At 45.2% G+C, this 116073-nt stretch overlaps 1 protein-coding gene across 4 annotated transcripts; it reads left to right on the top strand.

The window, feature by feature from the left end:
- The first annotated feature begins 220 nt into the window (after positions 1-220).
- LOC1276821 (uncharacterized) lies at positions 221-115731 on the top strand. 4 transcript variants are annotated; one of them, XM_061644353.1, is made up of 16 exons: positions 221-661; positions 2108-2425; positions 32071-32161; positions 56244-58472; positions 67447-67754; positions 78511-78682; positions 84621-84756; positions 85900-86043; positions 86124-86324; positions 88278-88346; positions 90249-90358; positions 90871-91085; positions 95479-95617; positions 102110-102215; positions 103759-103918; positions 107905-115731. In XM_061644353.1, exons 4-16 carry the CDS (start codon positions 57061-57063, stop codon positions 109788-109790), a joined length of 5058 nt encoding a protein of 1685 aa, XP_061500337.1. In that variant the 5' UTR covers positions 221-661; positions 2108-2425; positions 32071-32161; positions 56244-57060; the 3' UTR covers positions 109791-115731. The 4 variants fall into 4 exon arrangements, with proteins under 4 accessions (XP_061500337.1, XP_061500336.1, XP_061500335.1 ...); XM_061644352.1 differs by having other exon boundaries at positions 221-633; XM_061644351.1 differs by having other exon boundaries at positions 221-368.
- Positions 115732-116073: the final 342 nt, after the last annotated feature.

Consider the following 116073-nt stretch of genomic DNA (forward strand, 5'->3'; position numbering starts at 1 on the left):
CACCCGTCACTCACCCGGCGAGCGATAAAAATAGCCAGCACGGTCACTCACGAGGCAAGAGTGCGCTCGTGCACGTGCTCCACCGCTCAGTAGGCGAGTAGGCGTTACGGTATAGCGTTACGCGTAACGTCACTCACGCGCGAAAGGATGCTCGCTTCGGTTCGGAACGCCGAGCTTCGAGGAGGCTGCTTCGCGTCGGACGCGTTCAGTTTCTCGGTGAACCTCCGCACGTGTGGACGTGATCGCGCGACTCCTCGCGCTGAGGATCCTTTTCCCGGTTAACGTTAAGAAGAAGGATAACAAAAAAAAAAAAATCCCACCTCCCCGGAGGTTGCCGGTATCTCGCCCCGGTTCGGTTTGCGGAGAAGGTTTGTTACGCGTGTTACGTGCGGTGTAAGCGGATGCTCTTTTACCTTCATCTGCCGCTCAAAGAAATCCCTTTCCACCCTTTCGTTTACGTATAGTTTTGTGGCAAAATGCTTACAATTTCACCGCGAGGACTGTGTATAAAAAAGGAGCGAAAGATGAGCAAATTTGCTTGCCCTAACAATCGAAACCGCAAATTCTGTGAAGGGTGTAACATTCGCCTTTAACATCGAACCCGCATCTCGGTCGCACCACCGGAGAGGAAGTGTAAGTTCGGAAGCTCGATCAATCGCGTGTAAGTGTGTGTAAGTGGTGTTGATTTAAACGTGATTACCGGTGACAGTTTGCAGCCCGCGGCCTGCGACCGGCCCGCTTCTCCCGTTCCGTGCGCTCACAGCTTCAATGTAAAGCCCTTACAAGCCCAAGGACGAGCAAATCAATCGATCCGCCAAGTTCCAGCGCTGAGTGCCCGGGCAGTAGTAGTACGGGGAGGTGTTTGCCAGGGCGGTCGGTGCCGGGCCCACGATTATATGGTACGACGACCGGCAGCAGAGAAAGTGTTGAATGTGCACATTGTACAATGGCGAGGACAAATGAAGTTCGAAACGCATCCAAGTGTGCGCTTTTCTGGATGCCTTCGTGTGTGTGTGTGTGTGTGTCTGTATATGGGTGTGTGTTGATGATGTCCTCTTGATTTGTTGAATATCCTGGTAGCGGAGCGGCACTGCAAACAAGCAAAAAATAGTTCTACGAGCTTGTGTTACAGCCCTGTGACCGCTCCGCTCTATTGTTTGAGGATGAATATAAATGTATGTGTGTGTGTGTGTGCACGCGCATGTAATAAGCGTGTAGTTGTGTGAACGTGTGCGTCTGTGTGTTCGCTGACGACTTACGACCTTTTACGATCGGATGGTTTTGTGAAGATTAGATTTTTCCTTCCCTTTGCGGCTCCAGCGCTTACAACGCTGCCATTGAAAATCGTTTTTCCATTGTGTACCGAGTCTTATTACACCATAAAAAAGGTGGGTTGGCTGGTTGCGAGAGTGGGAGGGGCCCACCAAGCCAGTGGAGGAGTAATATTTCCTCTTCTCCTTCTTTTGTGTCTGCGTGTGTAGAGGTGTGTGTGTGTGTGTGGGAGTGTGTTAGTAGCAGCCGGGTAGGATTTGATTTTATTTCCAGTGTTTTCGGTGCTCCCGTCGATGCCCGTCGTGGGAGGACCCATGCCGACAGGGACAAGGACGAGTGGAGGCGCCCAGTGTGTTGCGGTGCATTGCAAATTGAATCATCTATCAGCCCATCATTCGTGTGAAGGTTTTATTTTTCCTTTTTACTTTGGGGTTTTCTTTGCTGTGCCCCGTGCCAAGCATGGGCGAACGGTCTTAAGGCCCACGTGCCTGCTGGGTTTGAGATATCGGGCGACTAGCTGGAGGATATTGGAATATAATTTAATTTTGATCCCTTTTGGAGGAACAAATAGGTAGTGCTGGAGGGGCGGGCATACAACTTTTCCATTTAATCGGTTTAGTGATTGGTATTAAAATTTGGTTTTTGGTTACTTTTTGGTCAAAAATAAAAAAAAAAATGCTAAAACTATTAAAAAAACAAATAAATAAGCAAATTATGCAAACAATTTGAACTCATAAAATAAATGAAATGTCATATTACACTGATCAGAAGTTGAGAGCAAAGTAACGGGTGTGCAGTAAACACTCATATGCCCATTCCTATCTTTTCAATTAAGGTGACACACGGAGGAATGTGCTGGAATCGTTAAACGAAGTAAAAACAAAACCTTTCCCCCTTGGAACCCGAACCTTTTGCCGTGACAGTGGGAAAAGCGTGTAGTTTACTAAGTAATAAAAACAACAACACACAACGAGAGCCCCACGGAGTGCTTATGTATGTGTGCCTGTGTGTGTGTGTGTGTGTTTGTGATGGTTAATCAAACAAGTGACATGTAAAAGCTGTTAACGTCGTGCACCGCGACGCCCGTCCGTGTTTATCGAAACCGCTGGCCGCTGCCCGCAGACCCCAGAAGTCCCATCCCCGGATGCGTGATGTAAGTGAAGCTAAACGAAAGAACCCACAGCGTGGGAGGGGGGGCGGGGGCGGGCGAACAATCATCCTACTGAGGATGGTGCTGCGATAAGCGAAGAGCGTGCTTATTTTTATATTTCACCGTTTCATGGCTCTCTTCTTGTCGCCCTTTTTTTAAACTTACCTTCCTGTCCTTACCTACACGATTCGCAGCGCTGTAACGTGCTGTTGGGAATGAGCACGAGAGGTAGGTGTGTGTGTGTGGCTTTATGTGAGCAGAGTACCAAAAAATGAAAACTCCCCACTGCCATCCAAAAGGTCCCTTGCAGCTCGAAAAGCAAAATAAGCTTTGTGGAGGATTTTGTATGTGTGTGTGGTTGTTTCCGTTGTTTTGAGCTGCCCAAGAGATCGTTAAATATTTACATGCCAAACCGCCAACCCGGTTCCCGGTTGGGTGGGAATCGTACACAAAACGCACCTGAGCATAGAAGTAAATAGAAGAACCGGGCTATCAGGTTGACCAGCCCGGTTTGGGGCTAGCCATTGGGAACGGTCGTCCTTGCAAGTGGTCATAAATTTGCGCTAAGGATTATGCCCCCCAAAATGGTAGCGGAGCCACACTCAGCGACAAAGAGCGAGTACAAAAAAAAAACGGCTCCAAATGAATGCTCTCAATTTTTGCAAAACCAAATCCTACCCATTTCCACGACCCAAAGCACCATTGGCAAATCCCAATATGCTCGTATTATTTTTGCTAAATATTTCACTTAAATAATTTGGCCAGCTTGTGCGCTTTGGGGGATTCCGCGCTGGGGAATGGATCGTTGCTAGCAACATCGAGGCAATTATTTTCACACCTCACGCCTTGGTTTGGAGGCGCAATCTATTCCCCGGACTGTTTTGGGGGCACTTTTGCAACCATAGAAAGCGCAACAAATCGCAATTAAATGGTACACTTGAAATTTATTATCTCATATACCGGTTTTTCCCTCTCTCTCACTCTTTTTACTTCCATTGTGCCGTTTATGGCAAACTTGGTTCGTAAGTGTGCATGCTACATAAACACAGTCATTTGATTTTTCTTTACGAGTTTTGGTGTGAGAGATGGAGAGTGCTTAGTACACGCCTTGGTCCACTGTGTGTGTGTTGTTTGCTCATTAAGCGGCACGCATCATAAATCGGAAAAATATTGTTGACACTAAACGGTACCACACCTGACACCCGTGACTGCTGGATAGGTGTGACGATTTTACGATTATTTGCTCTCTGCCCGATAAGCCCCCGTGAAAAGTTATAGAGTTATAAAAACCAACCGAATCGAACGCTTAGCGTGGCTTTGGGGGAAGGGATTGACGTTCATTTTGCACTTCCAATACATGATTGGAAGGGTGCGCTTTGGCTTGTAAAGTGCGTGATGCTATAAAAAAGGATTATAAAATGATTACACACCATTCAGGTTCAACTGCTGTCCTAGCCATAAATCAAGCACAGTGAAATACATTTAAATTGCAAATGCAGAACCGGTCCAAACGCGTGCTTCGGTGTGTATGTGAGTGTGTGTGCACATTTCAAATGCTCCAGCGCCTGAGGGCAATGATTGATGAATAAAACACAAAACTGATACTCTAGTCTTCCCTGTTTGGCTGCAAAGTTGGCGAGCGAAAGCACAAGAGCCATAAACAAGTGTTGCAAACCGAGCACAGCAACAAAGCCTTGCAAACAGTTGCAGCACTCAAAAGGGGGCTGGCAAACTTTTGTCCCCCAAGTGGCTTTACCCTTTTTGTTTTGCAGCACTCGATGGTGTTGCATTGTTTCTGGCTGTTTGGCTGTTTTGGGCAGAGTTGTGCTGGTGTTGCTGCCGTTGCTGTCGTTGCTGTCGTTGCTGCCAGTTGTTCATTTCCTACCGCAGCGGCTCACTGTTCTGGCGGTGACTTGTAAGTTCCCACAACCGCAGGGAAAAGTTTTCGCCCCGTTGGAGGGGAAAATATTCATTCCAATTTTGCATTGTACCATCCCGCAACAGAACGCCCTTTTTAGGAAAAGACGATAAAGTTTTGCCCGCTTTGTCTGCGTGCGACGTCTGTATTTGAGAGGTTTGTAGCGGATGTTACCGTATTTGGACCGCCTTGTATTCGCCGGGTGAGTCGCTAATCTGTGCGGCACTGCCGTGGCTAGTGCTGGTCTGAAAAAGATCATCCCGGCTCCGTTCCCGCTCCATCGATAGTTGTGTTGTGATAACGCGCGCTCTGCACGAACATGCTGGTTCCAATTCCCGAAACTTTCCACGTCGCGCAGTTCGAAAATCGATCCCAGCTCGATACAGCGCTCATAATGGAGGGCGCTTCGTTGCGGGAACGTACACCGAACTTTAGGAGACGCTTTCGGGGGGCGTACAATCCCCCGAAGCAATCAGTGCCTTGACAGAATGTACAGCAAGGGAGTGTACCTAGGAGTGCACAAGTGCAGCGCAGCTTTGCTGGATAAGCTGATTTGCCTTTCAGCACACTATCAGCACGATCCGATTGTCGGTTGCTGGAGGGGGAAGGATGCAATTCTGCTTGCCAAATCCCAATTGGTATTGCAATTGTAATTTCAAACGTAAATCTATCTTACAGCTACTACAGGTCCCTCGAGATGGAACGTTGTCGCAGCGTTTGTCAAAGCAGGTTGAGTGATTTTGAGGATGAGACTGTTTACCCGATTTGTCTGGATCTCGAGGATGTCTGCTCTTATCGGATTTTGCAGTGCCTGGTGGCTATGGCTTGGTGATTGCATGTCGATTTACATGGTTCACACTTTGTGTCTTATGTTTGACACCTTATAAATTTACTCCGTACTTGCAGCTTGACTAGAGCGATTAGTTTCGTTCCTGAAGGGCAGAGGCTGAACATTGTAGTGGTGTTGATTGGGTGGCTCATAACGCTTACTAGGCGAATGGTTGTTTAGATTTCTGTGAGAGAGAAGTGAATTTCACAGTAGATGTTGAATCTTTAAGGTTTGTTTTCACATTTCAAACTAGCGCCTGAATGTATGCTATGTTTTGTCAGCTTTAATCTTGAGCGCTTTGAGCTTAAATAATTACTGAAAACGTTTTTGAAATTGGTTCCATTAATCATAAATTATGCTGCCTGATTGATCGATCAGCAGATCAGCTACCGATATTGAAATTCAATAAATTCTTGGAAGCCCTTTTTGGATGCTCCATCCAACACAGCCAGCTAATTTATATCGCACCCAAAGGGTAGCTTGCAATAAACAAAAAAGCTTCATGATTATAAACTACTGCATTTGCATTTCCACCTCCAAATACTGCCAGCCCTCCATTAGCGAAGCTGGCAGCACCGATCGGCATTAACCCGGCTCGGCATATTCATAAGTCACACACATTAATAAACATGGCTAATTTAGTGAGCGGAATGATTTGCTATCGCTGCTCACCTGCTTCCCCGCCTGCCCTCACACACAACCCCAAGCGTCGTGTAAATCGACCATAAGTCAATGTTATCGCCATCAGCACATCGTAGCCCTGATTTCCCGCGGGAAATTCAACGCCAGCGGGAGTATGATGTATGACAAACGAAACAAAACCCAAAAAAAGAAGAAAAAACACAACTTTCCCTTCATTGAGCGCGCACACACGCTCCTGGGACTGCCACTCAAAAGCAGCTAGAGCGGGAAGCGGGAAGTGAGCTACCGCTAACGGAGCGCTCAATCAACGAAGCGTGACCGTTCCGGCAAAGTGCCACCAAACAACATAGTCGAAAGTCACGCAAAATTCAAATTTGCGCTCATGCTGAAAGTTTTCGGCAAACATGTAACGCAGCGAACGTAACGCGGCAGCTTAGCGAGGGGAATGCAGGGAAGTCTGATGCCCTGTAGTAAGTGTCAGGGATCAGAATGCCGTTATTTGAATGGAAATGGCGTCATATGCATTAGCACTGACAAAATGCTTTTAGTTTAGGGTACTGGTAGTGCAAGGAGACGGATAAGCTGGAAGCTGGGAATGGTTTTGTTCTAAGCAGGACGGGCAATAAAGTACTAGCAGCAAAGTATGCTGATTAGTTGCCATCGCTCGTGCGAACGAGACATGTTTCAAAGTGATTTTAAAGCATTAGATGTCTGTTTGAAGACAGCCAACACTTATGGATGTCAGTTGAAATGTGTTGTTGCATATTTATTGAAGATTTGGGGTTCCACAAATGTCAAACAGATTTAGACATAAGAACGAAACACTATGTGGTATGTTTTGAGGTAGTCACGGTTTGTTCGATTTTGGGATGATTGCCATGTTTCGAAACGGACTTTCGACACTTGATCGTCCAGGCGATCATAGAAACCTTTAGGAGGTTTCCCTTACTGGAAACGTTGAAGTTTAGAGGCCTTACCTTGGACAGGGGGACATAACTAAACTCTTTAAATGAGAAGTCGATAGATGTAGGATGGGCATAGTCCTATCCTGACAGTCCGAACGAATCTGACCTGCCATGATCGGAGTTGATTTTATTTATACTCAAATGAAGTTAAAGGTTTCGCACCTTTGGTTCCGGGTTGTATGTTGGAAAGTTATTGTTTTCACTCAGCTAGTTACGTTTGTCTTTTGTTGACAAGAACGATGGTTCTTGTTACTAGGTTCCTGTTTTGGGTTTAACTCATATACTGTTTCTGCTTTGGGTTATAATGCAAAAATGATCCTGCTTATGATGTACGTTTCGTTTGGTCCTGAAAAGTGTGTCACAATTGTGTTTATATGAACGGTGTGGCCTGAGCTCTTCCGGGTGTGTATGTGTTGCGATGGTGTGATTTGGCTTTCGAATGTGTCTATAGCTGATAGTGTGTATTATAATAAGTTCTGTATAGCAGATATGCTACAACTACATGAATATAACTTGCGGACATTACATTACCTAGATTCTGCAGTGTACACGCCTTCAAGTGCACTGCCCCCTCACACAGAACACTCTTATCAACTATCATTGAAATACATTTATATCTCTAGCAACCCCATTCACGGCCCAGGATTAGGAGAAAAGATAAACCAGAGCCCTCGCGCCATCATACGCGCGTTTTACGATCGAGCTCCATTGTAGTGCCAGGCATTACAATTTCAAAAACGCAAAACTACATCACACACACACACACACGGTGGTCGTAAAACGCTCTGACCCCGTTTATCAGTACCGGTGTAAGATCGCACTTACAGCATCAAAAGCCTTGCTCATAAAACGTGGCCCCACACTAGAGCTAGCGGGAGCAACAGCAAGATAATACATTTTTCATTAAAACCCACCGCTTGTGAGCGCCTGTGATCCGGTTTGTGACCGCAATCCTTGCCCGAAGACCTGGACCAACTTTAATGACTTTCATTTCATCCGCGCCAGTGAAGATTACGATGATGAGATCGTGCAGCCAGGAGGTAGCGCAAGCCCCGGGAAAGGGCTTCCATGTCAAGTTGGGTGGGTAAAAAGCTTCCCAACTTTCCCAAAGCGTACGTAGCTCTCCCCGAGTAGACGGGATGCCATTAAAATGCCAATGCTTGACAATTCTGGATATCTGTGTGTGTGTGTTTTTTTTTTCCCTGTGTTCAGACGACGCTCTCCACCTATCTTCCGAGAGCATACATCAGCAACATCGAGCTGCTTGTGTCCGCGGATGAGCGAACGTTTTGCCAAACCGACCTTACGATACACCTGGGACCTGATGGGTTCTGATGGCCGGGCCGGACGCACCGCATGGTCGTGTGTTAGTGGCCCTGCCACTCATCACAAAGCTCCCCCCCCCCCGTGTTGCGCGGGCGGGCGACTGCTTTATCACAACTTTTAAGTGGCCAGTTATGACGAGCGGTCGTAACTTTAATTTAGTTTAACGATTTCATAATTTTGTCGCATAGGTCGTTGCCTTGGCGCCCCGGCGTTTTCGCATCCGAGGACGTCCTCGCGAAACCGTTGCCCCCAGTCACGGACGCAGCTTATCCTTACGCTCAGCGCAACTCAAGTATGCAATTTATTAGTTTTGCCGTGCAAGGCGACCACATCTTCCGATGGTCGTGATTTGTGCGATTTCTTGCACGGCTCACGGGGCGAGTGGACGAGTGGACGGTGTGCTCAACTTGACCTGTGCTGAAGCGAAGGTTTTCTCCTCCCCGTCCGCCGGCCCTGTTCGGCACAAGTGGGCATAGAGGTGCTCGAAATATGTGTCCTCCCACGGCTTACGGCAAGGACGATGGCAACGTCTTGTGCTGTACGGCTGTATGGCTTATCTTGCGAAAGCGATGCGACGACCAGCATTGACAGGAGGATCACCGTGATCCGCAACTTCTCGAACCGAGTGGCTTCCAATGGCTCGGTCGGTCGTACGCCGTGCGTCGTGCGGACGTGCACTTTGGTGACCCAAGTTTAGCGCAAAACCCTTGCGAAACGGGCACATCTTGACACAAAAGTTTTACACATCCTGATGGAACGCAGGGGTTTTGGGCCAACCGCGAACTGTCGGATAGGGAAGCACGAGATAGGAATTCACCAGGACCCCCGCTTCCCCCGCACCATCTTCATTACAGTAGAATGACAAAGTTAGGCCGGGCCTAACCGGCTACACTTTCGCCGATGTAACCGGCCGGCCGGGTCCAACTCTTTGGCCAACATCCTTCACATCGTGTTAGTTTCCCCGGGCGCTTCCATTTCCTGTTTCCCCTTTCCACTCGCCCGGGGTGACAGGAGTTTTTGCCAGAGATGTCGCAAGGGACAAGGGACGGAAGCGGAAGCGTGCTGACGTGCTGATAGAGAATCTGCGCGGGCAAAACATATTTGCCGTACCGTGTAGTGGTGGCAGCGAGTGGCAAAAACTCGCTTACCATGTGAGTCACGTTGCGTCCGTTGCGTTGTGGTTGGTACAAACACGCGCGCACCCACACCAAACACACGCGTGGTTGGTTTGGGGGATCCCCTCTCCCCCCCTGCTTGTAGGCACACAAAGTTTCCTCATTGTGTATCTAGTCGAGCGAGCGTGTAGATGGAACGAGAAAGAGGTAGAGCGTGGTTGTGTGTGTGTGAGAGAGAGAGAGAGAAGGAGCGGGTTCGAGAGAAAGTTTTCGTGCACAGTGCTTGACATTCGTGTCAACGCGTTACGGCTGATCACTTTTGGGATGGCTCACCATAATCTGTTTGAATTTTAATGAAATGAGTACTGCGTGTGTGTGTGTGTGTTGCGTGCGGATGCTGCGGCACGCCGGGTGTGAAGGTTGATCGGTTCTGGGGCTTGGCTCTAGCCGAAGCACAAAAGGACAAGGAGAAGGAGTTTGGTGCATGATGTTTTCTGGCGCAAATCGGATAAATTATGAACCCCGGCCGACCGGTCGCTGGGACGTGGGGACGCTTTGTGGAGTAAGTGTCTAGCGATACGATGCGTGTATTCGCTTATTGGATTAAAAACCACACCGGAGAAATTGATTCACTGCTTGGGAAGCTTCCTTGAATCGTGTGTGCGTGTGTGTGTGTGTTTGTGAGGGTGTTTTTGCAATGTTTACAATCGGCTGTCCTGTTGGCATGGTGATGGTGGTTTATGCTTTTTCTCAGTAAATAAGCCACTTTACTCTAGACGGATGGTAGAAGTAATTACCAGGAGCTTATCTAATGCTTCCTTGAACACCGCTTCGAATTATCTTTGAAGAATATAATGCCGATATTTTTGGGAAGTCTATTTTTAGCTTTGGTTGGAAGGGTACGATATAACTATCTAAAGTAGGGCTTATCGTTTTTTTTTTCGTTGCCATGGAGGAAACCTTTGACAGTCACCCAGCTTAAGAGGACTCATCAGATAGGCATTCTTGTAGTATTTATTATTTAATAAATGTAGAAAAATTCTATGAGCAAGAGACAACCCTATAATGATTGAATATTGGGTTGATTTATCAATACATCTACTGTTAAAAAAATTATAAAGTTCAAGAATCCACACAAAGAGTCGATGCTTTGGGCCGTGATGCTCTACTTGGAAGCTCGCTTTAATTACCAGTCTTCAAGTTTCGCAAAATTACGCTACGGATAAAACCATAGCACTAGCATCGTATTGTGCTTCCCTTCTACAAGGCAACAAAGTCGATAGAAGGAAACAATTACCAAACAATACGTGGAATTGGAAACAAAAGCTTCAAAAGTTCATGGAAATTAATACCTCCTCTCAATGGCTTCTGGGGCAAACATTGCTCAACTTTGAAATACCTTGTCTTACTTCATTTTCCTCCTTGTATGCCGCATTTGTTCTCAGAAGATTGCGTACACTATAGCTCAGAAAAGTTGTTTGCGAACTGATAATTTCGTGAAAAACCAGCTCTGACACAAAACCATTCGGGGAGTTTCATACTAAAATCCTGCCCGAAACATGCATATCAATGTGAAACTTCAAACGGCAAAGTGCATCTTCCAACGTGTTTGCTCATCCATTTATGACGTGCGTGCTCTCACATACCGGGAATCAAGAATGTTTTGTTTTGCGGGTAAGGGCTCTACATTGCGTTACGACAAAACAAGGGCAAATTTATTCCAGCCGGAAGCAAAACAATGCACCGACAACAGCAAAATATCTACGAACAGTTCGCCGAATGTTACCGCATCTCGCAAATCGGAACGCAGGAAGTGAAGTTTCACTATGCGCTATAAAGTATCGAATTGATGCACAGGAAATGAAGGAACGCGTGCAGCATTTGCTACCCTGGGAATGGAAGCACTCCGCGCCAAAGACGCTCGGAAAAGATTCCCTTTGCCTAGTGCCGTATAAATAAAGCAAGTTTATGCTCGCCTTCATCCGGTGTACCGATGTAAAAGGCTCGTTTGCTCGCTCGCGTGAGCGTACCTTAAGAAACCAAGCAGGCGAAATCAAACGCCAAACCGGCGGAGCCGGCGGTGAAGGCAATAAACTCTGTTAAGAAGCTGGTTTCCGGCAACTACTCCGGAGCTACTCAGCGGAATTGCCTACATAAGTAATGAGGCTCCATTCGTGGTGGACAGTTATAAACCGAGGTACAATAATAAGCAGCGCTCCTAGCAGTAGCTGTAGCTTGTCTTGTCTAAGCACATCATCTTGACGGTTGGCGATAGTGTAGTGAACCCTTTCAAGCTTGTTCAACAACACGCTGATGGGATAATGCGCTTAAAATGCGATTTATTTCACCAGCTGTGTTTGTGGAGGAAGGAAAAATACTGACGCTGCAAGCGAAGGTGGTTGGAGGCAGCTTTAAAGCACTCTGTCAAAGGTTGTGAGCAGGGTCTGGGTTCGGATAACTGTCACGCCGTTCGACAGTTCGAAAGTGAATGAAAGTGAGCTTTTGAAATGGGAGAAAACGACTGTTGAGATCGAGTAGGTATGGACAGTATTGGCACTATTTATAGACGGTAACTAACGTGATGGACGACAGGGAGGATAGTATGGATTGGAAGAGGATGAAAACGGAGGATGAAATTTCATTTTCAGGACTCTTGTAAGATATGGATCATGGAACGGTTTGTTTGAGCAGTGCTACTCAAAAATGTTAAAATCTGCGCGCATTTCTAAAAAAAAGAAAGGTATTACATGCACTGCTTATAGCACTGCTTAACCCTCCGAGCGGATGGAGCACCACTCGGGAAGAAATTGTTTGCTTTTGCATTATTCGTTTGAGCTTTTTCCGTCTCAAGAGCTAATCCAACAAAGGACAGCAGAAAGATGGCCCTGCTTTGCGTTGGCATCCGACGGTAGATGTTTGTTTCCATCTTGTGATCCTTTTTTGCTGTATTTCTCCATAGTTCCACAGTAGTATGCAGCCATGCATGTTCTAGGAATGTGTGCGGCGGTTTTTTCTTCCTTCCCCTCGTAAGATAAGGACACAATATGTTTAACAATTTCTCCACAACAACAGCATTTGAAGTAACGGCCAAACTGGGCTGCGTCTTTGTTATTGTAACCACTTGACGCAAACATCTGCATCTGTGGTGGAATGACACAGCGCATTGCGTTCAGTTTCGTGAAAAGGGGTCCAAAAAAGTTAAAGGGACGTACAACATCGCTCTAGCGTTTCTTAGTTCACCTCGGGCACGTCTTGAGCAGCAGCAGCAACCATCAAACAACTATTCACGGCTGTTGCTTTCGTCAAGGGCGCATCAGGTAGATTAGATTCCAACCATGTGATCTGGAGCACGGGTGACACAACCATGCATTCTTCGGTTCGGGTTCGGGAGTTTCGGGATGCGCGCGGGCTAGTGCGAAGGTGTACAATGTCATGAAGGAAAGGATAGAACAAAATATGCTTACATACGTCGGAAAAATGAATTTTCCTGAGTATCGTGGTTCACTCGTGGTTCTTGAAATCTTGAAAAAGTTGCTGCCTTTTTATGTGTATCAAGTCTTGAACATTTCTTGGAACCGCTTGAAGAAACAATGCCATAATTCTAAGCTAGAGCATTGATTAGTTTGCCGACGCAATCGGGCGAAGTGATTCTTTTCAATAATAACAAACACTTATAAAGCTCCAAATTCTATGGTACATAATAAAAAGATACATATAATAATATATAATGCATTTTGAATGACCATACAATAGCTGAACATCGGTTTCTATACAATTATAGCATGCTAAATATTATTCCAACTTTTCATGTTACTTACTTACTACTTTTACAAACTATTTCTTTGACCTTCAGCAAAATTTCCACCAATATTTAGCAATCATATTCTCAAAGAATAGCTACGGCTCGCACAGAAAGAGTGCTCCGCAGCAGCAGCAATTCCCCACAGAAATCATCGCGCACGGAAAGACGCAACCGGCGGCACACGCTGTGCGAATGATCTTGCGAATATGATAATAAAGTCAATTTGCTTGGCCATTTATTCTTGCTTCCGATGGTACTGCCGGCAGCAGGAAGACAAAATTGCAACTGCACACCGTACCGCACCGTATCATGCGCTGTCAACAGCTGTCTCCCGGGCCCGCCCAGCCCTGTCATCCCGGGCGTGATGCGATGCGGTGCACAATTTCCACCGTGTTTCGAGCAAACTAAAGGGGGAAACAGCCCCGGGTTGCCATCGGTACCATGCCATCGGTAAGCGCTTTACCATACTGCGCACCTTCACCGCTCAGGCCCGTTGTGTATGCAATCCGCAGAGCGTGTAAGATGCATTCTATATTTATTTTGCTCACTGGTTCGGGCTGCCTGCCTGCCTGCCCGGGCTCCGGTGGGGGTTTCTATTCACATCAAATCACTGTTCGAATATCAGTGGCACTATAGGAGAGAGAGAGAATGTTTTCCATATGCAGCAGCAGCAGCAGCAGAACGGTAGCCCATCGTTAGCAGCCATTTTTCCTGTTACAGTACGGCACCAAAGCTCGATGGAGACGCCCGGTAGCTCAGCCTGCTGGTAGGCTTTTGTGAAAACTATTGCCCCTTCCCATCAAAGCAGGCCGTCCCAGGGGTGTATTGTATTGTAGCGAATGAATGGTGGTGGTGGTGATGGTAGTGGTAGTAGAAGCACACACACATTGACTCGCAGCCTCTGTTTCGTCCGTTTCATCGCTGATAAGCAACACAATGGAGACATTTGCCTCTTCGCTTCATGCTTTATTTGATTTGCGTCTGATGCAATGTATATGAATGAGCAGCAACGAGCAGAAGAAAAAAGCCTGTCACGTTTCTTTTTCTTTCAGTTTTGGTGTGGTGTACTCATCTTATTCCAGTGTAGTGGCATTACCGTTTAGCGTTGAATTGTGCCCGCACCATAATGCACGCGGTGGTGTGTACGAGCACAACGGTGTGCACGACGGTGCACCATTTTCGTCCTCACCATTTTAAGGCACGTGTACGGTACGTACGAACGTTTCAATTTTCACTTGCCCTAGCAACGACAAATACTGGCACGTGCACACTGTGGTGTTTTCGTTTTTTTTGCTTCCTCCCACGTCAAACAAACATTAAAATGCTATTCTGAATCTAGATTACTAAAATAAAACCGGCAAAAAAAAAACCAAAAAAAAAAGGAGACCGGCAAATATTCGCATGTCTCGGATGTCCTCTGTCTGCTCACCTTTAGTTGGTTGGCCACCACGCTGAACGCGCACCCGTGATGTGAGATGTATCCGGTTTAATGTCTTCCTTTGCACACTGATTTGCGCGAGCTTTTGAGCAAAAATGTGCTACCAAAAAAAATTGGGAATACTTCGCTGAAAAATCATTTTATCTGTTTGCTCTTTTATTTTGAAAGTCGTTTTTTTTTTTGGTTCGCCAACAGCCCAGCACTGTCTCACGCAGCACTGGATTGCTGTGCGCGTTACCATAGTCACACAGGACACAGACACACACACGGTTACCTACAGCCCAGAGGCACATTGGGACAGTTTTGGACGAACGTTTCGCTATGTGTCTCGTGTGTCACCGGTAAACGAGCGTTTTACACAGCTTTGCATTTCAGTCCATTTTGTGTGCGGAGGCAGAACGCTCGGCCAAAGCTCTCGCCGCTCGAAATAAAGGATTTTGAGAAATTGAAACAAAATCCTACACGTTTGGGGTGGCATTTTTCACTCGCTTTTTATATTTGCACACATACAGGAACAGACGTCCAATGAAATCGATCCAACTACCAACGCTTTCTGCATAGTGCGATTTTAGCTGCAAGTAAAAACTGTAGCACCAGGAAGCTTCCGTTCGGTGGAGCATTTTTTTTTGTTATCCCCAGCTAGAAATTTCCATTTTTGCTCAATTTACACTCGAAATTCATTTGCCAACTGGTGCATAAGCGAAGCCACCCCGTCCGAGCCCAACATACTGGCATGTGCTGACACATGCTGTTGCGAGCTGCCCCATTACTGCTTGCCCGCATGCTTTTGTGGTGTGTGTAATTGAATTTTCCTACTGCTGCTGCCTTCAAACTGCACTTGCCCCCTTGCTTTGCTGCTGGTTAGTTTGCGATTACAGCGATACGATCCATCTTACCGTGGGGCGAATGGGGCTGCGAAATAATTCTTGCTTTACGGCCCAGCACAGGCAATTAAAAGTTCAAACAAAGCGCCCTGCCTACGGGCAATTCTCGACAGTAAGCTCCACCATGCTGCGAATGGTTGGCGGGAGGTGGTTTTGTGAGTGTAATAGTAATAGAGTATTATTACCTTGTATGTTTGTCATTCGTGTTTGCTGCACCTGCTTACCTTTCTCTCTCTCTCTCTCTGTCTGTCTCTCTACTTCCCAAGTGGGTGGTGCCGTAAAATCAGACTGGGTTGCATTTTATCCATCCAGTGGAGACGGTAGCGGCACATTGGACTGTCTCGGATACATTGTTCTACCCATTTTGGCTTGCAATCTACCCCTGCACATGCAATCATAATCATGGGCCAATGCATAATGAAATGCATACTGCACTGCAGTCAGGATAACAATGGCAATATTGCACTTTGCAACGGTAGACCTACACACACACACACATATACGGCAGCACTTTTGGCATTGTTTCTCAATAATCGAAGCATCATGATCTTGCCCGGGCGAGGCAGCGGGCTCTATCTAAAGTGGTGCAATTTTATCCTGCATGTCTTTCCTTCCTTTCTATACTTCTCTTTTTGCCTCCCGAAATCTCATATCAATGAAAAATACCCATTTGTGCTTCAAATTGTCAATACACACATATTCTCATACAGATAGTGCCACCACTTTGGAGCAGCAGCAGCAGCAGCAGCAGCAGCAGAAACGATTGCATATTGATTTACTTCACTCTCTCCTGCCAGGCAACCGACCGTGTCTTGCAGTTACGCTTCTTCCAGTTCCGGAAGCGGGTTTTGCGTTTCGTACTACACACACACACACACACACACACACACACACACACACACACACACACACACGAACAAACGTTTACTTCCGCGTCGTCTGAGCATGTTTGGACGGGATGCAAGCAATGTATGATGATCGCTTGTAAGTTTCCCAGCGATTGAGCTGGTTGGTCGGGTGCAGCTGCAATGAGGTTGACAATTTCAAATCCCCCCCCCCCCCCCCGTGTCCCTCCAAAAAAGGGACAAAATGGTACGACAAAAGGCCTGCAGTCATGACGTTGCTGGGGAAGCATGTTTGTGTCAGTGAAAGGGGCATCTTGTTTTCTATGAATGTGTAATTTTTCGTTGCTTTATTGGGTATATGGGTTGCGCAAATGTGTTTTGAAATCGTTCAAGTAATCGAAGTAAGCAAGTCAGCTGTGATCATGCTGAAGAACAGGTTTCAGCTGAGCTTGGTGGTCCAAAAACGTATGTTGCTGTGAAACTTTATTACAAAAAAAAAATGTTGCTCATCTTCTATTTTCCATTTAATAATAATTATGATTTATTGCTTTCACAACTACATCAACCACTCATTTGTCGCTTTAAAAAGACTCTGAAACGTGAAGACGATCCCATCGGTGCCTTCACGGGAGATGCAAACGTTTCTAACAAAAACAGACAAAACCAACGTCGTTCTTTTTGCCACACTATGAATTAGGCATGTGTAAAATGAACGAGAATCGCACCGTTCGAACAGTTCGGTAAAGTGCACGAACGAACGAGGTTCTTAGCAAAAAGAACGACCAGGACTTTTGGAAGAAACTGACTACACCGAACGCGTTCGAACGTTCCGTTCAGTGTTCGACGGCTCACATAAATGTAATGGCTGATATTATTGAATCCGTTCGTAGCGGGAACGTACGGCGCTCGCATAAAATTCTAGGGATGGCAACACATTTCTTGAGCCCGGTCCTACAACGCCGCGGTGAATAACTGTAGCAACCATCTAGTAAGTTAGGAAAATGAGTGTCAGGACGTGCGCCGCCGCTACGAACGGATTCAATAATACCAGCCAATGTAATGAAACGTGCAAAATCATATTGGATGGTATTATTGAATCCGTTCGTAGCGGCGGCGTACGTCCCGACACTCATTTTCCTAACGTACTAGATGGTTGCTACAGTTATTCACCGCGGCGTTGTAGGAGCGGGCTCAAGAAATGTGTTGCCATCCCTAGAATTTCATGTGAGCGCCGTACGTTCCCGCTACGAACGGATTCAATAATACCAGCCATTGCTTTCTCGCTCTTTCTCGCACCGTGCGAACGGGTCGTCAGAGATCAAAATGTACCCTGTTGGTGTTGAAATCGTACCCATACAACTCAATTCCTCGAACGCCGTCGAATTTGTCCAGCAGTGTTCGATACGTGTGCTGTTGGTGTGGAAATCGTATCTATACGACTGAATTCATCGAACGCGTTCGAACTGGCTCATTTGTGTTCGATCTGTGTTCTGTTGGTATGGACATTATACCTATACAATTCAATAGATCGAGCCCGTTCAAACGGATTTGTCATTGTTCGCGAATAAACTGAACTGAATTGATTGCGCTCATCATGTTGATCCATATTTAAGTAGTTTTTTTTTAAAATAGAATCCTTAAGTGTGTATAAGGCATGGGGTACAATATATGCAGGAGACATTTTTGCTCGTATTAGTTTTTTACATGCTAGTTTTTGGTCGGTTTTGCGATGGATTGTGTTGACCAGATCAGTCGAGTGTTTAATGTTTTTAAATTATTGGTTTCAACCGCAGAATGAGTACTTCTTTGGCTACAGTATGCGTCTATGGTGGGTAAATGAAAAAGACAACGAGCGTTTTTTGTGAATAAAAACCCCATGAAACAAAGAACGAAAGAATCGTCGTTCGCGTTCGGTTCTTTTTGGTGAGCGAACTAGTTCGTTCGCGTTCGGTGAAAAGAATCGTTTTGCCCATGCCTACTATGAATCATACGTTTGATTAATCACCAAAACTTCCTGCTGGTGCAGTATTTTAAGTGTAAATATGCACCACACCACGATGATAGACAGCTAAAAGCAAAAATCGGGGCACGCAACCGCGCCAGAACAGTTGCAGGATGCAGCACTTCAAAAATGCACCACAGAGACCTGTCGGATACAGTGCGTTTGAGAAATGTTTAAGCTGTTTGCTTTTCATCACCATCATCATCATCATCAGTTTTATCTACGGAAAAGAAGCACAATGGAGCTTTTATTTTCAAGTTTTTAGATGGATAAAGTTCCCTCACATCCTGAAGCCAAAGTCATGCAGTGTGTATGTGTGCTTTCAAGAATGAAACGCAATTTATCACTTTCTTTGCACAATAAGGTGCTCGGTGATGCATTGGAACGTACCTACGCCCCAATGTATTGCATTCCTACCTTGGGAATGCATAGGAAAAACGTCTTTCTATCATCCATTGTACAGCAGAGTAGAAACACTGGCTGAAAGTTTCCATTTTTACCCTTTGTCGAATGGTTTAAGATGAATATTCTGCTCCTTTTAGTAGCTTTGGTATTTAACTGTGTGCCTCATCATGCCTGCATAGCGTGAATGTTTCGAAACAAATTGTGAGCGGTAGTTAGTCAACCAAACGACCGTTTGATCGATGCATACACTCCGTCGGTATGGAGAGCATTCCGGGTGCCATGGCGTGTTAATTAATTTTTCATTGAAATGTCAGCTAATTGATGGATGCGCATTAACATTGATGAAATAAGCACCTGTTTGCCTGCTGCACCCCCGGTGAACATTCAATTTGCGTTGCGCTAATTGTTTTAAAGTGTTTGACACTCGCCAGGCAATGATGTGGTGATGTGCGAAGACAGCTCGGTTTTGTACTAAAAATATTTAATTAACATTATTCATTGAAGGTTTCGGGTGATGTGTGGAAACGTAAATAACTTTAAATGTTTTACTAACAGTAAGAGTACTCCCTACCTTTAGTGGTATAAAACCTTGTGAGTGATAGATTTATTAAACGAACCCTACTTTGCTGCCAATTGCTGGCTTGAGCGGCTTTATTAAACGTCATGCCGATAAATCAGCAGTAAATTACGATCATGGATCAAGAGCTTGGTCACAAAACGCATTCACCGAGACGATTGTAAATGTGCTCAGAAAATCAAATCCCTTTTTACGGGTTTGCATTGCACGCTCACTTCACTCACCCGGTACACTAGCATCACTTCACATTCCGGGCAGCCAGGTCTAGGTATAAAGCATCTTGTTTATGCCGAAGCGGAAATGAATCCGTTTCTGAACGTTTTGGAACAGACACTGAATTTCGCTAGAAGAAATTGAAGTCACGAACAAAAAAGCAAGTACACCAACTAGGCTACCCCTTTTCGGGCAGGATCAGGCACGCATATTTGAAACGGCCTCCCGGTACGCTGACGGCACGCTTTGAATGATCCGTTCGACAGTTCGCCTGGATCGTTTGGTTTCGTTTTGGTGAGCCCTTTTGCCATACGTGTTACGTGCAGCCTTTAGACAGTGATGGCGGTAAGACGTTCTACTGCTCTGGACGTACTATTTGTACGCTTTTCACTCTGGTGCTGCTGTTCAAGTATTCGCAGCAAACACACCCCCTACAGAAGCATCCTTACTAGTCCTTCCCCGTGCGGAGTTGGTGAGTGAGCGACTTCCGGGAGTTCGAAATTCCGTCTGGTTCGATGTCAATGATGAAGTACCCGTGTGTGGATGTGGTACGGTACGGTTCCGGTACGGTGAAGTGTGTATCTACGTAAGTTCCGCGCTCTACCGACCCCAAAACGCTGTGGCAGGCACTTGGAGCATGGGTAGCCAACGGGCTACACGTTGTGATTTTATGTAAGCTGGTGGAAGAATCGTAATATTGATTTAGAGCTTCATCGGTACACGCCGTTCGGAAATGGCGCAGCGTGCTCTCTATTTCGGATGCCCCTTGTAAACGCGTTTGGTAGTGATTCTTTTTTTTTCGCATTCTGCTTGCGTGCAGCGTAGCGTACGTTCGTACGTGGAAAATGGCGCCAATCGCTTGGAGGGGGAATTTGGAATTTCATTCCATCATAATGGCTGCAATTGGAAAACAATCGTCATTACGGGATTGTGTTAGCTCATTTAAATAGCTTATAGCGCAACTTAAGCTAAACGGTTTTTGGTAGAGCTTTTGAACATTTAAAGAAACTTATATTTGAAGATTTATGTATTGTTGTTTGATGGATATTGAGTATGAAGTTCAATTTATTCAATCAAATTTTGTTATTCTAAAGGCCGGGCTACATTGATCGTACTCGCAAGCGTAATTTTGATTTTCACTAGCGCATCTGGCGGCGACTGGTGGAAGCTATTTTTGGTCATCCAGGGAATGGTTATGCCGGATCTCAAAATTAAGTAGTTTTTCCATCGTTTTCCATTGCAAAAATGGATGCAATGCGTGCAAAACATGTGTATCTACGTTTTACAGAACTTTTCTCCTCCGAATTAAGCTAAAAATATGGAAAAATAACGTATGTTCTGGAGCAGCTCCAAATTGTTTGGCAAAATGCTTCGGTCAGCCACCGCCAGATGCGCTAGTGAAAATCAAAATTACGCTTGCGAGTACGATCAATGTAGCCCGGCCTTAATACTGAAACATTGTCATACAATTTAATTCTAGTTTGTTAAGAGCCTAAGCTTTCATATAATTTTAATGGATTTTTTATATAAAGAACATCTAATATGTTGCAAATTTAATTATAATTATTTGCTTAGATGAAAGTCACCTTTAGAGTGACTAAGCAAGCATCTGCATGATTCAAACATTCTATGAGCCACGCGTGTAGCGATTCTGAGCAATTAAATAAAAATATATTTTTGTTTCAACAGAAATCAGCCTATCCTTTTTTCCATAAACATACAAATACCTAAAACATGAATAAAAAATAAATTTCACTCATCCTTTAATACTTAAGCTACTTACAACGTGAAGGATAATTTATTTATAACTTGCTACTGACATTACCATAAACAGACAACGGCATAACCAAGCGAGTTTTCCGACAGACAGAAACTTCAAATTCATTCGAAAAGCGACACCGACCGCCCAAGTTAGTGGCCGACCATAAACAAGAAAGTATCGACAAGCGCTTTAGCGCGTCTGGTCATAAACCCGATCACCACTCCCACCCGTTCACCCACGCGCACATCAGCCATGTACACATTGTTACACTTTTGCAAACATATTGAAGATTTATGAAGCTTCAGCCCGGCTGGCTCTGTCTGCCAGTGCCTCCCAGACCCCAGTGCTCCCAGACACAGTATCGATTCACCGCGCCCCTGGTGTGGTCATTATACTTGCGAAACGAGTTTGCACTTCCTCGAAGGAAAGGAAGATGCTTCGCTCATACCGTAGCATATGCCACGGCAACTCATTCCCATAAAAGGCAACGCTCTCGGTTTGGTTCGTTAACCGGAGGGCTAGAGGGAGAGAAAAAACAACATTGGGCTGGCTTCCAAAAAAACAAAGCACACCAAAAGAGAGTACACAGGTTGTGGGAACTGTAAAACCAGACACGATTTTTTGTTGTTGAAATTTAGGCTATCTTTTTCCCCTTTTTCATGGGTGTGTTCCATTGGGCTTGGGTGCAAATTTTAAAGCAGCTTGTGTAGTGCGTGGAACGTACCACCAGCCAGTGGCTTTACGAGACAAACCATCGTCATAAAGCAATTTTTGCAGCGACGAGCGAACGAGTGGAGGCCGAATAAATTAGATAAGGTGGCTTTACATGCTTGCTGCTGCCGATTTTAAAGTGAGCCGGGGACTGCTCACCAGTGCTCCAGTGAAAGGAGTGGAATGGTAAAAGGGTAATAAATTGAATTCGATGTAAAATGTCACTGTAATGAGGTGCTTGCCTTATGCTACAAAGCTATTATGCCAGCAAACGCACTTGTTTGCAACGGCAGCAAGCAATTCCTCTCAAGTGCTGGAGTGTATCTTAAACGTCGCATTAAAGCCTACTGAAAGGCTTCAAGCGTGGAGGCAAATGGGAAACTTTCTACTCTGCCCAAGAAAACCACCAAGTGCTACACACACACACACACACACACACACACACACACACACACACACACACACACACACACACACACACACACACACTCAAACAACTCCATTCAAGTTCAACTTTCGCACCGGCACCTAACGTCGGGCGTGAGGCAACAACACTTCTCCGGTTTCCGCTGGTTGTGCTGAGAGTTGTGATGTATGTGTATGTGTGTGTGTGTGTGCATGTGTACGTGTTTGAGAGTGTTTGTGGCCGGCATAGTTCAGTGGCCGCACGGTGTGTGAGGTGCGATGTGGTTGATCCATGCCCCATGGACACTTTTGCCCGCACGGCCATAGGTCATCCTCCGGTGCCGATCGGTTGGCTGGTTAATGCACAGTAGCGGTGGAGTTGGTTGAAGTGACGCATTCTTTAACGTACGTTTAAGTTGATGTTGTTTGGATAAGCATTGCATTGGTGACATTTCTTGCTGGAAGTCTCGTTTGGACTGTTTGAGCGGTGTTTTATGGTATTTTGCTTGGATTTATTTCGATTTGTTTGGATTTATGCATTGCATATGAGCTTTTAGGCCATTTTATACAGTCAAAATTTCAACAACTCTTACAGTATTTTTCAGGAGTTCTGTTGGTGATAGTGGTGTGACAGTTCCTTGATTTTTTCTGACGAGCAGTGAACTTTATATGATGGTAATTAGACTCAAAACCACGCTTTTCGGACAGGTACTGTTGGAATTCTTATTGGATTTGCCAAAAAGGGTGTTATAAATTCCAACTCCTATCACATTAAAGAGTCAATCAAATGTCCTACAGCTACAAAAATCCCTGAAAACCCCTGTACTTAATAAAGGGTTATACTTCCATGGACATAGCTACTGAAAGCTTCACTCGCTATTCTGTGGATATGGAATCGAAAATTCCCAAAAACATGAGCTGCTTTTAACATTTTTCGCGCAAATCTTACCCAATTATCCAAACAGTTACGCAAAATATCATTCACATTCCCTTTTCGGGAGAAATAATCTTAAAACTCTTTCATCCGTTTCATCTGCCACCAGTTGAAGACGGCACAACTGAAACCCACACACATACACACACAAACGCGCATCAGTACTGCAAATCGGTTTCGATCGAAATTCGATGTGAACGCATAAAAGGGAAGAAAGAAAAAAATATCCAAAAACGTTGCTGGCACGAAATGCTTTTAAGTGAATTAAAAATCACTTTCTGCCCGAATGCGGACCGCTTGCGTCCTCCGCTGCAAGGGGAAATAAAAATCGGATGCTTTTCGCATTTTCCACCAAAAGGATTCGGTTTGCTTTTGCCAATCGGAGAAGGGTTTTTTGTGTGTGTGTGTGTGTGTGTTGGTTGTGCACTACTTTCTACGAGCTTTCGCCGTCAATTTTGTTAAACCTGTGAAACATCAAAATGGACACTCGCGGATGTTTCGCGGGTGTCGCTTGGGAGAAAGTCGGGGGTCCTAACCGTACCCGTAGCGTACGCCGGTTTGCCTTTGCATCCGGACCCGCGGGTGCTGTGTCATTTAATCCGGAAACATCCGAGACAAGCTGTTCTGCTAGAGTGCCGGTTGTTTTGCTGTTATGGCTGGAAGGCGATACTGGTGGTTGATACGTTGAAGGGGTCGGTGCTGTTGGGCGATCGATGTGAGTAGAGTTGGTTTCGGAATTTTAAAGAGATTTTATCACATTTGCTTTGATGCTGCACTTGAAAGGATATCCGATACAGGTTTTGTCTTATTCGGATCGGTGTTTTATGGGTTTTTAAATAGTGTATAAAAAACATGGGAATAGCTCTTCCTACTTTAAGTGAAGTGGGTTAAATAAAGTTCAATTCATCCGGGAGTTTGTTGATGATCACTTTCTTTGCTTAGTGTTTTGATGCGTAGTTGTTGGTGTTATACTACATTAAGAATTTTTTACTTTTTTTAACAAATTTAAAAAAAACGGTGAAAGCCTCTTTAATGTTTCTCCGTAATGCCTTCAAAGAAAGCCCCCTCAATCTACTTCAATAAACGGAACCATGATTGATGGTTTCTTTGGCATCATTTTTTTTTAAACATTCCATTAACCGATCCATTATTGATAACAGCGCTTAAAACGTCGTTAAACCGGGATAAAAAGCTTCGAAACATTTTCCTGGAACGGCTCAGGAACAGCATTCCTCAACTTCCTATACATGCAAACAGTCGCTCGCACACACACAGACACACAGCAGCCACGTGGAACGAATTTTTGCGTGACAATGTGGTGAAAAATTCAGCCGAGATTCCTGCTTATTATGCACCGCAGATTGCATTCGACAAACAATGAGGCACACTCACAACGCCGCGACACAACCACAACACCAAGCTAATGCACTGCACGTGTATGATGGAGTACGAGTTTTACCAACCCTCCCCCCCCCCATACATCCAATCACGCTTCCGCTTCATAATTCCATCCTTTCCTTCCCATTGTGCCAGCGTCACGCGGAAAAGCGTTTTCGCTCCTGGAAAGCCACCATTGATTTTGCTGTAAGTGTTTGTTGCCATGTGGCTCTGTGTGGCACTGTGTGGCTCTGTGTGTGTGTGTGTACCGGTCCCCTCTGGCAATGGCGTGTGTAAAACTTCGAACCGAAAGTATTTTACCAACCTCATCATCCGTCAGCCGTTGGTTGTTGGTGTCTTTGTCAGTGGTGGTGGTGTTCTTTTTTGTCCTCTTCTTCTCCTTTAAATATCCCACAATAATAGCACACATCGGTGGGAGACGACTGTAGCAAGCAGCATCACGCTGGCATTGTAGGAAGGGGTCGGTCGAAAGTAAAAATAAAATTGTTTCACAACAGCAGAAGAGTTTTCCTTTTTCTTTCTTTCGTATTTTCGCCACGCCAAAGAAGAAAAAAAAAGAGGAAATTGAAAGTGATTGCTGCTTGGCAAATGTTCCTGCCTTATACCTGCCTTAGGCCCCTCCCAAGTGCAGAAGAATGTTTCGAAGTCAACCACCAACCGTCCGGATGGTTTGACGGTGAAGCAAACTTGCTTTTCCTTTGAGGGTTTGCCTGTTTTTTTGTTGTGGTACCTTCACTGTTACGCGTGGGTATGTATTTGTGGGTGTTTTTTTTTTTTGGTACATATATGAGCTAAGCTTTTGTGTCACTTCCCTGTCAAAACTTAAACCGGGGGAAAAGCGGCATTTCCCCCCCCCCCCCATTTCAATGTGACGATGCCACATTGAGGGAAATATTTGATTTATGTGACACCTGCACAACATTCGGGCAACTTTTGCTTCCGTTTTTCCCCTCTCAAACATGTTTCATGCGGGGCTACGCGTTACTGTCAAGCGGCGAAAGGTTTCCATATTGACTGAAACTTTTGTAATTAAGCAAACAACAAAAAAAAGACTGAGAATTTGAGTGAAAAAAATTAATCCTTTCAAACTGAAAATTAATTACCCAACTCATTACGTTCGTTTAAGCTGGTTGTTTGCTTGCACGCCCCGTCGCCAAGGGCCGAGGGAGCAAAGCAAACGCGAAACATAAATGTCCCATGGTTCGGAGCTGCACAAGCGTCCCTTTGGAGGATGGGTTTGGCAGGGGAGAGGGAAAGAGGGAAAAAAAAACATAAAACGAAAACGACCAAAAGTCAAATGCCAACACTTGTTGCACCGTCAAACATCCCCATCAAAGCAGCTCTGAAACGGAAATTGAAAAACGTCGTTTGACTGCACTGCACGGCCAAGCAGCAGCAGCAGCAGCAGCAGCACTAGCAGTGTGTGATTGTCGAGTGTTTGATTGGCCCTTTTCCCGGAACGGTGATGCATCTGACACATTTTCCGCGAAAGACGCCATCGCCATTGCAACAATCGGGAGAAGCGCTTTCGCTGCAAAAGCCCGTCCGGTATGTGTGTGTGTGTTTGTGTGTCGGAAACCCCGTGAGATGTTGTATAGTGGAGGGAGCTGTTCGCAAAAAACAGCACTATTGATGCTTTGATGGTGCGGCGCTTCCCTCCTTAGGACGGGAACACACGTCAACGCAAGTGCACTACAGGTTGACATTTTCGTACCGACTTCCTGAAGTGCTGGTGTGTTTGGTGGTGTTGTGTCAAAACTTCCACCAGAAGGTATTTGCTTCGGTCTTTTTTTCCCCTCTCTGAACCTCCTGCTTCTTCTTCTGTCACTTGCCGGGGCACGATGAAAGCGCGTCCGAAAGCTTGTACCAAAAATGGTGCGCAGGGCGCACACTAGAACAAACAGCAAGCTGCAGGGAAACGATCGGGATGTAACGTTCAACCATATTGAACACGGTTCGATTCACATTGGAGGTGAAGGTGGCCAAGCATTGGGGGGGGGGGGGGGGGAAACGCTCCACGAAAACGCTCGCTCAAGTGGCTGGTAAGTGGTGCTCCTGTGGCGCTGAGCGATAAACAAGTCAATTGATTTTTGAAGCCGCGTTTACCGACTGCGCTGACAGTATTGCGGTGAGCAACGCAACACGGACAGATTCGGGTGGCAGTTTTTCGGGTACCATAATCGGTTTGACAAAGTGGTGCCGCCAATCGCCAATGGGTGGGAAGTAGAGTCCGTACGCTAAGCGTACCTATATTTGCTCTTCTCTGCTAGGCGACGAAAATAGCAATACAGACTTAGAAGGAATGTATGTCACCTTTAAAAGAATGTTAAGTGTAGCGAGCTGGTTGGCGTTTAGTTTGGGAAAATGCTTACTCTTTTAACACTTATTCCTTAACCGAAAAGTATTTCAATATTGTGGGGAAAAGGAGGACAGCTTGCTGTAGCGTTAGTCAACATGGCAACGAGTTTTGTTTTATTTTGGTGTGTGCTTGTTTTACATTTTCTCCAGAGTTTGTTTCCTACTACCTAGAAATGTTATTCCATGGTGTATAAGGTTGAAATTCGAGTGAACCGCTGCTGCTGAGGTAAACATTGCTGGACAACTGTCACTGCAGGGATTGGGCTTTAGAGAGAAGAAAGTTGCTCAGGACGGGCACGTGCTGCTTTTGTTTGAAAAGCGTTGATTTATTCCCAGAAAGTGGTCAAACTTGTTTACCGGATAGCAGTGGCAGCTTATGGTGGCAATATTTTTGTCGTGTAATTTTTCGAACACGAGGTACTTTAGAAGGCTCAAAATGGCTAGCTGATTGTTTGCAGTTTTAGTTAAAATTTCACCATATTTTGCATATACAGGCGTTCTCCGAGTTACGACCTCCTCGAGTGGCGACGATTCACTGTCATTGTGAAGAAATTGTTCGATTTTTTTTTCGAGTTTCTTGCTGATAACCGTTACACAGACATTTCCAACGATTCCACAACTACCCGATCTTGAATATCTTTATCGTGTAAAGGGCTTTTGGAGTAAAATTAATACAAAATCGAAAATTATTATCAACAAAATATGAGATTTCATATATTTCGACTCTTCAGCTTTATATTCGACATAGATATGCGACATACGAATATTTCGACTTACGCCTTGCTTTGAGAAATTTTATCGGTCCGAACTACAGTTGTATGTCGGGGGACACCTGTACTTGTAAATTTGGCCAGATTACAGTGCTGCGCAACTAAATTTCAAAGATCTCCTTTACTCTAAAGAGTATAAAGCAATCATTGACCTCGAACCCCAATTACAATGAGGTACTTCTGAAGACCCCTTAAGAGACCCAAAACAAAGAGATGCTTACTTCAATACATTACGTATTCTTGTTTAAGAACCGGACATGACCTAATGTCGGTTCTGGATCTGTTACTGTATCGGTCCAGGAATCGATACTGAACCCGTTCTTATAATAAACCTACATCGGCCTCGGAACCGATCATGAAGCCATAACGGTCTTGGAACCAATCATGAACCTATGTCGGTCCTGGAACCGATCATGAGTCCATACTGGTCCGGGAACCGATCATGAATCCATACCGGTCCTGCAACCGATCATGCGTCCATACTGGTCCTGGAACCGATCATGAACCCACACCAATCTCGGAACCGTTTATGAACCTATATCGGTCCAGGAACCGATCATGAGTTCATATTGGTCCTGGAACTTATCATAAACCCACACCGGTCTCCGAACCGATCATGAACCCATACCAGTCTCGGAACCGATCATGAACCTATACCGGTCCTGGAACCGATCATGAATCCATACTGGACCTAGAACTTATCATGAACCCACACCGGTCTCCGAACCGATCATGAACCCATACCAGTCTCGGAACCGATCATGAACCTATACCGGTCCTGAAACCGATCATGAGTCCATACTGGACCTAGAACTTATCATGAACCCACACCGGTCTCCGAACCGACCATGAAGCCATACCAGTCTCGGAACCGATCATGATCCTATACCGGCCCTGGAACCGATCATGAGTGCATAATAGTCCTGGAACTTATCATGAACCCACACCGGTCTTGGAATCGATCATGAACCCATACCGGCCCTGAAACCGATCATGAGTCCATTCTGGTCCTGGAACTTATCATGAACCCGCATCGGTCTTGGAACCGATCATGAACCCATACCGGTCTCGGAATCGATCATGAACCTATACTGACCCTGGAACCGATCATGAGTCCATACTGGTCCTGGAATTTATCATAAACCCACACCGGTCTCCGAACCGATCATGAACCCATACCAGTCTCGGAACCGATCATGAACCTATACCGGTCATGGAACCGATAATGAGTCCATACTGGACCTAGAACTTATCATGAACCCACACCGGTCTCCGAACCGACCATGAAGCCATACCAGTCTCGGAACCGATCATGAACCTATACCGGCCCTGGAACCGATCATGAGTGCATAATAGTCCTGGAACTTATCATGAACCCACACCGGTCTTGGAATCGATCATGAACCCATACCGGCCCTGAAACCGATCATGAGTCCATTCTGGTCCTGGAACTTATCATGAACCCGCATCGGTCTTGGAACCGATCATGAACCCATACCGGTCTCGGAATCGATCATGAACCTATACTGACCCTGGAACCGATCATGAGTCCATACTGGTCCTGGAATTTATCATAAACCCACACCGGTCTCCGAACCGATCATGAACCCATACCAGTCTCGGAACCGATCATGAACCTATACCGGTCATGGAACCGATAATGAGTCCATACTGGACCTAGAACTTATCATGAACCCACACCGGTCTCCGAACCGACCATGAAGCCATACCAGTCTCGGAACCGATCATGAACCTATACCGGCCCTGGAACCGATCATGAGTCCTTACTAGTCCTGGAACTTATTATGAACCCACACCGGTCTTGGAATCGACCATGAACCTATACCGGCCCTGGAACCGATCATGAGTCCATACTGGTCCTGGAACTTATCATGAACCCGCATTGGTCTTGGAACCGATCATGAACCCATACTGGTCTTGGAATCGATCATGAACCTATACTGACCCTGGAACCGATCATGAGTCCATAATGGACCTGGAACTTATCATGAACCCACATAACGGTCTTGGAACCGATCATGAACCTATGCCGGTCTTGGAACCGATCATGAGTCCATACTGGTTCGGGAATCTATCATGAACCCATTACGGTCCTGGAACCGACCACAAACCCATACCGATCCAGAAATAGCTCCCAATTTTATTCTTTACCTGGAACAGCACCTGGAACTGTTCCGGCTTGAGAACGATAATTGGTTCGGATCTGGAAGCGATGCAGTTCCGGTCGACAAACCATACCCGGTAGTAAATGTGCAGCGTAGGAATTAAGCATTGGAACTATCGTAGCAAATTGCGTAGGGTTTTTTTGTAGAATTTTGTATAGTGATGTTATTGTTTCATCCTTAAATTAACTTGTTGACTCGTAGTTTTCAGCTTTGTTAGTATACATCAATCGTTTCCTTAAATTCCCCTACCTAAATACATAAATGAATAAATCTTTATAAAGTAGTCAATAATTTTAATAGTCAAAGTTAAATGAAAATTTATTAATAAACTACCACAAACTAAGAAAAATACTATACACAAAGACATTTACAGTGTAAAATAAGTACCAAAACGTGTAAATGGACCAAAACGGATAGCTTGGAGGCAAATCTGAAGGTAACAACTGAATTTTGATGTGCTTTTAAACGTTGAGCTTGTCATGAATAATTATCTAGTTACTCAACTTATCAAACCTGAACTGCTCGCTACCTATCCTCGACGCTTCAAACCCTCCACGGTCAATTACCACTGCGCATAGGGCACGTTCTCAGCCCGATTATGGCAGTTTAATTAGGGTTCTCCTGGGCAGACGGACAGGTGAACATGGCGAACACACAGTTTGGCAGAGATAAAGCTACAGCGCACTTTACTCGCTGAACATTTGCAATGATTTCGTTTCATTGTTTTTGCTCTCCTCGTACAATATAAAAAAACTCTTCATTCCACGGAGTTTCCTCTGTAGCTGAATGGAAGAAACCATTCTGCCAGCTTTTGCCACCATCGAGCACGGGCACCACCTGACAGGTGCAGCGCTGTGGCCAGCACAGCAAAAAGGCCATAAGGGCAAACGTCGGCGTAGCTGCAATACGATAAAACTAGCGTAGAATTAGCGATGGAACTGAGGGGCACGGCAAAGCAGCGCTGCATAATTGCAAAGCCATTACGCTGACATTTCCGAAACGCGGGCTACATTGCCACTGCCACTGCGTGGAGCATGGAGCAGCAAGGAGCATGGTTTCACATGCGCACAGAACGTGCCCTGCCAGGAAGCGTGATTCCAGGGCATAAATTTATTGTTTTCTTGGCCTTTTACTTTGGCCGCTCCCGTCACCGGTCCAGCTGGTGGTCAAGGCATTCTTCAAGGGAAAATTGCGCAAGCCAACGTGGCAAAATTGCAGCAAAAGTTTCTGTAAAAGAGTTTCAGGAGAGAAAAAAACTGGATGTACGTGAGAAGTGTGATGAAGTAATTGTTTCTTTTGTGTAATTTTGTGCTGAAGAGTTGAGGTTTTTTGTTTGTTGGACAGTATAATCTATTCTTGAAAGAGAAAGGAAAGGAAAAAAAGGTAAACATAAGGTATGCCTTTGTACTCCGCAACAACATTTGAATAAAGAAACCACACAAAAGACCATTTCAACCCCTAAATGTATGCAAATCATTGCTTCATTCCAATGTCATGAGAAAAAAACCCGCCTAAACGATCGCTTAAGATAAGCAAATCGTAAAAAGCATAAGGCAAAATTCAATCATTTCACCTTCACCAACAAATTACCTCCCGGGCACACTGGGCACGTCGCATGATTCCTTTCACGAAGATGGCTCACAAAATAGGGAGAAAACACAGTACTTCTCAAAACCCGACTACGAAATATCACCTCCATGACCCGTGTCCAGCCGACACACAACAGAACACACCCAGACAAACAAAAAAGTATGCCACCGAAGGCGCATTTTCCAATAAAAATGGAAATTGCCCCGCCGCAAGAGCGTTCCTAAAGCGAGGCAAGCGCACCGTTCCGGGTTCCTTCCCACGGGTGCGGATATTTACCGCCCAACTCGCCTCCCGCACCAGCATCAAGCAAATAATCATTACAGACAAGCAAAGGTACAGCTCGTTCTCCCGGCACCGGGAGCGGCAATGTGGCGGGCAGCCGCGTGAACGAATGGCGCCACAGACAACGGCGCATTCAGGGCCTACGGTTGCCTTTGCCTTTGATCGTCGGTTGTTGCTGTATTAAAATAGCAATTTCCATATCGTTTTGCTTGCCGTTTTCCCGCTGCTTTCGTGTGTACGCTTAGTTTTGTCCGTCTGCTTATCGCTTTCGTCTCGTGTCTCTCTTTGCAGGTAGCTGCTTCCACAATAAACCACGCCCTTGGTCACTTTTGGCAGCCGTGCATTACCAGCCGTGGTTCACCGTACTGCCGCGTGCAGTCCGGTAAGTTCAAAGGAATTATGCAGAACAGTTCCGGTACCGGGGGCAGTCTTTCTCGAACCTACGGCAAGCGGCGAACCACAGCAAACCGAATCCAGATTCGTTGATGGCTGGCTGGCTTCAATTAAAGCAATATGCTGCTGCTGCTGCTGCTGCTAACGGCAAGCCCCATTGTACGCTATATTGAGCGTTTTATATTGGGGTTTGAAGTAGGCCCCTCGGGGCGGTTCACGGAGCCGGGGCCCAATGAATCGCAGTCTGAAGTATTTCGTAATTAAACTTTATTTCGCTTTTGCTTGAGCCGAGTTGTTCCGGGAAATCGATGACAAAAATCGAGCCTCTGATGATGGCTCGAAACGATCGCAGGCAGGGAAAATCGCAAACAAGCTTAAAGAGGATGGATTAATGTGGCGTTCAATTCAGTGGGTAGTTGCAAAATGATTTTTGATTTTTGTTGTTCAGTTTAAAAAGCTACTTGAAGCATAAAACGATCAAAATTTCGAATTTTCACCTAAAATAAGGCAAATATTTCATTAAATATATATAAATCGACATATCCAAAGAAGGCATGAAGTAAGAGACAATACAGGGTTTCAAATCATGTAAAGGAATAGTTCAATCACCTAGGGGAATGTTGCAAATCGGTAGGTGAATGTTGCATGCAAGCTGTGGAAGTTTGCAATCATATAGGGGAGTGTTGCAATCGATTAGGGGAATTTTGCAAGCGTGCTGTGGAGCTGTCGTCAGACTGTGGGTGCCGCTGTAAAAAGCTTCGAATTGATTCCGATGATGTTTTTTTTTTAAACATCATTTGGAGTTGTTTTCGTGTGGGATTCTGCTGTACACATGATAAACTAAATAAATCCTGCTGCAGAGCCATAATTAAACATGATAAGTTAGTAAGATTGACGAAAATATTTTGAGGTATTTACAGCGGCACCCACAGTCTGATGACAGCTCCACAGCACGCTTGCAAAATTCCCCTAATCGATTGCAACACTCCCCTATATGATTGCAAACTTCCACAGCTTGCATGCAACATTCGCCTACCGATTTGCAACATTCCCCTAAGTGATTGAACTATTCCCTTATATGATTCGAAATCCCGTAAGAACATCTAAAAAAAAACCAGTCTCAATCAATGAAACTATCATACCATTTGGCGCACTATTTTATTGCACAACATGAGCTGAATTACTCCTTCCGCTTTACTTTGCCATAAGCTTCCCTAAATCATTTCCATAAACACAACAAAGCACACACACACACATGGTACGGTTTTACGATTTGCTCACAGCTTATTCTTTATTTGCTAGGGCACGAACGTCGCGATTTACATACGCGAACGCGAAATTTTCGTACGCCCGCAGCTGGACTGCTAGACGATTGTGCTGTGTGTCGGTGCGGGATTATTTGTCTATGCGCAGTGCATCTCACTTCGAGCAGCAGCAGCACACAGGATGTGCAGGATGTAAAATTTATGGATTATGTAAATCGGCAGCTCCCATTTAAACCCGGCGGGCGCTTTAACTAACAATCGGGCATGGGCAGCTTTGCATGTGTGCTGCGTGTCCCTCGGAGCACCGGAGCTTTTATTGATATTTTATAACTCAGGAATGGAGATGCAAACAGCAAGTGAAACGGGCATTTCATGGACAGTAAAAACACTCTTCCTTTTTTGATGTTTTTTCCTTCTGTTTCCAGCATTCACTTCCGTGCAATGTGAAATGGTTGAAAAATGAAATTTAAATTCCAACATTTTTAAACCCAAAAGCTTCCATTTTTTTCTATATTGACTAGCTTACTATCTGATCTATTTATCATCATCCGCTTTTGCTAGATTTAAATGCAAAAATGCTAATGTGTTTGATTTTTTGCTTTCTCCCGGCTTGCACTCAAAAACCCATCAACCAAATGCCCCTGGGGAGGAAAAGGGAGGAGCGGAAGTTGGAGAAGGTGGATGGGCAAAAAGCTCTTATCGGATAAGGCAGGATAAATGGCATTTATCAATCACAACATTTCCCAGCTTACAGTGAAGCGGTGGAGGAGGGAAACCGCAAAATATCGTGGCTGTTTCATGGTTTTTCTCCCGCAAAACGAACCCGTCCAGTTTCATCCAGCTGACCGATCTTGACATTCAGTCGGTTTTATTTCTCCTTTTTTTCTGGTACCAAGGTACCTTCATATACCATGTGGGCATCTCACACACACACACACACGCACAAGGGTAACCGGCTCTATTCGCCCCGAGGGTATTTAGAGCAATCACATTCGATTCCGACTTCTCAATCGTGACAGTTTGTGGTTTTTTGATAGCGGATGCTGCCATGCCTCCCGAAACCCATTTCGGGTTTCGAGATTTCGGTCCAACTTTCCGCCATCGAAAGAAAGCGAGTTGCTTTCTCCTACCTTCAGCCTGTCTCGCTACCGCGGTGACGAGCAGCGCGTCTTTGATCTTTCCACCTTTCCAATTTGATTGATGGAGCATCGGTGAAATCGGTTCTAGCTGGCGGTAGAATTGTGGTTTTTTGTGTGGTTATTCCCTTTCTTTAGGCGGGTTGTATGCTCATTGTTTCATGGGCATCGTTTTTCACCGCTAGATTCTGGAAGCAACGAGTGTTTTGTATTTTATTTCGATGCAACACGATTTTCACTAGAAACCATCCAATTTCCTTTTCCCCTTCCGTTTAGCGTTTAGCGTTGCAAGCAACGTTTGGGGCCATTTTATTTCCCAGAACTTCGAATTGGAATTAATTTAAGGTAAATCAGAAAACCCTCTATTCTTGCCTTTTAACTGGAAAAATAGACGCCGTGCCATATTTTATGTCAAAGCAACTGTGTTCCGCCTTTCTAACAAAAAAAAAAATCCGTCACAAATCGAAGGAAATGAAAGGCAAAAGATAAACATTTCATTCAAATGCTCGCCCAAATCATTCCGGCCCCGTTTCAATAAGCTCGTGCTCGAATGACTTTTGATTCGGGGCAGACGCTGCGGTGTCGTCTACCTTTTGATCAGCGTACGTACGCTTCGGTACAGAGTCCAAAAAACTCGGTCAGGAAATTGTTTTAGCAAATGTTTACCAACCGTAAAAAAAGGCACCCAACCCAACCCACTGCCAGCTGGCTGCAAACGAACTAAAGCGAGCTAAGAAGTCACCGCGTCCAGCGTGGAGTGAACGATTTCGTTTTTATTCTTTTACGGCGAACGTTTTGGGGTTTGGGGGTGGGGGTGTGTTACGGTAGCCGAATTCAATACATGACATTCAATGGAATGAGCCCCCCCCCCGTACCAAAATTTGGAGTGCAAACCGAATGAAATCTGTTGCTTGTTCGATGACTTACTTTTTCGGTGCTCAATCCGAGGCCTTTCGGTGCAACTGAAGCGTGCCCGCCCGAACGGAGCAGATTGGTGGTGGAACAGAGAAGGATAGTATTTCCGTGCTACAACTGAAGAGCTACTTTTTGGCTTTGTGCACTCATAAGAGGGACAGAGGAGAGTATGAGGGCACGGAAGCGCGCTAATAGAAAGAGGGGAAAAAAGATGAAATCGATGTATTACATTTTTCCCTTACATGCTCTGGGACGCATATGATTCGCTTCATTCGAGTGTACAGCATACAGCATGATTTGTACCTTCGTTGGATGGTTTTTTTACGATTCCATTTTACGATTTTACGAGGGGTAATATCGTGTGGGTATGGTTGAATTATTAGACGAATTGGGTCATTTTCTTTTAAATCAATCGATGAGTGTGAGCAAAACAGGGGCACAAAAGCATTGAAATGTAGGAAATAAGGAGATTAAAGCTGCATTACTTGAATGTGTTGTATGGGAGAAAGCACAATGTTGCTTGATATGCGCCTAAAGGTATGCAATGGATTGATTAAAATTTACGATACATGTAGTGGAAAGAGCTTTTAGCAAATAATCTTACAGGCGATAGAAGTTAGGATCATAGACATTGTTGAAGTTTCCTAATAAGTGTTTTATTTACAGTCACTGAACTTACTCAAGGAACAAAACTTCAGCTCAAAAGGTTTGTTGAATTGTAGAAAATTTTATACAAACAAACAAACATTTTCTTGTCATCTACCACTTCATCTTCTGCAGTATGTAAAATTCACATCTTCAATTTCGAGCGATTGACCTTTTGTAAAATAAATTTCCACTGGCAAATCGATAAATATGCTACTCCAGTACATTATACAACTTAATTCTACGAAGCAGCCGCAACCATTCACCACACACCTACACGCCAGCGTTAAAAGTCGAACGAGGTCATACGTCGATGGTGGAAACAGCATACACAAAAAAAAAAAAACACACAGAAGAAAACGAACGTTAAAAGGCCAAAGGTTAATAGCGCTGCTAGATAAATTGCAATCAATCCTCAATAATGCTTTATCCTCTTTAATGGTCGGTTCGTTCGCATCGTGAACGGTGGTCAGCGTTAGGGGTTGGTAGCATTTTTTTGCTATCGCTCGAATCCAGCATCGCTCCAGCTCAGTTTTGAAAAGCTCGTTGTGCTATTTTTTGCTATTTCTTTGCGCCACTTCTTACAGCAAATAAGATGCGCTCCCTGGCAGTGCTGCTAGTTGGCAAATGAAAAGGGGTTCAAAGTTTCGAAGATGCTGCTTAGCACTAATGGTATCAGGGGTCAAACGGCGGTAACGAAACAATTTGCACAAAAAGGTAGGAACAAATCTAAACTATTAAACATCCTTAGCGACACTTAGGAAGGGCAACAAAACAATCCATTCGCTAAAATAAAATCTGTGAAAATTACCATCCCTCGACACTTAATGCGAGATTCATAAGTTATGCTCAACCTTATGGTGCCTCAATCGGCTGGTGGCCGGACGATCCGTTGGTTGGCATTAAAATAAATTGATTTTTCAAAATGCCCCCAAAGTTAGACGGTAACCATAATCGGTATCGCTTTACGATGCGGTCTGACCAGTTTTCTTTCTTTTTTTTTACTTATTCCCTTCCCACCTTCTGGTGGTAGAAGTTCGGGGTGAGACGTGAAGCTTTTTAGGTCACAAAGAAGGTACCGGAAAAACGAACATCGATTGTACAAAACGAAGGGAATTTCTGGAAGAATGTATTGACGAAACGAAAATCTGCTTTCACGTCCGTTTGAGGAAGGAGCCGGACACGCTTGAATGTCATAATTGTCCTAATTCTGGACCGAGCGCTTCCGTCACAAAAAGGAATATCGAATTTTTGGCGTCCCATTCGAACGAACGATCACACCGTTCAACCGTTCGCACACGGCAAGGTGAGCAAAATGGTTGATAGTTCAGTATGACAGCCATCCTTCGAACCGGCCTGCACTATTAGCATTCCAATGAAGTGTAATTACGAACGGTTGGAAGCAGCATCGGACACCCAAAACGAAAAAAAAGGGCGTCTTGTTCGCCTTTTCCGCCCCGGGTCTGGAAGAACGAAATTTTGGCAACGTAACGTAGCTCCGCAAAAAAAAACGAGAAAAAGGATTGGTCGTACGCCCCAACAGGCGAACGACTCGCAGGCGATACCGCTCGAGGGGCCATCGACATCGACACAGCCCCAGACAGGGGGCACAATTGGCATTCCCATCGTGCTCTCCGTCTCCAATTGCGTAATTCCAGCCTCCCTGGAGACCACCATTTTTGCGAAATTTGGACCACCGTTCATCATCGGAGGTTTGGGGTCGTTCCGAAGACACGAGCGTCTTCTGGAACGTGACGTCTGTTTGAAGGACCGGGTTTGGTTTCACTTTTCACGCCGAGCCGACTTTACCCCTCGATGTTGGTGTGTGTGTGTGTGTGTGTGTGTGTGTGTGTGTGTGTGTGTGTGTGTGTGTGTGTGTGTGTGTGTGTGTGTGTGTGTGTGTGTGTGTGTGTGTGTGTGTGTGTGTGTGTGTGTGTGTGTGTGTGTGTGTGTGTGTGTGTGTGTGTGTGTGTATTTTTGGCTGTGAGCCCACGCCACCAAAGATGGGTCGTTACTTTCACTCGTTCCGACACACACACAGCCCCAATTACGGGGTACTTCAGGCGGCGCTCGAAGTAATCGATTTCGACCAAAGCCTGTCCGTGGTAATCCTGGACCACCTCCCCTCCATGGTGATACTCGACTCGACTAAACTAAAGCGAAGAATGTGGCACGGATACCTAACGAACGCGATGCCACGGTGTCTTTCACCTCCCGCCAAAACCAGCCGTAAACGTGGTATGGTATGCCGCTGCGAACGAAACGAGGCAGATGAAATCTTCATAAAAATTATCATCAATATTACGGTTATGTTTACGGCGCCCGGAGGCAGAGTGGGACGGCGAGAAGCGACGCTCTAGCTCTAGCAAACACAACCAGCAAACGCGGAAATGAAAGTTCGTCGAGGAGCGCGACGCTTACGGGTAGCACTACCGAGCACCATGTTGTTATTGTTAGCGCAAGAGAAAATCAATACCGGTGCCAAAGATGGTGCCAGTGGGTATTATTTCATCGATGATGGTTTGTTTGTTTGTGTGTTTGTTTGTTTGGTTTGCGGAGATGAGCGGCGAAGGAAACGAATGGCTCTTTCTGTGAAAATCCAAACTGTGACCGAATGATAGTCTTTAAGACACTGATTGAAGCTTTGATTGGCAATTATAATTGAATAAAGCCAGTCAAAGATCTATACTTAAATGAACAAAGTTCCAAAACACACATCAAGATGCTGAAATCCCTACACAATAGTATGAAAGCCCGTTAGCACGGATAGTGTGACTGCGAAACGTCCCGACAGTCGCGCAACTATGCAAATTATACAATGAGCTACACCGATAAAAAGGTGTTGCTTATCTGTACACTCCACTATATTCGTCTGAATTTAAAACATTTCACAAAATATAACACCATTTCCACAATGTCCCACTTTGCCCGCTCTCGCACGTCAATGGAGACGCCTGGTAGAGCCTGGTCTCCAGCCCCTGAAGGACCATTGCGACGCACCGTTTCCTGCGCCAAATGCACGCAAAATTAGCTTGCCTGCCCTGTCCTAAGCGCAGCTGGGTGTAAAATTGGCCCAGTCAAACCAAACCAAACCGGGATCCCGCGGGTGGCCGATTGTTGGCACAATCGTTTGGCGTTATGCATCATTTAGCAAGTCAAATTTGGCGAAGCCACATTTCCCCTCGCCGCGGGTGCAGCATTACAATGCAAACGGGCTTGGCGATGTCGAATTTACATCGCACGCTGAATCGTACGTACGTGCACACACACACACACATACGGGAGACGTAGAAGACACAGAAGCGGCACCATAATTAGCATTTTCACTGTGCAGTTGTTGTCAGCGCGGTGCCTCCTGCCAGGGAACGTAACCGTAGCGCGACATTCTACGGCGTATCAACGCTTTGTTTTAGCAATTGTTGTGTAGTGTGCCTTTAAGGTGATGTTGTGTTTTGGTTAAATGTAAATGGGAGGAAAAGTTTAATGTTTGTAGCGGCTTTTCAATGGGTTTTGTCTAATTCAACAACAAGATAAAGTTTAAAGTATTATTTTTAAAATAAAATAGTAATCGCTTTGGACTTTTCAGACGACAATTTTTATGATTTTTTTTAATCTACATTTAAAAATTCTGCTATTTTAAAATGCTACCCTTTTTGTACTATGCTTCCATCGTCCGATGGAGACCCCATTAACTTAATGTGCTAATATTACCAACCACTGACATTGCACGCCTTCAATTCAACCCTTCCCGGTCGACGTTACTTCCAGGAAGTGTGTGTGTGTGTGTGTGTGTGTGTGGGTATGTAATAAGCTCCAATTAAATGGACAGACTAAGTGCTGCCCCAACCCGTCGGGGGACAAATTTAAAATGTAAATAAACCACTCGTTTGTTATTGTGTTCGCCTGGAGTTCGCTTGCCTTGGAAAGCGTTCGAACCGGATCGAAATGTGTACGCTTCCTGTCCGTTCGGACGTTCGTTGGTTCGGTTTGCAATGATAATGGTGCGAGTAGGAGTAGGGCTAGCCTTGTTGTCACTGGTTCACAACTGTCGTCAATTTCTCCCTCATCCTCCTTCCCTTCCCTGGTTTGGGTTGGTTCATGTTTACGCGTTCATAATTTAGCGTTCCGTTTAAGTTCCTACGCTTTCTAGCCGGCCAGATGACTCTGGCTGCTTGCGTATGATTTCAACATCAAGTGGGAGGAGAGGGAATAAACGGGAAACTGTATCACATTTCCACTGGTAGCACTGGTGGCCTTGGTGAGTTGGCAGGAGCCCCTTATTAATCTGGATGGTTTCGGGGTATATAGCGTTACCAATTAGATTGCTGCCTTTTATAGCGATGCTGTGATGGCAAAATATACATACTTTTATTATAAAATTTTGTGATTTATTTATTATATTTTCCACATTATTATTAAATTTGAAAGCGTCCTCCATTTGTATTGAATTTATCTATTTTTTTTTATTTGGAAAGCAGATTGTTGCAGAAGGAAAAAATCATTGAATTGCGGAATGTGTACAGAATGTCTCATTAAATTCATACGATTTATTAATAATCATAAAATGAATTCAATATAATGAAGGACCGCTTGAAAAAACTTCAGCACCACTAACGTATTGTATTCATTTCTAAGCACTCTGATCGATACCATCGCAACGAGATAACACCGTTTTTCAGTGCAACACACTCAATGCTTCCTATAGATTGATACACTTTCCATGCAATCAAACCATTTTCACCATTTCCTACAATCGAACGCGGTACTGAAAGCTTCGTGGATTGTTTCTCGAATCGCTTGCTACTTCATTATATCGCTGCAGTGCTCTTCACTCACTGGTTTGTGCTCGCTTGAGCATATACGATTAATCTAATTAGAGTCTTCATGATGCGGGTGTCGATGTGTATTTTTCTTTCTCCAATTTCATTTTTTTTTGCGTTTCCAATTTCACATTTTTCAATTGTACGTGCTCTCGACACCAGCTTGAACGAAACAGAAACAGGTAGTTGGAACAAAAAAAAAAACATCGGTTCATTTAATTGCACTGAAGAGCATTGATTAAATCATCACTGAATTCTCACGTTTCGAACAGGTTGGGGAAGAATATGCATGACAAATTGAGCTATCGCGCTAATGGGTTATTGGCAGCTGCTGACATCGATCAAAGCACGTACAATTAAAATGGGGGAAAAACAGGAATTTTCGTGTGATAAATTTAACAGAAAATGACCCAATTTTTTAAATTACTATTGGAATCATAGGTTAAGTTATCGATCAATTCACAGTAGCAGCTTCAAGTGTGCGTTTCTAGCCTTATAGGAAATACATTTTGAATATTTTTGTTATTTTTTAACATTATTCTACCTTCTGCTTCGACTTATAGAATGTCATATTTTCAAACATCATCATCAAACCAATACCACACCTCACCACGGCGAGCCTTCACAAACAATCTTCCATTTTTCGTGCCAAATTCTTTGCGTAAATAATATTACTGGACATCCGACCGAAGCGATAGAAAAAAAAACCAACAGGTTCCACCAAGCCTGCAAGGCCATGCTCAATTCTATTGGATTATCATACCGGCCGACCGACTCCATCGAAAAATGGGACACCCCCTATACTTCCACCCCTCCCCCCCCTCAAATTCGAGTGTGTTTTTTGATAAAACACACGACCCATCGAACGACACGTGCAACCGTGGCCCGTCCAATCAGCTCTCTGATTCAAATAAACGATCCCCATCAGGCCACCGGTAAGCTCGAGCGCCGCCGGGGTCGAGCAGAGTGAAAAGAAATGTTGATTTTGTACGGTCCCATTCACTAAATCCCCCCTTTTTTGCGCTCCCTTAGAGGTGAGGCACAGTAGCAGTGTAGCAGTAGTAATGTGAGCACGGAAGGAGGCCAGATTTTTTTTTTTTGCTGCCATCACGCTGCCTCCACATGGCTGTGGCCTCGGAATGCAATCGAAAAGGATCGATGACATCGGAAGAAAAAGGTGGTATAGAAATCAATTTCGGCCGGTAAACACTCCGGTTGGTTCCGGTTTTTATTCTTGTTTCCCTTTTTTGTCGATCGAGCTTTTGCTCGACTTTCCAATCGGAATGCAATACAAACCAAGGAAGGAAGGAAGCATTTCCCGGAACTGCAAAACATGCGATGAAATAGGAAACCTGCCATGCCATTGGGAAGCGGTATGCATTTTACTCCGCACAAAAAACCCGTTTTTGTTTGCAGCTCCTGGTCAGGGGGTTTTATCCGATACGATTCCGGTTAAACCTCACATGATGCTAATTCCAACGTATTGATGTCCTGCTGGACATTTTTTACTTCGATGCTTCGATGGTTGAGCTGTTCATGAGAAAATATCGAAAGCAGTGTTTGATGGATACTATTGGAAAAAATGGAATCATTTACGATAGGCACAACATCGCATTGAGAATGGCATACTGATGACAATAAATTCCACCTATTCTGAAGCTTATACACCAGGAGCAGGCGTGCCGCAAGGAAGCATTCTTTCACCACTACTGTTCAATATATACATTTCTGATTTCCCAAAAATGAAGAATTGTGTACAATACCTATTTGCTGATGATGTTGCTATTACTGCCTCCGGAAAAAGACCAAACACAATTATTAAAAATCTTAATTCAGCGCTTGATGTATATTCCAAGTATTGCCTAAAATGGAAACTTAAGATTAACGGTGACAAGTCCGAAGCTATGTTTTTCACGCGTTTTACAAGTACTAGAAAAAATCCTAGAAGACAGCTCAAAATTTCAAATACAGATATACCGTGGAAATTAGCCTTAAGATATCTTGGCCTGATTTTTGACAAGAGATTAACGTTCAAATCACATATCGAAAATACTGTAATTAAATGTGAAAAAGTATTTCGTAGCTTGTATAGTTTAATTAATAGAAAATCTAAGTTGAATATAGGCAATAAAATATTGGCTGGTATTATTGAATCCGTTCGTAGCGGCGGCGTACGTCCCGACACTCATTCTCCTAACCTACTGGATGGTTGCTACAGTTATTCACAGCGGCGTTGTAAGAGCGGGCTCAAGAAATGTGTTGCCATCCCTAGAATTTCATGTGAGCGCCGTACGTTCCCGCTACGAACGGATTCAATAATACCAGCCATTATTATATACATCCATAATAAGACCTATCATAACATATGCTTCGCCTGTTTGGAACAGTTGTGCTAAAACACATAAAATGAAACTACAAAGAACACAAAATAAGTTTCTGAAAACAATACTTAATGTACCACCATGGTTCAGAACAAGAACTCTTCATTCAATTTGCCAGGTTCCCTCAATCGAAAAATTCACGGCAAAAATAGTTCAAAAATTCAATACAAGATTCATAAACAGTAACCTAGACGGGCACAATTAGAAATAATTAGAAATCCTGTCTAATCCTACAATACCACCTAAAATCCACAATCCCAAAATCCCAGTACTCCTATTGCATTGAAAACGTTAAATCAAGTATAAGAACTTAAAATTGAACTGTATAGGAAATCCATAACGTTAAGAATTAGACTGTAAGTAAGTTAAGTAAAAATTATTTTTTTTTTCTTTTGAATGTGAGGTAGGTTTTTGATGAAAACAGTTTTCCTACTCAAGTTTAAAACCCCATGATGGATAAATATTATGTTACAGTCAGCTAAGCCAAGAACAGTTTCAGTTAGCGAGGAAAAATGAAATTGAACCCACTATTTACCGAATTTCGAATCGTCATTGTAAAACTCAGATAATTATCTCAGAAATACATTACTACTACTACTACTAGAATGGCATACTGAAAAAACTAAATGTCCTATACCGTACAGCAATGCTTTAATGCCCAGAATGCTTTACAACTTCAACTATTTGAAGAATAAAGCTTTGAGAGTGAAAATTGAATGAAAAAAAAAACCAAAAAAACAGCCCATGTAAGGAAACGTGTAAGGTAACATGGTTTTATTTTCCACGTGTCTTCATCGTTTGCATTTGAATTCGTCATCGATTTTTCCCTTTTTTATCCTACGGAATCCTTTAGAGCTTTCCTACTTTTTTCTGTATATTGCTTCGGAAAGCTTTTTTGTACCTCCTGCAGGGCAGGATTTCCGAATATTTGCTAAACCGAGCTGGCTTCCCTAGTTTTATGGCCGTCACATTCGTCTTTCGGGCGTGTACAGACAAATTCAAATCTTTTATCGCTGTCCCTGCGACCGGGCCTGCTGGATATGTGCCGCTTGCCCCTACGGTAGGCGGTGCCTCGGCTTTGCCCGAATTCAACCCGCCTAAGCCCGCAACCCGCAAGCAAGGCGGCAGTGCGGAAAGCGGACCCGAACGAACACGTGTTGAAAATTATTCCTTGTCAGGGATTTGTCCCTTTCTCGTTTGCTGGGGTGACACAAAAACACAACCGATGTCGATGTTGAAAGCAAGCACCTCCAAGCACGCGGACCTTTCCAGCGGAGGGGAGGCACGATTTATTGATCCATTCGGCAGGAGGTGACGCGTGGCAGCTTGCACACCATGCACGAAGATATTTCAATTTCGTGTGCCATGATTTGCATGCATGTACAGCTTATCTGATCTGCTTTCTTTTCTCGCCTCCCATCGATCACGGTACGGGGCTGGTGGACGACATTCTTATCGATTGCACGCTTTTGACACTAGCTTTATCGCTTCACTGTATGCTGCTTTGGGTGCAGGCTAGCTGAACGTCGCACAGAGGAACGGCTCGGCCTGTGGTCCGAGTAGGCCGAGACACGCTTAACGCTTGTGCGACACTGTAGCGCAACACACACAAGCCTGCTGCGTAAATGCTCACGTGGCTCCTTGCTGTTGGTGGATGGTAGGGCTGTTATGGTCGTCGTAAACTAGTAGCGGTAGGTGTTGGTGTTGAAATTTAAATTTTTATGTTGCTTCTCAAATGTTACAGCTCCAAAGCTGGTTGTTCGTTAAACAGATGCTGTATCGCAGAGGGTAGCATGTAGCTTTACGCCGACATCTACGGCGTGTGATTTAAGGTGAACAGATGTAAAGGACACACTGCAGTAAGAACTTTTGCTTTCCTGTAAAACTGTAAAGGCTGTTAGGGCAAGATGTATGAGTGAAAGTACTGGTAAATATTCAAATGAATGAATTTATTATACTGACGCAGAAAAAGTAAAATAGGTAAATTTCAGTAGGCCATGAACGCTTGTCAGCAGTTAAAAATGATTGAAAATTAGCTCAAAAATATGCTATTTAAAGGTAAAGCGACTATCCCAACGATATGAGGATAGTTAATGAAATTTTAATAGAAAATTCGAGAAAGATGTCTAAAAAATGGAAAAAACTAAAAAAATAAAGAAAAGGTTTCCATTGCTACAAAAAAGATCCTTTCGGCTGGGGGATCTTTCTGACACTCAAAACAGAAAGTATTTTATTCCTTTCCGACCTTTTGCGGCATGGACTGAAAAAAGCACAACAGAGCACTGATGTAAGTCTAGTCCTGCACAGCCGGTTGGGTCATTTACACCAACAAAGAAAATGAACAGAAAAAATCAAGAAAGAAAAACACAATCATTTCGATTGAAAAGCACTCACCAGCATGGAATAGAGTGCGCCATTGCCGCATTGCATGTGTTGAATTCAATTTAATTCATTTGCAAATAGTGCGTGTGAACGGAAAGGGCCAGCCGAAAGCCGGCCGTACCTTCCACGAAACCATTCCGGTTCCGGATTTGCTCCGGGGCAGGCAATTGTTTACTCTCGCTTTCACCCGGTGGTTAGTATTGTTTTATTGCCGAGTAGAAGCATGTTTTCCCTGTAAACTTACGTTAGTTTGAAATAGGTAGAAATAATGTAGGCTGAAGTTTGCAGGTTAGAGTGGCACAATAATTCCCGGGCTAAATCACAACGCGTAGGAAGTGAAAAATCTCATTCTCATCATCATTCCTCCTGGGTACAAAGTGCCCCAAATTATTATGATAGCAAACCGTACACCAACATCCTACAGGATGCAGACATTTGCATAGCTCCTCTTTATATTTGTTGGCGTTTAAGTTCCATATAATAGAATACTAAGAAATCTTTTCTGCGCTCTATGGTTCTTCGTAAGCTTTACTGTGCGTTTGACACACCGCTGCTGTCGCTCTTCAAATGCAGCCACTTCTAACGCAACGCAAACCGTAGGAGTTAAACGACACCTTCTTGACACGATCAGAACCGGGCCGTGAAATAATATCGCAACCAGCTTCTCGTAGGCAACTATTACATTTTCATCGCCCTTAACGCCCTCGCGCTGGCGTTACTGGAGTCGGGCAAGGGGTTAAAAGCATCCCCGATTGCCCACATTAACTTGTTTATTTATTAAAAGCACCGGTCTCGTTATGAAGTTCGCCAGCGCCGTCAGCTACAGCTCGCCAACAGCCCGTTTGTGTGTGTGTGTATGTGTGTTTGATGGTAAAAGTAGGTTGATTTCATTATCGTACCGCACCACGTTTTCCCTTTGGTAATTGCAGCTGCTCCCATGTGGTTTGCGGCATGCGGGTGTGTCTGTGCAGTATCATTCAGTAATGGACGTTATCGACGCGTTCGCATCGCGCCTCAGAAGATCGGCTCGATGTGATGGATAAGTTTCGTAATCGTGCCAATTAGGGACGTTAAAAGGGTGGGGGGGGGGAGAGAGCATGTATACAGTGTACGTGCCATACTAGTTGGGTGTAGTGTTGCCGCTCACGACACGAGTTGTTGATGAGTTGTCGGATGTGGAGGGGAGCAAGGTCCAATCAGGACGTAAGTGAGCAGATGGGTTATGCCAACGCTATCAGCACACGCTCATCAGCACGGACGGTAGGTCAAGCCGTTTGATGTGTGATAGGAGCTTTGTAAAAGATATTTTTCATATAATACACACAGTAGTTAGGATCGCTGACTAGCACATAGTTCAACGCGAAGCTTAACATTCGAAAATGATCCAACTCAATAGGTCGTCACAAAAAATGAAACAAATTCTAGTCGCAAACACATTACAAAAGCAGCACGGCTCACATTTTCCTTCATGCTGTTGCTGGCGCCTATTTAAGCCTATTTCCGTATTATTTTATGTTCCCGCCACCCATCGCACTGTGTGCCACCCTCTTGACAGCTCAAACCACCAAAGCGACTGTGTGTTTTGTTATTCTTCCTCCTCTTTTGTTCCTTTGGCCTGGGCGCCCACGCAATGCTCAGCACAACATGAATCAACATAAATTGACGTAATTTAATTAACGACATCATTCAAAGTTGCTCGCAACAAAAGTGTCTAATGAGGTTTAGTCGATTGAATAAAACTTTGACATTTTCAGATGCTGCGCTGCTACGTACACATGGGGCAAGCACACGTACACAGCCGCAAGGCGTGGTGTGTTAGACAGTGGCGAAAAGGTTTCCTTCAGTGTTTTGTTTTTATTTTTCCGTTCATTTTCCAGCTTAAATTTCTTCATTTTCTCCCGGTGTCAGTTAGTACATAAAATGAATATTTTATACCTGCACGAAACGCCCATTAAAGGACACTGATAAAAAAGCAGGGTTTTTTTTTCTTACGTTGCTTGTCTGTTACATACCATTCCTTTCGCTCTGCTTCATGTTTCTGCCATCTGCATGCATTTTGATCTCACGGTGTAGCTTTTGCTGAAATGATATGCTTTTTTCGCTTGCAGCGCGAGCGGTACGAATACGCACAGACACGCCACATTTACCCTTCGTTGCCATAGTAACCCCGAACACGTCGTTTCATTCTTTTGCAGATTCTTTAGCAATAAAGCTGCAGACTTCGCTTTACCATTTTCCTTTTTTGAGCGTTTCGTGTTTCTACCCATTGTCTGCTTTGCTGCCTCAACAGAGCAGAGGATCAGGATTCTTGTGGCGTACATGTGGCGTGTGTGTGTGTGTGAGTATGCTGTGTGCTATGGTTGGTGCACAATGGGACACGTCGTTAGTGAAGGCACGCAATTCGTCCCCCGGGGGTCATTTGTTGAGGGAACGGACACGTGCCTGGTTGTACGAGATTATGTTTTATTGTCTCTCTGTGCCCCTTTTGCGCTCTGTAGTCTGTGTGTGCTTTGTGAGCCAAAAAAAAAAAAAGAGCAACGCGAGCAACCCTTGGTCTTGGAAGGGATCGGCAAGCAAGGGTCAAAGAAAAGAAAAGAAAAGACACCCTTTAACTACCGAGACAATCGGTATTTGGGCTCCTTCCCTCATATATAACAACAGTTGGTGCCGGGGACATAAGGACACAGCTTTATTTTATGAGATAATACGTTGCTTTTTTACACATAAACATGACATTGACAAGCAATCAAAAGTGCATTTGCGTCGCCCGATGCGACGGGTTATGTTAATGTAGGTAATTGGGGATAAAAAATGGCGTATGAGGGAACGAAAATGAAGCAATCGTAGTGAACATTAGGTGCAATTCGTAGTAGATAATTAATCTCATGGGAAAGGTTTGGTTCGAGTGCAAACGATGGTTCTATCAAGGTCCCAAAAGGATTTGTACCATGCAAGCAAGAAATGGGAAAAAAATCCAATTGATGAAGTAACTGATCGAGATGTTAAATATGAAAGGACACCTTATGCTGGGTGTACTCGGACATTACAGATATTGTCCAATCCTAGTCTATTCGTAAAGATGGCAGTATATTCGTAAAAATGGCTGGGGTTTAGATTGTGTTGCAATTGCCAATCTGGTGTCCTTGTTCCGGTTATCATAAGAAAAGGCTTCGAGCATGCTAAATATCCATTCCAGGTCCGATACAGGCCGTTTTGAAAGGTACAGTAAGCGTAGCAGGGGTCTTTAGCAGGTTTAGCTTTCAGGGCTTTTGTGAGCGAAAGTATGCATCTTTGGCCGCTTTTAGCAAACTTTTTCTTGAAAAGGACCTCTTCATGCTCTTGGCGAGGATCTTATCTATGCAAAGATCGTGGATTAACATCTCCGTAACATCCCAGGAATCCACACCACCGATGTGAAAGCGCATGCTAACACCGACGACCGTTACCTCTGCAGAACTCAAAGATGATATCCAGTCAAAGATGGGAAAAGTCTCCAGTACGACCCAGCTAGTATATCCCGGATGGGGATACCAGGAAATCTTCCCAGTTGTTCGACTGCATCCCAACAAAGAGGGTCGTACAGCCTCGAATTCCACGCAAGGTCAGAGAAGATAGTATATGTCGTGAAATCCAAGGCCGCAGCCACATGCTTGCGTTTCGACCTGTCCTATGCGCTGGAGATGTGCGCCCAGAAGCCTAGACATCATTCGAATGAATGCACGGTTCCCAGAGATGTCGCGGAACCAACACTTCAAAGAAATGCTAGGAGAGATCGAATACAGGACTTTCCCCAAGAACTCCCCAAAAGCCTTAAGAGCTCGGGAGGGAGGATATGTCTATCTTAAAACGATCCTTCCGATGCACACCAAAAGCTTACTGCTTGCCATGAAATTTTGTACACAACTCAAGTAAAATTCAAACACTAAATATTACATACATTCTCTACAATCATCAACATAGCTCAATTTGTCCTTCCAGCAAAAGCAAGTCATAACGCAATCCCACTTAAAAGATAAGTCCACAAGATGTGCTCATAACATCACCTCATACGCTCATATTTCACTTGAAATTAGCAATAATACCACTCTTCTCAAACAAAGCTAGCGTTCCGGCTGTTAAGACTGTAGCCTGTCCCCTTTAATGAACACTCCTGGTTTGGACGGTACGGTTTGTTTATCCCCGAGGCTGAGCGGAATCAGTCAAAACCCCGAAACGCACCGGTTTGTCCTAGCTGTTGTTCTGTTTGACGAACCGACCGAACTACCGACCACTGTAGCGAAAAGGAAAACACATGCACGCGTCCGTTGAGCCAAAGACGGGTATCCGAGACGGTACGGGTTTCAAGCTGTTCAGCGGTCTCCCGTGCTTGGGGCAATTCGGGCAATACCAGGAAGAAGTAGTGCTTACCCAAACTCGTCTCGTCTGTCTGTTTTCACAGCCCTTACCACAAACCCTTGCTTTTCCCTGTGCAGTGCCGGTCGCTTTATCGCGGTCTGCCCGAACCTGTCAAACCCGGAAGCTCAGCTATCTGCGTGACAACTTCCATGAAAACCTCCTACCTCCCCCCACCCATCGCTGTATAAACTCTTCACTCGTACGCGAGCGCTAAATCACGACTTGCGAACAAATACGCGAGTATTACGCTTCGTCAGCATTTGTCGCGCTATCTGCTGCCTTGGCCGCAAAAAGCGCGAAGAAAACTGCGCGAACACAAACACACTCACAGCTCACAGCTAGACGCACACGGGTTTGGGTTATAGTAGTTGCTGGAAAATCCCACACACACACAAACCCTCCGGAGGGGGAAGAGCTTAATCTGTCAGGCAAAAAGTCGGTGATATGTGTGTGTGTGTGCGGGAAAATGGAAAAGTGATGCTTTCGAAAAACAGCAGGGAAAATGCTGATTAATTTCACCATTTTACCATTCCACCCAAAACGCACGGTTCGTTTGCAAACATACACATTGTCACAAGGGTGGAAGGCAAGCTGCTGGGAAGGTTTACTCCGGCAAATCGACTCAAAACCAAAACCAACATCATGGTATCATGTTTCTCGGCTCACAATGTTTACCTCCCGCTAATCGAAACCGACCCGTGTAACGTGCCCATGGTTGGTACTGCCCTGCTTTGCACTCGTTCCTTGGAAGCGCAGTGACGGGTTCGTTTTTTTTTCGTTTTTTCGCTTCGGCAAATATCTGGTAAAGATTAATTTTGCTCCACTTTTTCTCTTGTTGTGTTGTTTTGCTTTCGATATGCCGGCGCGGAGCGGTGGAAAAAGTCACCCGCGCGCTATCGCTAACTCGTTCACAACTTTGCACGACCGGCTAAAGGCTAAAGATCGCCAAAGAAAACCAATGAACGGGGTTCAAGTGCGGTACCAGGCGGAAAACTTCATCCCCTTCTCCTCCCTCCCCCCACCTCTCAATACCTTCGCACTGCTGCCGAATGAGCTCGGCTAACCGGGAGAAGTAAATTGTTTTTCGCTTAAGTCGATAGATATTCGGTACGCTTTCGCTTCGGTTCCCTCAGTTCCTCTTCTCTTCGAGCTTCGAATCTCTAAAAGATACAAAACTCCCCCCCCCCCCTCTCTTTACCATCGGCACTGAATGGCGGACAGGACGGGCCAGAGAAGAATGCGAAACGAAGCGAAGAAAGATAATTAAAATTTAATGAAACTAAACTTTCGCTCCGACCGGTTATCAAGCGATCCTGCTCCATCCTTGCGTACTGGCATCGGTTTTTGGCGTCTACCCTGCTTTTTATTCTGCTTGCCTTTATGTGTGTGTGTGTGTGCCTGTTCGGGTACGTGTATGTGAGTGTGTTCTTGCTCCATAAACGGCTTATAACGGCACGGTGAGGGTTTGTTGCAGGAGTCTGCACCGTCTCTCTTTCCTTCCTTCCCCTTGTAGCTCATTATGAGTTCATCATTAGGCTCCCACCAACGTCCCCACGAAAACTCTGGACTAGACCGGATGTCCTTTCGAGACTTCATGGTACCTCATTACCATAAAACTTCATCATTCTCAGGTCTCGCCTGACATCGGGGCTGACCTGCCTGGACCGAGGGAAATGGTAGGAAAATTAATTTCATAACGCGTCCCGGGCGAACACCGGGCGAGTGTAATTTCATACGCTTTACCACACACATACACACACACACACGTGTTCGGCTTACATGGGGCGCAAGGTCACCAGGTTTGTCGAAAAAAGGAGTGAAGATCAAGTTCTTACGAAGGTTAGTAGCACGGAGGCTAGACACTGTTGTCTGATAGTTTAAAGGCTTCGGGCAAAGAATCTATCGACCAAAGTTGAAGCTTGAACACACTACACACACTATTTGAAACAAACTCTTGAAGGTTTAAATAAATTACTGAAGTTTATTTAAGATTTTTTTTATTTTTCTGTCATAGTTGATGAAGCATAAAAGGAAGAGAAGTGAAGAGAGTTGAAATTCTTAATCATGAATCAACTTGGCTCATAATATTTCATCTATATTCAAACTATGCCATGTCTATACAAGTGATGGGTAAAGTTGGTGAACATCCGGAGTTAGCTCCGATCCGGCTCCGGAATTTTCGGAACCGTTTTCGGAAGGTAGGTCCGCCCAGAGCCGTTTGAAATCGTCTGAAGCCTTCCGGAATCACCCGCAGTCGTCCAGATTCGGAGTCATCCCAGAATCGCCCAGAATCGTCTGTAGTCTTCAGGAGTCATCCAGACTCGTCCGGAGTCAGAGTTATCCTAAGTCTGAGCCGTTTTAAGTCATCCGGAGTCGCCGGAATCAGCCTAAGTTGGAGTCGACCGGATTTGGGCCGGTCCTCAAATTGCTATTCTTAGTAGAAGAAAAAACTTGTCTGAGAAGTGCACGCATTCCTGACCACAAACACATTGAACTGGCCGTCATCTGCCAATTCTGACTTCGGCCAACTACTCCGGACAACTTCGACTACAGCCTACTTCGGCCAACTCCGGACGTCTCCGATTTCAGCCGACTCCAGCTGACTTCGGCCGACGCCGGAAGATTCCGGATGATATCACACGAATCCGGGCGAAACTAGTGGATCCGAATAAGCCGGAGTTCCGACTCTGATTCCGATCGGACTAACAATAACCGGAGTCGGATCAAAGTCGTGGGTGAGCTTCAGAGAGTACACCACTAGTCTATGCATATATATGAAAAATGTCGCATAATCACCAGCGCGATTAATCTCTTCCAATCTGATGAACAAGCAGGAATAGACTTCAAAGACGTTGGGAATTGCTTTCTGCATCCAATACAAGTACATCGTCACGGTTAAGTATACCAAGTGCTAAAGCAACTTAAGTATGTAGCGATGACATCTTTCGAAGCTCTTGCACTGTGCAACTTCCCGTGATCCATTCCATAATTAATTAAAGAATAATTGACTTTAAGTGTGCCATCCGCTAGTGACACTTCACGTTCGCCTTGTAAGGTTAAGGTAAGTCACGTAAGGTTAACAATATTAACTCGAAACCCAAGTTCAATGGTTGACCTGTTCCTTCGACTGGCTATGGCTTTTGAATGAATGATGTTCATAAGAGCAATTGACGTATCTCATGATAGTGCTTCAGTATCCTTACTACCTCATCTATCGACCCAACTCCCCAACTCGAACCAACTGCGTTCAGTTTTCGTTGGAGCCGGTTTGAACCAATTTGGGTTTCGTGGGAACCGGAACGTCTGCTGATAGACTATTATATACGTCATGCCACCCATGGTCTTACACATACCATTCATTCGATCCCAGGAAAATTGTTTTAAAGCAGAACCAATTTGTACAAACAAGCCATTCCTATTGCGGAGAACAGTTTGTCAAAGAAATGCACGAGAAACCCCTTTCACGTATTTATGTTTATCATTTGATTGAAATAAGCTTTCCCTACTAAAATGCTGGCTGCAAATGTGATGGGTGTTTGAAAGGCTTTGCCATTGATTTCCCCAGAAAGCTCACGCATCGAAACGAATGTTCCCGAAAGTGTGTGAAGCGAAACAAGCACACCCCAAAGGATTAAAAATGAAGCGATCAATTTCAATAAAGCCTTCACCACCATTTGAGCAGCCTGTATATATATTTATGTGTGTGTATCTGTATGGAGAGAGAGATAGAGAGAGTGAGTGGTAGTTTATTCTCCATTTCCTTCCCATGCTTCAATATCGCTAATGGGCGGTAAACGAAAGCCGGACCAATATCATGCTGTAACTTGACGTTCAATTGGTTTTTCTTTCGATCGGTTTTTTGCTTTATTTCTTTATCCTCGTCCACTCTCCCCAGTCTGGATTGGATTGCCGGCGTTCACTCCTTTGCCTTCTCTCCAAATAGTCCAAACCGGGCAAGGGCAAAGGAAAATATGGCCCTGGCCGTACTGTTTGGAAAGCACTTCAACGCTCAAGGAACGGAACGCACATACAAGTGGAAGGAAAATCGATTTTCCTATCATTACTTCCTGGGGATTTTTTTGGTGAATGTCTTATAGACACACACAGCTCGTTCTTTTTTCGGATTCATATTCTCTCTCGCTCTCTCTGTGTTCTTTTCTTTGTCTCGATCGGACGATGCGGAATGGGAAATGGTACCCGTCGGCGTCGAACCGGATGGCTGCCCATCGAGAGCTTATTGTGCTTCGGTGCTTGTTTCAAACTGTCTCCCGTTCTCGATTATGATGCACTTGCAACCGGAAGGATCAGTGCGAGCAGCTGTCCAAATCCCCGTCCCACCAAACCAGAGTATCCTCGTGCTCCTCGGCACGGCATGAAGAAGCATATTCCGTTGCAAGAGAAAAGGTGAAATAAAAACAAACGATAAGAGCACAAAAACAGCTCATCGGAGAAGAGTTCCCCAACCTGCTGCTTGGGGCCGCAAAGCTAGCCATCCCGAAACTGTCCTTCTGTTTTCTTCCCCTCAATTTCTTTCCCCCCCCCCTTTCCCCATTTCATAACGAGTGGCAGCTGTGTGGAGCCAACCGTATCGCCCATTGCATTCTCAATAATCCCACTTTTATTTACACTGCAATCGATGAGCTTGCTTTCGGTAGACGGACGGGACACAACGCCAAACGGGAGGGAAGGCACAAGAGAGACTGCTCGGGGACTTGGCTGTTTGCCCACGTGGCCCAGGGAAGACGATTGTTCATGATTGTTCGCAATGCTGAATAAAAACAGTGTGCATTGGCTCAATTTGCAGCCGGATGAAAGTAGTGCAAACCATTAGCCGTGCCGATTTACTGGCAAAGTGCAGCAGTATCCTGCGTTTGAGGAAAGTGGGAAAGGGAGCATAATTGAAAATGATTATTTCCCGTCGACAGTCTTGCTTCAAATCGAGCAAGAAATCCTGTACAATCGATTCACTCTGACATAAATAGCAATTGTCGTACATGAAGTTCTTCCGGGGAAGTGGTACAAGATTGTTATTATTCATTACAAAATAAACCTGCCCGATATAATCACACACACACACACACACACACACACACACACACACACAGTGGGAAAGCATTTTCCTTCTCACCATTTGCCACCCGAAAGACTATAATTTTGGCACGCAAACCGCTCATTTCCCGTGTCAACCACCAGGCGTCTCCATGTGCGGGAAGGAGCATGGAAATGCTTACATTACAGCAATGATTGGTGGCTGTGGTCGGACAAATTGGCGTGTCAAACGATACCCACATATTACTCGGGTGTCTCGGGAAAATTTGCTACCGTTTCCCATCATTTCCCCCGGGGAGGGGGTGCAAAAACGATCCGCTTAGAAAACAGGAACACAGGAGCAGCTGACAGCTTGCGACAGTGAGGTGAACGTATTCAAAACGCACGCTCGTAAATGAATGCATTTTACCCGTCAAATCACAACAGCAGTACTGTGTGTGTGTAGGTGTGAGCCGTACGATAACGTTCATGTCGGAAGGGAAAATGTAGCAGGAAGGAAAATTGTATCATTTCCAACGAAGAATTCGACTCCTATCGCCAATAGCGAGCTGAAGAAGTTTGGCATTTTCATCGCGCTATTACTGATTGAAAAGTTATAAGTTTTCCTATTTTAATGCTTCTTACCCTCCTCCTCAATCACCATTTTTGGCCAGTACAAATCGAAACCATACGTACGCAGGCGATTTCGCGCCGTAACGTCCTCGTCAGATGGGAGCGATAGTGTTATGGGCGGAGAAATTGTTTCCCAAAGTGCACAGCTGGCACATTGATTGAATTTTCTTGCGCAACCGACGCTTTCTGAAAGTATTTTTCATACGCAGGGAAGTTTTTCAATCTGTTAAACGAATACCACTCGCGGGGGGCACGAATGGCAAATCATCATGTAACGATGATAAATTGAAAACGCGCTTGAAATGGGGGAGCAAAGGCAAACACCGAAAAAGTGCACTAAAAATGAAGCTAAAAAACTACCCCCTTTTACTAGTAATAAGCCCTGCAGCTTGTTGCTATTACATGATTGCACTTTCTTGTTTTGTTTAATTTTTCTTTTCTCTCTCTCTCTCTCTCTCTCTCTCTTTGCAGGATAACTTTCAACCACGGGAACGCTTTGAAGGAGCGTCACAACTAGGAAGAGACAACTGCTCCTACTGACAACTGGCAGCAGTAGGCGCCGCTAGTTGCTAACAAGCGATTTTGTTTTATTAGTGAGGTGAAAGTGGATAGTAGTGGTGCTGCTTGGTTGGAGGGTGTGAGAGTGAGGGCGCGCGGTAAAATCAATAACATAATCCGCCCTGAGCGGCTTACGCGCCTGATTGATCGATTTGCCGATGAAGCTGGCAATGAAGCGGTACGGCCGGTCTTAGCCCAGCCCAGGGTCGGGCAGAAAGATGCAGCCAGTAGTGATGCCGGGGTCGGGGTGATAAAAACAATACGTAGAATCAACAGGAAATCACTACCAACCCGGCCCCCCTGGGGCTCTTGTTTACAACTGTGTGTGTGAAAGTGTGAGTGTTCGTTTGTGTGTGTGTGCGTTGTTTATTACACTAGCATCCCCTTCTTTCCCTGACTTCCTTCCAAAGCGTCGTTCTCGTCGCCATCCTTCCCTTTCCATTAGTAGAATACGCTTCCCCGAAGCCCTGGTCACGCCCGTCCACAGCGGTTGTGCTCTGCGCTATGCTAAAGGTGCTGAAAAATTGGCCCCAAACAACGCACACCAACACGTCACGACGCCTGAATTGCTTCATTACTTGCCATTACCCTGATCTGTGTGCCGGTGCTGTGTTCAAGCGCACAAACACAAACACACCCATAGTGGAGTAGCTTCACACAAACACGCAAATGTGCTGAGCTGGCCTGAGCAGGAAGCAGCAGCCAGCCAGCCAGCCAGCCGCTTTTAACAATGTTACGTCAGTGCCAGTTCGTGCTCGTGGCGCTGGCGTGCTTCGCGGCTAATTGCTCCGGCACCAGCTCGGAGTACTTAATCATTCGGCATGGCCGGTCGCGGGTCCGCCACTCGAGCGAGAAGGACCACATCCGGTGGGGCCTGCAAGTGTTCGACAACTTTACGCTGCTCGACTACGATGCGGGCGGCTCGGGCAGCGGGTCCGGCAGCGAGGAAACCCTTCCCGCCAGAGAGTCACAACAAGGGTCGAATGGTGGTGGTGGCGGTGGTGGTTCCCGCGGAAACACGCTCACGATTCGGTTTGACGAGTCCGAAGAGCTGGAGCGCATGATTGAGCTAAGCGATTTCGATAACCTGCGCTTCGGCGGTAGCGGGACGCCGGAACCGCCGGCACGCCCGGGCACGGTACCGACCGGCCGGGAGCGGAAGCTTATCAAGAAGGAGATAATGGAAAACATTCGCCGCACGGTCGACAAGGGTCTCGAGTACCTGAAAGCGCACCACAACCTCGACGAGGTGAAAATCGAACTCGTCCCATCGTTCCGGGACACGCAGGCGGTGCGCAAGCACGCCGGTAAACGCATCCCGTCCGACACAGCAACGATTGACAGCAGCAATCGTGCGGAAGAGCAATCGAGCAGCAGCAGCAGCAGCAGCAGTGCGATAACCGTCCCGATGAGTTCGGGTGCTGCAGCTGGTCGGAAACCGGCGTTGCCATGGGCGGTGGAGGACGTTGGTCCGGTCGCTAAAAGCGTCCAGCGCTCGCCGAGCGCTCAAGTGTCCGCATCCAATCAACGACTAATCTCGTTAGACGCGATTCCCCGCAACCCGCTGTTGCTGCTCAGCCCGGGCTCAACCCAGTCGCCCGGTGTGATGGATGCGGACCACCGTTCACCGTACGAGTGGCACCGAGGGTCAAGAGTTGTATCGGATGGGGTGGATTATCCTAATGACATGCCGGTGGCGGACGCGGCGGCGGCGGCGGCCGTTGACACCGGTAACGCGGCGGACGATGAGCGCGAGCAGGAAGCGGAAGGCGACGTGGACGACAGCGACGGGCTGCTGCAGGACGATGATCCGCTGCTGCAGGAGCCCGAGCTGGAGCAGGAGCAGGAGGAAGCGCCGGCCGAGGCACCGGACGCGGCCGACATTAACAACGTTTTCCACATGGAGGAGGCCGACCTGAGCGAGCTGGACGAGACGAGCCGCAACAACCGGCGCAACCTGATGAAGGGCCGGGACGTGGTCACGCAGTTCCTGCAGATCGTCGAGAGCCAGCACCTGCTCGGGGCGAACTGTACCGCCGGCACCGCGCTCAACCTCGGCGAGGGTGTCGTCGACCGGTACGCGCAGGATCGGTTTCGCGTCGAGGCGGAAATTGCCGTCAACCGGGCGAACATGCTGACCAGGTAAGTGCCCTCCCTTTTGGAAGGTTTTTATCCGTTGCCAAACACGTTGCCAACGAGTGTTTTTTTTTTTTTTTGTTCTCTTTGGTATTTATTTCAACCGATCCAAGTGGGGATCCAGTGAGATTCTGATGAGAATTTGCTTTCGTCCACTTTCCAGTGAGTGGAGGTTCGGGTCCTGTAATTGAGCTACTCGCAGCGCACAAACAGCACGGTTCAACAGTGTCGAGTGTGTTGTTTCCAAGGCTGGTACGGGTTTACATGAATGGTTTTTTGCGTGTGTTATGTTGTTTTGCCATCGTCACATCGCCCGGGTGAAGCTTTTGATTGGATCCGGTATCAATCTCGGACGTTCGGTACTGATGGACTGCCTCAAAGCGGTATCACGATGGCAACTCGGCTGCAGCTGCAGTTGCCATTGATCCATGTAGGCGGTACGTAGTACGTACAGCAGTACACCACGATGCGGCTCCATCAGTGCTTCATTAAAACTTTATCATTTTGTGATGCGCTGCCTGGGTGACAGAAGCCGCACATCATCAAAGGCACAAGGCAAACCATCCGCTTCGGAAGCCCTTTAGAGGAAAATTATGGTTCGTCTACTGTATGGGAGGTGCTATTACCATTACTGATTGATTGCGAGCGCTCAAAAATATGTTCCACTCATTATAAGTGCGCTGTAAGGAGTCTTCCATAAATTGCGTAACGCTTTCAATAATTCCTTTATTTAATAGCAGTTACATTTTATTATAGTTTAGTATTATATATATTTTACATTTTTATTTTCATAAAGCGGAAGGGCTCATGGTACAGTCGTCAATTCGTATGTACTAACATCGTGGATTCAAGTCACATATTGTCCGTTTACCCGTACCTAGGATTGACTATCCGGCAACATGATATTAAATATGTCTCGAAAGTCTCTTTGGCTCGGCATGACCGTCCAGGTCGTAATACTAAATAGAAGAAGAAGTAGAAGAATAAATGTTGTGTTGAAATGTATACCATGCAGAACAATTTTTTAGGTATAATAATTGCAGTCTGCTCGCGAAAATATCGCATTTTTCGGCCTAAATATTTGGTATTTCTGGTTTGAAAGTCGTTTAAAAAACTTAGCAGCCTTTGAATTTCCATTTCACATTTTTTCAACACATGAACTATAAAAATTCCGCGTATCTCCAAATCCGCGTAAATAGATAACTCGGGCACAGACTGTTAATGGTGTTTGAACGAGATTCGAACCATTAAAATACCAATATGGAACAGAACTGGCAGTATATCCTGGCAGTTCCAACTGGGTGTTAGAACTCCTATTGTGATTAATTGACAGTAAAATGGCAATATATGTGTACCGTCCTATGTTATGACCTGATGATTAATCATAAATAAGAACCATGGATTTAATCAGCCATAGAATATAGAATGTTTTTTTAATCAACATGTATGTCCCGCCGAGATCGCTCCGAGCTAGATCGCTACTTGACGTGGAGGAACGCCGCACTCGCTTTGGCTCCTCTGATCCGTTTATTCGTATGTGAAGTGAGTTTAATGTCATTTGTGATCGTCATCAACCTGACATGTCGCGCACCGCATTGTTAAATAGTATTCGTGTCGTGCGACCTTTTACATGTTAATTATGTTACTTAAGACTAAGCGTGACAAATGAATGACCGAAATGTGACTATGTTATAATGAATGAATGTAAATGAATTCGCTTCAAGTGGGCCACTTGCGGTCCGTTGAATTTTAATAAATAAATAACAAATAACAAATAATTATTTGAAAACGAGTTAAAAAAAAGTGATTCAATCCTTATTCCCTCCATTGCAACAGATCTTAGCTAAACACAAAAAATATTTCATACGCGTTGACCTGTTCTCTTTTATCGTTGTTATTTTACTTATATTTTTGTTTTATGATCTAAAAATCTTTGCAATGTAATTCTCACTACACATAAGCGTTACGTAATTTATGGATATCCTTTAATAGCTCACATCCTACATACTTTCAGCTCTAGACGATGGTGGAACACTTAATTCGCCTTTCCACCCATAACCATAACCAGCTTACTTCTGAAATAATAGCCCCGTTTCTTAAGTGCTTCTTCCTACCTGTAGCTTCGGGGGAAGAAAAATGCTAAGAAGAAATAATTCAGTTTTCCCCGCAAAATCCGCCACCCCCCCCCCCCCCCCCCCTATGCGTGTGCGGTTTGCCCACCCGGTTCCTGGGCAAGCCCTTGTTTCGCACACGCACCTTATTAACGGAGATGGATGAAATTCGATTGTACGCCCGTGCTTCTAATACGTCACATTCGATCACACTTGTCGTGGTCTCACCCGCCCCAGCGCTGTGGCCGTCTTGCGCATCCGTCCCCGCGTATCCCGCGTGTGGCACGGCACCATTATGTGGCAGCGTATCAAGCAAGACACCCTACCCCTGCCCACAGAACACCCGAAAACAAAGTGCCAACTCACTACCCGTGGCAAGTGGAACAGAAACACACTCCATTGGCAAACCGTTCAAGCATTGCCAGCAAATAAAGGCATAAGACGTGTACGTCCTCCTTTCAGCCTTGCTAGGAGAATAGACCTGGAACTGCCGTTACTCGGTTTCCTTCTCCTCCCCTCCCAGTTTGCACCCAAAGTCAAGTGCCGTTTAATCTGGTCTGAGTGGGTGCGGGGGAGGTGGGAGCGGAAAGACGTGACAGAAAAGCGAACCGAGCCCCGGTATACGCCATTGATTTCTTCCATGCCGTGGTTGCCGTTCGCACGCTCCGCTGAACCGTATCGCGAACCATCAATGAAGTGTTGCAAAGAATTGATCTTGAGCAGGCTTTGCCGCTGTCTCGAGCGCAGCACAGCTTACTGGGACGAATATATACTTGCTGGCAGTGCCAGGAAGATCGATCGGCTCAGCACGGCACACTTGAGAGCAATGGGAGAAAATCAAGTCACAGCACAGAGGGTACAGCATCGGTGAAAGTGCGATGCCGACTGTTGGAAGAAACGTCCTTCTGGTGGCTTGGTGGTGTTCTGCATTTGTTGCTCTCGTGTGTTTTTTCTTGTTCGGGATTGAACGGGTGAACTTACACACGCACACAGATCGACAACACAATGACATCGATTTCTCTTCCCAAAGCTCGAAGCTCCTGCTGCCTCGAAAGCTCGCCTAATGAGCGAAGTGCTGCCGCATTCGGTTTAAGAAAACGGGCAAATTGCTATTCCACCTGACGTTAATTGGTTGTGAGTGCTTCCATTAATTAATTTCGGATTCTCTCCGACCCGACCCGATCCGGCCGGGGCCGAAGTGTGTTGTTTGCTTCCCTTCCGGGTTCCTGTGATCGGCGCGCACGCATACTCCCATCAACTTCTTCTTCCCTCCCCATTGCAAACGGCACACATAAAATGCTTGTCGGTATCGATGATTGGATTTCGTGTTCTCTGGCACGGCAGATGCCTCTGTAGATGCCCGATGAGTGTGCAAGAAGAACGGTCTGACAATCTGAAGGAGGAGGAAGGTGGGAAAGAGTAGCAGTAGTACCGTTTTGTTTGAATTGCGAAGCAGTCAATCGAGCCACTCGAGCCTATCGGGGAAGCTAAATTGGTTCCGGGCAATGAATGATGGCCACCTCATGCGTTACCACGCAAAAACGTTCGTCGGTGTGTTTGCCCAAGAACAGCTCACCGATCTTCCGGCGAGCAGGTGGCAAGTGGATGGTTTTGTTTTGCTGGGAAAAGGTTAGTTGCGTTAGTTTTGTTTGTCTGCGTAGGTGTGTGCGTGTATGAACGTACTTGTTGGAACGTAACCATGCAGCATGCTTGAATCTTCCTGACTCATGCTCTGTAGCGGAAGGATCAAAACCACACGCCCCCGAGGGTTGAAGTGGCTCGGATGGGAAGGGATCGTTCGGCCCAGGTGTGGATCCTGGATGCCAATAGGGGCCGTGAGGTAGCATGGAGCGATTTAATTGAAATACAAATTGCGTCTAGTGTTGCGTGGCCTATGTCTTTATATTTAAAACGATATGTAAAGCAGTATCGGTTCGCATAATGCCGTGACTTACATGCATGTTAATGGGCATGATTGAGCTCAAATTGGCACGAGTGAGGAGATTTATAGTATGTGATAGGTGAAATGTGTTTGTGCGTGAAATGGTAATTGATCACGATTGGCTTTGTTGCAATTCAATCATTGGTAAGAAATATCTCAATTAAACACATTTTTCTTGAGCTTGTTTGGAGCTCAAAAAGTGCTTGACTTGGTACTGTACCTTAAGTATTCATTTGTGGAATTACACCTTAACCGGTTCACTGTTCCCATGCAAAAGTTTCAATTTGCTTTCAGTCCAGTTCAAGTGAGCCCCTTTTTCATGCACGAAAGCATTCACATTCGCGCACACAATTGCGCAGCATTAAATGAGCAAAACTGGTACCACTAGCGCAGAGAAAGGGGTTGCATGACCTCTCCACGTGCACAAACCACAATGTCACAAACCACAAAACCCAACCCAAACAACACACACAAAAAGGAGAAAGAATCGAGCGAGTAAGTTTTGTGTCCCCTTGACTTCCGGCTTTGTTCCATAGCACAACGGTACCCCATTGGTAGCGAAACGTTGCGGAGCTCACATGCGTGTACACATCCTACGCTGGGGTTTTGCTTTTTATTCACAGAATTCGCCCAAGCACCAGGAAGCACTTGAAATAATAAGCACGCCGGACCGCACGGGACGGGCTCTGTTCAGCTTCAATTCCATGCGATAAGAATGATCTCCATTCATGACAATTCCAGTTTTTTTTTTGTTGTAGCACTTCTGTGTGTATGAACCATACACTCGACAAGTTCGTCTCTGTGCTCGAGCTGAGTAGGACATCAGCATCATCATCAGCATCATCGTCGTGCGCTTTCGCATTAACGAAGCCAACGTCAGAGTCTGACTCCCTGTGGAGTTTTAGCGAAAACTAAGGACCAGATCATAATATCAACAAAACAGCTTACAGCAGCAGCAGCAGCAATGTTACAAAGTGGGAAGTGCGGCTGGGTAGCTTCCACATCGCACCAGCTAGAACCTTGCTGCCCCCCATGTTGAAAAGCCCTATTCTAACGGGAGAATGGAAGTGCAGTCGAACCATTGCTCCATTTTTCCATGGCCATTCTTCATGCATGCTCATGAGTGTACTAGTCTGTGTGTGTGTATTACGCTCGTCCACTGTTGGCACACAATGGGCGAGGAGTAATGTATCGTACAGCCCCCGATTGTACAAGGGGTCCAGCACAACAGCAACGGTGCAAGAGCTTTAACCTCCGCACCGAGCGAGCGAATGTTTAAAGAAGGTTATTTGAATTAAATCATAACGAGTTTACAATCCACGGCTGCACTAACCGCACCGGGGACCAGCTTGTGCAACCCAGTGCAATGATTTATTCCCATGGTAGAAAGAGAGAGAGAGAGAGAGAGAGAGAGAGAGAGAGAGAGAGGGAGGGAGAGTAAGATAACAATGGTCCGGCATTATCATGTTACGGGGGATACACGTGCAAACAAATCAATGAAAGTTTTAGCGTACATTGTAGTGGGCCATGCTGAAAAGGCTTTGGGCCTGTGGTTGGCTTTTGATACACACAAAAACGGTCCAAAACTATGGAGTGTGGGGAGCGATACTAGTAGGTAATTTACACTGTCCGTCTGCTGCTATTTAGATAATCTATGGACCTCTATGGTAATCATACTGACCTTTTGCCTACGCACCCCTGATGCATTTTCCAGCTGACCTTTTCTCGCCAAATGAATGGTACTATCGAAGCAGGGCACATTAAAGCCGCTAGCCAAGCCCCGAGGATACCCGAGGTTCTAGCTTTCATTGCCTACACATTGAAGTGTGGGGGTTTGCTGAAATTTAGCGAATGCCGTTAGTTGTTATGTGATTTACACTAGTGGTGAGAGCTCGGAATCGTAACTGCCCGGATCCTGATATTTTATCATAATCGATTCCGGAGCTAGATCCGATTCTGGACTCGATTCCAATTCCGGAGCAGATTCCTGAGTAGACTCCTATTTTGGAATCGATTCAGGAGCCAATTCCGAAGCCAACTGTGAAAGTGAACTCCGGAATCGGCTCCGGAGCCAGAATCTGCTGCAGAATCGCAATTAGCCCGGAAATCGCAATAAGCTCAGAAATTGGAAAAAGAATTGGCTCCGAAAACCGAATCAGTTCTTGAATTTGAAATTCAAAGTTTTTAAAACGAAATCAGTCCCGGAATCAGTCCCACAATCGTAAATTTGGGTTCTTGCTTTTGGTAGGGCGGCTATCGAGACAATTGTAGCTGCATAGGACCCAAACCGTAGGACCCTATACTCATGCAGATATCAAAATTCCGGCTCAAATTCTGGTAACTGATTCCGAACCTGCTATCTGGAAACGATTTCTGAGACTGGATTCTGGAATCGACAAAAAAATACTGAGCTAGTCGGATCTAGAGCAAAACTTCATCTTTCCCATCACTAGTTCACACTTTGTTTATTGAGTCCCTTTCATGCCTTGGTCACAATGTGAACTACACTGTTCAACGGGAGCAGTGAAAAAGAGCACTCCAAATAAAAGCTTTTATCCTCCTCTCCCCTAAGGAGCGAATACCCCAAAGCCGCAAAGCCTCAAACTTCTCTGCTTCTGCTTCGCCCCAAACCCGCTGAAAATGTGGAATTAATCGGATTGCTAATGAAGAATTCAACGCTTTTCCACTGTTCGCTTTGTGCCTGGCGTAGCGCCATTGTTTTGAGCACCGTCCCCTTCACCGGCACAGCATCAGCGTTTGACATTTGACGACACGAACCCGGGGGGACGAATTCGGAGAAGAATTTACTAAGCTGCTACCCCTCATGGTGACACATGGTCGTTGTAGTCATTGTGTGTGTGGGAAGAATTTGATACCCTTCCGTCGTTGGCCAATTCATTGTGTCACGTGTTGTTTGACCGAGCGAAAAAGGATCCCATCTCCCGGCAGACCGCTGTGCTGGCATCATGCTGTGGCTGGGTAAAAACACCTTTTTCTTCCCTACGCTCTCTGTCAACGCTGCACTAATGGGTTTGGGCTAATTTTCCCTCTCCAGGCAGCTACGATTTCAATGGGATGGGAGAGGTGAAATTTTGAGAGAAAGGAAGCCTCCCTTTCCATGGGATTGGCTCCATGGGTAGCTGGAGCCAGAGTGATTAAACGCCCCGAGTGTTGCAAATTGATTCGCTAAGTATACGGTAATCAATCATCGAAGATGGCTATCGAAGAAACTGGAGGCGAGAAAAGGTACGCGCGCGCGTCATATCGAGATGGACCTTGGGCGATGGGAGGGAGGTGGGAATGGATGCTTCAAAGCATCGTCTTTGCTTCAGCTTTTCTGCTGCTTGCGGCATAATGAATAGGTTGGGCCCATCGGGCAACGACGGACTTACCCGGAGCCTTTTTTCCCGATTGATGGACCAACATCCCATCCGGACAGCCTGCCAGCGTTCTTTCCAGCGTGGTGTGTTTTTAGGCACCCTCGGCGCAGCTTGGTTTGGCGCACAGAAAGTCACCATCACCACTGAAGGATAAAGTTTCGATGGCGGTACATTACTTTCGAGCGATAGCCGGACCCCATGCCGGGTTGAGGTTTTGTGGTTTCCATAAGGGGGGATGGTCGAAAGGAAAGAAAAACAAAAAACGAGTGGCGAAAATGTATTACACAGCACATTTCGTCCAATTTTGGGCCAACTTTCCGAGGGATTGGGCCGGGACACGGTGAACCCGCACACTCTGGGGTGGGCAGTTTTGTGGTGAAATATTTGTCAATTTGTCTTGATTTGAAGATGAGGGCCCCATTATCCGTCCGACCAGACACCTTGCGGGAAGTGGGTTGAGGGGTTCAGGTGGCATCGTTGTTGTGTGCGATATCTTGGAGAGGTTTTCTTTCTTTTTTTTGTTTTTGGGTGCTTGATTTGTGTGTGGTCTCATAATGTGAGAAATATTTCAATCTGAAGGATGTGTTCTTCAGACGGGCCTTAAACTTTTCCTCCAGTCATTATGAGGGTGATTAAAACATAATGACACTTCTTTCAACATTTCAATTTTTTTAATTTCCGCAAGGCAGCGACTTCATGTTCTTTAGTCCTTTTCAAACTGCTGTTGTTACATAATTTGTCTAACACTTTATCCAGGATGATGATTAGCAGAATTTTGGGATTATTATATCGTTTTCTTGAGCTGCTTTAAACATTTATATGATTTGCTTATACCATTACTTGTAACAAGAGATCGTTCCGTGGAGCATCTATTAAAGGATTTATAGTTATTGATCGGATTAATTTCAATTGGTTGATTACCGCAAGAATTTTGACACTTCAATTTAATGCTCTAGTAGTGTAATGGTTTTCAACAACGCATTAAAACAACACGAACAAAGCGGAGACCTGCCACGACGAAGGTTACGCACCCCCGGGTGCTGTCATTTCAACTTGTTTGCCGCGCACATTATTTGCGTCCGAGCGGCACCGGACAGTTTATCTTTATCAGCAAACTTCAACCATTGGAAAGCTTTTAACCTTGTCTGGAAGTGAGTTTGTCGACCAAAAAAAAAGAACAGAAAAATAATAATAAAGACCCATCCTCCTAGCAAACGATAAGCTGCTAGATAAAACGTTTACGAGCTGTCATCAGGCAGGCTCCGTCGACTTTGCTTTAACTTCACCATTTTTTTTTTGTTGTGTGTGTGTCTCTAGTTATGTCGGAACTTTCTAGCGCAGTTCTAAGCGATTAAGTAGCTTACTGGATCACGGGGATGACAGTAAAACCGAAAGCTCGGTACAAACGCACACGACTGACACAAAAGTTAATTAGATGTTCTTTGCACACCACCGCTAACATTCTCTCCTTCTTTCCATGCACTCTCTTTCCATGCACACACACACACATCGGATATCGGACCCGCTTGCCCGTCGCGCTGTCCCAGAATCTTCAAGTTCTCGTCCGCGGACGTCCAGGCGTCCGAGCACCTGTTGCACGCGTCCGTCCTGTCGATGGTGGAGTTTGACGATGACATTTTTGCCGGCGGAAACTGCTTCGACTGGAACCAGCATCCGGCCAAGCGGGGCCTGTTCTGCCCGTTCGCCTACCGGCTGCCGCCCCCGGACCAGGGCGCCTCGCTCGTGAAGGATCTGGCGCTCGAGTACCACTACTTGGGCAACACCTCGGAATGGTTCTTTCTGGCGCGGAAAAACGCCGAGAAGGTCATCGCGCGCAACGAGCAGTACATTAAATGTAAGTATAGCAAGGTTGTTCGTGTTATTGTGCTCGCAGTGTTCGTTGTGGAGGAGATGACTGGCTGACTTTATGACCAACCTGGTGGATGCACCGGTGGTACCACGTTCGGCGGGAAATGTCGGTGGGCTTATTTGGGACTTGACGGAGGAAGTCCCAGGTTTCAAGCTGCGCTTGAGTGCTTCCTGAACCACTACCTTCGCACGGCTGTCCATTGTTTGCGGCTTTTCAGCAGTACGGCAAGACGCTAGTGCTGCTGTTAAAGCTGGCGGTGCTTACTTTTGCGGTTTGAGTTGTTTGAGTAGCCTCGGGCCCCAGGCTCCTTTGTTTGCGGCAGCTCATTTTTCTCGTCCATCATCTTGTGCTTTATTCAATTTCAAAACTCTGCACAAACTTATTCCAACCGTTCTGGTTTGATGGTTTGCACCAACTGCTGGTACGCTCAGTGTGGTTGATGGTGGAGCAAAAGCAAAAAAAAAAAAAGAGTTACAAAGATCTGTTACGAATGCGCACGATTGCAACTTGGGACTTGGGGGCCCCCCCAAAGAGAGGGACACAGACGTTGCAGACGTAAAGTTTTCCCTATTGTTAAGTAAAGCTAGACAGATCGGTTCAAGTTGCCAAGGCCGCAAACCGGTCCTATCTGCATGCGCTCGCAAGTTGTGTCCCGTTGGGCTTTTACTGTTTCTTGACTATTTCAGAGACGTCTTGAACCGTGTCAAAAAACAGGGTAAAAAATCACTCCAAATAAATCTAATTCATTCTTGCAACTTAACTAAACTCGTTTAATACACGCGAGACCATCGTGATTGCACATTTCTTTTTCTTACATTTTATTCCAATCAAAACAATCCTAAATATACACTGACAATGGGACTGACACGGAACAAGCGAAATGGAACGATGTCTCATACAGTGCGGCAAACCCTCGTCCGGATGCCGGATGTGCAAATATACGCAATATATGTAAAGATAACAACGAAAGCCAACCGGCTGCATTCGACGCACGTCTGTTTACTTTCCATTGCACCGGCAAACGTACCCCTCAGTATCGATCGTCGTACCCGCCCGTCATGCCGGTTTCCGTTCACGAGCGCAAAATCTAATAAGCGAAGTACTTTTAAAGCACACATCGACATCGAGCACACACACAGAAGTAAAACGCTCTTTTCTAGAGAAAACCAACTCGTTTTTGTTCTCCCTTTGAGCTGCCACTCGCGCAAGTTCTTGGTTTGACATGTCTTTGGTACGATGTTTCCGCGTCCGTGTTGCAACGGTATGCTTCTGGGCCTTGGCTTGAAAGACTGACTCAAACCAGGGCCTCTCTCTCGGACTCTTTTCATGCTCAAGAGCACACTGGGAGGATTTTTTTCCTCTTTAAACAGATAAACTACACCACACTTACTGCAAGTGACAGTGCGTTACATTGCACAAGTAATAACGTTTAATGTAAAGCCGGAGCAAAAGAAGGCACTAGAAGGTGCACCTTACCTTCACTATGCAGCAAACGTGCAATAAACGAGAGAAGGCGAACAAAAAAAAACATGGAACATGGCCTCTTTTACCGCTTTTAGCCAGTGCTTCCGTGTTCCGCGAATGAATCTTCACAAGAGTGTAGCGGCACTGAGTCAGCACGTTTATCTGAAGCATCCCCGCTCTGGCCGCACTTTCTTGATAATGACACTTGTTTGTGAATCAATCAGAAGGCCTTTCTACAGGGTTTTTTATGTCGTTGCTGCTACCCAGCTTTCAACAAGCCGATAAAGACAGTTTAGACTAATTAAGCAGCAGCGCGTAAGCCGTGCAAGGATGGGGTGATTAATTAAAAGAGGCTTTTTTCGCCTCTGCCTTGCGTGGTTCTTATTCATTTTTTTTATCACTGTTGCCTTCGACTCATCTAGTACGCTCGAGGAAACACGACACTGGTTCGTGCTTTTCACTTCTTCCATCAAGTAACACCCCCTAACACAACGGCAGGCGGGTGGAAATCGCTTTTCATTGTCAATCAGCGCTAAACGTTCTAATCTGCTGTCTAACAAGTGACCATTTCCGTTGGGCGGGAAGCTTTCCTGGAAAATTGTTTCTTTTTTTGCGCTGCTTTTTAGTTAAAGATCTTGGCGTTAGCTTTTTTTTACAATCGCGCTCCCTTTCGGGGCAGTGTTCGATGAATTTCTACTTTTTGATAAAATATCTTTTTTTTTTTAATTTGCCATCCAACATGATGATGGTGCACCGTTGAAGGATTGCTACAGCATAATGAATGCATAAAAAGGAGGGAACCCACTTCCCCAAGCGCTCCACTACAGGGAGGTTTTGTGCTTGGTGTGCCATCCCGCATCGTCAAAACCTCTTCTGACTTTCACTCTAAATTATATTCGCCGTATCCACTTCAAGCGCAAAAAGGCTCAACACGATGCTGACCATAAAACCGCAAGTCAGCTTGAAATTGATTATAACCGGCCGGGTATCAGCCAACCAAGGAGGAAGGATAGTGAATGGTTTGTCCCTCTGCTCCCGGACTATCGCCCCCCTGGATAACGTTTCAGGCACGTAAGAAGCTGTTAGAAAAGTGGGAAGCAACAAAAAAAAACGAGCCACACACCCGCCACCCCCCCCCCACTGCTCCTAAGTGTGGTCCAAAAACCTCAAAAGCTCCACTAAGCTTCCCATTAACTCATTATGGTTGAAAAAGGCACTCGATTGGGGGAGGGGGGGGGAGTGGCAGTCCGCTTAAGAAGGCATGCCGAAGATGACGATGTTGATGCTGAGAAGTGGGTGCTTTTGCAACGTCTTCCGTTTTTGGCGCCCAACAGTGCTGTACAAGAGTTTTGTAAGTGGCCATGCTTTTTTTTGTGCCCGCCTTACATTGCGTGCCTGAATCCGTTGTCGATTCTTCCCGGGGTTTTTTTTTTTTTTGGTTGGTTTCCTGGAGGACAAGTGGAGCAGTAAATTGGATGATGCCACTGATGTGCTGTTCACTTGCTCATCCTCCCACCGAGCGGGTAGCGGCACTTGAAAGGCACTAGGCCCCTCGTTTTTTTTGCGCTGTTACAAACTCTCCCAACACGACCCGTTTGTTGGATGTTTTTGTTTTCCATAAAACTTTTCCAGCCCTATTTGCGTCACGGGGAATCAATCTGGGCTGGGTGTGGATGTAGCAAAAACACACAAAAAAACATACACACACACACACAGGGTAGCGAGACCGGGTCGAACGTGATCGAATACGTCGGCCCCAAAGACTGATTTGTGTGAATGAATATTCACGAGGAGGAATCCTCCGTCCGCTACCATCAATCATTTTGCGGAATCTATTAACTATTCTTCGGGGGCGTGCGCTGCTTTTATCAATTTCGTGTGGCATGTTGTTCACTGCAAAACAATTGCTGTGACTCGCACATTGATTCTCTCTCTCTTTCTCTCTCGAGGGACGCTCTTTGTTTGGCGATGGATAGTCGTCGTGTCCGAAGCCTGGAGGGTTTTCAGTTTGTATCGGCCTTTGTTTTGAACAGTGACGTAAATTGGGCTTTTAGTAGCAAAAGCGGGACGTGGAAGTACAAATACAACATCAATTTAAGGGAATCTTCTTAGAAGTAGCTTCTTTTTTTTTGTATTTCCATGATAAGTGCCAAAAAGAGCGTAAAAACCTTATTATTGATTAGATTTAAGCTTTGAACAAAACTCTCTCAAAACTTTGCATTGCTCATGTCTTTGTTGCTCAGCTCAAAATGCTTATAGCTTTCCGTCGGTAATTTCTTGTCTGCTACTTGACTTATCTGAAGCTTTTGACTTAATTTCGCCATAAATATTCCGCAACATGCTATGCGAAATAATAAGCTACTTCTATTTTGATAAATATTTTATTCATGGAAAGCTGTCAGCGTTCTGAGAACAACACCTCGACGCCCATCGATCTGCATCTGCGCGGTCATTCTGTGAACCGTCTGCTTTTGAACCGTTTCCGCTTATTTTACTGGTTATTTTACAAGTATTTTCGGAAGATATTTCATTACCTATTCCTATGCTTGTAGAAGAAAAAAATCATCATCAAAATAATAACAGTTGCATTGCTTGTTCCCAGTGTAACCCAGTATAACCTGCTTGGAGAGCTACGGAAAATCTCAAAATTCCTCAAACCTATCCAGAGAGCCCAATTTCGATAGGCTGACACTGTACTGCAACGGCTATTTACACCAATTTAAAGCTGGAAACGTTGAAAGCTTCAACTTCTTGCACCTCTTGCACCGAGTGCCGTTCAGACTCTTGTGTCCTTAACCTTCACCCGTGCTTACTTTGGCTCCCTTTCGACCCAATATCAAACCGCACCACCCGGAAGTGCAATGCAGTTTTCGTGACCGTATGGTCTTCTTCAGTTTACCCACCGTGCCCCCCGAACTAAGACATGAACCATACGCTCCCAGCACCGTTTAACATTTGAATTCTACCCGTAAAATCCCGATAGACATAAAATTATCTTCCCCGCCGGCCCAAAACCCCAGCATTTGGCCGGATTTATCGCTCCTGTGCGATCGAATGTTTTACCGCAGTAACAAAATCGCCCATAAACGGGAAACTGGGAAGGGAACCAGGGAGGCGCATAGAGATAAAATATTCAATACGAACGCGCGTCATAATACGGGGTTTTCCGGGTTTTCCAAACGGTAGCGATTTAAGAGTCCTTTTTTGCTCTGAGAAGGGATAGGATTTTTCGGAGAAACAAAACATGCATAGACTCCCTACCTTGGGGGCACGACACGAAGTTTTTCCGCATCGCAGATTTCACTACGTGAGCTGTAAGTTTTCTTTGCGGAATTTTTGTGAGTTGTATGCTTTAATCCCCCCTTTTTTGTGTAGCTAAAAACTATACCCTCAGGATGTTATTTCGTGTGGTTTCAGTGCTGTTTCCAAGAGTTGCTGTTGGTTCCTTTTGGTTCCCAGGGCTAGGTATAGGAATGTTATGCTACAGGCCGACTTTGCAGCAATATCGCGTGCCAGAAGCACAGCGTTCGTATTTTATCCATTTTGTGTCGCACTCAAAACTCTTTCCTGCTCCTCACAGGACGGTATGACAGCATACGGTTGTGCTAATTGAACTAATGCCTCTTTTGAGAGCGTTTGCTACCTCACCCGTCGCTCAAGCCGTGCCATAATTACATTTCCCTTTTGCGTGTGCTCCTCGTAGCGCCGGAAGTTGCACGTTTCTTCCACCGAAATCTTTCACGTTACGTGGCGAGATGTTTCTTAAATGTTTCTCATTCATGCCTTCTCGCAGGGCTGCAAACAAACAGATAAGCCTGCCACGTCATTGACTGTCAGCTGACAAATCAAGGCGCCCGCTCATGCTGGGGTGGTACAGCAGGAGACAGAGAGAGTTTCTGTGCCGTGCTAATTCCTCTGATTAGCTGCTAGAAGATGCCTGCCGCCTTCTAGCCCTGGAGCATATTTCACTCTTGCGCTGGTAAAGCGATTTAAATAATTAATTGCACCAACGTCACGTGGAGCCCATGTTTTTGGGGAGCCCCATTACACGGAAACGCACATGGAGAGGGAGATACTGGGGCACTGCCAAAAAAAAAACATAAGGCACGTTGGCAGACAATTAGTCGCGCTCTAATAAGCTTCCATTGATATTAATTCCCCCGGTTTGGCAAAGAAGGGCAAAGTTTTGTCACTGTCGAATGTGGCGTTGTACTCGGCAAAACTGTGAACAACACCGCAAGGTTGTTCGGTAAGGAAAGAAGATAGAATTAAAAATTTCCACGAAAAAAAAACCCTTAACCATAACCTTTCGCCTTTTCGGAAGCTTTCGATTAGCTTTCAGAAAAGTGGTATAGTTATGCATTCTACCCTGCCTCGCGTTTGTCCCACTCGATGCCAGTAATGATGCAACCCAAGTAGGGAGTGGCCACTGCCTTCGTAGAATTGTCACGCCCGTGTTTGATCATTATCCAAACTGTGCTCCCGGGGGTCGACAATTGGACACGTGTACCAATTTCATTGGCTTGTTCATGGTACGAAATTGGTTTCATTTTAGCACCGGCATACACATCGGCCGATATAAGCCAAAACTAAAAGAAAAACGCGACGAGTTTCGGGTGTGTGCAATCACACACCCCCCGTCCGAAGCGCACCACAATAGCACCCTCGGCGGCAAGGTAAAAGACGCTCCAATATTGACAGCTGTTTTTTTTTTTGGTGTAGTTGCCATTTTTCTGCAATATTGAACCAATCGAGAAAGAGAACAAAATCAGAATGACCCTTGCCACTGTTGCAAAACTTGAGCCCGCCGCTGCTATTGTTGCTGCCGCTGCTGCTCCGGTGGGGGCAGAACTTTTTTTCTTTCTCGTAACGGTGAATGTGAAATTGTTCTTTCAAAAAGCAAACTTTTGCTGTCCACAAAATTTGCCCATCGCCTGTTTTTTTTTCGCCCGCCGCTAAACATGGGGCCCATGGTGGGAAAGTAATTGTTGCCGCGTCATTTGCAGACGTCAGCAGTCAGCACAATGTGGGTGTGTGTATTTTCGCATATCAAGTTGTTTTTGAAACAACAATCAAAAGTTGAGGTTCAAGTTTGCTTTGGGAAAATGCTGTGTGTTTGTTACGTTCAAGTGCAAAACTCCTTCAAATAGCAATAGGGTCTTGTAATTGTATCTCAAATTCATCGTTACAAAGTCATTGCTAGCGTGTTGTCTTTCCATGTGAGAGTGTACAATAAACGTAACAAATAATGTTCCACTCTTTCCAGTGCCGGTGAAGGCGGTGTGCGTAATATGAGTAGATAAGCCAGGCGACGTCTCACAAGCAAAGTGGCAAAATGCATCATTAGACGAGATGAGCGCATGAAATCCTATACTTCCTAAATCCGACCATATAGGTCTTTTCCCCCGCTTCCGCTTTCCCCTAAAGCACACACACACACACTTGATTTTGATCAAAAATTCTACCAACACTGATGGTGTACATGTTGGTGGAAAAAAGCTCCCATTATCTTCCTCCTTGATCCGGGACGACGTCGATGTTTCATCTGGCTCTTTAAGCTGTAATGTCCTGAACTCAGACCAATCCTTACACACACACACACAGTCACGATATAATGGTAAACGTCTCATCATGTCACTCTTTCCCCTCTCCTGGTGAGCACACAAACCACACACACGCACACACGCTGGAGATGATTATTACAACTCACTTCGGTGATAACGCGCGCGTGTTCGGAGGCATGCTTAGGGTTAGGCGGCACCATATTCCGCATTGATAGCATGGTTCAGATTCAGCACCGAATCTTTTCACCCCTCTCTCGCCCGATCCCCATCCTGCTCCACATTGACAGCAAACATATTTTTCCCAAGCCTTCAAACACTGTCAACATCACTATCAACACAGTGTCGCCGTTGTCAGCGGCAGCGGTCCACTACCCTCCGACCGACAAGAGCACACGGGGGTTAGCAAAAATTTCAACCATACACTTCCCTTTAGCAAGCGTTGTATCCTTAAGCCGCCTTACAATCCAGTGGTGGGCTCTCTTCCCGGAACGCACCAAAGCAAAAATTCGGCAAGCGAAAGCGGAGGCCGGATAAGTGAGCCAAAGCGATCAGGTTCGATGGGAGTCCGTCATCGTTGGAACAGTGTTGGCCTGCGGGACTGTGCGCACTCCTGCGCAGACGACGGTGGGCCGAGCAAAACCCGAGAAGGAGCAAACAGCAAGTTAACTTCATCGTTGATGAGCACCGCCTCTCAAATTCCGCTCAGGCAAACAAGGTCCTTCCCTTGGCTGTTGTATCGTATTTTTTGACATTTTTACCACCGTACTTGCTAGAGATGAAGGCAAGCATAAACCTTTATCATCAATGTAGAATTTCTCGGGACTTACTTTACACTGTCAAAGTTTATGACTTTGCAGCGAAAATGTTGTTCCTTACAATGGCCAATTAAATTAAATTGATAAAACTTGTGGTTCGTTACTTTTGGAATAGAATAGCATTTACAAAAAATTTTGTGAAAAATACAAAGACAATTTTATAACAAGGTTTAAGTACTTTTGAAAACATTATAGATGGATACTATTAATCTCAAACTAATAAATCAGTAACAGAACCCTTTGGAAACGTATGCCTTGTGTTTGTACAAGCTTCACATCATTATGAGGATGAACGCAACAGAAATGAATACACAAAAACGCGTACCAACTGAAACCAAAAAGAGAAAAACCCAGTTTCTGTGTTGGATCTGTTTTTTTATTCCCTCCATGTCATGTCCTCGCGTTATGAAGAAAATGAATCTGCCTCTGGTGTTGACATGGGTGGTAATGTTTAGCATAATGTTCAGCGACAGCAGCAAAAAAAACGGAGCACCACGTACAGCAACTAAGCGGGAGTTACGTGTGTCTGCATGAGTCTGTGTGTGTGTGTGTGTGTGTGTGTGTGTGTGTGTGTGTGTGTGTATTTATGTACATGTGATTAAAAATCTACTGACGGGAATTAAGCGCGCTTTATACACCAACGCCGGTACAGTGATTATGATGTTCTGTTAAAATGTCAACGAGCGCAACGAGCACAGCGATCGACAGCGGGCGAAAAACCGCAAGCACTGGTAATGCGGCTACAGAGATTACAGTGCCCCGCCGGCGAACCGGAAATTGTCATGCGTGTGTAGCGCAAAGCTCAATCAACCATATCTGTATATCCTCAGTATCCATACGTTACTGAGAATTGGGCGCATTAGAAGCCTGTTCCGGGAAGGAAACATGCAAAATTTGTCTACTTACTTATCATTTTCCTGTTAGGCATTTCTAGGAAATATTAAGACGCTACACAATTACACACACACACGCACACACAATTTCGCTCCTGTCTTCATGTGGTTGTAGGGGGATTTGTTTTAAAGTGATTTAATAATCCCTGGAACTCCAGTGTACCCGCAACCAGACTAAAATAGACCAATTGTCTGTGATGTGGGTTTGAAGTTCCTGGGAAATTAGGCGAAAACTTTGGGAAACTGTGTGAGTGTACAAGTTACTCTCTTTAACCAAGCATTATAGCGTATGTGCACACATACACAAACAAAACACCTTGAAGCTCTTTTGCTGAAGCGATGACATGTAGCAACCCTTGACACAGTGTTGCAGCATTTTTATCCGACGGAATAAAAATATGAGAAAACGTACAAACCAATGTAACCAATTCGACAACACAACGGCTCAACCGTCAACCCCAATCATCGCACGTCGTTGGAGGCTTTGCAATCGTCTCACAATCGTCAGACAGCCCCCCCCGCAACGGCACTATCAAGGTGCGGAGTAATTTCGAAGAAAATTGAAAACTGTCCCCCGAATCATCGCGGGAGTTTTTCGGTTGATTAGGTCACGCAAAACAAAATTGCAAGAAGGAGTGCAAAAGGAGATAGCCAGCCCCAGTCTACCAAAATTTGACCAACATTGGATAACTTGTTACCACCAGCCCAGGCTAATGGGTTCGTGGGAATCCTCAATCTTCAACAACAACCGCACACACACACACACACACACACACACACACACACACAAAGCGCTACTCCAGTTCGGTTTGTGTCACCGTAGTTTGTAACAGTGCCTCGCCTGGAATTCCTCACCGAGGAGCTAGGGGGCGATCAGCTCGATGTAGGGCTGTCGGCACGACCGGAAAAAAGGCAATAGTAGTTTGTTTGATTTCTTCGTTTTTTTTTTTTTGTTCAAAACTAGAAGAAAACACCCTTGGAAACGGAACCCAAAAAACGACAACTCACCAGCGAAACGTATCAAAACAGGGCTTGTCTTTTCGCGTTTGATTAATTTCCCAACGGTGGCGGCGCGCCGACCTTCCGAGTAAAGTTCAAGTTTCTTGCCCAGAGTGTCGCAATAAATCTTGCTGTGAACTTGCCTGACGGTTCTGGCACGGTTTCGGGGAAAGAAACTTCTACTTCAACTGGTGCTGCTTGCGGCGCTGGCTGCTTGCTTGCTTGTGCGGATGTGCGTTACTGTGGCGAAAAGTGACGTAGTGAAAGTTTCTCATTTAAAAGTTGCTCGCTGGCAACTGTGAGTTGTGTGACATTTTTTGTTTGTTTTTGTCTTCCCACTGCTTTCAAGTGGTAGGGTCTTTTTTTTTGTTATAGCGATGAGAATTTTCAAGTTTATGCTTGATAGCGCATCGGTATGACACATCATTAGGTTTGATTGCGTGCGTGTTGTCGTGTGTATCATTACGAGGATGTGGGTTACGCTTCTCTTGAACTGGTGGTTTTGTTTATTTTTCATTTTAAACTCTAAAATAGATGGCTATTTCTTTCTTCGTAATACGCCCAAAGCCAATCATTATCACTAAGTACGGTATTAATGGTAGCATTATCTGCTCCGAAGATCCCATTCACTACCTTGCTTACCATTTTATTTACTACTTCGTAAAACGGAAACACTGAAAAATGGGTGGGAAAAATCCACCGTCAAGGTAACAACAAAGATGGAATACGGAAAAAGCTTTCAAGAAAATGGTTTTTGATTTCGCGGAAGTCCTTTGCTGCTGCTTTTCGCCTGATTGCTCTCAAGAAGAGAGAGAGAGAGAGAGCAAGTAATTAAAGTAACAAACAAACAAAATAAGCAACAGCAAGAAAGAAAAAATGTAAACGTAAATAGCTTCCTGGTGCGATTCAATTTTTCCAAGCAACATTTAATATTAATTTTCCTGAAATGTGTTTCTCCTTCTCTTCATCTCTCGCTCTCTTTCTCGGATCCGCGGACACGCCGCAGCTTTTCACGTATACACCAACAACACCGAACGGCAGGCGGACGAAATCCTATCGGTCAAGTACGAGGACGGACGATGGTCAAAGCCGTACTACGACTGTGGCGGCGGCAATATCTGGATGCTGACGTACACGGTACCCTTCTTCGGCTACGAGAATGGGACGTACTTTTTCAAGTAAGTGTCAGTGTTTGTTTTTTTTTTCTTTCCTTGAGTCCATTCAGTTGGTACGGTAACGGTGAAATTAATTGCAAACGGTGCACACATTACTCACAATATTTCTTTCTTTCTAAAGCAATGCATTGGTACCTAGGTGCATTTATCATTTCAATGCTCTTCCCATTTGCAAATCGTGCCCAAAGTGGATGAAGGAAGCAGATTAATATACTTAACAGAAACAGGGACAAGCTTGGGAAAGGAATAGGATGAACTTGTAGAAGTGAACCATCGATTCCGAAAAATGACAATCTTTTATTGCAAAAAAATAATTGAAGAGCAGTTCCAAGACATTAACAATAACAATCCTCAGAGCTGCTTCCCTTTTTACCATTTATTTGTATCTTTTTTCGCAATAACTCAGTACCATTTAATTTATGCTACGTGTTTCCATTAGCATCCACCTCAACCAATGTAGCTCGATGAACATTCCAATTTCCTTCCACGATAATTACTTGTTGCTGTTTTTTTTTTTGGTATTATTTTGCTCTCCCCTACATCCACGGCTGCCATTCAATTATTGTGCTACGTGTTTTCATTAACTAGCATTTCGTATGCCGAGCTTTATCAGCAGTATTTTCCACCCCTTCCAGTGAGCATTAATGGTGCCATTTGTCTGTTTCCATTTCGCTTGATGTGCTGTTTGATTTTGAATCGAATGCCTGTATCGGACTAAACCTGCGCACGGCGAAAAAAAAAATGTCCACGATGTGAGCTCACGACACATAGCACAGCAAAAGCTCGCTCGATAACGAACCCCACTTACGGATACGGTTCAATTTCGAACCAAATAATAGTTTTCACATCCAACCTTGCAAACGTGCTGAAAATGTGCAAATGTGTGCACGGCTCAGAGCAAGGGCTACAAAAGCTTACTCTTACTCATTCTTCTCCCAGCCGAACAAAACAGGCCTGTCCCTGTGGCTTGGTTAGCCATCCTTCCACATAATTATAACCCCCACCGGTTTCGACAATGGCATCAACGGTTTCAATCGGGCAGAAGAACAAGGGAAAGGACGGTCTTCCCTGCTGCACGCTCGATTATCTGCTCATGAGATCGGAATCGGAGCGGCTTTTTCAATAGTTTTCCCCAAAAAAGCGAAACGATTAGCGAGCGCACGGTTGAATCATGCCGCTCCACTCGGACACGTGCCGATTCGAGATATGTCTGTCAGTGGGTGTGTGTGTCTGTGGGTGTTGGCGAGTACAAGTCCCTTGTCGACATCCCCATTATTAATAGAGCTGAGGGTTGCAAATAATTGCCGAGCTTTCAATTTCCTTTAGATCCCGTCCCGTTTGAAGTGAAACAGATACTGGGGCGAGGCATAACCTCAAAAAAAGAAAACCTTTCGGTACAAGCACAGCACGCCGTCCCAAGCGCCATTGTTCAATGGCAACGGTTCAATGGTAGCAGGAGAGCCCGAGCTCGAGCAAAACACAGCACACAGGGACACACAATAATGCAAAAAAAAGCCTGCCAACTGGAAAACCTAGTGGACGCGGGAGACCGCAGCACCGACCGCTATGTTTTTGCCATCTTTCGCAGAAATATTTGTTCTCATTCTTCACAACCAGCAGTACACAATGGATGGATGTGTTTGTGTGTGGTTGTAGATGGTTGTATGCAATCGTTTCAGCGCGCCAAGGCTTAGCATCGTGCTGGCTGCGCCCACGCTAACCAAACCAACGCTCACGCCCAATGTCCCAATGGGTCCAATTTGAGCCCGGCACGAGAAAGGGGGTGAAACCATCGACGGAAAAACGGGATACGGGGTTCTCTGCCATTGGTTGAACGGACTGGACGTATTGGACGCAAAAATCCCGAAAGGGATCATGTTCCACCGGTTCCACCGGTACACTGGGACGCGTGGCGATGCAACAGCCTCACCCCCAGCACTCGCAGCCTTTCACAGACAATCGGATTCCAACGGACACAGCAAAGTTTATTGTTCGGTACAGGCCATTTCACTCTCGGCCGAGCATGGTTGGTGGATGCGGGGTGGTGCGGGAAATTAGAGACAAGCTGGGCAGCCCACACACCACACAAACTAGGCAAAGAAATTCAATGCGAAGAAAAAAAGAACTTCCTCTAACTGGGGCTTTGTGTAGAAGAGATCGTAATAAAGCGGGGCGAAAAACCCCCTTGACAGAGGACTATGCCGCTGCACGGCACGACATTGGCAGCTTCCGGGTGGGGAAGGAGACGTTGCGGTTAGCCTGACTCGAAACCGCCACCTCAACACAGCGAACGTGCAGAAACCCGTAATGGGATTTGATTGAATGAGCTTTCGCTCTTCCATCTTCATCAGCGTTCAGCGTTTTCGACGAGACGAGGGACCGAAAGCTTTGACAAAGCGAAAGGAAGCACGAAACAGCAAAAGCAACACACACAAAAAACGTGCACGTTCGATGATGAAATTTTAGCTAAACGAAAGTTGTCTCACCACCACACAAAAATGTCTCCACCCAGGGACTTTCGAGCTTCGCCTCGAAAAGCAACAGCCTACCAGTGCGAGGGCGCTTGGTACGAGTGAAAATTGATTGTGGTAATTTTGGGGGAACGGCTACGACGGCGAACCTACACCACACCAAGTGTTTCGGACTTGTTGAGCCCATTGCCCGCCCGGTCAGCATCGTTAATGTCCGAATTTTGGACGGCACTCCCGTTCGGTGACACGTGATCCGTCAAGTACCGTAAATCACTCATCGTTACACATTCGGTGTGGTCAATAAATCGGTGTCGGAGAGGCCTACTTTTTGGCGAAGACATCGTGCCCGGTGCCTGTCGTCCTAAAGCTCCACGCACAGAGTGGCGTAGACTTAGGCAAGGTATTTGTGAGACCACTTAAGTTAGAACCTGTTCGAGTTGGAAGTAATAGGGTGTGGTCTGATACTCGTCCCAATTGCTCGCAGTCGCTGGAAATGGGTGGATCTAGACCACAAAGATTGATTGAATGGGACGACACGGTTCTAGCATGGGTGTCAAAATTGTACCGGCTTTTCGAAATCGGCTCAGTGGGCAGAATCGATACTCGGAGCTGCTGTCGAAGGTGGATCCAGCCTTACAGGTGGTTGGTCCACCTCCTAAACCACAGGCTGACGTTCTGATCGGAGTGTTTTTTCTTGTTCTACTGATCCAATCTCGATGTCAAACAAACCTCGTTTCGTTTTAGCTTCCTTTGTTCGCTCCATTGTAACGGGACAACTCTTATAATTAACAGCAGGCAACACATTTCTCATCGCTGGGTGGGTGGAAGCGGTAATCCGCTTAGCAGGAATAGCTTCCATAGGCATTGGCCGTATCCCAAATCCTTCCCAAATGCGATTTGGAGCAGAAGTGCCGTTGCCTGGGATGCGGTTTCCAGTGCCATTGACCGACCGAACGATCGTCGACCGAGCGTTCGATTTGTGTGCCTACGTCTCGGCCCTGTGAGCGATTTCCTTTTTTCGGCATATTAATCAACGCGCTTATCGATGGCACAATCTTTGCAGTTTTTTTTTTTGGTCCCGTAATGGGGGAAGGGGGAACGGCGATCGTGCCTCGGGAGATTAATTATCTGACTGTAATTAATAGTTGAGTGAATGGAGCATTAGGTAAAGTGGAGAAAAGAAAAAAAACCCCGACAGATCCTTATCCTTCCACCATCACCATTCCAGAGTGGTTTTCGGTTTTGATTTGCAATTGTGAACATTTTTTCTTTTCGTTTGATAATTCAAAGACGCCACACTTTGAAGCTCGGTGATGATTAATCGGTTTCGCCATCTACAAGCGTATCAGTTGATGGAATCTTTTGTGCAGCACCGAAAGGGCGTAAAAATAAAGAAGCGAGAAAATAGGTCCACTTGTTTGTGTTAGCTTCCACGATTGATCAATGGGGCGTTTTGGGGCGAGCCTATCAGCGTTGGTAAATCTTCTGCCCAACTTTCCAGACACCTTTGTGCCAGCTTTTATTATGATGTAGAACAATGTTTCTTCGCACCCTTGCCCGCACACTTATCGGGCTTTATTTGCCTGTGTCCATTTCACTTCGCCCGGTGCTTAACTTTCGATACCTTGTGCTGTTATAAATTACATCAAAATCGTTCAGCTTCGAGAAGGAAATCGAAGAAAAGGCCGGTAAAACATTCACGCAAGAAACTTGCTCTCTCTCTCTCTTGCGAGCGCAAATAGTCCAACGCTAACTTTAGCTCCAAAATCGACAACATCAACAGCACCGAGGAGGCAAAGTTTAGTCACTCTTCGTCCCACGACTCTTTGTTACCTTGGAGATGGTGTCAAGAAGTTGTCCGTGAACTCCTTAATCAGTGGGGGAAAAATAAGGAAAACCGGGCCCCTCCAAAAACAAGCAATAATAATGTTGCAGACGTTCCGTAACTGTACTTCTCATCTCATCGGGGTAACTAAGTCTGTTCGGTTTTTGTTTGCTTCTTTTTCGAAGAAAAGAAAAAGTAGGACACAGCATTGAGCGCAAACGGATCACCAAACAACAAAAACAAGCCGTCCATGCGGGCAGGCAAAGTTCGCCATCTGTAGCGGAAAAGAAACCGGACAAGAATGGGAATCCGGAAAAGCTTCACCTTCACCGTGACAGTTTTCCCAGAACCGAGAACTCCTTGCGGAATTGGCCGTCAGAGTAACAACACGACAACAAAAAAAAAAAAAGATTACTTTCACTTATTAGAAGGTCTCGTGAGATCTGCTTCCCGTTCCGATTGCATGCGTCGACAGCGAGAACGCCCACGTCCACTCACACACTCACACACAGGCAACTCGCACGTCGAGACGTCGGTCCATTTCATGTTCAATTAAAAATCAATGAGCGACAACTTAATAGGATTACTCGCTGCGCTGCCCTCCCCTAAGGAGGTCCACTCAGCAAAACGCGCGCGCGCGCCGCACATCGTCACATCCGATTACGGAGCTTCCGAGCTGCCGCTTATCGATTGTTTTGCTTTCATCAGATTAAACTTTCCACAATCGGCCGTGAACAGAACGCGAAACCCCCAAGCAGTGGGCAGTGGCTTTGGGCTGATATTCTGACGCTGACTTATGGCCACTGTTATGGCGTGCGTGGGCTTTCGACACCAGTTCCTTTGCTGATATCGTTGCCTTGCGTGTCTGAGGGTGCTGTGCGACCGTTTTGTCGCACAGTCGAGCGTCAGTCGAGTCGTCAGGGGCGGTTGTCAGGGTAGTCATTTGGCCAATTTGCAAATCGCGCCTGCCAACCATCCAGCGTCTCGTTAGGGTAGTACAAAACCATACCCCGATGCTGATGGATTAAGCTAGAGCTGGTGTAGGAAAAGTTGAGAAAGATTAACATCGCAAGTTGTTTCGCGATGGTGAACCTGGGGAAAAACCCGGAGAAACGGTAGTCGAATGGTTCGGCGAAGATCGCTCCCAACCAGTGGCTTAAATGTTTTGGAAATGAAAATGTTTCCTGTTTCTCATTAATAATTGATTTCAGTGAGTGGTTCGAATTTTGGCAAGCACTGGTCGAGCTTCATTTGGTTGTGGATTATATTTAAATTAATGGCTTCATGGACGTCCGGCAAGAGGGTTCTACAAAAGAGGAAGCCGATGACGTACTTCCTCGAACGATATGCTACACAAAAACTTACAATAATTACTCAGTACTTTTAAAGAAATTTGCATCTTTATGATTAGGTAGAAAGCATCTTTTGCTACTTAGCTGAATAATTTACGCAAATTTTAACACATTTTTAAAGAGAAAGTTGCTTCCTAAACCCACTGAAAGCAAAATCAAAATCGATTTATTCATTAGCGTTCGCAAAACCTTCTCCAGCCACGTACCAAAACGAATGAATAAAGCTCCCGTTACTCGCCTGAACCAACCAGCTGGCCACTTTACTGACCGTTCTTCCCGTCCCTTCCCTGCAGGGGCACTTCTGGCATCGATATCGATTTAAGGCGCGTCGACATTGATCAGTGTCCGCAGAAGAACTCCCCATCGGGGGCACCGCAGCCGCTCAACATATTCGCCGGCACGGACAAATGCAAGCAGCGCACGACCGAGGTAAGTACCGCAAAGGAATGTTCCTGCTCCTTCTGTACGACACTGAACGGCACCATACATATACAGATACGTCGAGTTGGATCAGGGGGTTTGCTTTGTTTTTTCGCGTTTTTTTGGTCGTTTCGTAGTGCTTTGTGTAATAAAATTTTCAAAACAGCCGTTAACTTTCGACACAACAATGGATGGGGAAAGGTTTTTAGGAACTTTTTTGTTTGTTTTGAAGGGAAGGAATATTCTTCCGCACCCAAGTCAATGCTTTATCATGCCGAAAGCTGGGCAACACTAACCCCATGTGCGAACGCGAAAATCACGTTAAAATGGTATTTTTAAGGCATTGCCTGCTCTTTTTTCAAACAAACCTCCAAGCCCCAGATACACCCCCGGAACGTTGGCACACTGTTGCCGAATTTAGTCGGGACGGGAGAAGGCTCTTTCTGGCTTTTTCCCAGTTTTTTTTTTTTGTGTTTGTTTTTGTTCATTCACCACCTCCCTTGTACCGGTACAGATGGAGTGGAAAATGTAAGGCAAAACGATCTAAAAAAACAGCCACCCTACACCCATACGTACGTAAATTCCTTTGAGCAAGCACGGTTGAGTTATGGCGAGGCCCATTAAAGCACGCGCAGTGATGCACCTTCCCATTCGCTCACACAGCGTCAGGGCTTATTTTCGTACATTTTCATTTTCCACCTTTTTTTACCCCACTCTCATCACAGCATCTCAACCGGCGCCGGCGGTTTTGCAAGGGCCCTACCTCAAAGATAGAACTTGAAAGCGATAAATTTTCATTGCTTTCATTAGTTTTAATTAATTTAATGCTGTTTCAATGTTGCCGGTACTTTAATGTTGCTTGGGTGCGTTTTTTTCTTGTAACCGTGGTTCATTTGGGCGCCATTTCATCGCTCCCGTTAAGTTGATGTTGCTTTGCAAAGCGAGATTACCTTTCTTTTTTCCCACCGGGTGAAACCCTGTCGGCCCCACGGCCCTAGCTTTAGCAGAAGCACTTGATTTATTTTACGTGTCGATTTATTTCTCCTTTTATTTCCATTGCGTTCAGTCATTACGGGAGTGCACATTGTGTTTAAAGCCCTGTAAAATGCTTTTTTAAATATAGTATTGCTTTGTACATTTCCTCTTACACAGTGTACACCCATCCCGGGGCTTGGCTTTCGGCGTGGCTCGTACCGGTGCATCTGCCGCAAGGGCTACTACTTTCCCGACACGACGATCGAGCAGAAGTACTTCAACGGCAGCACGCTGGAGGAAGAGTACGAGAAGCTTATGCTGGTAAGTGTTGGTGGCTCTAAACTGACTTTATGGTGAGTGTCTTTTTTGTTCTATATCCGTTTGTCTATTTGTCACTGCAGAACGAGTACAGCACGTACAGCATCCCGAACTCGTACGAATGTCTGCCGTGTGCGGAAGGCTGCGACTACTGCGAGGATGCATCGCCGTGCGTGGCCGCCCTGAACTGGCCGATGCGTACGTCCATTCTCGTGCTGGCCTGTGCCGTCATCGGGCTGCTCCCACCAGCGGCCGTGTTTACCTTCAAGTACCAGCAAGTGAAGGTAGGTCGGGAAACGAGGTTTTTAGAGCGCAGAGAGGCCCTTCCGATTTAGAATGCTTGTTTGCTTTTCATTTGTGGTGCGGTAGGCAGGGCCTAGCAGCGTACAGGAAGTGGGCACATAGCCTGCAAAACCAACACACACGCTGTACGGTGAATAATTTTAATTTAAGCCGTTCTGCGTCAGCGAAAGAGAACTGTTTGCTGCACACAGCAATGGAACTGCGCGCACTCGGAATTGATTAAAAAAGATTCATTTTACTGCAAGCCTTGTTTAGAGATTGCCTCCTCCGTGTGTGCGTAGAAATAGAAACGCAACTCAACAGTGGACTTTAGTTTATTAATTGAATGGAGCCTTTTTACACGGGTAGTGTTTTTACCGTTGGGAAATACAGGGTTTCCCAACGGTTTATTGGTCAGTTCCCATGATTTGTTGGTGCGTTCCCACGATTTTTTGATCGTATCCCATAGATATCCCATAGGTTCGTTGCCATAATTTATTGATATTTTCCGATTGGATAGAAATACAATTGGACCAACGAATTCTGGGAAACGGCCAAAATAGTGTGGGAACGCACCAAAAAATATAGGAACCCACCAAACATTGATGGGAACCAACCAATAAATCGAGAAAAACCCTGTAAAAGGATAAAATGGGTTTTTTTTTGTCATCGTGGTACAATGGTCAAGTCTTACGGCTAGTCAGTTTAATGTACTCACCACAGTGCGTTTAAATTTTGCTTTAAAAATTTAGCTTACAGACACGATCCTTCACAAACAAACACGCAAAAGAAGCCAACGACAACACGCACACAAAAAACCACACTCGCGCGCGCCTACATATGTTCACACCACGGGATGTGTGGTCAGCTCGGATAAACCGTTCGTCACTCGTCATCATTTCACTATCGATTGCCAGACCTTTACTTGAAGCTGTAGCACCTGCAACAGAACAAACAAACAGACAGTGCAAAACCCGTCATCGTGTGGCCGCAAATCCCTGACCCAATTGCTATGAAGGTTACTCTCCCTCCTCCACGAAAACGGGAAATGTAAATTACATTTTTTTACCCTTCAGCATCCCTGGATTCTTTGCGGAAGAGCGACACCGGTTGACATTGCATATTAAAACACACACGCGCGAAAGGCTTGGCGTTTGGTGGTTTGATTTGGTTGTACCTTGCCACCGTATTTTTGCCGTTCGACCACGGTTCTCCGGCTTGCGGAGGCTTTGGAATTAATTTATTCCCGGTTGCACAGATCCGTACGTCCGCTTGTTTGTCCGATACGCACTACGCACCAACGCGCAACCTGAACCTGACGCAAGCCGGGAGGTGTCAATTGCTGATTGGTGGTGTTAAATATGCAGCATGCGTGCGGTTCGGCCATGAACTACATTGCACTGCTGTATGTGTGTCTGTGTAGTGAAATGATTTTCTTTTTGCTTAAATTAATAATAAAGCTTTTAACACCCTTTCCATCTGTGACCTGCGTTTGCTGCAATACGAAAGGAGGTAGAGAAGAAACGTTAAATGTGATTACTTGTTTAACAAAAACCATGTTTTTTTTTGAAAATTTCTACCGCTTCTGTGTTTCAGAAAGCTAAAAGCTTTAAGTCCACAATCCTCATGCATTTAAAAAAAAATGGTCATAATCTGGGTATCAGTCCAAAGCTTCCGATAAGCAGTAAAAACGCCATATATAAAGAATGCAAAACCAAATTCAGCTTTTATTCCTTTTTAGTTTCTTCAGCGTGTATTTTTCTACCATCAACGACGTGGTAGCAAAATTAAATTCGTACAATTATTTGCTGAGCAAAATTTGCACGAAATTTAATTTGTGCAGTTTTGCTGCAAGTGGGCACCAAAAAAAAAAAAAAGGGTCAAGAAAAACAACGACAAAACGTAACTGAAACTCACCCACAACCTTTCTCTTCTTTCGCTCACTCTCATTGCAGGTTGTAAGGGCGGCCAGTCCAGCGCTGCTGCGTGTAATTGCATTGGGCGCATTTTGCATTTATTGCACGGTAAGTGCCACAAGCCCTTCGCCGACCAGGCGGAGCGCGGGCTACGCGGCGCAGGGGTTTTAATTTTGCAAACATACTCAAATATCCATTCGATTTGGGGGGAATTTTATTTTTATTTCTTCCTCCTTCGTCCTTTTTTTTGACTCCCTTCGCGGACTGTTGTCGTCAGTCAAAGCGGTGGCGAGGCTTCCGGCGACACCAGCTCGTTCAAAGGAATACATTAATCTTTCGTTTCATTACATTACAAATGGCCGGTTTGCCGGGGGTGGGTGACTTTTTGCTGTGCTTTTTTTTGAACATTTTTGTGACCTGTTTTTGTTTTGAGCTTTTTCCAATACGATTCAGCCTCTTTTGCAATTGCTTCTGTGTTTTCATCCCTTTTGAAATGTGATATCTTTATTTAATTTCAGTTTAAATGATTATTTTTGTTTTGTTTTCCTCTGTCAGCCCCCAGTCCGGTAGCTTTTGAACAAGGAAACTAATTTAAATTCGATAGTAGCAATTGATTCACGATAAAAGGGCAATATGAGATAGTTTAATCCGCTTTTAATGAGCCACTTTCAGGGTTCGTTGCTGTCCCATTAATTATAATTTTGAAATTTAACGAGCATCGCGAACTATTCATACCAAAACTTTACTATGTTGACAGTATTATGGATATAAAAATAATTATTTAATCCTGTGCTCACTTAAACAGTTCAAAATAGCAGCATAACAGAAGATTCTTTACTATTCAAACCATTCACAGCCAGATTTATTCTATTTAAATAACTTCATTCTTCAAACACGGTGTCTTCAAAAGCGAAGGAAATTGTCACCAGTCTTCTCTTGAATCTCGAAAACAATAGAAAAAAGCCACGGCAAAGGAATGCACCACCAAGAAACACTGGTCGAGTGCAAATATTTGCTACGATTATTCGACTCTCGTCCTCGGCAAACACACACACACACACAATCCACGTCCACTTGACAAGCCTTTACCGGCCCAGACAGAAGGCCACGATCCTGCCACGAAAGCACATCGACGTAAATCAAAGCTCGGGTTGGCATAGTTTTCAACAGCCCGCCCTCTCACTTCGCCTATTTTCTCTCCCTTTTTCCTGACCCGTCACCGCATCGCACCAGTGGCATTTAAATAATTCTTCCCTTCGCTTTCATTTTCATTTTCGCCCGGACCGATGGAACGAGCAAAACACACACCAAAAAAAAAATCCATAAAAGTAAAAGCAAATTAAAAACTACCACCACAGCGAGCTCACCCCATTCATTTATTTTGTGTTTTTTCTCCCTCGGCCACGGCTCGAGCGCTGTTTTCGAGCTGTGCGGGAGTGTTGTTTTCTAGCGTGAAGGAATTGGTTGCAGCCCCATTCTTTTGTCCCATCCCCGGGAACAGAAACCTGCAACAGAAGGGGGGGGGAAATACAGCAACAACCGCACAACAGCAGCAATATTCGCACCGAAAGCTAAAAAGGAAATCTAATTTTAACTTCATTCGAACGCCGCCAGAATCACTAATTACCTTCATTTACATAACTAACTGCCCCCGCGAGAGGTGGTGGTAGTGGTGATGGAGCAAGGAGGGAGAGAGGGAGGAGGGAGAGGGCAGGGAATAAAACGCATCCCACACTTTCATTTTAGAATCGCTCAGTCAATCACACTTTTCACTCACCGTGTCCAACGTGCTTACGATGGGTTTGTGCTGTGTTGTTGCTCGCAGGAGAAGTTTCATTACATTACCGCACTTCATTTTCAATCGCTCTCTTTCACTCACTTTACTCTGTTTTTCTTTCTCTTTCTTGTTCAATTTGTTGCTTGCACCTTTCTCCCCCTTCGGTCACACTGTTGGCAAAACGCGTGTTTATTCTTGCGGAAACTGTCCATACCGGAAACCGGACTCGACAGTCGGTGGTGATGTATCCGCCCCCGTCGCTGTACTCCTGCACCGCCCGCATCTGGTTGCGGGAAATTGGCTTTTCCCTGACGTACGGAGCGCTGATGCTGAAAACATGGCGGTAAGTTGAACCACCACACCAGCAGGACCGTTGTTATTCGCAAAATCACAATTAACTTTACACGGGCTGCGCGTTTCGGTGCGCGTAACCAAGGTAACCAAGGCGTTTGGTAGAGGTAGAGCTGTCCGAAGCAGGTGGGCTCACGAATGAAGCAAACGGAAGTAAGCGCAAATAATGAATTGCCTTCATGAGTGTGTTTGTGAGTGATTGTCTGCAAGGAAAAACTGCATTTCCTTGATGAATCAATCGAAAAAGCAGCAACAAGTGGATGAGTTCTAATTTGCTCTTAATGTATAAGAAAATTGGTAGAAAGAATCGATCAGAAATAAGAAAAGAGAGAGGCGATGAAAGAATGCAGCAAAAAGCGACGAGACAACACCACAAGAATCCCGCAAACGATGCAACCGCAATGTCTACCTTGACTACGAACCCTTTTTTTATTCTCTCTTGCGCTTCATACCTTTTTTTTCTTAACATTTTCCTTCTTTAAAAAAATCTACCCCTCTTTCCAGGATATCGGTAATTTTCCGTGTTCGGTCAGCGAAAGCGGTCAAAATTACCGACGCCTACCTGCTGAAGCGGATCGGTGTGCTGTGCGGTTTCGTCGGGATAGCGCTACTCGTCCGAACGCTGGTCGCACCGCCGGTAGTGATCGTCGGCCGCACCGCCGACAATCTGAAGGCGTTCCTGTGCAAAACGGATTGGTGGGATCATACCTTCACCTCACGTAAGTAGACCCCTCCATTCACTCACTCCTTAATTGCGTTTCCGGTTTTGCACCCCGAAGTCCCCAGATCCTTCCCGGTAAAGACGTTCGTGTTAATGCCGGTTACGCGGGATTAATTAAAATGTTCTGGCCCGTTAAATTGGCTTCGACCGGCGGCGGAAGTGTTGGGCGTGTTTGTTGTTGTTGTTGTTTTTGCTTTCTTCCAAGTTTACAGCGATCGCGTGTAACACTGGTTTGGTCGGTTAGCGCCGTCGGCGATGTAGGGCAGTTCTATCTTGCGAAACTGAAACGAAAGAAGAAACAAGTCAAGTACGAACAAAAAAACGAAACGATAATTACGGACCAGCAGATAGGATTAATTTGAATCGTGCAAATGAGCTTGAAGTTTTTTTTGTTTGTTTTTTTTTTTTTGGTTTTGCGCTTTGGTTTACGTGTTATTTTGTGTGTGTTTTTTTTGTGTAGATTTGGTGAATTTTAATGAGTATTTAGAATGCTGGACTTGTTTGTGATTTCTTCAATGGATATCTGCGGTCCAGACGGTTTAGTAAATAAAAGCAGCACTTGTTTAGGTGTTTCCGTTTATGATGTTGCTTTATGCTTAGTGTAGGCGCCGTACGATGCGTACAAAAACTGAAGATTCAACAATTCATCTCACGCAGTGCTACAAATTCTAGGAAAAAAGCTTGCACTGTTTGATCCAATCCAGCTTGCTTTCTTTACACTGAACTTCAGCATCATAGAATTCGTGCTACTTTGAAGTCAAGCCTACGCATTTGGGATGTGTTTAGTTAGGTTTATGGGTTTATAGCTTGGGTTACTACATAGAAAAATCGTTTCAATAATTAGTAATTTAGTTGGTACCTTCATCCTTTCAGTAAAAGCTGGGAGTTGCATATTAATGATGATGTCTGAAGTATTTGGCTTTCTTACTTCCCAGAGTTCGTTTACTGAAGCTCATGAGTGTAGTAGTCTTTCAATTACTTCAAAAGGCCTTTGATCACTTAGCGATCAAGTTTCAAGGAGATCAATTATTCTAAAAGATGGGTTGATGTTGTGCTCAAGGAGGTATATTCAATAAGAATCTTAAGCTGGCAAATACTTACCTACTTACTTACTTATCCGGCACTACAACCGCTTTGCGGTCTTGGCCTGCCTCAGGAGTGTCCGAAACCGCTAACGGTCTCGCGCCTTCGTCTGCCAGTCCGTCGCCTCGTTTATCTGCAATCCGAGGCTCTCTGCCGCCTGCTCGATCTCTTGGTAGGCTTCTGCTACATAGGAGAGCCGCAGACCAATGATGCCGATATCATCAGCGTTATACGCATGGAAACGGACGACCCAGCCCGTAAAGTCTTTTTAGGCCGTCCACAAGGACAGAGGAGGCGTGGTAGGCCCAAATTGAGGTGGCAAGATGGCGTGGAGGCGTCCGCCATTAAGGCCGGGATAACGGACTGGCAGACGAAGGCGCGAGACCGTGAGCGGTTTCGGACACTCCTGAGGCAGGCCAGGACCGCAAAGCGGTTGTAGCGCCGGATAAGTAAGTAAGTAAGTAAGTATCATCAGCGTATGCCAGGATCTGGGTTAACTTATAGAAAATAGTTCCCGTAGCCTCCACCCTCGAGTCGCGGATGGCCCTCTCTAGCGCCAGGTTGATTAGGAGACAGGCAAGCCCGTCCCCCTGGCGCAGACCCTTGGCATGTGACGTTTTTCATAGTCATTCTAACTAGCCTTATCAGTTTGGCCGGGATTAGAAAAATGAGCTCATAGCGTCGTACAGTTTTACCCTGGCTATGCTATCATATGCAGCTTTGAAGTCAATGAAGAGATGGTATGTGTCGTTTCTGTATTCAGCCATCTTCTCCAAGATCTGCCGCATGGTGAAGCTGGCAAATAGGTTCAATCAAATTAAGACTTTTCTTACATACCATACAGTCTTAGCTACTAAATTTTGGCTCTTACTCAATTATTTTTGTCTCTAAGGCAGCAATTTTCGACAGCGTGTCAGCGTGTGAGTGTAAGTCCATCGCTTTGAAAAATGTAACGTGAGGGTTGACACTCGGTTTTCTAAAATTATTGAATTTAAGTTAAGTACTAAGCCAGTCTCGTGGCACAGTTGTCAACTCGTACGACTATGGGGGGAAAAAATTAGTCACTGAATGCCAAGCCCCACTAGTGGTACAGGCAGGCCTTGACCCACAACGGTTATTGAGCCAAAGAACAAGAAGAAGTAATATTGAATATATTGGTTATATTAATATTATATTGAGAATATATTGATTTTCATTATTTTTTTATCGCGAAGCGACTTTAAGATTCAAAATCAAAGTTCCAATCTCGAGAAAAAGCTGTTTTGCTTATTTCTTTCTTGTAGAAGATTTTTGTGTAGCAAAGCTCGCAATTAAAAACATTTTAAAAATTGAATGTTTTAAGACTTTGTTAATGCTTAGTAGCTACATCGGAGGCAACATTTAAGCGTTGCTATTTAAAAGGGAATCAGCATACAAACTAAAAATCAAATTTAAACGGCTCTTTGAAACACACAACTAAAAACTGTGAAACGTAGTAACTATCTTCCAAATCAAAGAACTGAGTTAAAGAACAGCTAGTAAAGAACACGTTTTTTACACCTGTGTAACACGGGGAAAAAAAATAACCCATAGTACACGATCAACTCGCTGCCTCTTCTTTCACAGACACAGCAGACGGAGTTGTTCAAAAGGGGTTTAAATTTAAACACACCCGTGAACACACACACCGGAACACAATGTTTCTGCCCACATCTTGCCCTGCCTTACAAACGGCTGCCGTCCCGGCCAAGTGAAGGTGTTCCGATGTTCCCCAGCATCCGTACTGTATAATTTGAGCACCAGCTATTAACACTACCATTACCACCGGCGTGCAAGAAAAACAACGGCATAAATCTTCACACCTTAGCAGGATATTTATTGGCTCTACTGTGTGCTGGAGTGTGTCCGCCGATCCGCCTGCATAAGGCAACTGCATCAGGCAACTCTGCACAGCAGCAGCAGCAGCAGCAGCAGGAGCAAGGCCTGTGCTGACATACTTTGTAAAAGTGATCATTATTTTACCAACCTTTCTTTCTTTTTTCTCTACTGCCCTTTTTTTTTGGTTTCACTACCAAACCCTGGTGTGTGTTTCCTAAAATGGCAAAATTGTGTTGCACCGGCACTACACTACGGCACAGAGGCATTCTATTCCCCCCCCCCGAGCAGCATGTTACGGCTTAAATTACTAGCACATGTTGCACTTCTGTCTTCTGTGTTTCTCCAGAAACGCGACGCGCAAAAGTTCCGGCTACGATATTGAACTTCTGGCTGCGCTTGCAGCTGGCGCACATATTATGCCTTCCGCTACATGATGGGCAGGCAGGTTGGGGAGGGTGCGCATACTGCACCAAGCGTAAGCTACCGTTGCCCTTTTTTTCTTCTTTCCAGCCAGGAAGTTGCAGCTGTAAATCTGTCGGCGCGCTTCTAGAAAGGTCGGTGCATACCTGCGAACCGTGCTTGAGCGGTAGGAAAGCATCTCCGTTGCAAATTTTGAACTAGCGCCGCAGCGCAACGCGTGCAAGAAACTGCTGGGTAAAAATGAAGAAAAAAAAGTACAAAAACTACAAAGCAAAGTGAATTACAGAAAGCTGTTCGGCTTCTCCCGGATCAAGTTCAGCTTTCATAAATTGTACCAAACTTCCAGCCAAAAAAGAAACAATCTGGCCGTGGGGTTACAACTGTACGAAAATGCTGCCCGGGGAGGGGGGGGGGGGAGGATGGGTTTCGGAAAGTTTTGTTTGAACTTGTTTCCGACACACTATCTTCTACTATCTCCTGTACAGTGTGGTGCCCTTTTTTTGTTGCCCTGTGCATCATCATCGAGATTTATAGAAAACTCCTAGGTCAAATTCTTTCGCGCACTCAGTTTTGTTTATTAAACTGCAGCGTGCAGTAGCTTTTTCTTTCTTTCCTTTTGCGTTCCGCTTCTTTTCCGACTATAAACTAAGTCCCGCACAGCTTCAGCGCGAGCGTACAGATTTGGTTTTTACCACAACAGCGCTTCAAAGCACTATTTGCGCACACTTCTGCACTTCGCATATACGCGACGTGTAGCAAACTCGCTGCGTCGAATTGCTGCAGCATAGTATAGTTACAGATTGTGAAAGCGACCGCACAAAAAGCGCTAACTACAATCTCTCCACCGAAGCACTAACTTTCTGTACGCTCTTTTCTTTTCATGGCTTTTCATGGTACCGGCTTCCACCCACCGAACGACCAACCGACCGACCGACCGCGTGCGTGTTTACTTTCTCGGTAAAAATATGATCACAAATTCCACTCCCCCCCCCCCTTCCATCATGCTTCAAACAACGACCACCACCAAACAGTGGAGGTCCTGTTTCTGGCCTGGGGCGTCCGGCTCTGCATCATGGTCCGGAAGGCACCGTCCGAGTTCAACGAAAGCCGCTTTATATCGATGGCGATCTACAACGAATTTCTACTGACCTGCTTCCTGAATGTGTCAATGTGAGTATCATCCGTGTGTCTGGTCCTTATTTCTTTTACCCCCTCATTTACCCCGGCGAATGAATTATGTGTTATTGCAGGGTTGGGGAGTTTTTTTTTTTTTTTGTTCAGTTCCAAGAAAAATCGTTATTTGCTTTTACGTTTAGCTTTGTTGCATCTCTCTTTCTCTCATGCCCTTTTGTTCATGCCTTATTGTTTTCTCATCCTTGCTGTCTACACACTCACCGACCTTTTTTATTGATGGGCGGAGGAGGAGCCTGCAAACAAACCAAAAAAAACCTAATACAGCTTTTGCCTTACGATACGCTGAATTGCAATCAATAGCGTTATTTATTGTCTCACTTAATCAAACCAAATAGCGCCTAAAAGATTTATGCTACGGTGTTCCGAGGCAGAACGAGAAATTATGAACCCGCGGGATTCGTTTGGCTTTTTTTATATTCAGGCGCAAAAAAGATTGGTAAGAAACAATAGCTGTTTTGTTTGAAGCTGAGCAAAGGCTTAACAATCAGGGTTAATTTATTGCATCTTAAACGCTCTGTTTGACTGAAAAGAATAAATTGAAGCGCTTTAATCGGTTTGTATGCTGCTTCTTATGATTCAAAAATAATCTAACAATCGGACCCTTCACGATTCTAGTTAGTTTTTTGTATGAAGTTTGACAGTTGGAGGCTTAAATCATGTCAACACTCCATACAAAACCACACACAAAACTAGCCTGCGATTGTCGGACTAGATTATTTTAGCCTCAAAGCTAGAAGTAGATTCGAATAGAAGTGCTCGAAAAGTTCGTCTCAACCCTACTGACATTTTCGTCAAAAATAACCGGGAATTCGAGCTAAGTTCCTCAAACTGGAGCTTTCAACTTCCCTTAAACTGCCCCAGTTTCAGGGAATTTACAGAAAAGTTCTTCAAAATCAACTGGGATGCGGCTTTTTCGATGCTTTATTCTATATTCACTCAGAAATAATGTTTCCTATCGTTACAGTTGGTCCGGTAGCCATTTTATACTCAAATAATACCGATTTTTATAGAATAATGTCACACAAAATTAGTTTTTGTTTTTCATTAAAAACCAAAGCTATGAATTTGAAATGGGCTCGACAGCCCTCCATCGACAGACATCTTCCATCGAAAGAACAAAGTCTAATTTACGAACACACCAAATCTTGGCACTTTCAACACACTTAATCACACACAAATCCACAATTTCAGGCGTATCGAGTACTAATCGAGCCGATTTGGAAAAATAATTTCAAGCAAATGTCACTTAAAATGTCAACCATGAATTGCTCGAACGTTGCTAAAGATACCAAAAATTGTGTGATTTGCGTGTAATAAACCATGTAGAAAGCGTCAAAACCTCGTTTGTGCAAGCGAATGACCTTTTTCTATTGGATTATGATGGTTTACAATTCGTTTTAGATTGATTTTCTTTAATATTTTTGCGAAACATAAGGTACAATTCGTACGGCGTTATTTGGTGAACATTCGGTGGTTTTTGATATTAAATCATTATACGACCAGCAATAAGGATTTAAAACGTAATTTCCTAAAGGATAGATAAGAAAGCAACAACAAAAACCACATCAAAGTCGATTTTAAACGGCTTGTTCTAAAAGTCCCTTAAACTGGTGCAGTATAAGGGAAGTTTAAGGTGCCCGTTTAAGGGAAATAGCTCGAACACCCCGATTTTAGAGCTCGATAAGGTCAATTGAGGTGTTTTCATTTATCCCAAGGTGTATTAAAGAGATCATGTGGTGGAATACACTATCAAAGTGTATGTAGACCAGGTGATCTCATAGCATGTTGGTTATAATAAAATTTGAACGTCCCTTTTTGGCAGGACGGGTGAAAACTTTTGCTCAAACAGGCCTTCTGGTAACTTGACGAATACACAAAATACTCTTAAAATATTCTTTCAGAACCAGAAGCGATAAAAATCAACCTTCTAAATACATGCACTTTGGAATAAGCCCACCTGTATATTAAACTCACTTCGATAGCTAATCGAAAACTGCTATACAATGCAAACAGCTGACAGGGTTAAATTTCAGCCTACGAACTTAAAACGAAAAGGGGCCCAATATCAACTAAACGACAGAAAAAAGTAATGCATGTTTCCTTCCTTAAGTTGAACGCATCCAAATTGGTTTCAAAGGAACAGATTTTTCCCATTTGCTGGTGCCAAACGAAGCATCCAGCAATGGATGTAAACCTCTTTAAACTTGCTGTTACATTGGTTTTAAAACAAATTGAACCAATGGAAGGAATGTAAACCCTCAACTCAAATGAAAGCAAAAAGAAAACCACATCGGAAATCTCGATTGAATATTAATTTGCGGACGTTCCGGCCAGTCGGTCCTCCATCCAGTAGCAGCACACGCATCCGACACCCTTCGCCCTGCGCCATTGCAGCAAAACCAGATGAATAATTTAAACTGCACTGTTCATTTGCCCTGCTCAGCCCCTATTCAGCCCCCGAGACGGAATCGAAGTCACACAAATCGAACCCCATTTTGTGAAGATTAATTATACATTCCGCTTTGCGAGGGGGACTTTCACCGCGCCGCAGGAATGTGGCCGGTGCATTATCGATACTCTGCAGGTCACAAAAAGCGCAAGGGGCAGAAACAGTATGCTTTTTGTCTGCGATCGCCTCTGTCGGTCGCAGGCAAATGAATATTTTAATATGGAAATTATTATCCTTAAACACCTCACTTGTCATTGCAATTGGTTCGATTCGATGGGATGGCTTTTTTGCTTCATTTTACACTCCCTTTCTCTCTCTCTATCTCTCTATCTCTCTCTCTCTTCATAAGCTTGTTACTTGCAGTATGGTTCATTTGTGTTATACACACACAATGTACGCACACAACTGTGTTCAAACGAAGGCTGTTCTCCCTGGAATATGAGAATAACAGCATGGAGTTAATCGGCCAACAGATTGGCTACAATGAGACTGTATGTTCCGGGAACGCAACCGGAAAGCTGCAAAAGTCATTTGAGGTTTTCCGAGCAGATTTTTTTGGTTGTTTGTGTGTTGGTCTCTCATATGGTACTTGGAATGGTTTAATGTATTCCGGGAGCTGGATTTGAATATTGATGAAAGCGAAACTGTGCTGACTGTGGATGAGCTGACAAGAAAAAAAAGAGGCAACAGAAATAGGTTCAGTAAACCCACATCATATGATCGAATGCTTAGGATTGATTGGATGTGTTTGGCTTTTGGGATAATCTTTTCCGTCTATTCCATCCATCTCGGCTTGTACGGTCACAAACACACCCATACGAGCTTGCACCGATCTGCGAACGTGTTGGAATTATGGATTTGGGCAAACGGAACATCCAACAGCAGCAGCAGCCCCGGCTGTCCGATCGATCCTTCCCATATTGTGGATGATGGGTTTTTAATGTCCATTCTTAGCACACCGCATCACCTTATGACTTCACAAGGACCTTCGCAAACACTAAATCAAGCCTCGACTCTACCCCTCGTCGCGCGCACTTATCTCGTGGGCTAATGGCCAGTTTCAAGTAGCCCAACGGCCAGCGGTAACGCACACACACACACACACACACACACACATTCGAACGCTATGCAAATAAGGGCGCATCGCATTGATATTCAAGACGGAGGGTGCAAAGTATTTATGGGCGAATGTTGCTTGCCGCGCTTGGAGCCACTTTCAGCCGTGCGTTACATGGACACGAACGTTAATAAGGGAGTGGGTCCATGGTGGTGTAATGATGAATCGGAGACTTGCTCTCCCTGTCGAAGAGACTGTAACCTTCCCCGGGTGAATATGGCTCGTGGAACGGTAAAGCTTTCATCCATCTTGATCGAAGATGATGTGAAAATATGCACTGTTTATGGATGCACGATCTACAGTTTCGTTCGCGAACGTGGAGGACAGTGCAATCAATAAAGATTCATGTTTATGGTTTCGTTTTTTGTACCCAAATGGTTGCAAAATTGCACGGAAAATGAAATGAAACTATTTTAAATTAACTGTTCCTTTAAAATTGGAGCTGTAAAATCATTTGATTGCTCCTCTGAGTATCTAGACTGTAAATTTACAGCTTAAAAACCACAATATTTATCTTCAATCTATAAAATTTTCCATAGAAAGGAAAAACAAAAGAAATGTAACAAAAATTGACTGAAAGTAGGAAACGCACAGTTTTCTCACAGCTCCCAAAACGTAACATCATCCAAAACCTCAAAGCCAACCACAAAATTCCGACTATTATGAGCGTACGCTTCTAGGAAAAAAGGTTCATGCATCACCGGTTTGACGTAAGGCAACAAAATCCCGCCCACCCACCCCCGGCATCCGTCGTTTAATGCAACCGAACCGGCAAGAATGCCCGGGCAGCAGCTGCCATCCGGTGCTTGTGGCCGGTCAAAATAAATGGGATTTCATTTTCTGGTCATGTCTTTCCTCTCGCCTGTGGTTTGCCGTCTTCCCAGCACGCAGCCGTAACCGAGCGCGAAGAAACGGCTGATGGCGCCTGGTCGCGTTGGAGTCGCACAACGGCCAACGCTTCAAATGCCCACTCATCCGCAGGATGAGATGAAATACTGTTGCCCGCACTAAATGGAAAGATGGAAAAGTGTTTTCTGCTCCGTCCGTCCGTCCCACGAACACGAAACAAAATTTTAACAAAAGCAACAAAACGGACCGCCTTGAACTAACAAAGTGTGTGAGAGAGAGAGCGAGTGGAAAAAAGGGCCACTGAAACAAAACATGGTGTAAAATAAATCAACCCCGCCATAACCCTCGCACACACACACAAACGACTGGTGCCGGATAATAAATCGCTCTTGCTCTTCTGCTCGTGCTGATGCTCACGGGCACTGTTGATGGTTGTTGCTCGCGCGACCACTCAACCACCCCCTGGCCCCAGCTCGTCGTCTCATTCGCGTGGTCAAAAGCGTGACAGATTCGTGTCAGAAAGCTGAGCCAAGAAGCAACAAAAAGCGAGACGTATTAAGACGTTTGTCTGTACGCCACGAACCGTCAAATGATACGCGAAGGCCACGGGGCCGCCCATTGCCCCAGTGCCATAAAACTATGCATACACAACCACCATCCCACTGTTTGGCACTGTTGATTCGTCGATGCACTCGTGAGAGTTGTGAGAAAAATGTAAAAATTTCCTGCTGTGAGCTGGGGCGGGGGGATTTTTATTCCCTTTTTCCTTTGATAAGCGTCCCAGCAGCCGGAAGTCGTAGAAAAGATGCAGTAAGAACCGGGCGGGCTGGATTACAAATTTCAAAAGAAAAACAAGTTATTTTTGAGAAACCTTTGTCAAGGGTAGGATCAAATAAATAGAACGGTTTTGCACGGTGGTCAAATGCCATGGCGGAGTGCGTCAGCACAGTTTTTTTGCAGCAAAAAAATGTTTAAAATTGTTTATTACAGTGAGTATTTTATTGTAAAAAATATATATAACATTGAATCTGCGTTCAGTATTTAACCTCATTGTTACAGGGTTTCCCACGATTTATTGGTTGGTTTTGGTTTTTTGGTGGGTTCCCATATTTTTTTGGTGCGTTCCCACGATTTTTGGCCGTTTCCCAGAATTCGTTGGTCCAATTGTATTTATATCCAATCGGAAAATACCAATAAATTATAGGAACGAACCAAAAATCTATGGGATACGATAAAAAAAATCGTGGGAACGCACCAAAAAATCATGGAAACTGACCAATAAATCGTGGGAAACCCTGTAATGCCTTTAAAAATTCTTTAAAAAAATTTGTGTTGTATTTTTATACTTCGGACTTTTAAGGATTATTTTTGACTACTTTTCAATGTCTTCCTGGCTTAAATTTTAAATTAAAGTTTAAAAATCGGTAAAATACAAAAGACTAATAATTAACAAACTCTAAACTAAACCACAGCAACGATTCAGATTATGGAAAATATTTAAGTTTAAAATAACAAAACCCACTTTTCCTCAGTCACTTGAGACTCAAACTATTTGTCCTTCATTTCCCTCACTGTGCATGGATTGCAGCTCAAATCCGTTGTGCAGCCACTGCAGTATAAACAAAGAACTATCATTTATTTAGAACTTATTTAGAAGTGCTCTCCTCCAGCAGCTCATCTATTTAGAGCAAAAGCACAGGCCAGCCCACCGCTCCACTGATATGATTGCGTTGATGATCATAACGCTTCATGGCATGCTGTGTACGTCACACCACAGACACACCAGCTCTGCCAATTCCCAGACCCATCTTGCTGCTACGATCTTTCATCTTCTATCACTCTTCAAACTAATGCATTTTCATGCGAGCTAAGCTGTGTTGGCTGGGAGGTGTGCGTTTGAGTTTCTTTGCCATTTCTTTTCCAAAACATAATATTTGCTTTTTCATCAACAATCTACAAAAGAGCTTTCACCGCTCCTCTGTTTTATTGCGATTCTTCTAATCCTCTTTTCTTGCTCTCTTGTTTCGCTTGCTCTTGCTCGCTCTACTTTCAGGTTGTTCCTGCAGTCGCCGGCTAATCCCGATTTATTGTACATCATATTTTTCTGTCACACGCAGCTAACGGTCACGCTACTGTTGGCTTTGATTTTTGGCAGCAAGGTAAAACAAAAGCTATCCAATTCCTTCCGTTTGCCTCCGAGCTTCCTTTCCTGGTCCCCTCAAAACATTGTTCTTCAGGCGAGCGAGAGAGGCCTGCTTGATTGCTTTTCTTGCACGTGTAAGTGGTGGGCCTTTACCCATTACCCGCAAACGAAAACGAATGTATCCCGTCGTTAAGACAAACAATCGTTAGCCGCTTTCCTGAGGTTTTTTGTTTTGTTTTTTTTTTTTGTGCTTTGTGTTGTGGTTCACCTTCCATTCTCTGTGCCGTGCGCTTCTGTCAACACTCTTGCGAAATTGCTCTTGAGAAAAGGATCGTACAAAGCGACCACCACCGTTGGCCCCCGCACAAAAACGCCCCCTCTCAACTTCCTTAACAGGGCCATTTCTGTCCCGACACTTGTCATCGTCGTCCGAACGATCCTGGGGTAGCTGGCAAGCAACGACAAGCGACGAGCGCTTAAAATTCAACCATTTTTATTCGGCATCTCGTTGCCTTCGTTGCTGCTCCAACGCGACGATCTATTTTTACAGCTTCTGCGGAGTGGCCAATGGGAAAAGGAGCGGCAAAAACTAAACTGCTAGGAGAAAAGGATAATGAACCACTTCTAGATAGCGATCCGGTAAATAAAACCCATCGCTCTAAATGAAAAGTACACACGGTATGGCCCGTAAGACACGGGCCCTGTTTCGGGTCGGAGTCGAAACAGATAAGCACGTCCTATATCTGGCGGCAGGGTTTCTTCACTCTTTCTTTTCTAGTCGGTTTGTTTGTTTTCTTTTCTTTTTGCCGCCTTTTCGTGTCCCCAGTGCTTCTAGCACAGGCAACAGAAACAGCTCAAGTTGTTCAAGTGTGGTCGACAATTTCCAGGAAGTATTTTATTAAACCCCAGGCCATCAGTAATCATCCGTTCGTGGTATTTGTAGCAGGACGAAGCGAGTGCGCTAGAGAGCACGCGGCGAAGAGTTGGAAAGAGTTCGAAAATTATCCAGAACTAGCACAAAATTAACAGTCAGCAGCTATTGGTTTGCACTGAGATTGTGAAGTCAGCCAGCGCGAATAGCAATGTTTGGACGGAATTGGCATTTCAAGAGCTCGAAGGTATGCTATTTCCTCACAAACGAGGGGAAACAATCTTCAAACTAAGCTGATGTAATTTTAGCACAAATTTCTACGGAATTGTCGCACCACATCTTATTGTGTACCTTTCGGCCCCCGTCAACCGAACCGTTCCCTCCGCAAGACACCACTTACACCGGATGAATTTCGCAATCAAACGGACGCACTCAAGAGATTGCCACTATCCAGAAGGAAAGAGTTATGCCATCGCCTAAAACAACCGACTTCACTGTCAAATTTGATTCCGTGTAAATACAACCGTCCCGTTCCCGAGGAAGCCGAATCGTAAAGCATATCGCACCTTTCCAAGTACAACCGTCTGCTCTGCTTGCACTTCCCTCACACCGTCGCACATTGAAATGTCATTCCCGATTACTACTCTACACTTTGCCACTCTCTTTCACCCGTCTCTTTTCCCCGCAGGTGTACCTGGTGTTCCGGGGCGGTGGCAAGCATCAGGACGACCCGACCGGGCTCGGCATCAAACCATCCGGTGCCAAATTTATTAGCCGCTCGCACGGACGTACCTTTGCGAACGCTAGCAGCGTCACGACGTCGACCGCCCAGCTCGGGGCCAACATGGGTCAGTATCAGTATGCGGTGCTGTCGCTTAGTCTTGTTAGTTAGTCTTGTTTTTTTTTTCTTTCATTTCCGGGTGTTTTTTTTAATCCGTTTTTTACATGTGCCAAGAGAAATTGATGGAATGAAACGTTTGCCTGTACACAAATGACCGCATGTTGAGCCATTTGAATCGTTTGATTCGTTTGATGTATTGCATTGTGGAGCTAGGAAATCCCAATTGGAATTAGTGTGTGTATGTGTGTGCACTAATCGGAAGAACGAAAGCACACACAGTTCAGCAGAGCAATTCCTTTTGATAGTGTTAGCAATGATTGCTGTCTAAAAAGCCATTCCAGAGCAATCGTGTTCGATGCGTACGTGCCACAAGAGCAGAACGAACGAGTTGCAGTGAACGGAAACTCTTTAGAAACTTTGCCCGGCAGGTCGAGGGAGCGTTTGCATCGTTCCAATGCCAGATTGTTTTCGTTTCATTAAATTCAATTTGGGAAACTATTTGACATCTTGGACATTTGGGAGAGCACGATCTTTCGGGAAGAAAAAGCCCGTTGCAGCTGAAAGCTGGGTCGGCTCCCATTTGTCAGTGACCTCAGCAGGGGATAGTGGATGGTAGTGAACCCTAGGGAGGGAATTGCATGTGCCGGGTAACATGCTGGGATGCTCGTGGAGAGGAAACATCGAACAGCAATCAAGAGAGAGGGAGAGAGAGAGTAACCCAGAACACTTATCCCCTTTCATGAACTTGTACGATTGGAGCAGAATTCTCTTTTTTTCTCCCCGCTTTTCTTTTGTTTTCCCGCGCTCCACATCCTCTGGTTCAAGTCTGTCCGACACCCAGGGAATGGGCAAGCCAACTGCAGACACCACTTTATAGCTCCACTGCCGCCAGAAAAGCAAATAACGGAACCGAAACCAATTACATACAAGCTCGAGGCATATTTCGATAAATCACTTTTCGGCAAACCGTGTTGCACGACTGGCCACACCGGATGGGTGGGGGGGAAGATAGGGGGTTGGTCCCAAATACAAAGGAATAGTGAGTGTAAGAGTGCCTCTCTCCACTGCTTCCCGTGCAGTTTTGCCACCGCTCACAAAGGAAGGAGAAATTATACTTTGACCCGCTTTTCTGCACGCTGGCAGTGATCAAGTGCCCTTTTACATTGGATAGACGCATCGGTGCTCTACAAATCGCTTCAACCCTCGCCCCATCTACACCATCCCATGCATGCAGTATTGGAAAACTGGGATGCGAGCACTCGAATCCAACCAGCCGGGAGAAGACACATCCTTTCGGAAATGAATTATCGTTATCACATTCCACGCACTATAGGTGGCGCGTAACGGGTCGACGGGTATTCAGGCCCGTTCAAGCTTCCCCCGGAATGATCGATCAGCCACTTTCATTACCAGTCTACCGCCGGCTTATAATATTCCCAACGGTGGAGAGGGTCGGGGTGGTAATGAAGATGAAGCTCTGCATGGCCATACATGTGTGTGTGTGTAATGGGAATTGGAAGCTTGTGCCGAAATTGATTAAACGCATGAAAAATAGACATCGTTCATCGGACAGAAGTATTACCCCATGAGGTGCAATGTTAGTGCGGCTGAGCTACCATCTAACAAACAGGTTTGTTGTGAGGTCTATGTGTGAATGTGGATGAAGAAAACATATTCCTCACGCCGCCCCTCCCCACTGCGATGGGCAGACTGATTGATGACATTCGGTCGGATGATAGTCAACCGAAACAACACTTACGAAAGCAATTAAATCGTTCGCACCAATTTGCCGGAAGCTGTTATGAACAATGCGCTATGGGTGAGAAGTTGATTTAGTGGTGATACCACGGCAAGTTCAAGTGCGACCTGTTGAGTAAACAGCACACATTTGGGACTACCGACAGCTTCAAAGTGTGGCTTGAGGAAGCAAGTGTCTTTGCAGCTGGGTGTGATGTTCCCCATGTTGCTGTTCATATTTGTTGAAGTATTCTTTTAGCCCAGAGGATATTCTGAGGACCTCTAGCAGCCAACATGAATAGTTTTCGATAGTGCATCGATGTAATCAAGACTATTTAGATCTTATTGAGGAAGAAGAAGCATGAAACTACTTCCTCTTTGTAAATTTCATTCTTGATTGGATGGTTACATTCGCATTAGGTAACAAAAGGAAGGTTGTGTATAAACCAGATCCAATCAAATTTGTTAAGCCCGGGGTACATTGTCCGTACTCGCTAGTGTAATTTCGATTGTCGCTAGCGCAGCTGGCGGTGGCTGACCGAAGTATTTTTCCAAACAATTTGGAGACGCTTCAGAGAACATGTTATTTTCCAATATTTTTTACATAAACTGGACTGGAAATCAAAATGGATCTCAAAATCTACTTCATTTCCACCGTTTTTTGTCATGATAATGGATGCAATGCGTACAGGACATGTGCATCTACCTTTTACAAAACTTTTCTCATCCAAATTAAGCACAAAACATTGAAAAATAACATATTTTCTAAAGTGGCTGCAAATTGTTTAGCAAAATGCTTCAGTCAGCCGCCGCCAGATGCGCTAGTGAAAATCGAAATTACACTAGCGAGTACGGGCAATGTCCCCCGGCCTTTATGCAAGTATTTCAGCCATTTTCGCGTCAAAAAAACGATGAAAAAACTATTTAGATTTAAGATCTAGCACGACTTTTCCTTGGATGACCAAAAAAGCTTCCACCAGCCGCCGCCAGATGCGCTAGAGAAAATTTTAATTACACTAGCGAGTACGGACAATGTACCCCGGTCGTTATAATCAGTGTCAATCAGTACTGTTAAGGCCGGGGGACATTGTCCGTACTCGCTAGTGTAATTTTAATTTTTAACCGCTTCAAAAAATATGTGATTTTGCCATTTTTTTAACTTAAATTGGTCAAGAAAAGTTTTGTAAAAGGTAGATCTGCACGAATTGCATCCTTTTTTGCATCGACAAACGAAGAAAACAATACTTTATTTTGAGCCCCGGCACGACCATTCCCTCGATGACCAAAAAAAGCTTCCACCATCCGCCGCTAGATGCGCTAGTGAAAATCAAAATTACACTAGCGAGTACGGACAATGTACCCCGGCTTTTGCAGTGAAGATTCACTAAGATGAGCGTCCCTTCGTATTCCATATTTGTTGTGTCTCTTCAAGACGAATGACTCCCTAAGGCATATATCCCTCAAGCTGCATATGCGATTTGGCAGCCGAAATTCTCTAAGATGAAGGTTTTGGTGACAGTTCACAAAAATTTTGGTCATTCTTTTCCCATAGAGTGGATAACCTGGATGCCTCATAGCAACACCTACATTAGTTTTCCTCAACATGAATCTGCTTTTATGCTGACAGTCCCTTGAAAATTCACTTTAAAGAGATTTCACTGTATTACTAAAACTAATGCAATTTATTGCACTGTACAGCGTGTACAAATCAAAGGAAATTTTCCATTTAAGAATTCATCTCAGAGGTAGCCAAAATGCATTTTGACAAGACCATCTTAAATAAGCTGCACTTTGAAGAGACTTCACTATTGTTTATTTCAGCAAACACATTGCTTCTTTTTATGGCATTTTCTGTACCTTAAAGAGTACTTATGTCACTCACGTAATAGTCTCTACCCAGAGCTATGTTAGGCGTTTGTATAGGTTTGATCTTCTTACATTAAATTTTTCATAGTTAAGCTTGATATCTTTAGCATTTTATTGCTGCTTGATTGCTACACTTTATTAATGTTGTACTATTTCGTCTAAAGCACTCTCTACAACATCATACAGCAATCGTACTGTAACTATCTCCTGCGAACCTTTTTGAATACGACCCGTCATGGGCCAAACATCCTGGGAAATGAGTATGAAACTTACAACGATAATAATTGAGCCATCTTGTCCCCGGGCGTTTCATTCAATCTCAACTTTATTTCATTCAAAAACATCATCACAGAAAGTTACAGCATCCTTTTCCGCCCTCCCTTTTTCCAGCGAACGAAGGTCGCCTCACGGAAACGGAAGCGCTGGAGGAGCTGAAGCTCCTCTACACCCAGCTCCAGCGGCTGTACGAGCGCATCCCGCAGCGTGGCGCCGCCATCCTGACCGTCGCCAGCCTGATGGAAGCGTGCCGGACCACCTCGCTGCGCCCACCGCCCGCCCTCGGTGCGCCCAGCCCGCTGAAAGCGATAAAGGCCGCCGCTGCACCGGACGGCCTGTCGGTGGCATCGGGCGCAACGGGCATCCCGTCGCCAGCGCCCACCCCAACCACCATCCTGCGGCTGGACAAGAGCACCAACACGAACACGACCGCAACGATCCCGAACGGGTCGGTCACGACCGCACCGCCCGGAAATGGGTCGATCGTTCCGCTACCCGCCCAAACGCGCATCACCATCACGGACGAGCTGGACGGGCCGGAGGAGGCGGTGCCCGACCTCGCCCGGCCGAACTGTCTCCGCTCGATCGATGGCAGCGACTTCCGGCTCGACCACCAGCAGCTGCAGTGCATGTGCAGCGGCGACGAGGAGTACGGTGAGGCCGGCCAGCGGGACCCACTGTCCCGGTCGATGGAGCTGACCGGCCGGCGCAACAACAGCAATGGTTGCTGCTGCAGCTGCGCCTGCTGCACCTCGACCCGCACCGCACAGCCGCAGCAGCAGCACGGCCGGCGCAACGATAGTGTGATAAACAATTCCACCAGCGCCGGGGTGCTCACCGGTGCGGGCAGTGCGGTTAATTGTAATTGTAAGATAAGTGGAGTGCACGTCAAATCCGGTTCCGCTTCCGGGTGTGCCTGTAGTGCGGGCGGGCGGCGGCAGGACGCAACGGTCGGGAGTGCCGGGCCGTTGCACAAAGCCAAACAGCACACCTCGGAGCTGGTGCTCAACTGTCAGTTTGTCGATAGGAGCAGCGCGGAGCACCGGAAGCAACAGCAGCAGCAACCGAACTCAACACAGCAACAAATGCATCCTTCCCCGCATCACCATCAGCGTGCCTCCAGCACCAGCGAGTGTGGTGAGTTCAGTACAAAAGCTTTCGAATCTTGTGATAATCTGCTACATCAGCAGCAGCAGCAGCAACCAGTCCGCCAGCACCAGCGGCACAACCACCCATCGGGCACCGGCCCCAACACCCTTGTAGATAGCCAGGCGACACAGACACAGGTGGGGGTGGCCGGGACGCTTGCCCAGCTGGCGCCCGCCACCGACGAGGCCACGATCCGGTCGGTGAATCTAGAAAAGTTTAACAAATTGTACGCCAACAACAGCAGTAGGATAGATAGCTTGAAGGAGCACTTTCTGATGCGGAACGCGCTCACGACCGCGCTGCAGCATCTGGAAATTGAAAACCGGTCCAGGGGCCAGGGGAGCAGAGCGAGAGGAAGGGAGCCGGTGGAGCAGGGTGGGGGTGGCGGTTGTGGTGGCGTGACGGAACCACCGGCAAGGGACACAGCAGTGCAAACGCAGCACGAACAACAACAATCAAGCACGGTGGCCCCCGGTAACCCGGTCGGCCGGGATGAAGCAATCAATAGTAAATGCAATAGCAGTAGTGGTAGTAGTAGCTGTAGTAATAGCAGTAGCAGCAGTGCCGGTGGTAGTAGCGAAACCAAGCGCAACAACCACGGCAGTCGGAGGGGCGAAAGCAGCAACGGCAGCAAGGGCAGCAGCAGCACCGGCAACAGTGCCGCCTCGCCGGAAACGTCGACCGCCGGTGGGGACGGTGCGGATGGCGGGGAGGGCGGCAGTGAGGGTGGGGCGAGTGGCGAGGTGGGCAGCACCAGCACGAGCGGGACGAAGAAGAAAAAGTCGCCCGAAAAGCGGCTCGTTATCGATCTGAACGATCGCTCCAAGTACACCGAGGAGGTGTCGGTGTGAGGCACTGCCGTGAGGAGTTGAGGTGGATAGGACAGACACATGCAAAATTTTACGACACAATTGTGTGTCGGTGTGTCTCTGTGTGTGTGTGTGTGTGCTAGTGGAAAAAAGCTTCCAATGAATGAGATAAACTGAAGCACGAAACGAGCGAAACAATCAAAGTCCGGCCGTCTGGACCGTACATCGATACACGAGTAGCGTTCGCGATAGTAGACAGCGAACCTGTGGTTATGTTTCTCTTTGCCGGCTCCACCGGACAAAACTCGATTATCGAGTGTTTTTCTAGTCCGTCGACTAGTTTTTCCCTGCTGCGTTTCATCCGTTCTAATCGCATTTTCGCTTCAGTTGGGTTGATTTGGTGTTGCGATCGGTTACGATTAAAGCCGAAGCTGTCGAGCGAGCTGTCAGCATGTTCCGTTTGCGTGTGTGTGTGTGTGTTTTTCTTTCTCTCTTTTGTATCCTTGCTTAACATCTCTCTTTCCGAGGCTTATCGTTTATAGTGTCCGATAGCCATGCCACTGTGTTTGATATCAATATTGGCGAACGTTTCGTATGGTTTCATCACACGCTCGAGAAGAAAGACGTGATCAAAATCAGCCCAATGTTTGTGTGTATTCAAGCTTCTGTTTTCTACCAGTCACTGTTCAACCTTGTTTGTATGCTTTATTTGCACAGCAACAGCATTTCAATCAAATCATTGCTCTTTCTTTGGTTCATTCCGATCCGTTTCGTCTTGAATTAAAGGCTCCTGCCATTGCTGTGGATAAACTCAGCGCACATTAAACATTCATTTCACCCATCAGCGACTGTAACCATCATACGCTGCTCATAATTTGCCCTCACCTCTGCTGGGACCACTCCCGACTCACGCCCCATGTGCATAATTAAAACAAACAGTGCACTGTTGTGTCATATTTTCACTCTCCTTGCCCTCCTCTGGGGAGCGGTGGTGAACTTCTGCGTTGCGTTTGTTACTTCCATCCGGCAACGCAGGCTTATCAGCAGGCACTGATCATTCGGCCCGCTCCCGGTCGTAAAATCAATTTATGAACTGGTACCAGCAGCGCAACACGTACAGCACAGCGGCTGCACAAGAGATACTTTTTCGCTCGATTTTATCGCACACCCGTTTGCACATGATTCACGCTGAAACCACCCAGCGCTGGCGGAGTGGGTGGTGCGCCGGTGCGGTGAAAGGTGGAGATGACAGAAATGAAGGCCCCAGCACCCGGTATTGGCTTACAATTGTTTCGACATTTGTTTTCACCCCAGCGTTTTCCCCGCCCCAGCACAATGTGTATTACATTATTTCCAATTTCATTTACGTGCGCTCCGTGCGCAGCCGTGCTCGCCGTACGGATCGTGACCACGGGAAGCACCAAGAAGGGACGGCGGTGAGATACGACGCCCCTGTTGTCGGCTTTCTTCTAAATGTGTCCACCCCCCACGGCAGCATGGGACCTGGGACCCGAACGTAACAGCGAGCAGTGACTTGGCTCATTATTTGGAATATTTATGAAATCAAACAATCTTCGCATCGCGCGCAGAAAATCGCTTCTTAATGTGTGCGTTTTCGAGTGCGGGCGGCAATAAAAGCAATGTATTTATTTTAGGTTTTTTTCTGCTCATTCGGATTCTTCGTCCCCGAACGGCAGTGGAGTAATAAAATCGACACTATTCATTCGTTGGTGGATTTGTCTCACGTCCCGCACTGCGATGGAATCACGGGTGGAATATCGTAAAATGTGTCGCAAGCTTTCTTTTTTATCTTCTTTTCTTACTTAGGAAAAGATGAAGCTAGATACGGGTGGCAACCTACCGCATAAGATACGGTGGCTTCATGTTGTATGAAAGTGCTTTAATGCTTCTGCAAAAGCAGTGTAGCATATTCTACTCGCACGAAAGTCAAGCTTTACAAAATAACACACATTTCCTTTTTATTAATCAACGATTTGAGATACTCTGTGCCATGCCTGCCGTTCGTGGGTGGAAACTCTTGTTCTCCTCCCCCCCAGGCACTAGACTGTCAGAACATTCCGGGCCCGGGTAAGCGGAGATCCCCCTCACACTCAACTCCTTGCACTGCACAACTTCACCTTGGCAAGGCTGTGCAAGAATGTGTTTGATCTTTGTTTGCCTCTGGTACGGACCATTTGCTTGCGACGATACAAACAGCGATGTTGCCGATGGGTTAACATGATGGGTGAAAAAGGCAAAAAGTGGTACACATATGCAATAAACAGATCATTGGCGTTTACTCCCACCCAACCGACCGAGCGAGCGAGCGATAAGCATCTCGGAGCGATGAAATTGTGAAACACTTGCTTTTCACCGTATGCTTTTTTTGTTCTCCCTTACGGTACCTACTATCGTATTGTAGAGCGATGTACCCCACATTGCGGTTGGTGAAATTGTATCGATAAGCGCTTTGGAATATGCTGACAACATTCCAGCAAATAGATAACTTTCATCTTATTTTTAAAATATTCACAATTCAATTGCGTGTGCGTGTTTTGGCCTAAGAATTCATGAACATACAATGTAAGTTTTGTGAACTACTAGGCGCCTCCATTATATTCAAACAATTTCCCTTACACAAATTTAGTTACTTGAAGCATTATTTACTTAACAACATTATTTTAAATAGATTACATTTATCATACTTTAAAAAATTTCACATCTCAGTTGGGGCGTTTTTGGTCTAAGAATTCATTGCTATGTATATTTTATAAAATACTAGGCGCCTCCATGCTATTTAACACTTTGACCGCCGGCCTGACGTCACAGTTTTTGAGTGAGCACGTAGCGCATGGCAAGAGAGCGATGAGAGCGACAGTTTCTTGTGCCATTGTTATCACTCTTTTGTTTCATTGCGATAAGCGGCGTAGTACTTGTCGTTCTCGTTCTCTCTTTCCTACTTCATTCGTTCTTAAGAGAATCACTGAGCGTCAGATGCCAAGCTGAACGGTGAGCCAAACCGTCATGCGAATTTATATGACACGGCGCTTAAAGTGTTAAACAATTTCCTTTTAGTAAATTCAGTAGTAGGTATTTAAGTAAATTAATCTTACCGTATTCATCAAAGTATGCCTACCGATGTATGGTTTCGTTGCTAAGCTTCACCGTTTAATTTTAATGATGCTCCTTCGAAGCCTCGGTTACCTAGTAGGCTGTGATAGATAGAGCTTTCACGTATGGTAGTTGTGTAATCTCAAGGAGACGCCCGGTACTTTACTTGTGATGATGGAGACGCCTGGTTCCTCTACCTAAAAAGCATTTGAATGGTTTGAAACATGGCCAACTATGGCCATCTGTGCCCCTATAGCCTTAGATATGTTAATGTACAAAAGCCCAACCAAAATTCTACATACGTTTTTTTTTTTATCGCCAAAAAATCCCAAAAATGACTTAAGTACTTTTTCGAAAGATTAAAACCCCTTGCACAACATTACACAAACCACAGACATAAACGAGCTGATTCGATCGACCTATCCAGGGTACGTTATCGTAACATCGTAAGCGCTTCATCCATCAATATTTTCACCGCTTTCGGCAATCACGAACCAATGGGAGTCATGCACGGAACGTCGTCATGCAACCTAGGGGCAATATTTATTTTCGATACTTTTTATCTACCGCCTCACTGCGTTGCTTTCGTTACTTCCTTTCCGGGAAAAAATCATCCACACACACACACACACACACACACATCTTCCCAAACCTGCCGCATGCGAATGGATCATTTGCATAGCGTATGAATTATTGCCTGATGATTTGTCAATATGCGTTTCGTTACGATTTAACATCACCATGCGTGTAGCACATATTTATTTTACTACATTCCACGGACAGCAGTGAATAAAGGAATCGTTTGCTGTCACGATACGGTACGATTGATTGTCCTACCGTTTGGCTTGCCGAAAGGCGATGAGTCCTAGTGCTCGAACATACTATCGGAATGTTACCCTGTAAAAGCAATGATTTAAGATTTACTGATAATCCGATTGCATGCGTTATGTTTATTCCCTTATCCCAGTAACAGTACATTTAAGATCCAATATCATCGATAAAATCGAAATCCGAACGCTAGCTAACAATAACGCTTTAAACATAGGACATATTCTGCTCAGTTGCAACACAAAGACTGTACACCTTGCGTTATCTTGTTTGCCAAAGCGAATGCTCCGACGGATTTTACAACTCAACCGCTATCCAAAAACACACTGCTGTCACCATCTCGCATTCTATTGCATTGCTGCAACGTAACGTTTAAACCCCATTAAGCATAGTCCAAAATCACTACGTTGTCTAAGTGAGCCCCTTAGAAAACGTTTGCATTTCGTGGCTTATTGCGGGATGATGCACAATGCGAGATGGGTACACTTAGGGGTTTTGCCCAGCGATTGAGTAAAATCCGTGAGGGACCATTGGGAACGCACTCCTAAGGAGTGTTTTTACTTTATCGCACATTGGTGCATTCGTCGTCGAGCGTTAGCTAGCATTCAATTGCCATTCGCTATGTTTGATAAAACATATCTCCAAACTTTACTAGCGTGTAGGTTAGATACTTTGAGCGCTGTAAATAAAAAAAGGCAAAGCAACATAAGTAGTAGTAACGCTTCTTGTTCGTAGCAATAAAGTCAACAATCGAAAAGCGATTAGTAAGGAAAATTTCACAGCAGTCCAATCTGTTGCTATATTTATAAGCTACACTAAAGGTTGCTGCACACCTCAGCCAGGTGGGTAAAGTGTTACTGTGTGTAATGTAAATACAGGCGAACGATTGGGAGAGTGATGGCATCTAGACACACGAGCCAAAACGTGTACAAAGCAAGTATTGTAGGTAACGAGGATTCGAGTTGTTAAATTTTTGCTCCGTTTTCACCTCCACCACCGGGTACCCGATCCACCAAAACACTTAGATTCGAGCACTATTTTTAAACAACACATTGTTCACATTCACTAGAGATTTACCGAAGCGTAGCAGTCAGATAGAGAGAAAGAGAGATATTTATACTTATAGGGAAAACCATCTAATCCAAAAGCAAACATCGGTTGTGGTACTGTAGAATGGAATTGTTTCGTTATTACAACGCGTCCAGCGAGACGTTAGTAGATTTACAGATGCGTTTGTTACATTAAAACCGATTTATTGTTGCGTTTTGCTTAGAATTTAAAGAAAGTATCATCGATTTTGTAAAGTTTGCGAGTTTTAGAAGTAAATAGCAGGGCCCCATCAGCCAGGGTAACGCCCATACATGCCAATCAAAACTTCGAAACGCACAGAAACTAGGCGTTACATGGTGCAATGGGCGGCAATCGGAAACAATGGCAAGTTAGCAAAGCACTCCATTGGATGGTTAGTATCACACATTGACGGTGCCATAACCACATAGTACATACAACCACAAGTCGTATCGCAGCGCAGCGCCACAACATGAAGCATTTAAAGTGAGATAGTGAGCTAAGACATAATTTATACGTAAGCCTACTACTTTCAACCATACCAACGCATTAGCAAGCATCTAAGCTCATAAGAGGTATGACAGCTGTACAGTACAGTCGGCTCCACTCATGCGGGAAGTGAGTCATAATGAAACAAAAGTACACAAGAGTTGTTCATGTTTTGTACAAACTATAAAAGATTATTAAAAAAAAACAGACAGACGCTAAAGCCTGTACGATGTATATTATATCAAAAAAACGATGAAAACGATGTGTGAGCGATGGAGTATATATTGTCGAATATGTCGTAGTGTTTTTTTTTTGTTTGCGTGGAAAGCATTGGAACACGACGTTTAGAGTGTAAAGAGCATATAAACTACTAATGTGTAAGATGTAATAGGATGGTAAGTCCGGAATTGGGATTATGCTCCGTTTCACTAGCCGTGTGAAACAGAAACATTCAATAAAAATCAAATTTTATCATTCTAAACATAAATTGGGTATCACTGTTAAGTTTTACATCCGAAATTGGCTTTTGTGTTGTGTTGCCTATAATTACGTTACTTATTACTATTTGAAACATTCCTTGTTGTGAGATACTAGGCGTCTCCATCAATGTATCCGGTTTATTGTAAGTATACGCTAAGTTCCTTATTTTACTGTTCAGATATCACTGTTCTAAAGGCCGGGCTACATTGATCGTACTCTCTGGTGTAATTTTAATTTTCACTAGCGCACCTGGCGGCGGCTGACCGAAGCATTTTTCCAAACAATTTGGAGCCGCTTTAGAAAATATGTAATTTTTCCATGTTTTTCACCTAATTTGGACAAGAAAAGT

Source organism: Anopheles gambiae, chromosome 2 (genome assembly GCF_943734735.2).
Source record: "Anopheles gambiae chromosome 2, idAnoGambNW_F1_1, whole genome shotgun sequence".
NCBI lineage: Eukaryota > Metazoa > Arthropoda > Insecta > Diptera > Culicidae > Anopheles > Anopheles gambiae.

Bases quoted from the DNA above. Each gene is read 5' to 3' on its own strand.
- LOC1276821 (XM_061644353.1), top strand. From the start codon at position 57,061: ATGTTACGTCAGTGCCAGTTCGTGCTCGTGGCGCTGGCGTGCTTCGCG. The intron at 78,683-84,620 runs GTAAGTGTCAGT...CCTTCCCTGCAG, and splicing joins AATGGGACGTACTTTTTCAA to GGGCACTTCTGGCATCGATA. The intron at 91,086-95,478 runs GTAAGTAGACCC...ACCACCAAACAG, and splicing joins GGATCATACCTTCACCTCAC to TGGAGGTCCTGTTTCTGGCC.